A 127353-nucleotide genomic window follows, 5' to 3' on the forward strand; every position below is an offset into this window, starting at 1 on the left:
AGAAGTCAGAGCGTCTGCCGTCTCACAAGACTCGCCACGGCTCCACATGCCAAATAATTCAGTTTGGACCAATGGTCACAGGTTGCTCAGCCCCAGTGGGGGATATTGTTTGCCTGGAACAATGCTTTCCACCATCCACCTGCACCTGAATAAACAGGCTCCTTGCCCTCCCATTTCCAGCCTGTGCTCGCAGAACACAGCTAAGTTAACTCTCTGTGTGTCTACACTGCAGTGGAAGCCCGGGGTTACCAGGACTCCAGTTAGCAGCCCCTGGATTCGTTAACTGAGGGCTTGATCATTTGCACTCATTTGTAACCCCGGGTTAGGAATTGCTGAACCCTGGGTCCCAACATGGGGCTCCAGCGTCTACACTGAATGATGCGGGCCCGAGTCCAACTGCCCGTATCCCAGACTTCCTAGAGCCTCCCAAAATGTGGCCGCTGCAGCTCTTTCTTTGTGGAGCAGTGTGGGAAAACTTGACTGGCCACAGGATGTCAGCCTCTGGGAGTCTTTTGGTGCACGCCCAGAGCATGAGTCCAGTGGGGTTGTGTCTACACTGCAGAGCAACAGGGCTTTAACAGTGACTTACAGGTCAGCACAGGTTGTCCTCCCCCTATGAGGGCCTAGAACCATGGCCCAGGTTAGCACAATTTGTAGGTTGACGGCGGGGGGGAGAGGGTTAGGCTGAGGCTTGAGTCTGAATTTGAACCCTGGGCTTACACTGCAAAGTAGACATACCCCCTCAGTCTGTCTTCCCTGCAGAGTTGACTCAGGCAGTTTCTCAGGTGTTGCCTCTAACCCCTCTCCCATCTAAACCCAAAAAACCTCTGTCCCCCATCCAATGGTGCTGGCTTGCAAGCCATGGAGAAGCAACTATCTCATTTTTTATTAAGTTGGGATGGAACACGGGATGAGAACCTGGTCTACCAGAAAGGTTTCCAAACCTGCCCCATTTTTTACCAGCTCACCCACCTGGCTCCTTTTCAACCCTCCTGGTGGACTAATGGAGAGCCAACAGCCTGGAATCCCTGCCTACCAAGCTCCTAAAATACCAGGCTCTTGTATAGTGCCTCAGGTGAGCTGCAGACAGCTCGGGGACCTGGAACTTTTGGCGGGTTGGCTTCTAAGCTCAGCTAGGGGTTCCAGGCTTCTCTGTCTCCTTTAGCCCACCAGATAGGATGTCTGGGAACACCAGCTCAGAGGTCCTTAGTAGCCCCCTTTTCCAAGGATGGCAGGTCCCTTCCATTTGGGAGAAATCTTGTTGTTGTTGTTACAATGTGAGAATGAAAATGAATTTTACAATATAGAACTCCTACATGTAACAGACTGACTTGTTTTCTGCACAACTCTGCTTTGCATTGAGGATGCAGGCTGAATCACTCGAGTGATTCCTTCTTTCCTTCCCCCCCACATTCCCAGAAGGACAGACACAACTCACTGGGAAATCCCCCACAATTCATGGGGAAAGAATCACAGAATGGCTCAGCTTACTACCGGGCAAAGAACCATGGGCCATTCCCCCAGACATCCTAGCAATGCACAAGGGACCACCGCACCAGTGTGGACACAGTCACAATGTGGTTAAGCTAAAACCTGAGTGTCAACCACCTGGCCTACCTCTGCAGTGAAGACATACCCAATGTGAAATGATTCATAGATGGCCTGGAAAAAACTGCTCATTTGAATGGTCCTCTCGCTACAGATCATGGCCTTCCTGAATGCTAGGAGGTCAATCCCCTCCCAGGTGATGGGAATACACACCTGAGAAGAAGTGGGGTAGAGATACAATGGTGGCCAGCAGGATAGGCATTGTCCACCTTGAAGTACCATTGGAAAAAAAATTGAGAGTTAACTTTAATTGAGCACTGTGTGCCGGGGAACTCATCCTTGAAACAATCCATTCATGGAGACAGAGGGATGAATCAGGACGCAGATAACATGACCTCTCTGCAGAAGACCTTCGCTTCTTTCAGATCCCCTGAGGTCTCTTTTCTAATGTGGGATCTGAGGGTACAGAGCCATCTGTACAGCCATCTGGGGCTGGGGAATCCATCCTCTTCCCCTGACAGAATCATCCCAGGGAACTCAACGCATGGATCTTCCATGAATTTTCCGTTCTGATCCCACCAGTCCAACTCCACCCACTTGCTGGGGAACCATAGAGAGAGAATGTGAGAAGGACTAAAGACCATCAGGACTTGCAATTACGGTAACTTCTTGTTGTGGGACATGCCCTTCTGACCGTGTCCCAGTTCTCCAGAGGAAGCCAAAATAATTCAAAGGTCCTTTTTTCTCTACGGTATGGTGGGAAAGGTTGTCCTGACACCAAACACAGAGATCAATTCAACCCGGTGTTCCAAAGAAAGCAACACCAACTGCAACGAGTTCTGTCCTTTTGGAAACCAGAGATAAGATATATAAATAATTTTTAAAATATACCTCCTAATGATGTAAATGATACCAGAATTTCTGTGAGCAGAGAATCATTCATTCTCTTCATTGTCCTTCTAGGCCAGTACATAGGGATATTTAATCTCTGTTTTGTGTCTCCAAGATTGTTTGTTCTATGCACTAAATCTGTGTGTGTTCTCCTTCAAGATACAGGATCCCAAAGGGGACGATTAGCCTGCATTTTGAGAGAAGGAATAGCGATCCTTTGGGAGCTTTCAAGCTACTTAACAGATAGGAGAGTATAAGAATCTCAGCCTTTTGTTCTGCATATTTAGCTCCTGGCCAGCGTTTTCCCCCTTCTCTTTCTTTTGAGCTAACTACAAATAGCCACATGTAACCTTTTTATAAAAGAAAAATCTATGGATTGATGATCACATTTACTCTAGTTTCCTGTCGAGGCCCGGTTGATGTGTGAGGAATCAGAAAATAACCGCTGGAAATTTCTAAGGCATCCTTTTAACATACAACATCACTTTCTCCCATTTAAAGAACTCTTCTTTTTCCCATAAAACTTTGGAACGCATCATCTTGTTCTTCCTCAAATGATGTTAACACAAGCGCTGAGCTACTAATTGCCTTACTGTTCCCTGGATATTTTTAGCACAGTATATTGAGACAGAAGAGAAGCAGAAAACACATCAAAACAACTTCAAATATTATAAATTGACTCATCTTTTTTTAAGAAGAAATAGGCTTATTGCCATCTTGTTTTACTCTCATAGGATGATGGATGTGCCAATTTCTCCTCTCTTCATGTTTTCTTAAAGCTCATAGACAAGAGGAGACAGTTCCTGTTGAAGATCCAGGTGAGGCAGAGAGGGCTTTTCATTTCAGGCTGAGAATAGAACCAAAATTATAGTACCTAAACAACCACCACTTGTGGGGCTCAAACCCACAACACAGAGATTAAGAGTCTCATGCTCCAGGGACTGAATTAGCCTGGCTCTTTTTATTGCTTTTTGAACTGTACAGGCCCAGCAAAGAAGGAGCCCTGGGTGACTGTCTTTTGCATCTAAGGTTCCTTTTCCTTTCCTGGTTCTTTAGCTCCCCAGCTTGCAAACAGGAGGTCTTATAAAGCTCCGGGTGATGATTTCTTTCACCAATAGCAATAGGGTCAGCAGGCTGGATCAACCCCACCTCGCTGCTTTAAACACCCCTCCCCAAGTCTGACATTAAATGGGGGTGTTCATTAATAAAAGTCAATTTCACTTTATTTCACTATCTGGCATTTTCATTCACTAAACTGGCATGGCCTAAAGGGTACATCACTCTACCAACTCTATCCTCCTTTATTCAGCCCCATAAGAATAGTAAGAAGAATAAGAACAACTCAGTTCATTCATTAAACTAGTCAGTCTTCCTTTTGGGTATGTTAATACCAGAAGAGATCTTTCAATAGAATAATGTCTCCAAGCAAAATCTGCAACAGCTGTGGGGACTTTGGGGGGTAAAACACTTTGCCAAAAGTATTTCAGAAATAAAAACATCAGCAGCATTCTCAGCTGCTCCTTTCTGTCTCACTCACAATCAGGGAAATCATCCCTCTCCTGTCGAACAAAAACAATTAGGAAATCTCAGCCAGCATTGCTGGCGTTTTCCAAGCTAAATAAAAGGTCTAGGAGTTGGGTCTTAGTGAAAATCACCCTTCTTGCATGTTAACAAGTTATAAACACAATCTCATGAGCTTCAATCCCCCACATTAGGTAGCAGGTTTTGGTTTTTTTAGGGTAGGCTTATTTGTTTTCATAGCTAGCTCCTTGTTTTCCATGCAAGGACAGGGAAGGATATAATAACCAAGTATTCTGGCATTAAATAACAATTTTTTTCTCTTATAGATGACCCTTCCATGTCAATGAGAAAAAAAAAAAAAAAAAAAAAAAGAAAGGCAAATCTCAGAACCAAGAAAGCTGAAATGGACTCCAGTTTTCCACAGATATTTCCCTTCCAGTTCCTAGTGACCCATCCAACAATACAAGAAACCAAAATGCAGTAAAATAAAAGGAAAGTTTCTTACCAAAGGTTTCACAATCGCTGACCGGGAAGGGGGAAAAGTTTTACCATTTAGTACCCATAGGCCTGTGCAGCACATTTCATTAGGGTGTGCACCCAATGAATTTTCATTTTCATCTTTATCAGGGGTGTCAAACTGAATTCCACTGCCAGGCCACATTTGAATTACCCGCTGGAGGAATTCTCACCGCCTCCTAGTCTCCGCCGCAAAATCTCACGGCTCCTTCTTTTTCGGTGGCAGCTCACTGTCTCCGTCCGCCGAGAAATCACGCGCCCTCCGCTATTTCGGCGGCAGCTCTACCCTCCAGCAAGAAACACAGCGAGATGGCGCTGCGGGACACATCAAAAAGGTACGCGGGCCGGATAAAAAAGGGTTTGACACCCCTGCTTTAGGATGCTCCGGGGCACACCCAGCACGCCCTGTGTGCACACCTATGTTAGTACCAGAGCACTTCCCTGGCCTTAAATGGAAAACAAGCAGATTACTGTGAGAACACACAGTCCTAAGCAGAGCACCCAATTTAGGGCTCAAATCCAAAGCACACTGAGAATCCTACTGTCTAATATATTGTCAATGTTCATGCTACTGCTCTCTTTTTCCTCCACCTGTTTAACTAGCACACAAGCCTGCCAATCCTCCAGCAATGCCAAGTTTCTTCTAGAGAAAGAAATTGGAATTTACCAAACTAGATGCCCCGAAGGAACAGCTTCTGAAAGTATTTGAATTCCCTCCAACTTCTCTTGCAACTACTGGAATGGAAATGCTAAGCAATTGGTGTTGTAATGTTACAAGAGAGATTGGAATGAGCACATTTCTTCCAGTAGAAGAAAATGACTTTTAGGAGTAGGACATGAACCCACATTTCCATACAGGACCAGAACATGCCCCCAAGGGGGCAAAAGAACTTGGAGCATTAGACCACTCAGCCATCCTGACTGTAGAAACAGCACCAGCTATCAATCCTACTTTTCTTTAATCTGTGTAGGGCGGCACATCTCTTTCCACTAGTAGAGCCTTTAAGCATTTGCTAGAGAGGTGGTTCCCAGCCTGTGGCCCGGGGGGCCAAAAGTGGTCCACAGGGTCTTTCAAAGTGACCTGCCACTCCCCTCCCACTGGCTGCCTAAGGACCCAGACAGAGAAAGGCTATGTCTACACTGCAGCGCTAATTCAAATTAGCTTAATTCGACTTTCAGAAACCGATTTATAGAAATTGCAGCAAACTGTCCACACTACGCTGTTTGTGCTGGTCTCTTGCGTTCACACTGTCCAGCCTTAATTCGAATTGCAAAGCAGTGCAATGTGGGTAGCTATCCCACAGTGCAACTAGCCACGCTGGCTGTTGGGACAAGTGTCTTCGTCCCAGGATGCAACGCTGCTTCCCCTACCCTTTCCCCCCCGCAAAGAAACAGGGAAAGGATTTTCGCGCCCTTTTTTTTACTCCCCCCAATTGCCGTTGCTGCAGAGACATGCAGACAGCTGAACTCTGCACTGTGATTCTGATCGTGACAAATACAACGCGGCTTATCATGGAGTACTTTGGAAATAGAGCAAGAAGGCGAAGCAGGTACTACACCTATGCCACCTTGGATGCCCTGCTGCAGGCAATCAGGCAGAACAATTCCCGATTGCTGCAGGCTGTAATGTTTCATCTGCAGTCCGTGGACCACAGGTTCTGGTTGCCACGGGGCTACAAGACTAGTGCAGGCTCCTTGCTGCAGCTAAGGGGATGGGAGATCAGGCTCCTCTCCCCTGCCTGTAGCAGGGAGCACGGCAAAGCTCTCCATCTGGGTCCCTAGGTGCTGGGCTCCCTGCTGGAGCACTGATCTCCTGTCCCCCCGGCTGCAGAAGGGAACCACTTGCCTAGGGACCCAGGTGGAGCGCACAGGGCTATAGGACACGTGCGGTTTCCCTGCTGCAGTCAGGGGGACGGGAGATCAACAAGGAGATCAACTGCCTCCTTGCTGAACTCCTTCCATCTGGCTGCAGTGGAAGGTGATGGGGGGCTGCTGGCAGAACAGCCAGGACCCCCCACGCTTGAGGAGGGGCAGGGCTCTACAAATCAGTGCTGAGCAGGCCAACCCACCGTGACTAAACTGCCAGGCCATGTGCGTCAGTGTGTGGTGACAGTCACTCATCCACACTGGTGCTTTGTCTGCGAGTGTGTGACGCACTGTGAGTGATCTGTAGGTGTAAAATAGTGAATGTAAAAATGAGCGGAGTGGCATCATAATTTTTACTTTAAATATGTAAAATGAGAGTTTGTGGTACCTTAAAGACTAACAAATTTATTTGGTCATAAGCTTTTGTGGGCAGAAACCCACTTCAGCAGATGCAATTAAATAAATATGTAAATGTTTAAATCTGTAGTGATTTGTAGTCATTAATGGTCAATACACTTTTTCTGAGTTGATAGACTGGTGGCCCTTCAGGGTTGTAAAAATGATATTTGGGGCCCTCGAGACAAAAAGATTGGGAACCCCTGTGCTAGAACGTGATGAAAAAAACCTTCATTCTGTTCAACACAATAGAGATTTTCTCCTTTAGTTACGATCCCAATGTTTCATCTTGACCCCAGGTTTAGTTTTCAACACAGTTTATTTTATTTTTGCATGCAGTGCAAAACAAACCCTTCTGGAGGTATTTGAACAGAAGGCTAGAAGCAGATCTGGTGGTAAACCCCATTGTCTTGCATCACTCATGACCTGAACAAGCTGGTAACAAGTGGCCTACAGGTAAATGGCCCGTATCGTCTATTCTCAGAACCCTTCAGCAGCTAGACCTCAGGAATGGAAAAGGCTAAGGATCCTTCACTCAGGATGGTTAATTCCAAAGACTTGTATATAGAGCTGGGTGAAGGGTTTTGTGGAAGAATATTTTATTTGTTGAAATATTTTGGCTGACCCAAAATAGATTAGAAACTGAGAGAAGGGTTTTGATACCACCTGATCGGATGTTGATTCACTATGACAGGGATCTTGGTTTTAGCTGGCACAAAGCTTTGCTCCTACTTTTGTCAAGTCTGTGCCTGTGGACGAGTCCCTGGAACCGGGGAGCAGCGTCCAGGTCTGGCTCCCTCTCTGGGTCCTCCTCAGAGGGGGACCACCCCTCCCAGCTACCTCTCCCCGGGAGCAGTCTTGTACCCTTCTCAGGTCAAGCAGTTTATGGCCAGGCCCTCAGGCAGGGCTGGCCTGGCCAACAGTCTAAGGCTAGGCCCTCAGGCAGGGCTGGCACGGCAAGCAAGCCGCTCTCTGGAACAGCACGGCGGGGAAGGGTTTCCCACAGAGGACAGGGAAGGGGGTAGGGGGACGCAGGCCTGCCCGTCCCAACTGCATCCCAGCCCAGGGCCCTAGTAGTGGCAACGGCGTTTGCCACAGGGTCGGCGGGGCTCCGGCCGCAACACGCCGCCCGGGTTGCCCCTGACTCCGCCACTAATGTGCGGCTATCCCTGGGCTTCTTCCTCCCCGAAACCCCCGGTACCTGCCCCCTCTGGGTCGCTGAGGTTTGGTAGACCTGCTAGGCCCTCCTTGTCCACAGGCGGCAGCTCAGGCAGCTCCATGGGCTCATCTTCGGAGAGTAGCTCTTCCAGGTCCTGCGGACCCCAGGCCTCGGGCAGGGCTAGTAGATTCTCAGGGTCCCAGGTTCGGTATTGCTCCGGCAGGTCCACCTCCCAGGCCCCGGGTGTCTCCGGGGTGTTCTCTTCTGGCTCGTAGTCAGCAGGGAGCCCCGACAGGCCTTCTTCCAGCTCCCAAGCCGTGGGGGGTCTCTGGTGGGCCCTCCAACTCCCAGGCCGTAGGGTACCTGGGGGAGGCCTCAGTCAATTCCCAGGTTGGGTTTAAGGCCGGCCACTCTCTCTCAGCACAGCTCCCCAGCCCAGCCTTAGCTAGGCACTCCAGAGGAGACACATCCTTCCCCTTCAGCTATCTGCCACCCACTGAGCTCACCGGCCTGGCTCTTAAAGGCCTAGCTCCGCCCCCCTGCTTCCAGTCAGGTGGGGCCACTGAGGCCTTTAAAGGCCTAGACCGGCCCAATTGCTTCCAGTCAGGGTTTCCCTGGGGCAGGCCTCTGTCAGCCAGGGTGGGTCTGGCTCCCTCTCTGGGTTCTCCTAAGAGGGGGACCACCCCTCCCGGCTACAGTGCCCTCAAGAAGCAGCCAAAGTGCTGAACCCCCTTTCTCTCAAGCCTCTGGGATCATGTTTGCACAGCAGCTGCACCCCTTCTTTCCTCTCCTTGGCTGTCCCAGACACTTTCCCAAAACCATTTTCACCAGAAGCTGGAGTGATCTGAGAACCTGCAGGTTTCCCTCACTCACCTCTTCAGACAAACAGTAAGTTCCCTTCTCTAATGCTCTTTGGGACATGTTTCCTTTGAGGCGCTTCCCAGTTAGCAAGGACAGCAAAAAATTATTCCAAGGTAAAGTTCACGTATGGGTACTGTATGAGTCACATCCATTACTTAATATTCATAATGCTTAACAGTGAGTGGAAGAAAACTAATCAATATGGAATTGGCATCAGAAGTTGGGTCAATAAAAAAAGTAAAAAAAAATAAAAATAAAAACTACATTGTGATGACTAAATGAGAAATAAACAAACAAAAGGAAGCACTTCTTCACACAACCACAGTGAACCTGTGGAACTCATTGCCAGGGGATATTGTAAAGGCCAAAAAGATGACAGGGTTCAAAGAAGAATTAGATAAGTTCATGGAGGATAAGGTCCATCAGTGGTTATTAGGCAAGATGGTCAGGGATGCAACCCCATGCTCTGAGTGTCCTTGACCGCTGGCTGCCAGAAGCTAGGAGTGGAGGACAGGGGATGGATCACTCCACGATTGCTTGTTTTGTTCATTCCCTCTGAAATACCTGGCATTGGCCATTGTGAGTAGGCAGCACACTGAGCAAGATGGACCATTGGTCTGACCCAGTATGGCTGTTCTCATGTCCACACCTGCATGCTGAGAATTTCAGCTGCTTTGTGTAGATAGTGTGGTTTTCTGTCTTCCTAGACATCTCTGGGGCTCATTGGCATCAAAAGCCATGTAAATGGGATGATGGAGGGAAAGTTAAATTACTAGACACCACTTGAACAAATGAATAGTGCTTCTCAGTGGCACAAAAGATTAATTCTCTTACTCTTTCCTTAGCAGCATAGCTCACGTCTTTTAATGTCTACAGAGAAAAAAGGTGAAATGAAAATAATTCTGTTAGCTAACTTTCAATTGTTTCACATTATTAAACTTTTATTCCAGTGCAAATAGTCCAATTCCAAACGCAAACTATTTCCACTAAGACCCAGCTCCCAGAGGCTTTATCTGTCTCGGAAAGCATTAGGAGTGCTGGCTGAGATTGTTTTTGTTAGATGGGACAGGGAGGATTTCCCTGTTTGTGAGTGAGACAGAAAGGAGCAGCTGAGGATGTTGAGGAAGTTTTTATTTCCTAAATGGTTTTGATAGTGTTTTATCTACTACCTCCCAAAGAATCCTCATCTGTTGCAAATTTTGCCTGGAGATATTATTCTATTGAGATATCTCTGGTATTAACATACCCAAAAGGAAGACTGTATTAATTTAATGAATGAACCCAGTTGTTCTTATTCATCTTACTATTCTTATGGGTTGAAAAGGCAAATAGAGGGGGTAGAGTGATGTAACTTTTAGGCGGTGCCAGTTTAGTGAATTAAAGTACCAGATATTGAAATAAAGTGAAATTGGCTTCCATTAGACAATATCTCCATTTAATGCTGGACTTGGATTGTTTTATCTAAAGCAGAGAGGGGGGGTTGATCCAGCATGCTGTCACAATCAGTTGTTAAAAGAAACAAGCACACAAGAGTCTTTCAAGAGCTCCTGTTTGCTACTTTGGGATGGACAGAACAAAGAAAGAGGCTGATGTCCGAAAAGGACCCTTTGATGGCAAATTCACTCAGCAGGCCTTCTTCACTGTGAGTGTGCAGCTCAAAATTTAACATTGGCAGCCCGGCTAGCTCAGTCGGTAGAGCATGAGACTCTTAATCTCAGGGTCGTGTTAGGCGGTCATTTAGTTAGGTTTATGTGTCTTTAGATTGGTTCTATTCTCAGCCTGAAATGAAATGCACTCTCTGTCTTCCCCACAGTCTTCTGCAGGACTTGTTGCTTCCTGTCTGTGGGCTTTAAAAAGCACATGATGAGAGGAAAAATTGACATGTCCAAAAGTGAGATAGAGGATTTTCTCCTCTTCTATTCTGCTTCAGGGAAGAGAAGGAAAAAAAATAACACTTCAAGCAGCTGATTGTCCCTTTTCAGCAATCTGTAACTTCTCTACTTCTTTCTACATTGTTCCCAGCGCTGCATGGCCCATATAACTACTTCCTTCTCAAAGCCCACATCCCAGCCCTCTTTATTTTCATGGGGATCCTTTCAGGTTGAAGATTCTGATCACATTTTATTATTTCCTTGTACATTTCTGTAGCTCCTCCTTTCTGCATTACTGATGATTTATAGACACCGGTTTGAAAGTAAAACAAGAGGGCAATAAATCTATTTATTTATTTTTTAAATGCATCTCCTCAATTTATAATACTTTCAATTGTTTTTATTTGTTGTCTAGATCTCTTTTGTATCAATATACTGCGCTAAAAATATCAAGGGAGCAGCAGGGAGATTAGTAGCTCAGAGCTTGTGTTAACACCATTTGCAGAAGAACAAGATGCTGAGTGTGAAAAAGTGTTAAGAAATAATGTTATTTAAAAAGGGGTAAGTGGTGTTGTATGTTAAAATGACGCCTTAGAAATTTCCAGTTATGATTTTCTGGTTCCTCACACACCAAACATCCATAGATCTCAAAGCCCTTTACAAAGGAGGCTATTGTCATCCCCATTTTACAGATGAGGAGAGGAAGGTACAGAGATGTTCACACCATTCCCCAGCAGGCCAATGCCTATGCTGCAAACTGAACCTAGGTTCTCTTGGTCCAGTGCTCTATCTACTAGGTCACACTGCCTCCTTTATCAGTGGCTTATTGCAGTTTAGCTTAATCCATTTTTTTTCTTTTTAAACTCAACAGGGGAGACAAAAGGGCCTTTTGGGGCGTTACACTTTAAGACAATTATTTCATGGATCAGAAGAATGCAGATTCCATTTGCTTTAAAAAATGCACCTGTACATGATTCAAAGCTGGAGATTATTAATTGTCTCCAACCCTTTCAGGTTCCCTTCTCCAGTACCCACCTCATCCCTCGTTTCCCACCTACCCCAGATTTCCTTCTCCAGTGCCCCATTTCTGGCCGTGGCTAACTATGATCCTGCAAACTGCTATAGTCCTACAGAATCAGTGTGGAGACAAACAGATGGGTCAATGCCTTTACCTCCCCCTTCTCTTGTGTTTGACAAGCACAAATACACTTGGGGCTCTTGGACATACAGACTGGGCTGTCTGAGGCTAAAGGTGTCTATTTCAAAGGCGCTAGTGCAATATTTTACCCTGTGATGCAGGGACACAGTCTGAATTGGGAGTCTCTCCCCAGACACAGTAAAGGGAGGATTCTTTCTCCAGTGACAAAGGCCGATGGGAAAGTGAAGATCGGGGCCTCGTTATCAGCATCAAAAAATGCCACCCGCCCCGCTTCACAGTCCAGATAAATCCCGATTTTCCTGGGCCTTCCAGCGAGGGAGAGAGGGATCTTGGAGGAGGTGAGAGCCAGGTACTGGCTCCCACATTGCCCCACAGCCCAGATCCCTTCCTCAGGGTTAACATTGACCCTTCCCTTCCTCCTCACAGACTCTCTGGCCACCCCCACAGCCCAGGCTCCCCCGTCATCCACCTCCACCTCCCAGTAATGCTGCCCCGAGGAGAAACCCTCCCAGCCCAGCACACAACGAGAAGAATCAAATCTCCTGGGATTGTCAGGCACGTGCTGGCGCGTGTCTTCCCACCTCACGCTCTTCCGGTCCTCCGACAGGACGAGTCGGGGGTGAGCCGTGTCTGGATCCAGAGTCACGTCCACTAGGGAGAGCAGAGCAAGACAGAATCAGAGTGTTAGGGGCAGAGCTCAGCCCTGGGGGAGGCTGGGACCATTTCTCACACAACCCAGCAGCCCCATTCCGACTGGGACACGCCCTGAGTTCCTGCCTCTGTCCTGGGTCCCAGAAAGCTGCCTCTGCTGGGGCTGAACAGGGATTTCACCATGACTCCCTCCTCCCAGCCACTAGAGGTGCTCTCATAGTTGCAGTTTTGGCCCCAGATTCTGCCTCTCTATCTCCTCTCCTGCAACATCTCCCTGCTCCCCCTGCTGGGGCTGCCCCACTCCCTCCCAGCCCCAGAGCTGGGGAGAGGGGATGGGGCAGCATCATCAGCAGCCTGGGTTGGACCCTCAGCCAAGGGGGGAAAATCAGAGAAGAGGTAGAAGCAGAGAAGAAGACGGCTCAGACGGTGCAGGGTGAAAGGAAGGAATCAGGCTAGAACTACCCAAGGAAAAAAGAAACCTAGAAAATGTATCTTAATTATTTTGAAAGAAACATTTATTTGTGTGTGAGGGGAAGAAGATACCAACCACGTTCCAACCAGCTCCAATCATAAGCTTTAGTGCCAAGGAATATCTTCTAGTCCCTTACACAGTTCAGTAATGATAACATGATTCTTTGCCGTTATTCTCTGGAATTTACATTAGCAGCTAATTGTCATATGTCATATTTTGTCATATATTGCCACAGTCATATGTCCAGTTCCCCCCTCTCTCCCCCCACTCCCGATTTATTCTCCGTACCTTGGAATTTCCTGAGAGTCTCCTTTAAAGCAATCGTTTTATGAGAGACGTGGCTGGGGGTTTTCTTCAGCTCAGAGGAAATCTCTCCTGGTTGCGGGACCTTCACCTTCTCACATCTGGAAAGAAACAGACTCTGCCAATTAATCATTGATTTTATTCATTATTCTCCATTGTTTGTTTCACCATGAATTTCACGCTAAGGAAGGCTGCTGTCCTGATAGGACAAGGGTGAAACCTTGTCAAATTTCTTTTGACTTCAGTGGAGCCAGGATTTCACCCAGGACTTCCTTTGTATACCCCAGCCTAAGTGGAAGCTTCTACTTCAGAGTTTTATTACTGTGCTTTAAATATGGACTGGCCAGATCCCATCTGAATCCACATGCCCAATCTGATCCTTGGTTTTCCTGCTGCGATTACCAATTAGTGGGCAAAAAGCCGCGCCAGACGGCTCTGTGATGTGGCCATTTAAGCACTCGGAAGTGGCCTGAGAGAACGCCACTGCTCCAACTTGTCTCACACATGATCCAAAAGTCATCGGGCAGCAAAAAAGATGGCTCTCCGCCAATATGGATATAAATATAGCTAAGTGGAGATCATCATTTTTTTTTAATTATATTCTTGTTCTATTTTCAGATAAATCTTGTTTCACTACGAGATCGGCTGTATGTTTGGACAGTCACTCTGCCTTCCCTCTAGGAGGAGGGATGTATTCGGGTCTGCTCAGGCCCGCCGACAGGAATTCCGGACCCCAGGGCAAAACCGTCCCACCCCACCTCTTCCATCTGCGTCCCCGCCCACAGTCTGCCCCAGGCCCCGCCCCCACCTCCCAGGCCTCACCCCTCCCCCGCTTGGCCCGCTCACCGCCGCATCCCTCCCCTCCCCCATCACTTGGTCCCTCTCCTCTCTTCCATACTCCCCTTTCCCACAGGTGGCCAGCAACAACGGGGGGCGGGAGGGCTGAGCAGGGTGAGAGGAGGCATATGGTGAGCAATGGCGGGGGGGGGGCTGAGCGGGGAGGGGGGATGCAGTGGCAGGGAGGCCAAGTGGGGAAAGGGGGTTGTGGAAGAAAGGCAGGGGGCCAGGCGGGGAGGGATGCAGTGGTGACTGAGTCGGGGCCTGGGGCGAAGTGGGGTGGACTGTGGGTGGGGGCCATGGGCGGAAGAGGCGGGATGGGGAAGCTTTCACCAGGCCCATGGCCCGGGCCCCTATTAAAATTGCTGGACCCTTTTAAAATCACCAGGCCCCTGGGCAATTGCTCCCTTTGTCCCCTCCCACCCTGTCGGTGGACCTGGGCCTCCTCATTCAGAAGGACCTCCAAGGTAAAGAGATCTGCAGTGTAGGATACCTACACCTGTCCTATCGAAAGGGCAAGGAAGGAGGGATCTTTTCCCAGTGAGGTGTGTGGAAGAAGCTTCAGTGGTCAACACACACAGAGAAGTCAAGAGATCAAGGAAGAACAAGAGAAGGAGTTAGGTCCATAGGAAACAATGACCCAGCCCCCATACGCTTTTCTGTTTTCTGCGCAGATGTGCTTTCAACATGGTCTCTGACCATCCGACTTAGATTGCAAGTCCCTCGGGGCATGGAGTGTCTGTTATATTTTTGTACATTGCCTCTCATAATGACATCCTCTTGGTCTACGATTTGGGGCTCCCAAACACTACTACAATACACATTGATAATCATAATAGCATGGCAACTTGTGAGGGGGGGGAGGGGTGAGAACGAGTCACCTACCTGCTCAAGGTGCTTCGGATGTCCTAGAAGGGGAAAGGAGAGAAGGAACCTCAGTCCACATTGAAATCAGTGAGATATAGACCACAAAACCATCTTGGAGGCTGTTTGGCTGATTTTAAGGGTATAACCTCAGGGCTATTCTTCTATCTAACTGCTTGGTCATTTGTATCCCTTTCTTTGAGTGGAGAAGTAAATTGAAATCCACTCTTTAGGCCAGTGATTAGGGTGCTTATCTTTGAGGTGGGAAAACCCTATCAAATCTCTTCGCCTCATCAGGTATGTGTGTTGGGGGGAATGGAATCAGGATTTCCTACATCTCACGTGAGCACCCTTGTCACAGCACTAAAGACTACCAGGGAAATTCTCCCCTGCCACCAGTGTTGTTTTGTGTGGTACTAGATGCGTGCCAGACTCATGCCCGCAAGAACGATTTAGGCACCTGATTCCAGGGAAGGGGGTTCCCGTTTGTAGATCGCCAACACGCCTTCCTGCAGCCTGGACGTGGGGACAGCATCGCCCAGGGCTGGCTTAGGCAGCTCTCCGCCTTGCACACTGGTTAGCATGGGGATCCCATTCTTCGGTGCCTAGCTCTGTGTAGGAAGCCTGGGTGCCTAACATTGTGGATCCCTTTGTTGTTCTAGGGACCTGAAAGCTGGGTATTTCAATAGCTAAGTCCCATTGGGATCCAGGCCTCTCTTCCTCAGTCCCCCCCATCTGTAAAACGCAGGTACTAATCCTTCCCTACCTCCTAAGAAGAAGATCAATGCGTTAATTTCTGTGAGACACTCAGATTCTATGGTAATGGGGGACATTTGAGCACCTAGATGTTTGATTTAAAATATACCAAAGGGCATCTATCCAAGGCTGTCAGAACAAGGCAAATAACCGTGCTAATGGGTAGAAACAGGGGGAAAATGTTATATCTCAGCTGTATAAGCAGCGAGTTCTGTTGTGAAGTTGACACCTGGACTCCAAGGTTCCTGGGTATCCAGGATCCAGCATCTCACCTGCAGGAATTCGCTCGGTGGCTGCTGGCACTTCCCCTCTAGCTCACTGATCAGGTCACTTAGGCAGGAAATTTCCTCTGAGAGTTTGGTAATGTTTTCGTCCCTTCCCTTCATGATCTCCTTGTCCAGCTCTTCCAGTCGGGCCAGCTGGAGTTGCTCTTGTTCCTCCAGGAGCTGACGGAGCTGCTCGAATTCTGACACAATCTTCTGCCTCTCGGTTTCTATCTGCTCCTGTGACAAACAGACACGAACAGGGAAAGGGCAGGGACAAAAACTGAGACCTCGGGGGCCAGATCTTCAGCTAGTTTAATGCCACGAACGTCAAGGTAGCTCTGCCAATTCACGCCCGCTGAAGATGAGACCCTCTGTGCTCAGTGGGGAGGATTTTGTTGCAACCTTAAATAGTCAGCACTTGAGAGACACTTTCCCCATATTATTAGGGAGAAGATTTTTCCTCCAGCTTCCCACTGACTGCAGTCTGATTGGTGTGTCTCTGGGCCTGACATGAGAGAGTCCGTGACCTTTCGGGCAGGTCCTTGAAGGAGCAAATAAAGTCTGTCTACGCAGCAACTAGACACCTGTGGCTGGCCCTTGGCAATTGACTTGGGTTCTCAGGCTGCAGGGCTGTTTGATTGCTGTGTAGACATCTGGGCTGGGGCTAGAGCCTGAGCGACGGGACCCTCCCACCTCTCAGGGTCCTAGAGTCCCAAAGCACAAGCCCTGCGAACCTGAGTCGGCTGGCACGGGCCAGCCACGGGTGTCAAGTTGCTGTGTTGATGTACCCAACCAACACTGGGAGTGAGAGAGTGTGAATTCATGAAATAGTTGCCTGGCTCGCAGAGATGCCGAGCCAACCAGGGTGCAAACAGGAACACAGAGGAATTCCTGACTGAGTCTGGACTCAGCAGGGATCGCGGGGGGGGGGGAACAGGTTATCCTGTATCTGTGTATCTTGGGAAAGGATGAGCTGTCTTGTGATCCTTGAGCAGATGTGATGCTCCTGGCGGGAAAGGAAAAGGAGGAGGCCAGGCCAGGACCTCATGCCTTGTGCTAGCCAGCCAGGACCACATACTGCATTTCCCCCTTCATGTATCCATGCCCTGCTCAGAGCTCCCGGGCATTTTCATCAGCCCCAGTGCAGGACCCAGAGTCTCTGCCACAATCCAGCCTGCACAGGTGGAATATCCCTAAAGGGGAACATAGACACCGGATTTCACTCAGTGACACATGGTCACAATATGATACACAGACTCTCCCATTCCCCACACTCCCAGTGTGATCCCCACCACGGGAGAGATACTCACCTACATGTCATTGCTGGGTAATGACAAGTGGTACCTACCAGATTCTCCCAGATTCTCTTCTCTTTCGTCACTTTCAATCCCATCAGCTTTTCTCTCTCTTCCTTCAGAGTCTGTAATTGGATCTGGATTTTTTCCTGAGCAAAGAAATAACGTTGGATGTTCAACTCTTTTCCTTCTTTTGATGGTGGTGCAGGGTGGAGAATCTGGCCCCCACAAACTATAACTCGGCTGCATGGATCTGACTGTGTTTGTTTAAACTCTTTGTAGCTGATTTAACTCAGAGGGAGAAAATGAATCCATAGCCATGCAAAATTGGTGTCCTGGTTTGTCTCTTCCAATTCACTGGATTATTTTACCGGTTACGGATGTTACAGTCTTGGTCTGGCTCTGACCACTGAGAAATCCAGTTGTTTGGGAACCAAGAAGTGGGTAATTTCCATGCCAGGAATAAAATGAGTGAGATACAGGAAAAGAATGGCCCTTGTCCAGCAAAACACTGAAAAATATGCTTAAATTAGATCAAGTAAATAGCTTTCAGTTGGACAACTCATGCACTTAAAGTTAAAATCCTGTCTAAGTGTTTTGCTTCGTTGGGCCCTGTATTAGCTCAGTCAGTTTTATTCACCAGATTAACAGTCCTGAGCAATGTCATTTTGAACAGAATTATTAGGCAGTGAAAGTTCAGCATCATTTTGAGCTAACTCCCAGACATTATTCCGCAAGAGGTTGAGCGCAGAGATCTTTAACTTAAGGGTGTGTGTGTGTGTGTGTGTATATATATACACACACGTACCATTAAGAAGACAGGAAATGAGCCGTTTAGGTTAAATTGGAGGGAAACTTAAACGTGCAAGTCTATAAATTGGCAATGTAGATCCCATTCTATGAGATGCTTTACCTATTTAAACTCCTGTCCTCCGTCTCTTACAATAGATTGGTCTTCCTTACCTTGTACTCCAGGGCAGCCTCCTCTATGGGAACCACCGTGTGGGATCTGTGAGCCTGGGACTCTCTGCAGATCAGACAAATGGGGGCTTGATCATCCTCGCAGAACAGTTTCAGGGCCTCCTGGTGTTTCTCACACACTCGCTCGCCCCCTGAGCCTTTGACTGCCTGTAAACTCAGCCGCTTGGCTATTTCGATAATTTTTGCCAGCTCCCTGTTCGGTCTGAAGTTTCTCTGCTGGGCAGTTTCTTTGCACTGGGGGCAGGAGAAGTTTGTATCCGATTCCCCCCAGTATTTGGTGATGCAGGCTCGGCAGAAATTGTGCCCACAGTGTATCGACACCGGGTCTTTGAAATACTCCAGACAGATGGAACAAGAAGCTTCATCTTGGAGACTCTGTACCGGGCTCCCTGCAGCCATGGCTCCTGGCGGGGAAAGTGACAGCTTTAATTTCACTTTCTTGCCTTCAGACTGCAACCGCAGTTGGGTGCTTGTTCTCCTAGACCTTTCTCATTGGCTGAGCTGGGGAGTTTTCAGTGCCTGGAGGCTGTGCTGAGAAATGCAATGCTTTCTGTGAGGGGACTGACATGCAACTCCCTGGCAAAGAACAGGGCTGAACCGGGGTGAAGGTGATAAATCTAGCTCCGTTTCCTTAGGCTGAGGAAAAAGCCTGAGAGAACATTGTAGCTTTCTCAAAATTAAATACAGAAAAGAATCATTTAAACCTGCTGACATCCAGGCCCGTTAGAGCCTCCTTTTTATGGTTTAATATAAACGACAAACAGAAGTTAGGCCCCGATCCTGTTTGTATACCCAGGTAAATATGAAATACCCAGTTAAATCCATGCAACCTTAGCTCTACCCCTTCTGCTTTGTCTCCTACCAACCTCCCACCGTCCTTTGCGTGGAAGGTGAGGACGTGGTCTTCATGAAGGAAGCTTTGATCGGTCCTTTAAAGCAAAATCTTAAACCTGCTCAATCAATCAGCTGCATTTGAAAAGTTGGTCCTGAGAGGTAAGGACTTGAGCATCTCTAGACGGGCTATTAGTCAGTGCGATCTGCGCCCATGAAGTAGCAGTGAAACTTTCAAGGATAATACAGCAGAGTTTTGAAGAAAGCCAATGATCCCGTGTCAGATCTCCCCCACATCTCCTGCCCTAAAGAATTACTGCCAGGGTCAGACAGCAGGGGCTCAACATCAAACCGCATGAATCCAAGGGGCTCCCAGAAAAGCGGGGCTATCCATGTAATGTCCTTGGGCCCCCGCACCAGATTAGCCCCCCCCAGGCTGGAACCACTAGGGATCTCCCTTGGTATGGCTGCCCCCAGACACCCAGACGGCACACTCCGTGGGAAGGGTACCGTGACCACATGGACAGGGCTGGATTTCCAATCAGGAACAGCAGGCGTGTGTCATGGGGCGCTGGCATTCTAGGGGCGCCTAAACAGTGGCGGATTACCGCAGGGGCCAACGGGGCCCGGTGCCCAGGGGCCCCAGCCAATTTGGGGGCCCCGCATGAGTGCTGGAACTCTGGCCCCACCCCCAGATAGGCAGCTGGGGCCAGGAGTGATGGGGGTGGGGGTCCCTGGCAATTTGTGTGTCTGTCTGAATAACTAATCAGTTGCCCCTTATAATTTACCACTCCACACATTTTTGTGCCACCTGCAAGACCCCATCCATAGCCCCGAACCCCCACTGCCTCCATACTCACCATCCAGGGCTTAATTTGTCCCCCAGCTTGCCAGGGCTGAGTAAATATGCTGTGAAAAGTGACATCTGTATGTTTTTTTAATATCACTTTTCACTCGCCAGCTAGGAAATCTGCTGCTGTGAAAAAATGATATTAACAAACATACAAACAGCACGGTTCACAGCAACAGACTTACAATCTAGCAAGTCTAAAAAAAAAAAAAAAAAAGGAACAGGAACCAAAAAAGCAAAAGAAACAACAAAAGACAAGAATATGCAAAACACTTTATTTTTGTTTCTATTCTGTTTAGTTCCAGTAAGGAACAGAGACAAGTGTACATTATTTTTACTATTGAGTTTACAAAAAAAAAAAAGCCAAACCCCCACATCCATAAATTACAACGATTTGGATGTGTCGATGTGCATATTTATTTGTTTTTCCCAAAGTTAATTAAGTGTTTTAGGAAAAATTGTCAGCACGGCCACTGGCAAGAGTTGGTGGCCGCAGACGGAGGCCACCAAAAATTTTGTTGTGAGAACACACTGGGCTACGAGCTGCCCTGGCTTCAGATGAGTGCACCTGCTGTTGAACGCACAGGCCTTAGCATCTATTTATTGACTTGGCGTGAAATGATGCCCAGAAACTTATGGCAGAATTTGGGAGACAAGATGCAGGGCCTGATTCCCCTCCCCATAAAGCAAGAGGATCTCCCACTGGAGTCCTTAGGAGGTGATTCCCTCCCTGACATTCTCTCCAGTATAAATCAGACATAACTCCTTGGGCAGGGCCGTAACTAGGGCAGGGCGAGAGGGGCAGCTGCTCCCAGGCGTAGAGCCAGCGGGCGTGCACAAATGGGGTGGCGTAGGATCGGGCCAAGTCCTCACTCCAGCAGCGTCAGCCGGAGCCCTGGGTGCTCAGCACCCCCATCGTCCCGCAGGATCACAGGTCCAACGATCCCGCCCGGAGCAGGCGCTCCCTGGCATTAAGACCGCAGTGGCAGGCAGGCAGGGCTCGGAGCGTCAGCTGGTGGGAAGGGCAGAAGGAGGAAGGGCTGCACCGCTGGTTCTGGGTGAGCTCTGTGCAACAGCTGGAGGTAAGCGGCCAGCTGTCCTGAGCACCAGGAGGCAGGGGGAGGCAATGCAAGGGTTAAGGGAGAAGGGGCACATGAGCATCTGCACAGACGCTGGGAGGATATGGGGTGCACAAGGGGGGGTCCATGTGATGACGCATACATGAAACGTGCAAGGTGCTGTACGGATCTGGGCCATAAGGGACGGTGGGCAGTTAGCTCAGGAAGGAGCTATTGCCTCCCCCAGACCCGCTGTCTGACCATGCGCCTCTGGCTCTGTTCACACACCCTAACCTGTGTGTAGCACAGCAGTGTCGCCAGCCTGGGGCCTGGCCCTTCCCAGGGCTGAGGGAGAAAGGACACCTGGGGTCAAGAATCTCACTGCCAGCTGTACCCGCTAGAGGAACAGACTCATCCCCGGCCAGGGTTTCTGTGTGGACCAGCCAGAGTGCTGAGTGGCGCAGCCGTGGATCCTGGGGGGCCTGGCTGAACTTCACACTGGCACACTGGACCCTGCTTGAGCCACTCGCAGGATCGGTGCCGTCCCAGGGCCATCCAGTGCCGACCTCTGCCCCTCGGCTACGGACAAACCTTTGACCCTGACGCCAGGGTGGGGCGAGTGGGGCAGCTGTCCAGGGCGCAAAAGCCGCAGGGGTGGAAAAATGATGGGGAAAAACATGGTAGGGGCACCAAAAAACTTGCTGGCCCCAGATGCTAAAATGCCTCAGCATGGCTCTGCCCTGGGGAGTCACTGGAGCCGATTGCCCTCTCATTCACACCAGCGCGAAGCAGGAGCAACTTACTCCCTTGGGAGTCACTGGGGCCGATTCCCCTCTCGCCCACCCTGGTGCACATCAGGAATGAAGTCACTGGAGTAAAATTGCTCTCTGGTCCCCACCTGTTTCCCTACCCTGTAGCTTCCACTCCCGCCATCTGACCCACAGGCTGCTAGAATCAGAGCGAGAAGGACCAAACTGGATGACGGGTTTGGCCTCCCTGCCCTAATCACGTCCAGCACCCTGAGCTTCTGCCGGTTCAGAGCCTTACTGCACCCGGCCAACATCCCAGAGACCAGGAGTCGAGGTGCTGGGGGAGCCTCTGCCTGGTGCAATGGTGAATTTCAACCCGGGCCTCAGGGGCACAGCCTGAGCTGGGATCCCATCTCCACCCAGAGCCAGGGGTGGACTCGTTCCCCGGCAAATGAGGCTGGGGGGAAAGTGAAAATCGGGGCTTCGTTATCGGCGTCCAAAAAAGCCACCCGCCCCCGTGGATAGTCCAGAGAGACCCGGATCCTCCTGGGCACCCAGCTCAGGGCCAGGGGGGTCACAGGAGAGGTGATAACCAAGAACCGGCCCTTCCACAGTCCCACGGCCCAGACCCCCTCCTCAGGTTGAAAGATATACTCTCCTTTCCTTCTCACGGACTCTCTGGCCACCCCCACGGCCCATCCTGCTCCGCCCCCCACCTCCACCTCCCAGCAACGTCTCCCCGAGGTGAATCCCGGCCGGCCCAGCACGCAGAGCTCAGCGTCGAATCTCTCCGGATTGTCGGGCAGATCCCGCCGCGCCTCTCCCCGCCTCACCCCTTTCCCATCCGCAGACAGGACGAGCTGGGGGTGAGCCGTGTCTGGGTCCAGAGTCACGGCCGCTGAGGGGAGGAGAGAATCAGAGCGTTAGGGGCAGAGCTCAGCCCTGGGGGAGGCTGGGACCATTTCTCACACTCCCCAGCAGCCCCGTTCCAGCTGGGATACTCCCTGATTTCCTGCCTCTGTCCTGCATCCCAGGGTGCTGCCCCATTTGTGGGGCCTGAGCAGCGATTTCACCCCGGCTCACTCCTCCCAGGCAGCAGAGGTGCTGTCACAGCTGCTGTTTTTGGCTGCAGATTCTGCCTTCTCCCCTGCTGCATCTTCCCACTCCCCCTGCCGGGGTTGCCCCACTCCCAGAAGCAGGGAGACAGCAAGGGTGGGAGGGCTGCTAGGGAGACACCTCCCCAGCCCCACCAGCCAGGAGGGAGGAAGCAGGAGATGGCAGGTGAGGGAAAGTGTGCAAACCCCACTCCAGGGGGAAAGGGCCTGGGAGTGGCACAGGCTGCGGGGTAAAGGGAGGGGTCAGCAACATATAGAAGGCGGAGGAGGGATGAGACCCCCTGCCCCGGCAAATGCTGGCACCCAGCCCACAAAGAGAGGAAGGGAAGGAGGCACCAGATGGGAGAGGGTCTCCTCCTCCCCCAGGTGGACAAGATGAGCTGCACCCAGGGGAGAATCCCCAAGAACAGGGAGGTGCCTGATTGGAGACCCCGCAATCCAGCAAGAGGGAGAGCAATGGAAGGGGGTGATGCCCCCTGGAGACACCAAGGGAATCGGTCCAACAACCCAGCCCCTGCATGCGCCAGAGGCGTCACAGCTCTGATTGCAAGCCCGTCTGGATGTGGTACAGCCACTCCCTTAACACCAGTTAATATGCTGGGGTGCTTAAAGCCTTCCCCCTCTTACTGGAATGTCCATTCTCCAGTCAGAGCCGCTTCGGTTTTGTTTGATCTCAGAAGTTTCTTCTGCAAGTGAATCCAGGATCACAAACTGTTCTGATCTTCTCGTTAGGGAAATTCCCCCCAATCACCTTTTTTCCCCAGAGACTTACCCCATTCTCTCTGCAGTTCGGCTGGCAGAGTATCTAGAGAGAGGAGAAAGATGTGATGTCATGCTATGGCAGGATTTCTGCCATCCATAACCAGAGCTGTGATGGATTTGGGGACACAACAAAAAGCATTGAAATGTTACATGGGGGCAAAAGAAAAATGTAAAAGTGGGGGGGGGGAAATACCCCTATTATTGTATTCAGTCCCAAAATAGAAAAAGACGGGGCAGAAGGGGGACCTGGAAAATCAAAATTTAGGGAATTTTGGGGGGGGGGGGGGGGGAAATTAAAAACAAACAAAATTAGGGGTTTTTTTTGGGTTTGTTTGTTTGTCTTTGTCTTGTTTATGGATTTGGAAATGTTGTTTTTTTTTGAGGGTGGGGAGGAATTTTCCACACAAATTTTTTGAATGAAATGTTTTGAGGGCTGGGACAAATGCAGAAGGAAAGGGACAGAGATACCCAGACATTAAGAGTGAATGTGAAATTTCCTCCCTCCCCCAGGCAGAAGGACCAGCATGGCCATGCACCAAGGAACTGTCTATGCATGACTTAAGTCCGCTTAATATGGTTTAAGAATGACTTAGTGCATCGGACTTGTGTTGTCCTCTCTGATTGGTCACGAATTTTATCCTCAGTGAATTTCTACAGAGGCCAGATTGAAATTCATCACAGACAGGAATATGATCTGAGCATTCTGTATGACTAGAGATTGCTTCATCTAAAGAGATTGCATATCTCTAGAATTCAGGCAAACATGGTAACAACAATTCACATTCACATTATGGTTGTTTCTGAATCATAATTTCATCTGCCCTAGAAAATTCTCCAGCCCTCTCCCCTCATTCAAGAATTTCGACATGTCTCTTTTCTCTTATTTAGCTGGGTTTTAAATTAGCAATTGATTGGTTACAGCTCAGCAAATCCCACAATTCCAGAGACAATTTTTTTTTTCATTTCCCTTCCTAGATCCCTTCTTGCTACCTTTGAATTTCTTCAGAGTCTCCTCTAGGACAATGATTTTCGGAGAGAAGTCGCTGAATCTCTTCTTCAGCACAGGAAAAATCTCCACTGGCTGCTGGAATTTCCCCTTCTCACACCTAGGGAGACAGCCTGTTCTAATGAATCATTTTATTTCTTAATTGGTCTTATTCATTATTTTTGTGTTCATCATTTAAAAGCTAGACCGTGAAGGCTGCTAAGCTCAGTACATTTCTCTGCATAAGCCAGTCACAGAATAGGTACAGCCCAAGCAGTGGCTGAGCAAGTATCTCCAACCTACAGTGACTCCTGTGACACCGGCAGGCCGGATGCCAGCTCTTGCCCAGGCTGCAGGCATTAGCTAAGAACTGGCAAACTCATTGCTGGAAACCAGACCAGTTCACATATATGTTAGTTTTGCTCAAAAGAGCTATTAGTCTTATAAGAATGTATTTAGTATTTAGATTCTGTGAAATGCTGGTAAATTGCTGCATGCATTAATCTCAGTTGTAAGAAAGTTAAGATAAGGAAGTTTTATAAGAAACGTAAGTTTTGCTTCTTGTCTTTAAGAAGGTTTGCTCTGAACTTGTGAATCCAGGCAGAGGAATCCTCTCCCCAGCCCACCCAGAAGGACTATCAAAATCAGATGGGCTATCAAGGAACATCACAATATAAAGGATTGATTAATGGCCCTCTACATGCATACAAAAAAGCTACTCCTGTGGACTTAGAAGCTGAATGAAGGAAATAAAACAAAAGTCATGGAAAATTTTCCATTTCTTCACTGTCCTGAAAGACACGTTGGATCTACCCTGAAAGACACTTTGAATCGACAGATCACTACAACTCTGTCAGTTTTAGGATTCACTCCAGATCTGCACTGCAAATTTACATCGACATAACTACGTCAAGCAGAGGTGTGAAAAATCCACACCCTTAAGTGACGCAGTTTTACTCACCTAACCCCCGGTGTAGATAGCTTCTCCCTCAACATAGCAATTTCCTCTCACAGAGGAGACGGGAGAAGGTACGTAGTAGTGGTCTTCATTGAAGTGCTACGGCGGTACAACTGCGCCAACGCCGTGTTTTACCTGTAGATCTGTCCTTAGATAACTCATTTGTATGCGCCTAAGCTCTCGTGGACAGACACCCACTTCATCAGATCCACGAAAGCTTATGCCCAAATAAATGTGTTCGTCTTTAAGGTGCCACAGGATTCTCGTTGTTTTGCTGAAAACAGACTAACCCGGCTACCCCTCTGGAACTCATTTGTATGTCTCTGTTTCCTTGCTTTAACCTGTAAAACTCTCCTTTCTTTTCCTAGTTAATGAACCTTTAGATAGTTTATTACAGTACTGGCGTTGTCTTTGGTGTAAGATCTAGGGTACTAGCTGATCTGGGGTAAGTGACTGGTCTCTTGGGAGAGGAAGCAACCTGGATAATATGTGATTTTGGATGTAAGTGACCATTTATCATTAAATCTAGTTTGCCTGGCTGACAAGATACACTGAAGAGTCTAAGGGGACAATCTTTGTCTCCATCGTAATTTACAGCTGTTATAATGATCCAGGAGTTCATGTTCACTAGCTTGGTGAAATCTAATTACAGACCACACTACCAGTTTCGGGGATCTGCCCAGTTTTTGGCAGCTTGCCCGGAGGTTGGCACTCCCGGGTGTGAGCTGCTCCAGATAGCGCGATAACTCCTTTATTACTCATTTTGAATGTGAATTCCATGCTTGGTCCTATATTCAGGTTAACCCTCCTTCCCTTCAGATAGATATTTAAAGAGCATCAACCCCAATTTTCATTTCACCAGGGGGAGGTTAATACCTGAATACTCTGCCCTGTATGCTTTGCAACTGTCTGTTAAGGTGATGAAGACCGGACACTGCCCAGCACAGTGAAGCATGAGAAAGGTGTGAGAAGGATCTACATACCTGCTCAAGGCACTTCGGACATCCTAAAGAGAAGAAAGGAAGCTCAGTCCCACGGGGATAACAGCAAGAATAAATAATGCATAATCTTTGCACCTGTTTCTATGTGACATGGGTGGAGGGGGGGCACACACCATGCTCCCAGGGAGGTGCGTTGGCGGTGTGGTGTCACGGTTAACACCACTGCATTGCAAAGAGAGAGGCTGGGCTCCTTTTCCAGCCAGCAGTCTTGTGGTTAAATCACTGCATTTGGACTCAGGAGATCTGGGCTCTGTTTTGCCATAGACATCCTTAGTGACTTCATGTCACCTCTCTGTGCCTCAGTTCTTCCAGCTTTATAATGGGCGCAATAGTATTATTAATGTAATATTTCCCATCCTTCCAAGAGGAGGATAAATGTATTCACTATTAAGGTGTTCAGATATCTCAATGACGTGGGCCATAAACTTTCCTAGATACATGTAAAAGAATAAATAAAATCTCTATAGAGTAAGCAGCCCCTTTTCCCTGATCTTTGTCTCCTGACACACTATGAGTAATAAAATTCAGAACAATAAAATGAAGGCCAAAGGGAAGTGATAAAGAGGATTTCCATTTAAGCAATACGTAGAGTGAGTTCTCGGAGGAGGTTTGAATCCTGGAATTCCCACCTCACCGGTCTCACTTTTATGTTGCTTCCCCAAATTCCATGCCAGGAGCCAAGATCTCACCTGCAGAAATTGACATGCCGGTTGCTGGCACTTCCCCTCCATCTCATGGATCAGCGCACTGAGACGGGAAATTTCCTGGGAGAGTCTGACGGCATTTTCATCCCGCATCTTTGTCATCTCCTTCTCCAGGTCGGCCAGCTGGGCCAGCAGGAATCGCTCTTGTTCCTCCAGAAACAGGCGCAGTTGCTGAAATTCAGATACAATCTTCTGCCTCTCGGCATCTGTCTTCTCCTGTAATGAACAGACACAAAGAGGGAAAGGGCAGGGCAGGAACATGGAGAGGGTCAGGGAATATTTCACTGGGCCCGGAACATGCAGTGGGGCAGATTTTATTACAGACCCAAATTTCAGCACTTGACATTTGGAGAGGAACTTTCTCCAAGTTGCCAGAGAGAAGATTTTACCCAGAACTTCCGCCTTGGTCCTACTTTCCCTGACTGGCTCCTCTAAATGTCTGGGAAGGGAAAAGACAGGGCCATGGCCCCTCAGCTTGCACTGACCAGAGAGGCCGGCTGCATCCCTATCATGCTGTGTTCCCTCAGGGCTGTTCTGAACATCTGGGGATCCGGTCTAGCCCCAGTGAACGGCAGGGATCATAGCCACAATCCAGCCCACAGAGAGGCAGGGATATCCCCAGAAAGCCACATGCACAGACGCGGAAAGCCTAATTCTCAGGCCCACAGAGGCCTTTTAAAACTACGCTGAGAATAATCCTGTGCTGTGGGTTGCCCCTACCAGGGGAGAATAGCATTAATGTTCTACAATAGTCCCGCTCCCAGACTCTGGAATAAGATGTACAACAGCAGTGTGGGGACAGCACACTGCATCATAGCTAGCTTCTGCTACTCGTGCAGCCCTGAGACTGCTCTAACTTGCACGGAGGGGCCAGAATACAGGGAGAGCAAAGATCAGTTTAAGTCACATGAGACCATCCCCGTGCAGGAGCCAACTGGAGTATCAGTTCCACACAAACCCACCAGACATGGTCAGAGACACGCCACCCTTCCCTCCCCACACTCATCCAGGGAGATAAACTCCCACCCCCTGTCTCTGCTGGGTAATAACACTGGACACATACCAGATACGCCCGGCTTCTCCTTTCTTCTGACACCTTCAATCCCTGGAGCTTTTCTCTCTCTTCCTTCAGAGTCTGCAGTCGGGTCTGCATTCGTTTCTGAGAAAAGAAAAATAGCATGGCTAGAATTTACTTTTGGGGTTTGTTTGTGGGTAATTTCCTCAGCAGGGATTGGGGAGTCTGTCCTGCCTGCAGAACCCTGTACACAAGACAGGATCTGCCTTTGGTGCTTTGTCCTTTGATCTGGTATAGAAATTAACTATTGTAAAACCAAAACAGAGCTGTTTCAAACTCCGACACAAGCCACCCATTCCTTACCTGGAGTTCCAGAGGGGTGGCCGTGTTAGTCTGTTTTTAGCAAAACAGCGAGAGTCCTGTAGCACCTTAAAGACCAACAAATGTATTTGGGCATAAGCTTTTGTGGGCAGAATCTCACTTTGTCGGATTCCTTACCTTGTACTCCCGGGCCGCCTCCTCTACCGGGAACACAGTGTGAGTTCTGTGAACTTGCGACTCTCGGCAGATCAAACAAATTAGTTGCTGCTCCTGATCACAGAACAGTTTCAGAGCCTCCTGGTGTTCCTCACACCCTCGCTCCCCTCCTGCTGTGACTGTGACCTGGAAACTCAGCCGTCTGGCTATTTCCACAACGTTCCCCAGCTCCCTGTTAGGCCTGAAAAGTCTCTGCTGGGCCGTCTCTCTGCACTGGGGGCAGGAGAAGTTTGCATCCGATTCCTCCCAGCACTGGCTGATGCAGGCTCGGCAGAAATTATGCCCGCAGGGAATAGAGACGGGGTCTTTGAAATACTCCAGGCAGATGGAGCAAGAAAGTTCATCCTGGAGACTTAACACAGGGCTGTCTGCGGCCATGACCGCTGGCAGGGAACACCACAGCGCTAGTTAGTTTCATTTCCCTCTGTTCAGCCAGTAGCATCCACAGGGCGTTCCCCTTCCTAGATCTGTCTGATTTGCTGCCTTCCCCAGAGCTGTGTCTGCCTTAGACTTTCACCCCCTGGGGGGGGGGGGGGGGCGCTAATCGGGGGAGAAATGTGACTCTGTGCACAGGGTGGCCCATCAAATCCTCAGGGGGTGATGCTCGGGGAGGAGAATGAATCCCTGCCTGGTGTTTTATTGGGGGGGGGGGGGGGGCGTTTGCTAATCAGGAACTGATCAGGGTCAGAGCATGGCTCAAGCGGGGCCTGAGCCCCATGCAGGGGCCTCGGGAACTCAGGCGCACAAACAAACATCCCTGTGGGCCTGCAACAACCCCCAAACAGCTGGGCGGGGAGGGGTTGTAGCCTGCCTCCCCCGCCCTGTGCCAGGCCCGGGCAGTCGCTGGTGGGGGGCCAAAGGCTGAGTGCGGCCGCTGGGAGCCGGTGCTGGAAGGGAAGCTGCTCGGATTGCCCTGCCAGCGCCCAGCTCCAAGGGGAAGCGTTGGGGAGACAGTGGCAGAGCTGGTCACTGCCAGGTCCTTGCCCCCTGCCCCCCTGCTCTGAGTGGGGTTGCCACTTCTCCAGGCTTTCCTGGGATCCTCCCTCTTTTGCGGGAGCTGGCCTGGGAACTCGGGAAGGCTGCGCAGTGTACGCCGCCAATTGTCCGGGTTCAGGGTCATCCTAGCTACCCCGGAAGGGCGGGGTTTTGTGTCTCAGCTGGTGCATGACCTGCCCCACATGGGGAGCAGGCCTGGGAGGGGGTGATTGGGGGACAGCCCCTCTGAGAGATACAGTTCCTGCCCTACTCCCCTCTGGTATTGTGGGGGGTAGGGAGGGGTGGCGGGAAAGGAGCGAAGTTACTGCTGCCTTGGATTGGATACATGGAGGCCGTGAGTTAGGTGCCTAAATCCCTTTGAGGCTCTGGGCATTACTGCCCCTTTCCAGGTGCTCTCTAAGGCCCCGATCCTGCAGTCGCTTTACTGCTGTGGGGAACTCTAGTCAATGGGATATCTGCCGAGAGCAGAGCTCAGCAGGTGTGCGAGGGCTGGCAGGATCGGGGGTTCACTGCAGATGGTGCTGCAGCCGTTTAACTGCATTGTGGCTGGATGAACTGTACCGTGACCTGGCCGCTTTGTTCCAGAAGGGCTCCCCCCTGCCTCTGCTCTTCCCCTGAAGCTGGATGCTATTAGAGAAAGGCACCTTCTCCCCAACCCCCCAGGACACACAGCAAATTTCAAGACAATCCAAGTAAGCTGGCAGACTTTACAGCACTCAGGGTACATATACACTGCAATCAGACACCCGTGGCTGGCCCGGGCCCGCCAATTCAGGCGGAGGGGATGTTTCACTGCAGTGTAGATTTCCAAGCTTGGGCTGGAGCCCAGACATCAGGACCCCGTGAGGTGGGAGGGTCCCTGGAAATCTACAGTGCAGTTAAACAACCCCTTAGCCGGAGTCCGAGTCAGCTGGCATGGACCAGCCACGGGGAATTGCAGTGTAGACATATACCCTTAACGCACGTCTACACTGACGGCGGCAATCAACCTATCTGGGTCGATTGAGCAGTCAGTGAAGACCTGCTCAATCGATCCAGGTTGACACAGTAAAACCATCACCTCTATCAGCAGGGGTGTTCCCAGGTGGAGGCGTTCGAAGAAGGAGGTGCTGAGTGTACAGAACTTCCTGTGTTGGATTTGTGCCATAGACCAACAAGGATGGTGGTCCCCAGGGTCTGACAGCCTCTCACTAACACAAGGATTCTCAAACTCTTTTTTGCTGGGACCCTCTTTGAAAATATTTCAGGCTGTGACGACCCCCCCCCCCATGTCATGCCATCCTTACCAGCATGCATGGGGGCTGACAGCTCGTGATCCCCACATAATAACCTTGCAACCCCCTGAGGGGTCACGACCCCCTGCTTGAGAACCCCTGCACTAGCAGGAGATTGACTCAGACAAATCAAAGAAATAGAATAAAATGGGCCCAGCCTGTGGGGGTGGAGTCAGCTGATGGGAAAGACCGGATCTAAGAATTCCCCTTATGAACATAGACCCTGATCATGGGAGTTAGGCACCTTTGAGGATTTGGATCATACAGGACTCCATCCCGCTCTCGGATCGTCCGTCTTTACCAGCATTTCCTGGTACTGCCACCCAATCCTAGGAAATCTTGGGAGATTTTCCTCAAAAATAAAAAAGTCTTCCTTTCTAGCACATTTCCTGTTCAGGGATGCTTTGCTGAGTTATTTAGCTAACTAGCAGGCTGAACAGAGCACAACAGGACAGGATGCTTTCTAGATTGACAAAGGGAGACATTCATCTGGCTGCAGCTACCATACCCGTCTGGGGGACAATGAACAGTTCAGAAGAAAAAAAGGCAAACAAACAAGAAGCAACTTTTTTTCTGACCGCTCTCGAGTTTATTTCTATATCTTATGCCGCACAGACAAGACAAGTCAGCCCTTTAGCCCTTTCCCTGGGCCTAGAGATCCTGTTCTAAAAATGCTTTGGTTAATTATTATGTAAACCATAAAAAGGAGAATTAATTGGCTAAAATAGCCCTGCACAGATGTCCTCCACACACTCTTTGCAGCTGGGGAGTCTTAATTTCTAATTGGCAGGAAATCCTGGAAACACACAACGGTGTGAAACGAAACAGAAATGCTTCCAATGGCAAGTCGTGCACGAGTGTTATTTGGTCAGGGTTAGAACATGCAGGGCTCTGGGGCCCCCAGGGGGCTGTATTTCAAGACGTTCCCTGCCCCGAAGAGCTCACAGTCTTTGTATAGGAGGCGAGAAAGCAGGTAGATCCAAACTAAGAAAGGAGGGAGGACTCAAGGAGGAGCATAATCAGCAGCCACTGCACAGCCGCGACCCGGCCCCTTGCCCCTAAAACAAACAGATTGATCTGTACAGTACAGAAACCCCAGCCCCGTTCACATAGAGACTGAGACCCGGTCTACACTGAGACTGGGGAGCAGAGAAGTCCACAGGGGCTGCCCTGGTTCCCAGCTGGGACTTGGGAGTGTGTGGGCAGCCCACAGGGAGCCCAGCAGCCTGTGGGTTCCCGGCAGAGATTTGAGAGATGGGGCGCTCAGCTCTCCACACTGCCCCTTAGGTCGGTGGAAGTGCTTTTGGTGAGGACACACTCTACCGACCCAAGGAGAGCAGTGTGGACGTCAGCCACCGCTGTAATTATAACAGTCCATGTAACATTTGTCAACAAATGTTTCTAGTGTAGACAAGCCTGAGACTCCAAATGACAAACCCTTCCTCTCCGAGGGGCTGTGTCCTCTCTGCTCCCCTCCAGTCAAACAACTTCCCAGCCCACCCAGTGCTACTTACTACCCCCTGTAATCCAAGGAGTGACTCCAGGGCAGCAGGGGAGACGCTAGTTCTTTAGCTGGAAGGCAGGGACAGAATTGCAGCTCCTCCCTGACTAGCTACCCCCAGCCACCAGGTCCCACACCGGCCTTGATCCCTCCACAGCTTCCAGCTTCTCTCCAGGGAGAGAAAAGGTGGCTCTTTCTGGGCTCTCTCATTGGGAGACAGTTTCTTGCAGAGAAGGGGGACGGAGAAGTGGGGGACTCTAGATCTTTAGCTGGGGGTTCAGGAAAAAGGAAGGGCAGGGGAGGAGCAGGGCAGGGCAGCTGGAAACTACCTCTTCATCTGCAGGAAGTCGCGCAAGGAAACCATTTCTTTGGGCTGGGAGTCGGCTGCCTGGGCCACACGGATCCCTGGGCCCCTCGCAGGGCAGGTGGCAACGGCTGGATGGCGGTGGAGCTTCCTGATGGTGTGAAGGAGGTTTGGCACCGCATTCCATTCTTGGAAGTTACTGGGCTGACAGCTCTCTGAGACAGGAGTTGCGCGCTCCGCTGAGGCAACGGCTAGTTTAAATTTGGTGCTGCTTTTTCTTACTGGAAAGTTGAGAGCCCGTGGCTTGGAATGGCCACGAGGGTGACCTTTATGGAGAAACTGAAAGGGGGGGTTTTGGATTTGAACCCTTGCCTCTGAAGGAGGCAGTCTGAGCTGGGACACTTTCCCCGCCACCCAGAAGAAAGGGAAGACTCTCTCCCCCGTGAAAGAGGCCAGGAGGAAAGTGAAGATGGGGGACTTGCGATCAGCATCAAAAAACACCACTTCGCCCCTTTGGTAGTCCAGAGAAACCCGGATCCTTTGGGGGATGCAGCCCAGAGACAGGGGGATTTCCTCAGGCGAGGTGAGGGCCCAGTACTGACCTCTGCGCAGACCCACAGCCCAGATCCCGCCCTCAGAGCTGTATTTGACCTGTCCCTTCCTCTTCACCGACTCTCTAGCGACCCCCACAGCCCAGCCGCCCCCTTCACCCACCTCCACCTCCCAGTAATGACTCCCTGCGGTGAAGCCCGCACAGCCCAGCACACTGAGAGAAGAATCAAATCTCTTGGGATTGTCGGGCAGATCCTGCTGTGTGTCTCCCCATCTCACATGTTTCCCATCTCCAGACACGATGAGTTTGGGATGAGCCGTGTCTGGATCCAGAGTCACATCCGCTGGGGAGAGAGAGAGAGAGAGAATCAAAGAGTTAAGAGGCCACGCTCAGCCCTGGTGGTGGCTGGAACCATTTCCTCACATGCCCCCAGCAGCCCCATCCCAGCTAGGACCCTCCTTGATTTCCTGCCTGTCTCAGGTCCCAGGGAACAGCCTCTGCTGGAGCTGAGCGGCGATTTCACTGCAGCTTCCTCCTGCCGGGCACGAGGAGGGGCTGTAAGAGCTGACGTTGCTTCTGCTCCTGCCAGAACTACTGCACTCCCACAGCTAGAACCTGAGTGGGGGGCAAAGCCCAGCGAAAGAGGAAGCGTTGCCAGCTGTCCATTGAGGAAGCCCCCAGGGAAGGGGAGTGGAGGGGGCGGAATGGAGAAATGGAAGGGGCACTGAGCGGTGGAAGGAGACCTCCCCACTGTCCATGTGAAAGGAAGAGAGCGGGAACCCTGTGGAAGAGCTGCCAGGCCATGGAACGGAATGGAAGGAGCAGGGGGGTGGGAACACAGCCTCCGAGTCCAGGAGGAAAAGACGAGGAAGAAATCGGGACTGGAGCAGAGGGAATGACAGGAATCGTGCCCCCAGGAGACACTGGGGTATGGTCAGGGGCCAGCCTCCCCCGAGAAGAGGGTGGAGACACCACACAACTGACTCTCATGCTTACAGCAGTAATGGCCTCTCAACCCACCCTCTGTCCCACAAGTCCTACAATTGGTGGGAACTGCTGTGAGGAGCTTTGGTTCTTGACCACAGGCCCATGGGCCTCCAAGTCACCCTGGGGCCCAGCCACCACCACCACCACCAGCTTGTTAGTAGGGGGTGGGCTGAGTGGCCTATGGAACCCAGGCCCTGTTCTCTGACTCCTGGCCGGACTCATCTTGTGGTTCTGGCCCTTGAAATTCAGTCTCCAACTCCAGTTCTGACCTTTGGCTCCCGTTCCTGGCTCTGACTCTGACTTGACCTTTGGCTCTGGCATTTGGGTTCTGACTCTCAGCTCTGTTTTCAGGCCCCTGCTCTGACCGGCTTTGCGTTGGTCCCTGACACAGGCTGTTTGAGCCCAGAATTGTCTGCTGCAACTGAATCCGGATCCACAAACACCTACCCTCTTTGGTTCGTCTCATCATTACAAAATCCCTGGGAAAACTCACCCTTTTCACCTATGTTTTCCATTGTCTTGGTCACAAATCGACTCCCTTCCATATGCAGCTCAGATACCAGCCTGTCTAGAGAGAAGCCAGGGTGGGGGGGAGATGCATTTTCATATTTTTGACAAGATTTCATACTACTAACATGCTTTATTTCCAGACATAAACAGAGGGGAAGGGAGCTCAGATACCCAGATAGAGAAACAAAGGGAGACAGTGACAGAACTAAGAGCAATGGTCTCAAGTTGCAGTGGGGGACGTCTACATTGGATATTAGAAAAAACTTTTTCACTAGGAGGGTGATGAAGCAGGGGAACGGGTTCTCTAGTGAGGTGGTGGAATCTCCATCCTTAGAGGTTTTTAAGGCCCCGCTTGACAAAGCCCTGGCTGGGATGGTTTTTAGTTGGGGTTGATCCTGCTTTGAGCAGGGGGTTGGACTAGGTGACCTCCTGAGGTCTCTTCCAACCCTCATCTTTTATGATTCTCTGTTATATTTTCCCTTCTCTTGGCCTTTCCCAGGAATATATTATTTATTTCTTTACTATTATTGAGTTAACCCTGTTTAGCCAGACCTACTTCCTCCCACAGTCACATTTTGATTTGTCCTTGATACCTTTGAATTCCTCCAGGATATCCTCCAAAACGACACTTTGCTGGGAGAAATCACTGATTCTCTTTTCCAGCTCCAAAGGAATCCCCACCTCCTGCGGGGCCTTCCCTTTCTCACACCTAGAAAGAAACAAGGTTGGCTAAGTAATTACATAGCGAACTGCAATTATTTCTCTTAGGCACGACTCTTTAGTGTTCGTTATGGTCTGAGCATCTTTTAATATTAATTGCATGCCAATGAAAGCTGTGGAATCGAGCAGCCTGCTGGATAACTTGCTCTACTCGGCACAGGTAGGCAGTCACAAAGATGGCAACTGAACCCTAGATTTTGGTGCCCACAGCCCAATTTTAGGCACCACTGCCATCCATAATCCTTCCCCCCCAAACCCTATAGGCACTTACATTAGTTCAACACTTACAGTTTTGCAATATAAGGACCCTACGTTCTTGCTTCTCACCAGGCGTCTGGATACCCAAGCTCCAGAGTGATCCACAAACCGGGCAAAAATAGATGGTTCTCTGCCTAACCCACCCGTGGGGCCCAATCCAGTAAGCGTGCTCAGAGATCACCTCTGCCGGATCGGGTCCCTATTGGAGAACTTACACAAAACAGCCGGGGGAGAAGAGGCTCCTTCGTAACTTCTAGCTCAGTGATTACGGTCCTCACCTGGGATGTTGGAAACCATCAATTCAAATACTCCCTCCAACTGAGGGGGGGAAGGGTTAGGCCCAGATTGTCAAACATATTTAGGTGCCTAACTTCCATTGAGGAGTCTAAGTTCTGTGCTATTTTGGCCCCTAAGTCAGTTGGGCACTTTTGAAAATTGTATCCTCACGTTTTTGTTTTCAACATTTTTTTTTAAATGGAAAATGGGGGGAAAAAACCATTTTCTTGAAACCTAAGGAAAACTGGTGAATTAACGAACACGAAATGCTGCTTCCTGAAGGTTGAGGAACGAAAACGACTGCCATTTCTTTCCCCGTGTTTTTTTGTTTTAAATCCACTCTACCCAGCATGTTTTTAAACAGGGAAGGATAGTGTCCGGTGTGTAACCCTGCTCCACACTATGCCATGTTCTGGGAAGATGTAGGTTTTAAAAAAAGCTGTGCAAGCCCCATCCCAGCAGCGTGAAGGATCAGAGGGAGTGAGAAGGAGCCACGTACTTGCTCAAGGTGCTTCTGATGTCCTAGAGGGGAGAGAGAGAAAAGGATCTCAGTGTCACAGTGACATGAATCACAGCTAACAAAATTACCGTGGTGCCCATTTTTTTTTATTTGTCTCATACACAAACCAGGGAAATATAGCCTAGACTAGAAGGTTCATGCACAACTGGCTGGAAAACCATACTCAGAGCTTAATTATCCGAGGTTCATAATCGAGCTGGAAGGGCATATCAAGTGGGGGCCCCCAGAGATCTGTCCTGAGTCCATTTCTATTTAATATCTTCACAAATTATTTGAATAATGGCATAGGGAGAACGCTTATACAGTTTGTGGATGACGCCAAGCTGGGAGGGGTTGCAAGCACTTAGAAAGGCAGGATTAGAATTCAAAATGATCTTGACAAACTGAATTAAATAGGATAAAATTAAAAAATATTAATGCAAAGTTCTCCACTGAGGAAGGAATAATCAGTTCCCAAATACAAAATGGAAAATGACTGCCTAGAAAGAAGTACTGCAGAAAAGGATCGGGGGGTCATCATGGATCACAGGTTAAATATAAGCCAACAGTGTAACACTGCCACCAAAAAATCAAGCATCATTCTGGGATGTATTAGCAGGAGTGTTGTAAGTAATTCTTCCGCTCTACTCCGTACCAATAAGGCCTCAAATGGAGAGCTCTGTCCAGTTCTGGGCCACACACTTCAGGAAAGATGTGGGCAAACTGGAAAAAGTCCAGAGGAGAGTGACAAAAATCAGTAAAGAGCTAGAAAACATGACCTATGAGGAAAGAGTGAAAAAACTGGGTTTGTTTAGTCTGGAGGAGAGAAGACAGAGGGGGGACATGAAGACTGTTATCATGTATATAAAAAGTTGCTATAAAGAGGAGGGTGATAAATTGTTCTTCTTAACCACTGAGAACGGGACAAGAAGCAATGGGCTTACGTTGCAGCAAGGGAGATTTAGATTAGGTATTAGGAAAAACTTCCTGGCAGGGTAGTTAAGCACTGGAACAAATTACCTAGGGAGGGTGTGGCATCTCAGTCACTGGAGATTTTTAAGAGCAGGCTAGACAAACACCTGCCAGGAATGGTCTAGGTGATACTTAGTCCTGCCTCCATGCAGGGGACTGGACTAGATGACCTCTCGAAGCCTCGTCCAGTCCTACATTTTTATGATTCTATTTAACAGTGTAACCTGAGGGATATCCTCTGCACCGAACTGCTTAGTTAACTGTACTTCCCTGTCAAAATCACTTTACTGTAATAGTACAAATAGGCGGAATAGCAATTAATCATTATTAATATCATGGCCAGATCTGTGTTTGAATGAAGTAGCCGCACGGGACTGGGGATTTGGCTACACACCATCCCACTGCTGCTGAGCTGGTGTTCTAGTGGTTAGTCTATCTGCCTCCCAAGCTCTTCTCCTGGGTTCTTTCCCCAGACAACAGAGGGCAATAATGGCTGTAGGAGAAGACGTTTGGCTTTGTGGAAAAGCACTTGACAGAGACGCGGGAAATCTCCATGCGGCTCTTGGCCACAGATGCAGTGGCGATCAGTTGAGGTATGGCTGAGCTGCGATCCGAGGCGTGACTGCAGCAGATGGAGACACACTTGCGCTCGCTTCGATCAAGCTAGCTCCATAAAACAGTGTTTTACATCCCAGCCGGGACCCTGGGTATGTACCTGAGCAGCAAGCTCCTGCCAGAGGTGGATTAAGGTTTATGGGGCCCTGGGCACAAAGGACATTTGGACCCCCTCCCCCCGACATCCCTCGCAACGGGGCCCCACCCCCTGCTCCACTTTTTCCCTTGAGGCCCTGCCCCCTGCTCAGGCTGGAAGCTGGTCAGCCAGAGTCAGGCCATAGTGAGAGTCGCCCAGGAAGCCCAAGCCGTTGTGGGGAGCCCTGGACCCTCCATCTGCCCTGGGCAGCACACCCTGGGGGGCAGGTACATAGGCCAGGGGCAGCTCTTGGGCATCTTGGCCTCCCACCCAGGGCAGGTGGAATCGTTCTGGCCAGGTGGGATCCGAATTAGACACCTTGCTGCAAATTAGCTTCCTCTGTCCCTGCTTTTCCCTGGCAGCTGGATAGTATTAGGAGAGAGGATTTGCTGTCTATCTCTCTGTCCTCCCATTGACATGATGGCTTCTCTGCATACACTGGGAGAGGCATGCCCTGTGTGCAACCTGACCCCCTTCCCCACACATATGGCACCCGGGTCAATTGACTAGAGGCTTGCTGGGCGTGGGCTGTGGGGCTGGAAATAGCGGTGTAGACCCAGGGCTCCGAGAAGCCAGGCGGCTGCAGTGCAACTGGCTTATCGCTACACCCAGAAGGAGCAGGGCGGGGAAGCAATCACTCAGGCCTGGCAGCAGGAAATGAATTACCATTCTCCAGCTGGTCTTCAGCTGCAGAAGGTGGGGAACTAGGCTTCAGCCGGGGCCTGGACTCAGGGCTTCCACCCCACAGCTTCTGCAGGGGCGCGGGGGGCATCTGGGTTCAGGGATTCTGCCCTGCAGCTTCTTCAGGGGTGCCCATTTTTCCAGGGGCCCCCAAATTGACTAGGGCCCCTGGGCACGGTCCCCATGGGCCAAGCATTAATCTGCCACTGATTTGCACTGCCGGGGCTTCACGGTGATTGTTATTGGAGTTAGCTAGATCAAAGCTGGCTTGTTATGTCTACAAGTACTGCACTCAGACACCTGCTTTCAATATTGACATAGACCCACTGAGATTAAGGGTCAGTTCCCTACTCACAAGAAGAGGAATATTCATTATAGCAACATAGAGAATTTGTTTCAATACATACAATGAGTTCTTATGCTGAGGTTTGAATCTTGCATTCCATGACTCGTAAGTCTCATTCTCTACCCCTTCCCCCAAATGCCTGGCAAAAATCAGAGATCCCACCTGCAGGAATTCATTCGCAGGCTGCTGGCACTTCCCCTCCATCTCACTGATCAGCTCATCAAGACGGGAAATCTCTTCAGACAGTTTGGTGACATTTTCGTTCTGCCTCTTCACAATCTCCTTGTCCAGCCCACCCAACTGGACCAACAGGAGTCGCTCTTGTTCCTCTAGAAACTGGCGCCATTGCAGAATTTCAGACATAATTTTCCGTCTCTCAGCACCTGTCCTCTCCTGTAACGGACAGACACAAATAGGAAAAGGCAGGGCAGGGGACATGTCATAGGATACCTTACACCAGATGTAAATTGGCTTATTTCCATTGACCTGTGTGTGCACATTCAGGAGAATTCATTGCCACATGTGAAATGTCAACACCTCCTTTTGACGGAAACTCCCCCCATGCCACTAAATCAGTGTCTTCCCCCAAAGCTTCCCACTTTGGTCGGACTGTCTCTTAATGTTGCGTGGGCCCAGGATATTACAGAGGCACGGTAGGTGAGGTCATATCTTTTATGGGACCAGCTTCTCAAAAGTGTGTACATTCCACAAACAGAAGCTGGGCCCATAAAAGATATGACCTCACCCCACCTTGTCTCTCTCTCTCTAGAGAGAAGTATGGACTTTTTCATTGTGTTGCTGGAATGGACTTTAGTGTGGGACTCTGGGTTGTTGTATCAGAATCATAGAAGATTAGGGTGGGAAGGGACCTCAGGAGGTCATCTAGTCCCACCCCCTACTCAAAGCAGGACCAACCCCAACTCAATCATCCAGCCCAGGGCTTTGTCAAGCCGGGCCTTAAATACCTCTAAGGATGGAGATTCTACCCATTCCCATGCTTTATCACCCTCTGAGTGAAAAAGCTTTTCCTAATACCCAACCTAGATCTCCCTCACTGCAACTTGAGACCATTGCTCCTTGTTCTGTCATCTGCTGCCACGGAGAACAGCCTAGCCCTATCCTCCCTGGAACCCTCTTTCAGGTAATTAAAGGCTGCTATTAGCCTTTGTAAACTTGTTCTGGCATGAAATTAAACCTGGCAGGGGTATTAGTAACCAGTGAAAGCTTCTATGAGTTCTTAAAGGACTCTGACGAGAGGGAAAAAGGGGGGGGAAGCCTTCAGAGACATCCCTAGTCAGGAGGGAGCAGAAGTCCTGTTATGCACCCAATCTCCACCACCTACCTATAGCTTAACAACAGGCACCTACCTGGTATTCCTGGCTTCTCCCCTCCTCAGACTGTCTGAATCTGAAGAGGTTTTCTCTCTCTTCCTTCAGAATCTGCAGTTGCGTCTGGATTTGTTCCTGAGGAAAGAAACATGACATGTGATCTATTTCCTCGGAAGGGAGCTCTGGGCGTCTTCACAAAAAACAATTTGAACAAACAAATAAAACCTGGACTCTGATCCACAGACTTTGTGTAAATTCTTTCCAGTGTATTCAGCCCTACAGGAGTTGCTGGCGCTGTTTGTAAGAAAACCCACTGCCCAGACCCATTGAACGTAACCAGGTTTGCATCTCACAATTCACTGGATTATTGTATTGGTTAGCAACATTATAACCCTGGTCTGGAAAATCCATGAAACACAGAGGCTCTGAATAGTCTGCTGTGCCGGTTTATGATGGGCCAGGATGTCTTGGAAGGAAAAACTGGGTTATTACTCTTTGGAGACTGAAATGACTGGCACAGACAAAGGAAGAATACATTCCTCTCGTCCCCTTGATTCACAGTATGTTCTGCTCCTACAGAACCTGGTTACAAAGACAGCAATGTAAGGGCTGTAACACTTCGGTCTAATTCACAGATTCCTCTCCCCCAAAAAGAAATCCTTTCAAGTAAAGGATACAGGTAAAATGTGACCTTGGAATCACTGATCTAATTCCTGCCCTCTGGGGTTTTCAAATAAAATTTAAATAAATGCTCAGATATCAACTTTCGGGTAGTTGATGGTGTGTTCCTACCTTGTACTCGTGGGCAGCCTCCTCGATGGGAATCACAGCGTGATTTCGGTGAGCCTTGGATCTGTCACACACCACGCAGATGGGGCTTTGATCATCCTCGCAGAAGAGTTTCAGGGGCTCCCTGTGTTTTTCACACATCTTCTCCCCACCTGGCTCTTTCACTGCTTGTAACTTCAATTGTTTCACCAGCTCCACCATGTTCGCCAGCTCCCTGTTAGGCCTGAAGTTTCTCTGCTGGACGGTCTCCCTGCACTGGGGGCAAGAGAAGTTTGTAACCGAGTCCCCCCAGCACTGACTGATGCAGGCTCGGCAGAAATTGTGCCCGCAGTGTATGGACACCGGGGCTTTGAAATACTCCAGGCAGATGGAACAAGAGGCTTCATCGTGGAGTTTTTCCACAGCGGCCATGGCTTCCTGGGACCAGGTTAGTTTCACTTCTCTGGTTTGCCTGGCTGTAGTGTGGACAAATTGGTTGCATTTCCTGGAGCTGTCTCATTGGCTGAGCTACAGCTGAGAGCCCAGCCCCTGGGAGCTTTGCTCTGGTGAGAAATGTGACCCTTGCTGTGCTGGGAGCTATATGAATTGTTTGTGCTGGTGGATAACTGAGTTAAATCCCAGTTATCAGAACACCTCTCTCTGGTACTTTAGAACAGTGGTTCTCAACCTGGGGTACACAGAGGCCTTCTAAGAGGTACATCAACTCATCTAGATATTTGCCTTGTTTTACAACAGGCCACATTCAAAGCACTAACGAAGTCAGTGCAAACTAAAAAGTCATACAGACAATGAATTGTTTGTATCGCTCTATAGACTACACACTGACATGTGAGTACAATATTTATCATCCAATTGATTCATTTGATAATTATATGGTTAAAAATGGGACTGGAAGCCATTTTTCAGTAATCGTGTCCTGTGACGTTTTTGTCTTTTTAGGTCTGATTTTGTAAGCAGGTGTTTTTTAAGTGAGGTGAAACTTGGGTGCATGCAATCAGATTCCTGAAAGGGGTCCAGTAGTCTGGAAAGATTGAGAATGATCCTTTAGCAAAGCCTACTCAACGGGTTTGGGATAGACTCAGGAATAAGATAAGGGTTTTCCTTTGCCAGTAACATCTTCTGGAAATAATCCAGATCTTAACCCAAATCGTGAACCAGAGAACTTCAAAGATTGGCCAGATATTCCGTAACTTTTCTCTTATTTAGAGATCAAAGCTAAGTTTCAAGGGCCCTCTCTCCCCTTTTACCAGTGCTGTCAAGCCAGGCATTATGTTTCTCAACTTTCTATAAAAACACGTTTTACACAGAAAGCTAAATTTAATAGAAGCAACAGCATCTGGTCAATTAGGAAACAAACAAAACTATAACTAATTTATATCAATCTTTACAGCCAGCTTTCCTAACAAAAAAGTGTCCATTTATGACACACTGGGAAAAGGATGTGGATAGACAAATTACACCAAAGGAATGGGGTTTGAGCTGGAAAGAAGGACCAGCAACCTCAAATCGGTAGCACAATAAAAGAAAATTTCTTGAAGATGCTGTTTCAATGGTCTCTCACATCAGTCAGGTTGAAACAGAAATTAAATGTGGATAAATTTTGGAGAAAATTGGCCTGAAAGAAGAGTTTTATCCATATATGATGGACATGTCCAATCATTAGAGCGTATTGGCATGCAATCCATAAACCAACTATTACCAAATCATCCTTTCGTAATCCTCCTAGTGGAAATGGGCACACAAAAGGAAATGAAGAATTAATCTCTCATCTGCTACCAGCTGGCTCAGCTACTGGTCACCTCTCATTGGTGAAAGAAAAATAGCCCCATCATAGAGGAATGGTTCAAAAAAAAAAAAAAAGTGGGAGGTTGTGGTTATAGAAAAAACAATACATCAATTACTTACCCAGCAAAATAGACAGAGGTCAGATATTTGGTTACCTTTTATTCAATAGTCAACCAAAGTACATTCACCTGCAAAAAAAAACCCCAAAACCACTACACTTGTCCAATTTTTTTGAATATTAACTTTTACTAGACATGCCTGGCCCGTTACATATGTGCATGTAGCGATTTTACTCATTGATGTCTTCTGATTTATCTAGGGTAAAGGTTATAACCATATGTGTCTTATCCTTTAACTCAGCATTACTTATCTGGGCCAAAGATCCCAAATATATGTATGCTAACTGCCTTAGCTTTCATATAGGTTGTGGCCTGTAAGGTACCTTGCATTACAGATATAATACATGAATATGAATCTATGACTCTAGTATAATAAAACAATACTTAACTCTATAAGGAAAGGTATATATGTGCAAGCAAGCAAGCTAGTCCTATAGGCTTCATGATGAGAAACTCTGCTGGGAAGAAGAGAGCTCATCTAAAAAAAAAGCAGAGTTAGAGAATTTAGGGAGGATGTCACTGTTTGCACCCACAAAAAAGGTGAAGAACTGACTTAAATTCTATTGGTTGATTCCCAAATGAACACAACCCCAGGTGGGGCAGGGCTTTTGTTCATTGCAGCAAGTCTGATTTCTCAGCACTGTGAGGCTCTCTCCCCCAGCTGTTCTAGGTAGTGATCTGCCCTCCTGCTGAAGGCCAGGGCAAGTTTGGGGCAGCCCCAGGATGGAAGATGGGCTGCAGCAATGCCTTGTGCAGACTAGAGCAGACACTTGATTCCCTTACGGGGTTACTGCCAGGGTATATTTTAAATGCAGAAGCTGGGTGATCGGCTTCAGTCTGCATGAGGCGCAGGATTCTGACTTGAAGCCTTAATGCTAAGGGCTGTGTCTTGCAAATGTCCAATCCAGTGCAGAGCTCCTTATCCCAGACAGCGTCCCACGCTGCACCGGGTCTCTATTGCGCAGCAGTGGGGAGCTATTCGGGAGATACTCGGAGGTACCAGCGGATTTTGTTTCTTTTCCACCAGGGAGGCATTGAGACTCTGATCTCTGAGGCTGGGAAATCAGCGCAGCATGCAGGGAGAGCCTAGGAGATTCGGTGCCAGACTAGCAAGCGTGTGTGGTGTTTAAACAGCAGCCAGGAATGGGAAGTCAGCTGCAGGGGGAAGGCAGCGCTGGCTGGAGAAACTGCTTCAGATGCAGCCAGTTCCACCAGCTGCTCTACCCCTGAATGGAGAGGTACATCCACTGAACCAATCAGTGTCTCCACCCCTTGCTGTCTTGGGAAGCCTGGTGCAGTTTGTGATGGGCGCTGTTTATAAGGACAATGGGCTGACCCTTCCGTGCCTAGGTAGCCACTTGATAATGCCAAGGGCAGGGCAGGCTGCAAAAGGAGAGCAGATTCTCCCAACGCTGGTGCATGACACTGAAGTCAGACTTCCCAACCAGCCACAAGCAGTCCTTCTGATTCCCCACACTGGTTATCAAGAAGCCCAAAATACAAATATACACAGCTCCCTTTACTGCATTTCAGTCTCTGGCTCCCAATCAGCCACTAGGTCCAGTAAAGAGACCAGTTATTTAAACTCTATGCTCTTTACTAAAAAGGTTTCTCCTGACCCCAAAGGGTCAGCCACAGCACCAGATCAGTGCAAGTTTGGATCTTACCCAAAATACCACACTGCCAGCCAATGCTTTAGTAACTAAAACTAAAGGTTTATTATATAAAGAAAAAAACCAAACAAATTAAGAGAAATGTTAAATGATTAAAGCAATCAGCTACATACAATTGATTTGAAAGTCCATATGTATCAGGTTTTTAGAAGAATTGTGGCGTTTGCAGGCTTGTATGGTCCCTCTGGTGTGCATCCAGTACCTGGATGGGTCTCAGTCCCTTGTTTCACAGCTTTCTCCCAGACCCAGCTGCCCTCTTTTAAGCTCCATTAATTGGCCACATGGCAGTGATTTCATAAGGCACAGGTGCATGGGCTCAGCTCTCTATTAAAGGGCCAGAGTCACCCTATGATACTGGGTCACCAGCGGCTGAAGAAGCCACCTTATTTGGGCAGCTGGGAATTGTTTTAAAAACAAAACAAAACCCTGTAAAATCAGTATAATTCTTCAACCATGGAGGTGATTAATACTCTCCATCTTTTCCCAGGTTCTGCTGTCCAGGACCCATCTCCTTCCCCAGTTCTCTGATTTTTGGTTAGCAACAGTCCTCCAGACTCATAGTGTATTTTTTACACACATGCTGGTAAATGGCCAGCTTGTCTCTAGCCTGACTGGTTACTTCTCTCTGTTGTTGGCAGGTCAGAGCCACACTTTTTCCACCAGAGACACAGGGACGTCAGAGCCCAGAGAATCCTTTATCTGAGCCTTGGAGAGAGATTTCCCCCACCACCACCCCCTGTGTCTCAGGGTCACATCTGAGCTGGGATCTTGCACCCCAGACCCAGAAGAAAAGGAGGATTTATAGAATCCATCTCCTTAAAAAAAAAAAAAAAAAAAAACAGACAACCCCCTCCCCATAAATAGCAAGAATTATATGATTAAAAACAATGTAACTGCCACTGGATAAAAAATACCTTGGAAATTTCTATACAGCCCTCCTACACTGTGGAGATTATTAATTCCCCCGCAACACAAAAGGGAATCTCTCCTGTCCTCACCTTCTCCTCCCCTCCACCTGGTCTCCCCAGCTCAGTTTCCGCCCCAGCTGGATGATAGAGTCCTCCAGGGACACAGAGAACAGTGATGAACAGGTTGGTCAATATTTTCTGGTCTAGCCTCGTCACACTCTTCTTCCTAGCCTGATGAGTCAGAAGCCCACGGTAGCCTCTGGTGTCATCAAAGCTGGGACGGCAGGTCGTACAGAATTCATTTGTTGATGAGATCTCAGGGACACAGTCGGAGCTGGGATTTCCAGACCCAGAGCCAAGGGCAGATTCTGTCTCCGGCAAAAGAGACCGGTGAGAAAGTGAAGATCGAGGCCCCGTTATCTGCATAGGAAAATACCACCTGCCCCCCCTCATAGTCCAGAGAAACCCGGATCTTCTTGGGGCTCCGGATCAAGGAGAGAGAGGTCTCAGGGGAGCTGAGAGCCCGGTACTGATCCACACACCGCTCCACGGCCCAGATCCCCCCCTCAGGGTTAAAGTCGATCACTCCCTTCCTCCTCACAGACTCTCTGGCCATCCCCACGGCCCAGCGTTCCCCGTCTCCCACCTCCACTTCCCAGCAATGTCTCCCTGAGGTGAACCCTTCATAGCCTAGCACACAGGGAATGGGATCAAATCTCTCAGGATTGTCAGGCAGGTCCTGCCGGGCGTCTCCACATTGCACGCTTTTCCGATCCTCAGACAGGACGAGTCGGGGATAAGCCGTGTCTGGATCCAGAGTCACGTTCACTGGGGACAGGGAAGGAGAATCAGTGCGTCAGAGGCAGAGCTGAGCCCCAGGAGTAGCTGGGACCATTCTCATGCTTCCCAGCAGCCCTGTTTTCTGGCTGGGACGTTCCCAGATTTTCTGCCTCTCTGTCCTGGCCTGATAGTTCAAGCTGACGGGATGTGGGTGTTTGTGGGCTCAAACAACTAAGTCTTTTTGTCTTCCAGTGTTACACAACGGTCTGCCTGGTGTCCAAGGCCTTCCTTTTGTCATGCAGATGATGACACCTCTTTTGGTCAACCAGAATTTCACACTCGGTATTGCTTCTTTTCTGACTGGGCGGGGGGGTCACCATTTCAGAGCAAACACGTAGATATTCCCTGAGAACATGGGTGTGAAGGGGCACGGCCTCACACTGGCAGACAGGAGACTCAGGGCAAGTCTACACAGCAGAATTAAGTTGACCTGAGTCACCTCGCCGGGCAGTAATTGCAGTAATTACACGGCTTTTGCATGTCCATCCTACGCTCCCAGGGGCAGCGGTGCGTGGCCTCACCAGGACCTGCCAGTGGGGGGCGGTGTTGTGGGTCGGTTTTTGAAAAGCAGCAGTCAATGTAAGCAACGCAGTGTCCACACTGATGCCGCGTCACCCTCACTACATCGACCAAAGTGCTACACCTCTCCTGGAGGTCGGGTTATTAAGTCGGTGTAGTGGGCGAGTCACATCGGCGGGAGTGACATTTTAGTGTAGACGCGTACAGAGGTAGGTCGATGTAAGCTGCCTTGCATCGATCTGACTCTGTACTGTAGATCAGGGCTAACGAGCTCCTCTGATCCTGTTCAGTATTGACCGTAAAGGGGGGAAACTTATTACAGAAGATTCTACCTCCTTGTGGAATCTGACTATAACTCACTTGTGGGTGTGTGTCCCAGCAAGAGTCAGTCTGTCCAGCTGTCCCCTCCTCCATCAGTCAGTCTGTCTGGGATACAGCTGCCCCCTGCTCAGTCACAGACTGTGTGTGCCCAGCACCGGATCCCCCTGCCCCCTTGCAGGGAGAGGCAGTCACTCAGTTTGTCACAGCAGTCCCTTTTCACTTGCATGTGGTGCCTAGATTTGGTCTCTGCAGTTCTGATCCCAGAAAGGTCTTCTGCATATTAATCGAGAGTCCAATTTTCTCTTCATTTGAGGGTGTGTGGTGGGGAGAGGGGAAATTGTTAGGAAAACTCACCCTTTCTGTAGGATTTTTTCACACTCATTGCCAGAGACGTTCCCCGCTCTCTCTTCAGTTCAGATGACAGCGTGTCTAGAGAGAGGAAAGAGAAGAGATTTTTTGTGCTGCCGTGTCTGTGGCAAAATTCCTGTTGTTGTTTAGAGTTTCTGTGCTTTGCTTTTGAAATGCAAACCAAGGCCAACTGATAGAGAGACGGAACCAGCCAGAGAAATGAAGAGACTCTGGGAGAATGTCTAGCAAGAGCAAAGTATAATAAAAGGGAATCATAGAAATTCTCAGCACACTACCCATGAGGGCACTGATTCTCATTTGCACCTCTCTGGCAGGATAGAGAGGGTTTATACCAGCTTTAAAGCCCCTTTACACTGCCAGGGAGGTAAAGGTGTAAAGACGCCCTTAACATAAATAAGAACCAAGACCTACATCACTTGTTTCATCCAAGGATTTCACATGAGCCCTCTGCGTGTACAGGATCTGATTTTCCAAAGCTCTGAGCTCCCACAGCTCTAACTGTGTGGAGGTAGCTTCCACCGATTTCAGTGGAAATGAGAAGGCTAAGTACATTTGAGAATCAGGTCCATCAGAGCTTGTTGCATCGTTGGATCTGGGATTGTTTTAATACAGCCACAGGTTAAGCATCAAACCTCCTGTGAGGTCTGCAGTTATGATTCCTCCCATTTTGATGGTGGGGGAAACTGAGGCAGGGTTAATTGATTTGGGGTGAAGGTCACACAGTGATAGAACAGGAACAGACCTCAGCTCTCCTGACTCCCAGCCCCTTGCTTTATTGGCTGGATTTGTTTAGTTTCTCTCTGTTATTAAACAGTTGTTTATTGGGCTCCAGTCTCCATTTATAAGCAGGATTAAGCCACGACTGAATCTGTAGGACAGGAGGATGTGACCCTGCTCCCTTCACCTGAATCCCATATTTCTCATGGCTTAGGAGAAACCCGTTAGCAGAAAAATGAATCACCTTCACATGGATTAGTGACTTGGAATAATAATTTATTTTGCCTTGGAAAATCCCCCAGGCCCTTCCCCTGCTTTGGGAATTGTAATGTAATGCTTCCCTTTCATTTATTTCTGTTTTACATCAGCATCTAACCGTGAAATAATCGGCCAGAGCCCCTCATAGCTCAGAGTCACAGACACGCTTCGGTTTCCCCTTCTAGATCTGTTCTCAGTACCTTTGAATGTCCTCATAGTCGCCTTTAGAACAAGAGTTTGTTGAGAGTAAATGCTGAGTCTCTTTCCCAGCACAGGAGAGATCCTCGCCGGCTGCTGGAACTTCCCTTTCTTGCATCTAGACCGCAACAGATTTTTTTAATGAATTATCACTGGATTATCATATTTTGCTCTCAACGTCAGACAAGTGAAAGTTGCTGAACTAAGGAGACTGGAGCATGAATTTCTTTGTACGTCCCAGCCTCAGATCAGGTACAGCCCAGGCAAAGGCAGCACAAGCTCCCCCCACCAGTATCCCATTAAAGTGTTTCTACTCTGATCCAGTGAGACCAGTTCTAGGGATAGGAAGCTCATAGCCTGTTCACTCGTTGGCCTTCGTGCTCTGATGGTCAATAAGTTCCAATATTCCGGGTGAACGTGGAGTTCTGGATCACAAAGGCTGGACTGAGATCACCTCTTGTCCCCCTAGTTCGTTCCTCACAAGCATGGGTAGTCAATTATTTTTTGTCAAGGTCCAAATTCCTTGGTTAAGGTTTAGACAAGGTCCAGACTCCAGAGAAAATAATAATAATAAAAAATAACAATAACGATAAGAAGAAGTAAATAAAAAGATTTTGCGGTCCGTTCAAAAGCGTCTAGATTTGGCCCACGAGCCGCCTACTGACTACCCCCTGCTCACAAGTCTCCAAATAATCAACAGGTCATAAAGACTTTTCTTTACTCCTGACCTAGGCATTACGGAACCAGGGTCCTAGAGGTGAAAGGCCCACACTCCACCCACAGAGCCCTGGGGCATTTCCCCACCCTTGGAATTCAAATTATTTTTTAAAAATCTATATTTAGTTTTGTAGGAAATACAGGAACGCTACGTTTGTATTAAACAGAGGGAGACATGGGCGCCAGTTTCCTATAATTTTTGGGGGTGCCCATAATGGGTCCTGGCCAGGGCACTGGGCCCACATCATGTGGGAGAGGGGCAGGGGGAAGGGGCGGGGCTAGGAGGGGGAGTGGCCACTACGTGGCTCTTCTTGGGGCCGGGAGTGCCTATGTCACGTGGGAAAGGGGCTGCGGGAAGGGGCGGGGCCAGGAGGGGGGAGTGGCCACCGCGGCGCCACACTGCTTGGGGCCGGGACCGGTGCCCGAGTGGCTCCTGGCCAGGTGCTGAGTGTGTCAGGGAGGGAGGCAGAACAGCTGGGCCGCCCTGGACACTGGGATCCACTATACTCTGCACCTCCACGGCTGAGCCCCATCGGCAGCTCCATCGCCAGCCTCCCAGCACCACAGAAATATTGGTGGAGCCCGGCCCACCATCCTCAACACTGGTGGAGCGCGGTCACCACAGGTCCATATAACTCGCCGCCTGTGGAGGGAGCTTCCTACCCCAAGTGTCATCCTGCCCCGCTTTAGTGTTGTGTCCTGGGCTGATTTTGTATTTATTTTTTTAACGTACTGTCCATGTCCCTTCGCAGCACAGAGAAGTGGGAATGGAAAGTGAGAAGGAGCCACGTACCTGTTCACGATGCTTCTGATGTCCTAGAGAGGAGAGAGAAAGAGAAGGAAGCTCAGTCCCACATACCACACCTTGGGGGCCCTCCTGGTCTGGCCAGATTTTCGTAACCGATCACTATGTATCGGCCTGCAATTATTTGGTCACATTCTGTTGTACGGCATTAGGACGTGTGTGTGTGTGTGTGTGTGTGTAAATAGCACATGGAAAACGAGCTACGACCTAGATCCACAAACAGGCTTAGGTATTGCAGTGTCTCAGCCAGCCAATGGGAGAAGCTAACAAGAGGGGCGTGCCCTAAGCCCCGCCTCTTTCACAGAGTTTGTCACCGAAGTCCAGGCTACAGGGAGGCACCTATCTCTGTGGAAGACAGGAGGAAACAGTGGTGACTCCCATATAACGTTTAGCCCAGTTGTTACAGCCAGGGCCCCACTTCACTGGCGCAAATGTGTGTGACGTCACTCTCACGTCGATTTCAGCTAAGCCGGTATTCATTGAGCCTCCGCTGATTCTTTGCCAAATTAAGTGAAACCGATATGCGCCGGGTGTAAATTAAAACAGTGTTTGCACTCTGCTCTGGTCCAGGTTTAACTGCCCAAATGTAAAGGTAAACCGGAGCAGCCAGGAATACAGACAAGGCCTTACGCTGTGTCTAGACATTGCACCCTGGGTCCCTGCTCTACAACCTACTGTATTGCAAATTAAAACAATGATAATAATATAAAGTTCGTGTTGAATCTGCTAAGCAGGAAGTTACCCATCAACCTGCTGAGGATCTCCCTCCTCTGGCCAATGCGGGGCAGAGACAGAAACCTTCTCCCCCCACCCAGGGAGTAACTTCACTCTGAGGAAGGCAGCAGTAGCTGCACGGTGAGCTGAAGGCTAAGCACAGAGGGGCCCTGGAGGCACCTCCCTGGACGCAGAACTAGCTACTGGCTCACACTCCCCAAGGGACAGGGAGCCCGGAGATGACTTCTGCAGGTGACACACTCTGCGTGCCAGGGCGCAGTCGGGGGGCTGGCCCCCGGAGAAGGGGGCCCGCGTAGGCCAGCTGCCATGGCAGTGGGAGCAGCCCACACTCAGGAGCTGTGCAGGAAGCACTGCCGCGGCGTCAGGGGGACAATGCAGAAGGCCCCAGTGACCCACACAATGGACTGATTCCTGGCCAGGAAACCTGGGAGTCCAACCTTTCGTAGAGGACTGGACAGGAGAGGACTCCCTGAGCATGCACCTTAAGAGATCTAACTTTAAGCTAGGGGGCAAGCTAGGAACTGCTATGTTGCACCTGGCAATATAACTGCTTAAGCGGCTGCGCCCAGGATATTTGCAACTTTCTCTTCCCTCCCAGCTCCAGTCCCCATAGGGCCTCACAGCTGAAATGCCGTGAGAGCCTGCCTCTGAGTCGTGTTCCCTCTGGCTGAGCTACTGTGAATCGGTTAACCCAGCCCTGAGCAGTCAGTGCTTACAAGATTTAGGGACTAATCGGTACTTTGCCATTCCCTGGGGAATTAGCTGGGGGCAGAGATGAGCCGTGCTCTGAGGCATTCTGTCTGTGCAATGCAGACATGGTCAGTGTCTCGCAGACGCCTGGGCGGTGAGCTGTACCTTGGTGACACTCCATCACCTCCTCGGGGCAGGGAATGGGTCTCACTCTGGACCTCTGTAGTGACTGGCCAGGAGCCATCCCTTCCCTGGGCAGGGATCAGGGATGTCTCGGGCCAGGAGCCATCTCTTCCCTGGGCAGATGCCTCTGTCTCAGTCTCACCTGCAGGAATTCCCTCGCTGGCTGCTGGCACTTCCCCTCCATCTCCCTGATCAGCTCGCTGAGACGGGAAATCTCCTTGGAGAGTTTGGTGACGATCTCGTTCTGCCACCTCACGATCTCCTTGTCCAGTTCTCCCAGACGGGCCACCAGGAGTTGCTCCTGTTCCTCCAGAAACTGGCGCAGCCGCTCAAGTTCAGACACCATCTTCTGTCTCTCAGCTTCTTTCTTTTCCTTTAGTCAAGAGACAAAAACAGAGACGGGGAAGGTCAGGGACAAGGAGAGAAGCGTGTGACGTTTCATAGAGCCTAGGAGGGTACTTCAGCATGACTTCTACCATTCAGCATATGACATTTCGTGAGAGACATTCCTTGTGAATGTGTAAGAATTTTTTTCTGAAATTCCTTCAGGAGGCCTAATTTCTGTTAACAGCGTGCAATGTCTGGCGTGATTGGAATAACCTGAGATCACCGACTCGACAACCCAAATCGAAGAGCTGGAGGCAGGACTCAAACCACATGGGAATGGATAGCTGGGGAGAGAGAACTGGGGGACAGCGGAACACACACAAACCAGCACAACAGCAAAATGTAATTGAGGAAATCGTAACAGTTACTGAATCACACACACAATGTTAAACAGAGACAGAGCCACGCCCACTGGGAGAGACAGACACACACACATTTTCAGACCTAGTAGTACAAGGTGAGATGGAAATGGAGCTGTTCTGTAAAAATGCACCCACCTTATAGTAGGTCCATCTAGGTTGTATTTCCCTAGTTTGTTTAAGAGACGATCATGCGAGACAGTATCAAAAACCTTACTAAAGTCAAGATATATCACATCTACCACCTTCCCCCTATCCACAAGGCTTGTTACCCTGTCAAAGAAAGCTATCAGGTTGGTTTGACATGATTTGTTCTTGACAAATCCATGCTGCCTGTTACTTATTACCTTATTATCTTCTAGATGTTTGCAAATTGATTGCTTAATTATTTGCTACAGAAGTTAAGCTGTCTGGTCTGTAATTTCCCGGGTTGTCCTTATTTCCCTGTTTGTAGATGAGCACTGTATTTGCCCTTTTCCAGTCTTCAGGAATCTCTCCTATCTTCCAAGACTTTTCAAAGATAATCGCTAATGCTCAGATATCTCCTCAGTCAGCTCCTTGAGTATTCTAGGAAGCATTTTATCAGGCCTTGGTGACTTTAAGACATCTGACTTGTCTAAGTAATTTTTAACTTGTTCTTTCCCTATTTTCACTTCTGATCCTGCCTCATTTTTACTCGCATTCACTATGTTAGACGTCCAATTGCCAGCAACCTAGGGGAAACTGAGGCACACATAGACTTCATACCAAAATAATATTACCAAACAATCCTGCTTGGTCATAGCAGGCACCTGCTGGGTGTCTGAAGAAGATAGATCTGCCTAGGTTAACATGAGGGGATAGTAAGCCTTTAGGTAATACAGACACCCAAGTAGACTGTTTGCTGTTTTAAAAGCCCTTCTCTCATATGCATTGTTCCTACAGCAAAATAAACAATCCTTTTGTCTTACGAAGGCTGTTGGGTCACCAGATACCACTACAGGTGCCAGAACACAGTCGGGCTTACAATAGGAGAATGGTGGATACACAGGGTAACTAGCCCAGGGCCCGGTCTAAGAATGGGAAAAATGCAGAATTCCACACTGGGAGAGCTAAAGGTGCAAGGCCTGACACCTCGGGGTGCACTCAGAGACACTAGAAAGGGGACAGAGGTGTCACTAGTTCTGCAACCATGACACAGGTGGGACAGAGAAATGCTCCCCCCCCCCATACCCACAGCAGAACAGAGAAATAAACCCACAGAGAAAGAATCACACCCCCCCATCACTGCTGAGTTTTGACTATGGGCACTTACCAGGTACTCCTCCATTTTCCTCTCTTCAGTCACTTTAAATCCCCGAAGCTCATCTCTTTCTTTCTTCAGAGTCTTCAGTTGGGTCTGAAATTGGTTCTGGGTAGAGAAAAATGCTGGGTGTCATTTTGGTGCATCATATGTTGGGGTGGGATCTGCTCCTACCAAGAAAAAAAAAAATCCAGCGTGGATAGAATTTTTAGTCTCTGATTAAACTCTTTCTAACGGGTTGCTCTCGGTGGCAGGATGCGATGCCAATTCTCTGAAAACCCACTGGCCGGAGGTGCTTGATCTTCACGCGGCACTGCTGAGCGTCCCTGTTGTGTCCCTTCTCCAGCATGCCCTGGGATATCTTCCCGTAAATGTCCAAATTCCTTTTGCTGGCTCTAAGCTGAGCCAGAACGGACTCCTCGCCCCACAGATCAATGAGATCTAAGACCTCTGGTCGACTCCATGCTGGAGCGCGTTTGCAGTAGCCATGCGGAGTACAGCTACAAAGCTCTCTCCATGCTGGCTGCACAGGAAATGAAAATTGAAATTTTCCCGGGGCATGAGAGGATGGGCCATTTCTGGCTTGCGTGACCATGTAACAGCAGAGCGCGAATGTCCAGAATGGTCACAATGGGGCATTGTGGGATACCTCCCGGAGGCCATTAAGGTCGAATTACGTTACACTCTGTCTACAGTGACGCAAAATCGACCCAATAAATTCAAATTAGGCGCTACGCCACTTGCGGAGGTGGTTTTATTACGTCGACTTTTGCCGCAGTTTAAGTCGACGGAACTGCTGTGCCAGTGTAGACGCAGGCTTTCGGAGATTGACGTTACGTCGACCTCTGTCGCCAGTGTAGACCAGGCCTTACATGATCATTACAGCTGCCTAAACGAGCTCTATGGCTTACCAACAAAAATTGCGCTCTCTCTTCAAAAACTAGGAAATTCACTGCTAAAAAACTTCCTGAACACAGAGCTTGCCCAGGGGTATATCGTGTCCTTCCAGAACACCAAGTCCAGCAAAATTCAAAACTTCTGAAATCCAGGAATAGCTACTTCCAGAACGTGCCTATGCATTCTTAGCTTTGTCCTCTTTGAACGATGCCCCATGTGCCACTATCACATTGTGATGGGTTCCCCCGGAGTGCGACCTGGGAATGGGGTACCGCTGTGACCCCCTTGACTCTCCAACCTGGGCTGTCTCTCGCAATGCTTTGCTAGTAATAAATTGCAACACCCTCCAGGTGCTGTTATCTCTCGGCCCAACAGCATGTTAGACTAGATTGCATGAGTAGAGTCACTCACTCCTACAGAGAAAAGCACCAGCCAGTTCACGCCAGCTCCGTACTTTGCACCCTGAAGTTACCCTGTCCTGCCCTGACTCAGAAGCCTGACCAGGATACGTTTATTACCTAGTTCACCCCTTCCTCAGTGTGGAGAAGACATACACAAGCCTTTGTTAACTGAGCTGAGGTTTATCAAACACTTCGACCAGGACACACTGTTTTAAGGTAACATATAAAACAGAAAGATGGATTCTAAGTGAGTATAAGGGGGAGGCATTAACAGATCAGAGTCCTACCTTATATTTCCGGGCAGCCCCTTCAAGGAGAAGCACCGAGTGAGATCTGTGCTCTGGGGATCTCTCGCAAACCACACACACGGCTTCCCCGTCCTTCTCACAGAACAGGTTGAGTTTCTCCTGGTGTCTGACACACAGATTCTCTTCTCCCTCTTTGTCTGCTTTTAAACCCACTTGTTTGATTTTTTCTGTTATATGGGCCAGGTCCCAGCTGGGCCGGAGATTCCCTGTCCGGATCCGAGCTCTGCAGACGGGGCAGAGCGAAGGTCCGTAGCCTCCCTCTGTGCATTCTTCACAGTACCGAGTGATGCAGCCCCGGCAGAAGTTGTGCCCGCAGTCGGCACTCACCGGCTTTGTGAAATACTCCAGGCAGATGGGACATTTGGGTTCCTCTGGCGTTTCCTGTTCAGGAGTCGCTGAGGCCATGGTTGCTCTGATCTCTGGTCCCTGTGAGCTTTGCCTTCTGCTCTCTGCCCTGGGAGGAGTGGCAAGGTAAAAGATAAGAAATGGAGGAAGTGGGAACAACATGGGATGAGGAGGAGGAAAGGGAGAGGAGGAAGGTGGAACGAAAACAGGGAATGAAAAGGTAAATGAATACTGAAGTGGGGGGGAAACAACCTCAAGTTAAATCAAACCAGGTCTCTTAATCTGCAATGAGAGCACCACAGTCATACAGATGCGGACCCTGGAACGCCTGGCAGGGTGACTAAAAAAACCCCAGCGTCGTGTCCTGATTGAGAGGGTGTGTGTTGACCAGCTCCAGCTTTGCTGTGCCTCGCCCCGCAGCCAGCCCTCCGCTGGGCCTGCCGGCATTAGTCACGTCCAGTGGTGCGACCTTATGGCGGGGTGTATTGTGTTTGCACTTTGTTGATTCTAATTAGGGCTGATAAATTGTTTCTCCAGTCGGCACCTGGAACGTGCAATTCAGTAAGTAATTGCATCGGGAACAACCTTTAAACTGAAGGACAATTGTAAGTTTTAACGTGTCCTGACTCTACAATGTCTGTTGACAGCCCAGCCCATTCAAGACTGCAGGTAAGATTCAGAAAGAGGCTTTTAGCTTTAATATTTTTTACAGAATTCAGCACAGAGGAGAGAAAAAATAACAGCGTGACTTTTTTCCCACCATTTCTTCCCCCTTGGACTAACACGGAGTGTTGTGTATTTTGTGTCCTGCCTAGCTTGTTGCTGTAGCAACAGTGCTAGAATATTATGGGATAGCTCCCCCAGTTCTGGCTGGTCTTAGATCAGTTGGATTAACTTTGTCTATGTGCGTTTACATCTCTCTGTGCTCCTGTCTGCTGGTTTCTCTCTGCATGCAAGTAACTTCCAAGTATCCAAATATAACACTGGGTTTGGAAATTACTGCATGGCCTTGAACTGCTGGAGGGGAAATGTGAGCCATGGACCCTAGGCTGGAGGTCCAGCATGGAGAGAAGGGAGAACAAGAATTGTTCATCACTGCGAGATGAAGTCCAACATCTGCAGGAGTTCTCTTAGGGTACGTCTACACTGGAGGTGCGGGTGTAGTTTCCAGCTCTAATAGATGTTCCTGGACTCGCTGTGATCACCGCTAGCACATGGCCATAAAGCCACAGGTCATCACAAGATCCAGCGGCTGGAAGATGAAACGAGACAAATTCAGAGCAGAAATAAGGTACTCATCTGTAACGTGATGGAAAGTAATTGTTGGAACAGCTTTCCTAGGAACGTGGCAGAGTCTCCATTCTTTGAAGCTTTTAAATCAGGATGGACTACCTTTCTAAAATGTATGCTCATAAGAACGGCCATACTAGATCAAACCAATGATCCATCTAGCCCAGTATTCGGTCTTCCGACAGCGGTTGGGGCCAGATGCTTCAGAGGGAATGAGCAGAACAGGGCAATTATTAAGTGATCCATCCCCTGTTATCCAGTCCCACCATCTGATAGTCAGAGGCTTAGGGAAACCCAGAGCATGGGTTTGCGTCCCTGATCATCTTGGCTAATCACTATTGATGGATCTATTCTTTAGCTTAACCACAAATTATGGGCTTGATGCAGAAATCACGGGGTGTAATGCTCTGGTCTGTGTTATGCGGCTCAGATTAGATGATCACAATCATCTCTTCTGGGCCTAAAACCTATTAACAATAGCCAGAAATTACCATTCCTCCTCAAAAGAAAAACTTCAAATGTGGCCTGTGCATTAGATGTCAGTGAAATATGGGCTGTTTGGTGAGACGGCAGTTTTCCGTAAGCTCATTAATGACAAATGAAATGGTCTGACACAGGTGAACACATTCTCACAGGCTCCACTTTTAATGTATAAACTAAGTAACAGATTTGTTTGTAAACGCTCAGAATATGCATTCGCTATTCAAAGAATAAGTGCTGCCGTCTTGGCGAGGATCTGCTAAGCTCTCCGGTTTCTTATATGCCCTCATCACGGTAGCATCTGAGGCACTCAGGCTTGCAAATTTGGATGGAGCAAATAACCAAGAATGAGCAGGGGGCTTTTGTAGTTCCCGTTCACTTGTAACTCATCTCAGTGGCAATGAACACGGTGGCAAAAAAAAAGCATTCAAAATTTATAAAAGGGATTTGATAACGCCCGTGGTTATTTCTATATTTTACACACACGCACACAAAAGAAGCCATTTACAGCTCCAAAGACACCTCAATACAATCATTTCGTGGAGATCAGAAAAATGTAAAATCCCTTTTCTTATTTATTTATGTAACCTGAAATAAAATGACCCAAAGAGGAGCTCTATGTAAGCTGAAAAGTGTGTCTCTCTCCCCAACGGAAGTTGATCCAGTAAAAGAAATCACCTTATCCACTTTGCCTTTCTAAATAAAACCCTGTGAAATACTTTCCAAATATGGAGATTAATCATTTTCTCCACCATCTTCAAGTTGTCACTCCAGTGTCACCATCTCCCCTCCCTCATCCATGGTATGCCCCAAACACAACCCTGAAGGTCAGAGAAATATGACCTGCACCACCAATGTCCATGTGTATTCTGAAATCTAATGATGGCATTGTTAATTCTTTCACCCAACAGAAAAACAAATAAATAAACCCAAAAAACCAAAAGAGCTTTTTAGAGCTGCATCTGGTCCCTGTCTTCTCCTCTCCCCTCTGATTTCCCCCACCTCCAAGTACTCTGAGAAATGTGGACTCCCTCGTGGAGATCAATGGGTTTTGAACTGAAACATAAAGATGGGCATTGAACATTCTTTCTTCACTGCTGATCATTTTCACCGGAACCCCCAGCCACGCTCCTGTCCCTCAGTATCAAACAACCTCTCATCCCACTCCAGGTGCCAACGGCCCAGATCCTCAAAAGGTATTTAGGCATCTAACTCCCATGGAAATAAATAGGCACCTTTTTACCTATGAGGATCTGGGCGAAAATATCCCCCAACCATGAGATAAAATCTCCAGTTCCCCTTAAGAAAATCTCACCTGTAACTGTACATTCTCGGTACAAAGATATTGAGGTGCTGGAAACTGATGACATGGGAATCGTGTAAAATAACCTAAATCTAATACCCGAGGGGCAGCTGCGCTAATTGCACAATGCAAGTAAATCTATTTTAAAATGCCATTTAACATGGCATCTTATGCTGCTGCAAAATCTCCCCTGGAGTCTGTAGTATCACAAGGTGTCCAAGGGCAGAATTTCTTATTCCCTGACCTCGTAAAATCCCTGATCCTCCAGAATCATAAAAAACTGTGACAGCCATGCTGGGAAAATGCCATTTGCCTCTCCTTCGCGTCGATCTTGCTGCTGTCTCGACTGGTGAGAAATACGCTCTAGCCGCAGTGTTGTAGAGATCATGGAGTCAGAAGCTGGAGAAACCTATTTTATGGGGTCACATGGGATCATTCCCCCTCACCCCTATCTCAGGGACACAGCCTGAGTGGGGATCCTGCCAAAAAGAAAGGGAAAATTCTCTCCCCAGTGAAAGTGGCTGGTGGGAAAATGAAGATCGGGATTTTGTTGTCAATATCAAAAAATGCCACCTGCCCCCCTTCATAGTCCAGGGCGACCCGGATTCTCCTGGGGATCCTAGTCAGCGGCAGAACGGTCTCACAGGCGGTATAAGCCCGGTACTGACCTCGCCAGTGACCCACGGCCCAGATTTCCTGCTCAGGGTAATTGCTCATCCGTCCTTTCCTCTTCACAGACTCTCTGGCGACCCCCACTGACCAGACTCCCCCAACTCCCACCTCCACCTCCCAGTAGCGTCTGCCCCAGGCGAAGCCCTCACAGCCCAGCACGGAGAGAACAGAATCAAATCTCTCCGGATTGTTGGGCAGACGCTGCGGCACATGTCCCCATCTCACACTTTTCCCATCCGGAGACAGGACGAGCTGGGGATGAGCCGTGTCTGGATCCAGAGTTACATTTGCTGTGGGGGGAGAGAGAATCAGAGCGTTAGGGGCAGAGCTCGGCTCTGGGGGGAGGCTGGGACCATTTCCAACACTCCCCAGCAACCCCATTCTGGCTGGGACATTCTCTGATTTTCTGCCTCTCTGTACCAGCTCTGTCCGTCCCCAGCCAGAAAGAATGAAGGAGAAGGCAGCCCAGATCAGAGCCCAAACTCTTGTGCAGTGGGACAGGAATGGGGGCTGCAAATTTAGAGAAAAGCACCCATCCCTCTAGGGAATAGAAAAGAAATAGGGGACGCCAACCAGTGGAGAACTGCCTCCCAGCCAGTGGAGATGTCCTAAGAACCGGTGAAGGGAGGGTCATAGATGGGAGACCACTTCAACCCAGTGGGGGGAAAAAAAGGGAGATCCAGGTGATGGAGGGAGTGAAGGAGGTGTCCCGGGGGGACGCTGGGAGAGGATCAGGCTGATCCTTCTCTGGATGTGTCAGAGGAGTCACAGCACTGAGCCACCTCAGCCCCGTCTCACTCCCAAGCTGTGCTTGTCATGGGAACAGCAATTAAGTGATTAATATTGTCTGATGTTTAAGGCCCCTTCCCTTGTCCTTTCACACTCTCTCTCTCTGTTGGTGGGAGCCTGTTTTGTTTGATCTCAGAGGTTCTCCTGCCATTCCATGCCTAGCTACAAATGCAAACGGGGAAATAGCCCTGTAAAAACTCACCCTTTCTTCCTACCGTTTCCACATCCCACGTGAGAGATTTACCCCCATCTGTCTCCAGTTCCCGTGCGAGAGCGCCTAGAGAGGGGAGATTTCATGCAGTCAGGTTCATGCCCACATTTCCACTCTTAATGGAACAAGTCTGCTCAATGATGGAACAGAAACACAGAGAAAGGGGCAGAGATATGGAGAGAAAACCTTTTCTGAGTCAAGCCAGACGTACGTGAAACAGAATCAAGAATATCCTGGGAGCCTTTGATGGGACTGTGTCATCTGTTTCATCAAAGGATCTCAAAACATCTGTGCATTCCTAGATGGAACATCAGAGAGCCCAGAGTGGGCTGCAATTCTCATTGTCATACCCAGGTCTGCTGGCCGATGGTGAGCCCTTAGTGGGGAAACTGAGGCACGGAGGTGACGCTCTCTAGTGAGGGGCTGGGATGCGCTAAGCAGGGAGACTTGGTGTAAATAGTCACTTGCTAGGTGAACTAACAGGAGGATTTTGGAGGGAGCTGACAGAGGGTGCATGAGATGTATTCCTCAGCGCTCTGCGCAATTTCAAGATGGCCACTACTGGGAAAAACAGCAGTGACCTATCACGAATGTGCTATGTTTTCTTTCCTGCTGGAAGCCAGAAGGGACTTCCTGTGAATGAATTGCCAGGTAGTGGCTGGCCTGGAGGAACAGAACGTAGCCATTTTGGAGATGGGGAAACTGAGGCACAGAGAACTTCATTGATTTTTCCAGTGTCGCTCACCGAATTGGTGGAGGAGTTAGAACAAAACCCAGGTCTCCTGACTCCCTGCGCCCCCTGCTATGTCTACTGGATCGGTTCCTTTATCTCCATTATTAAGCCACTGTTTACTGGATCTCTTTCTCTGTTCATTCCCAAGCAGGATTCAGACCCCTTTGGATCTGACACTGCTCCCTTCGCCTGGACCCCACATTTCTCATAACGAAGGCAAAACAAGTGAATACAACAAATGAATCACATTCATGTGATTTCATTTCTGAATTCTCGTTCAAAACTGCTTTTGCCCTGGAAAGTTCCCACTGCCTCGGCCAAGGATCCTAAACTGTTATTTTGCTGGGTTTTACATAGGCTGATAAGTGGCCAGAGCCCATCTCCCCTCACAGTCACAGACACATTTCGATTGTCCTCCTACATCCCTGTCACGCTGGTTAGATTGCGGGGGGAGGGAGGACATTTAACATATGGTTTAACATCAATATGTCAAAATCATAATAATTCCTGTGGGATATGCCATGTCAAGTACTGTTAGAAAGGTTGTAATGTGCTGAGTCAGAGGATAATACTTGTGTTCATGTGTAATATGTGAAATGGAAAGTATAGATGTATTTGAGACATCTGTATTTCAAATTGTGCTGCCTGGGCAACACCCCAGACAGGATGGCTATAACAATAGCCTGCTTAATGGCCCATTAAGACATTCCCAGGTGCAAGGGGCCGAGGGGGAAAAGTCAGAGATGTACCTGATGAGTCACCAGGACTGGCCCATGTGACTCTGGACTCCATTTTGGGTCCTGTGAAATTCCATGAGCAGCATGCCTGGCGAGGCACCAGGACTGGCCCATGGGGCTCTGGATTCCATTTTAGTTCCTGTGAAACTCTACAAACAGCATGGCCAGGGCCAGAAAGTGTATAAGGCAGAGGCCTTGGGACTCCGTTTGGTCTTTCAGTCAGGATTTAGCTTCCGCTACCAACCTACCTCTGGATCAATCCATCTGCAACCGAACTGAAGCTGTGAAACAAAGGACTGAGACCCACCCAAGGACTGGGTGCACACCAGAGGAACTGTACAAGCCTGCAACTCCACAATTCTCCTAGAAACCTGATGTATATGGACTTTTAATCATTTGTATGTATCTGATTTGCTCTAATTCTTTAACATTTCTCTTATGGTTTATTTCTTTCTTTTTACAATAAACCTTTAGTTTTAGTTACTAAAGGATTGGCTGGCAGTGCGGTATTTTGGGTAAGATCCAAACTTATATTGATCTGGTGCTGTGGCTGACCACTTGGGGTCAGAGGGAACCTTTTTAGTAAAGAGCATAGAGTTCAAATAACTGGTCTCTTTACTGGACCCAGTGGCTAATTGGGAGCCAGAAGCTGAAATGCAGTGAAGGGGGCTGTGTGTATTTGTATAGTGGCTTCTGTGGGGATTCAGAAGCGCAGTTTGTGGTTGGTTGGGAAGCCTGACTTCAGTGTCACCCACCAGCGCTGGAAGAATCTGCTCTCTTTTTACAGCCTGCCCTGACCTTGGCATGTTCAGGGGGCTACCTTGGGCATGGGACGGGTCACAATCCCCTCTTGGTACCTTTGAATTGCCTCAGAGTCTCCTTTAAAGCAACAGTTTGTCGAGAGAAATCACTGAATCTCTTTTCCAGCTCAGGAAAAATCCCTGCGGGCTGCTGGAACTTCTCGCACCTGGAGAGAGAAAACTCCCTGAAGTGAATAGTATAATTACATGAATTACTTCTTATGATGCATTGTTTTATCACCTTTTAATGGGAATCTTGTGCCAGTGAATGCTAATGCACTGGGGGCCGTGGAGAATGGATTTGTGTGTGTCTTACCCTCACAGAAAGTGCCACCCCCACACACTTCCTCCACAGTGGTCCATTCATTTAATCATGTTTAGGCCATAGAGACTGTTAGGTGCCTAAATCCCTTTGTGGATGTAGGCCTAAATCCTACTACAATCCACACACACCCCTTATAGACTCCCAGACTTTAAGGTCAGAAGGAACCCTTATGATCATCTAGTCTGACCTCCCGTACAATGCAGGCCACAGAACCTCACCCACCCACTCCTGTAATAGATCCCTGACCTAGGACAGAGTTACTGAAGTCCTCAAATATGGTTTAAAGACTTCAAGGTGCAGAGAATCCACCAGCAAGTGACCCGCGCCCCATGATGAAGAGCAAGACCACTCAGCCTGTACAGCGTAAGCTCACTCAACACCTCCATTTTTGCCACAAAAATGCCCTAGGTACCTACGTTTCTGCCTCCGAGCACCCGCGCTACCATCTCCCTTATAGGCAACTGGAGATGTAACTCCTGCCTCAATGCGATCCTCAAAGCAGGGGAACGTAGACGTTTCCCCCCTCAATGCAGTAGAGCGTGCCTAACTCCACACAAAATGTTAACCACTGGGGTAGGGGATGTTCTGCTTGGAGGTCTTTCAATCTCTCTTGGTGAGGTTGTTCAATTTTTTAGACGTAATTAAACATGACTTGGGCCTGGGAGAGACTGAGAGGCTGACTTGACAAGTCAGTGCGTGGGGCACTCACCCGAGAGGTGGAAAACCTCCAGTCACATCCCTTCTCATCATTGCACGGCTTTAGAGGATCTGGGCCTACGGGTGTGGGCATGAAGGAAGTTGCGTCGTGGATACTTTGGTCCCTGTCCTCCATGCTCCGATGGCCAGTCTGTTCCCGTGTTGCTAGTGGTCTTTGTATTGTAGACCGCGACCCCAACAGCAACTGAAGTCAGACCAGTCCCGCACCAAACACAGCCAAAGGGTACATCCGCACGCTTCTTTCGGTGGTGTATAGCGCACATACATGTTAGGGCCCCCTAGCCCGGGTGTCAATAGCAGTGCAGACCATGAGGCATGGCTTAGATGAGTAGTGTAAAGACACTCCGGAAAGGTGAGGGTATATATATGAGTGTATACCCTACAAGCGCGCCGCTTGCCCAAGCCATGCCTCCCCATCCACTCACTGCTGTTTTTAGCATAGTGTCCCACTGACTCCCTCTAGCTGGAGTCTTCCCCTGGTCCCCACAGTAAGGAAAAACTCTGGCCGTGGGAAAAGGCTTTGGCTAGGGGAAGGCCATTGGGAAAGGTAGCCTTTCCCCACTGCTTCCCCCCTGCCAGAGCCATTCACTGCGTGTAGCTACACAGCACAGTGTGGACGGAGCCTGTTCTTCATTGCGTCGTGTAGCTACACCCACCCTGCATGCCACCACCAGGGTGCGTGGTGTAGACGTAACCAAAGAGTCAGCAAGACTGGATTGTAACCAACCAGTGCCCTACAGGTGAAAGGCCTCATATTCCATCCCCAGCATCCTGAGTCAGCCAGACCCTCAGGAATGGAAGATCTTTAAAACCACTTAATTAAGTTTAACCCAGGGAGGGCGGTGACTGTTCTGTTGTGCCCCGGGGCTCTAATATGACAAGAGAATGAAAGGCGAGGGGGCGTGAGAAGGATCCATGTACCTGCTGAAGGTGATTCTGATGTCCTGGAAGAGAGAGAAAGAGAGAAAGGACGTTTATTGCACATGTGAAATGCTGGAGATCCTGCCTGCTCAGCGGGAAATGAGCTTTCACCCATCAAGTTCCATACGCCGTTAAAGTTACGAGCCACCTCTACATACGTATTAAAACATTTAGATCACGGAGCTGGATTTTTTTATATGGCCACTGAATCTTCCGCTGGAGCTAGACGGCACATTCTATTTGCCACAGAGAAACAATCTGGGGTGTTTCCCACCCCAATCTCCATCTCCATCTCCACAGCAGATTGCTGCGTTTGGCACATGCAAAATAGTTGCCTTCGCGAAATGTGTAGCCCCCTATTTTGGAGGCTGGATTATGGGGTTGTCCTGGACTCTGGGTTCATTTCCTGGCTCTGCTGCAGTCTCTATCTCTGGGCCTGGCACACTGGGGCGTCTTGTGGCTATTGCAATACAAACAGTACAAATATTTGGGGACTCATTCGGATTTTAACTTTCCTAGGCACTAGCTGAGGGCCGAACTCTAGCAAGCAAAGTTGCTGTGGGGCTCTGAAACATTCTGCATGCCCAGGCAGACCTAGTACAGAAGCCAGCGGCCAGTAACACCTCACATCAGAGAGAACGGGGCAAGCCATGTATCGTGCTCCCTAAACCCTGTGATGATAGTTCAGGACGCTGTGCAGAGGCAACTGGGGTGTCTCTAACATAGTCTCACCTGCAGGAATTCACTCGCTGGCTGCTGGCACTTTCCCTCTACCTCACTGATCAGGCTGTCAAGATGGGAAATCTCCGCGGGAAATCTGGTCACCATTTCCTTTTGTCTCTTCATAATCCTGTCCAACTCTTCCAGCTGGGCCAGCAGGAGCTGCTCTTGCTCCTCCAGAAACTGGCGGAGCTGCTGAAATTCAAACACAATTCTCTGCCTTTCCTTCTTGATCTTTTCCTGTAATGGTCAGATGCAAATGAGAAAAAGGCAAGTGAAGACCCTGGGGAGAGATCAGGGGAATTTCATACAGCCCAATGTTTGCAGAAGGGAAATTTCTCATTACCCCAAAAATTCATTTCAAGACTTTTTTTTTTGAGATAAACTCCCTCTGGATGAGGGAGAAAAGACCTTCCTAAAGCTTCCTAGCCAGTCCTAATTTATGTTAATAGTGTGTGCACTTTATCATAAATTAAGAGATTCCAAAGCCAGAAGGGACCCCTGTGATCATCTAGTCTGACCTGTGTAACACAGACCACAGAACATCCCCCAGAATAATTCCTTTTTATTTGGTGATATCTTTTTTCTTTTTAAATCCAATCTTGATTTAAAAATTTCCATGGATGGAGATCCCACCACCACCCTTGGTAATGATCCACTGGTTAATTACCCGCCCTGTTAAAAACGTATGCCATATTTCCAGTCTGAATTTGTCTAGCTTCAACGCCCAGTCACTGGATTGTGTTACACTTTTGTCGGCTAAGTTGAAAGAGCTCATTATGAAACATTTGTTCCCGTGTGGGTCCTTATAAACTGTGATCAAGTCACCTCTGAAGCCGCCTCTTTGTTAAATTACATAGATTGAACTCCTTGCATCAGTCACTAGAAGGCATGTTTGCTATTCCATTATTCATTCTTGTAGCTCTGAACCCTCTCCATTTTATCAGCATCCTTTCTGAATTGCTGGACACCAGAACTGGGCACAGTATTCCAGCAGCGGTTTCACCATGACTAAATACAGAAGCAAAACAGCCTCTCTAATCCCACTCGAGAGTCCCATGTTCATGCATCCAAGGATCACGTTAGCCCTTGTGGCTCACAGTATTGCATGATTGGGATGTTTTCCTATCACTGGCCTAGTGAAATCCAGAGTCATCTAGTAGCAGAAAGGGCTGCAGGGAGGCAGGAGCAATGTTAACATTCTCTCTCTCTGGCTGTGTTTACACTTAAACCGCTTCAGCGGCACCGTTGCAGTGCGGCAGCTGTGCCACGGTAGTGCTTCCCGTGTAGACACACACTGCAGCAAAAGAATTCTTTCTTCCGTCAACCTAGCGCTGTCTACACCAGGGATTAGGTCAGTTTAACGACGTCTTTCAGGGGCGTGGATTTGTCACATCCCTGAACGACATAGCTGGGTCAGTCTAACATGGTAGTCTAGACCCGGGGCCCGTCTATGTAACACACACACACAAACACACAGTGCACTGGCAGAGACGCCTGGGCAAAAGGGAGGTGTTGGAAATTAAAAACCTAACAGTGACCAAAAATTGAGTGAGAAAAATCATGAAATCAGCACATCAGTCATTTAAAAAAAAAAAAAACCACTACAAACCACAGATACAAATGCTCATGGACACACAGAAGAAAGACACCCAGAAATGTCCTATGTGCTCCCCTATGGAAATGCAATCACACAGACGTCACATCACACTCAGGAGCACATGGTCACACAAATACTTCTCCAACAGCCAAGCCATACAGCAAGAGACACCCTCACACACACTTATTTATTGTCTCAGAAGGACACGAGAAGTCACATCCCAGGCTCCTAAGCTTGGTCTCCACTTAAAAGTTATATCAGCACAGCTACGTCGGTCAGGGGTGTGGATTTTCACACCCCTGAGCAGTGCAGTTAGCCCAACCTAAGTACCCATGTAGACAGAAGAATTCTAGATGCCCTCTCTCGCGGAGGTGGATTACCTATGCCGAGGGGAGAATCCCTCCCATCAGTAAGTATTGTCTACGCTGAAGTGCTGCAGTGGTGTAGCTGTGCCACGGTGGCGTTTTAAGTCTAGACAAACCCTAAGATTTAACAGCACACATTTAAATCCTCGTCCAGACAAGGCCAGCGATATCTACTCTCAGGCAGAGATACCCATCCGTGTGTCTCTTCTTTGGGCACCTACCACATACTCCCAGCACCTTTTCTCTCCAGTCAGTTTAAATCCCAGGAGTTTTTGTCTCTCTTCCTTCAGGGCCTGCAAACGAGCCGTGATTTGCTCCTGAGATGAGAAAAAGGGTTTGATAGGATATATTTGGGGGGAGGGGGAGTGGATCCAATTAAGACTTCATTTAAATAAACTCTTTACCAGCTACTCTAATTCACCAGGAGAACTTTCTTAATGTCTCCCGTCGACATAGAGGGACTTCCCCAGACACACTGCAGCAGCACAGCTGTATACAGCACTGTACGTATAGACACACCCTAATTCACAGCCTATATACAGTTTTCTTTAATGTTAGGCCCACAGATCAGTAACTTAACAGCAAAAGCCCTTACAGGAACACTTGTTAGCAAAACGAATGAATGAGAAGTTAGGCGTGCAGGTTAAACTGGAAATAAACCCAGTTATCAGGAGCACAGATAAAAAATGTGGTGGTTATGGCTCAGCTCCTCCAAGATATTTAGGCTCCCGGTCTCCATTGATTTCAATGGAATCCAGGAGCTTAAATCTCTCTGAGGATCTGAATTCCATACAAGGACTCTAGTGAACAAAAAGAGACCATCAATAAATGAGGAGTTCCAAGTTAAACTGGAAAGAAACCCAAACATCTAGTCCAGGAATTTCCCAGCAAAGGTCCCAAATGCCCCATTACGTTTTACTGAACTCCTGCCATTTTGACTTGGAACGAACAAACAAAACCATCCATGAGGCATAAATAGCGACTCTGGAGAGAGGTTTCCTACCTTGTACTTCTGGACAGCCTCCTCTATGGGAACTGCAGCATGCGCTCCATGAATCCAGGACTCTCTGCAGATCGTACATATTAATTCTTGATCCTCCACACAGAACAGTTTCAGAGGCTCCCTATGTTTCTCACACACTTTCTCCCCCTCTGGCTCTCTTGTTGGCTGTAGCTTCAACTGTTTCACTAACTCCACCATGTTGCCCAATTCCCTGTTTAGCCTGAAGTTTCTCTGCTCGGCAGTCTCTCTACACTGAGGGCAGGAGAAGTTGGCAGCCAGTTCCCCCCAGCATCGAGTGATACAGGCCCTGCAGAAATTGTGCCCACAGTGTATAGACACCGGGTCTTGGAAATACTCCAAACAGATGGAACAAGAAGCTTCATCTTGGAGTTTTTCCACCGTTGACATGGCTCTGTCTGAGGACTAGTGTGACAGGGCTAGTTGGTTCCACATCTCTTCCCTGAAAAGAAGCAGCATAGCATTTCTCGTCTAGGAGTTAGCTCAATTGCTGATCTGGAATGAGCCCCATCTAGTTCCATCCCCTGAGGGCCCTGGAAAGAAATGTGACGCTCCCAAAGCAAGGAACAATACTACTCAATTCCCACGTTAAAAACCTGTTTTAAACGGCAATTAAGAGACGTCATCTCTCTATCCTTTAAAGGCTGAATGGTGAAATCCTGCCCTCAGACGTCAATGCTTGAATTGAATATAATCATTTATTTAAATCCAGACACAGTACAAATCAATTATTGGAGATGCGGAGTCAGATTTCACCGAACAGATAAAGCTGACCAAATATGGACGTGTTCCCAGGGAAGCGTCTCTCTGTCCCTGTCTGTCTGTCTTTATCCCCTGCTGATCTCTCCCACCTTGTGCCACCCAAGTTGCGTTTATATTATTTAGTGCTGTTCCTGTAGCTCCTAGACCTGCCCCAGTCAGGAGCAGAGTCCGTTGTGCTGCATGCCAGACAAAATTGGAATAAAAGCCCAGATCTTCAAAGGTATTTAGTTTCCACTGGTAGTTAGGAGACTAAATTCCTTTTCAGGATCTGGGTCAAAGCCAAAGCCCTTCCTCCCTATTCATTAACATTCTCAAGATTTTTTGTAGGGGGGAAAGGCATTGATACTGCAGACAGGGCTATTTCTGGCATGAATTACGGCAGAACATTAAAGGCAGGGCAAATTCCACCACCAGAGCAGCACGTAATCAAAAAAACCATCAGAAACTGAGCCCTGGCCTACACTAGGGAATAAGCAATCCATAGAACTAGGTTGTTCGGGAGGGAGGGGGTGAAAAATCCACACCCCCCCCCCAAGCGATGCAGTTGCAGCCATCTAACCCCTGCTGTAGACCGCATTATGTCAATGGTGATTTTACCTTGTAATTTCTATGGCAAAGTTTCTGCTGTTAGACTGTGGAACTCACTGCCACAGGAAGTTGTCAAGGCCAAGAAATTAACACGCTCCAAAAAGGGCTTGGACATTTATGGACATCAAGAGTATCCAAAGTCGTTATAATCAATTACAATAAAAAGTTTGGAAGGGAGACTAAACTTTGTGCTTCAAGGCCTACTCCAATCTCTAGTAGAGCTCAGCATGAGACCTATGTGGGGGCAGATTACCCCATATCTGCTATAGAGAGATTTTGCATCGTCCTTTGAAGCATCTTGTGCTGGCCACATTCAGAGACAAGGTACTGGATTAAATGGGCTGCTGCTCTGATCCAGTATGGCAATTCCTATGTCCCTAATCCACATAGATCTGCTTTAATGATGGGACTCGGTCAGAGGAAAGGGGCAAAGACACCAGGGACCGTCAGAGTGTGAGTAAACTTCACCCATGTGCAGAAGGGACATGTCTTAGTTCCACACAATATGATTTAAGCAGCCCTTAATCACACACGAACTGTTGAATTGAGCCCTCTCCTTTGGAATACCACTGTGAGAAAACGCCTACTCAGAGCAACAGAGTAAGGAAGATAACGTGAGTGCTTTTGTGTGACCCCAGGGTTCGTGTCAGCCAAGGACTTTTCATTCACTGGTAATTAGGGCAAAGAAGCTAAGCCGTGCGTGGGAGGGTAAATGCCGTATAATCATAGAAGATGAGGGTTGGGAGGGACCTCAGGAGGTATCTAGTCCAACCCCCTGCTCAAAGCAGGGCCAACCCCAACTAAATCACCCCAGCCAGGGCTTTGTCAAACCTGGCCTTAAAAACCTCTAAGGATGGAGATTCCACCTCCTCCCTAGGTAACCCATTCCAGTGCTTCACCACCCTCCTAGGGAAAAAGCTTTTCCTAATATCCAACCTAGACCCCCTCTGCAACTTGAGACCATTGCTCCTAGTTCTGCCATCCACTACCACTCAGAACAGCCTAGCTCCATCCTCCCTGGAACCCCCTTTCAGGTAGTTAAAGGCTGCTATCAAATCCCCCCTCATTCTTCTTTTCTGCATGTTAAACAAGCTTAATTCCCTTAGCCTCTCCTCTGTACTAACAAAGTGGGAAACGGGTTCTTATTTCTCTCCCTGCGTTTGAATTGAGAGCCCCTGCCTGTCTTGGGAATATCAGGATCTTCCTACTTCAGACTTGGGAATTTTAGTTTGTTTTTTCTTTATCCCCCTTCAGTTTCTCTTATTAAGTCTCTGCCAACCAACCTCTGAGTCCTGCCCTTTCTGCTCCTGGGAGGACTGGGATTCTCAGAGCCTGTTGATCACAGCACAGACAAAGCGTATCAAATGGGAAGGGAATTTAGGGCCAAGTGGAACTCTCTCGGAAAATCCTTCTCTCATCCCTGGGGAAAGCTGCTGCATAATTTCAGTGGTTGAATTTTAGGGGTTGCAAAGAAATTCCCTCTGCTGCTCACACGGGGCTCTGTGAAACGTCCCCCATCTCTCTGTGTGTCCTCGACCTGGCCCTTTCCCTGTTTGTGCCTTTCCTTTTCAGGATAAGACCCAGGCTAGGAGACAGAAGATTGTGTTGGAATTTCAGCAACTGCGCCAGTTTCTGGAGGAACAAGAGCGACTCCTGCTGGCCCGGCTGGGAGAGCCAGGGAAGGAGATCGTGAAGACGAAGAATGAAAAGGAGGCCAAACTCTCTGAGCAGACTTCCTGCCTCAGTGAGCTGAAGGGAAATGCCAGCAGCCCACGATGGGAATTCCGGCAGCTGAGACCCCAGAGTCTTGCAAGGGTCTAGCATGGCTTATTCCTGTCAATTTAGGGGAATAAACGATATGGATATAAGCACCTTTATCCTGATATAACTAAGTGTTGTATCCAGTTTGCTACAAGAGAATGGCAAAGGAAATAGAGAGACAAGTTGGACAAGGTAATACCTTCTATTCAACCAATTTCTGTTGGTGAGAGACAAGCCGATCTGTTGGTGAGAGACAAGCCGAACTTACAAAGCTCAGATCCAAAGACAAGCTCCGTGTGTCTCCAAAGCTTGTCTCTCTCTCATCAGCAGAAGTTGGTTCCATCAAAGCTACCCATCTTTTCACATGGACGATGCATTAAGAATTTTTCATGTCAGTCTACATTCTACTGCCTCATATCCAGAAATCGCAAGGACAAGGGGGTAAATTTACATTTGTCTGTGTGTGCCATCTCATAATGAAATGTTTACCTCATTGCCAATTGTTACATATTTTATTTAATAACATTCTCAATTCATGAACTTACTGATTGTTAAAGTGGCTGAAGAAGGAAAGAATTGCATTTAAGATTGAGCACTTGAGACAATATTGGTAGGGTATTGTATTAGCTAAGACAGTTTAGCATATATAAATAGTATTACCTCACCCGCCTTGGTTCTCTAATATCCTGGGAGGAAGACAGGATACAAGAACACAACATGAAAAAAGCACAGGATACAAGTACACAGCATGAAAAAAAAACACAGAGAAAAACAAAGTCAGCTGGTAAAAGAAACAAAAAAGAACATGGAAAGACAAAGATAGTGGATTGGATGCATTTGTAGTCTATATTTTAAATACAAAGAGACCAGCCCAGAACACTTCAGGCCCTTCATCTTCAGAGACTTCCTTAGCTTGCAGTGCGCCTAGTGTGAAGAACTGCTATCACTGGCAACGGGCTAGATAAGTGGACTCAGGGACTACGCACATCACAGCCAAATAGCTCTCATGTCTTGTCTACAACAAATGTATTTCCCATATGCCCTGCTACACTTCCCATAACACTCTGCAAGGCATATTGCTTTTCCCATAATGCTCCACCACAAAGACTACATTTCTAATCAGGCCCAGGCACAGAGACTACACCTCCCACAATGCTTTGCAATTTAAAATCTGTGGTCCAACCATATAGGGCAAGGGAGACTACACTTCCCAGAGTTCTCTGCAACAAAGACTTCACTTCCCAGAATGCTATGCAATAATGAGTACACGTCTTATTATGCCTTGCAGTGGAGACTACATTTCCCACAGTGCATCGGTGATGGAAACACAAAAGGCAACTGGGATGCAGGTTCTGCTACTCCAGTCTCTGGTGCATCAGAGAAGCATCTCTGGTTGGCTGGGCTGCTCCCCTACTCCCGTTTGGTGCCTGGGCACAGGGCCCTTTCGCTATGAATCCAGGTAAGTACTGCGAAAGAATGACGGCTGACGGTAGGTGGAATAAGCAGACAGCTTAGGGAAGGCAGCAAGGATGTAGGTCAATTCAGCAGCTGAGCATTTTGCAGCCTGACCCCTAAGTATCCGCTTAGAGAGCAAGATGACCTGTTTAGTGTTAGACTGCAGGACCAGTCTGTGTTGCCAGCTGAAACCATTCAAAAATCAGGCTTCCAGAATCATGAGACTGATTTCAAAATCATGGGGTTGTAAATAATAAACACAGGATTTTTCTGCTTATTATTATTTTATTTTGTTTCGTTCTTTGCCTCCTAGGTTTTGAGACTCTAGGAACCCAGTTTTCAAGCTTTTTCTCTGCAACTGTGAGGGCGAGAAATGTACTTTTAAAAAAAAATGAAAGCTGAGATTCTTACATAACCACATGACCTTAGGTGCTGGGGCTTTGAGAAAAATACTAAACATCGTGAGACTGGAGATAAAATCAGAAGTTGGCATCACTGGACAGTTGGCCAGATCTTTAGCAGAACTGAGATTTTGCCAAGTGACTAATGATTTCAGTGCCCACCTGGGAACATTTTCAAGGTGCCTGTTTTTTCAAAAAGTGCTGAGAACTTATCCTCAGAAAATCAGGCTTCTTTATGATGTATCGGGTTAATCACCCTAAATTCAGTAGCTGCTTTGGAAAATCTTGGCCCTGTCGTAAAAATTGACTTTAGCAGAGCAATGCCAATGTGCACCAGCTGATTATCTGGTCCCACAGACTGGCAGTACAAATCCAAAGCTGGAAAGGAAGGAGCAGAGGATCCTAGAAAGTAGATTTCCCCCACAGCTCATACTCCTCAGCTGGTGTTGTGAGAGCTCCTCTCCTGTTTCAACTTTATCTACCGGTTTTCTATAGCCACCCATCACCATAGTATCTGATCATCTTCTACGTAAAATTCCAGGCAGTAGCTAATTCCCTAGTGGATTCCATCAAATCTCTGGCACCTTTTCAGGATCAGAACTCTGATTGAGGATAGGAGTGAAACTCCTTTTAAACCAGCTTATAGCTTCCCGAGGACCACACCACTAGAGCTGACTAGAAAACAGAATTTCAGTTCTGTGATTTTGTGTTTACGGGAAACATGTTGTCCAAAACTGGGACAAAAAGCCAAATACGTGAAAATGTTCATGAAACTGACGTCCTGCAATACTTTGATTCAGAAACATTGAAATGCTCCCGCAGTGGGACTGGTGTTTTCTAACTGAAACGTGCTCCCCTACTCCAGGGCAGGTTGCCTCCAAACAAGAACCGGAGAACCTTGATTGATTTTGGTTGAAAGTTTTAATAGAATCAGCACGTTCCCGCAGAGCATTTCAATTCTGACAAAATATTTCCCAGTGAGAAAACTGTTCCATTGGAAAATTTTCTGCCAGCTTCTCTGGCAACTTTTAAATCAAGTTTGGATGTTTTTTCTAAAAGATACGCTCTAGTGCAAGCAGGAATTATTTTGGGAAAGTTGTCTGGCCTGTGTTAAGCAGGAGTTCAGACTAGATAATCATAGTGGTCCCTTCTGGTTTCAGAATCTATACATTATTTGTATTTACTTAGGATCTAGAGGCTACACCTGAGATCTGGGCACCCTGCAAACACACAGTGAGAATCAGTCCCTGCCCCAGAGATCTTACAGTCCAAATAGACGTGATAGGAGGAAAAGAAGGACTATTATACCCATTTCAGGGGGGAATTGAGGCACAGAGATTGAGGCAGGCATTTTTCAAAGGCACCTAAGGGAGTTATTAAAACTAATCAAAAAGTTATTCCTGAAATTCAATGAAAGTTGAATTCCTTATTCACATAGGCGCCTTTGAACAGGGAGTGTGTAGCAGAGCTGGGGAACGAACCCAGACATCCTGAGACCCTGCCCCTTTCCTTAACCTCAAGCCATCAGTCTTCCTTGCACAGTGACCTGGTGTTGTCATTTACACCCCTGTAAAGTGGGTGTGAAATTTTAAGGCTGGGGGTGAGTGAGTGGAGAATTCTAAGCGGGCTGTGTGTGGTCTCCTTCAAAGGTGTGTAATAACCACACCTGGAGTAAGAACCTGATTCTCCGCTGCCTGGGTGTAGGACCCTCAGATCAGCGCTGATGTGAAGGATGGAGAAGAATTTAACAGAGATTAACAATCCTGCAGGATGCTTTGGAAGTGCCCAGTAGAATTTAATCGGGAACTGTCTCCCTGATACAGAATTCTACTGGCTGTTTAGAAAGAAAATCCCTATAGAAAGGGTCCCATTCCCTGTTAAAATCCTATGGGCTGGATCCGCTTCTGGTGTGAACTGTGACTGAGCTGTTGACTTCTTCGGAGCTGTGCTAGTTCACACCAGTTCTGCTCCCTTAGGTTTTTAGAGTCATTTCTGTACAGCCCTTCTAAATGCCAATAGGATGCCTTTGGATGTCACCCCCTTTTTTTCCCCCCCTGATGATATTATTTAACGTGAGAAATTGCAGATCCTGTCTAGGCTGAAAGACGCTAAGGCGACTGGAGGGTTAGTGTAATGGTAACCTCAGAAGAGTTAGTACAGAGGGAGTTGAGCCAGGAAGCTGAGAGGGGGTATTTTAGTCCGAGTGTTAAAAACTCTTTGGGCTAGATCCTCTGATGGTTTCAGTGAAGTCAGTGGAACTATGCCTGTTGAAACCAGATGAGAATCTGTCCCTGAATTGTTTTTTGTGGAAACCTGTTTGGATCCAGCATCCCTGATCTTTCATTTAAGGTGTTCAAACCTCACAGGAGAAACACGGAAGTCTCCTAACGGCAGGACATTTTAGCACCCAGTCAGCCAGGCTTTATTCCACCTTTATCCCATCGCTATTAGTGGCTGCTCCTCCACAGAGCTGGGACCATGGGTGCATGGCTGACATGGTTCACTGAATCTCCTGGCCCCTGCAGCCAGAGGGAGATCCTGGTGTGACTCTACCCAGAATGCACTAGATTGCAGGCCCTTTTCCGGCTGAGGTTTCCTTTCCTCCTGGCACAGAGACTTGACTCATGTTCAGATTCTCTCTTTTCATTGCAGCAGCTGAAGGACTCAAGAGTGAAAATGAAGAGAAGAATCCGCGGCAGGGCGGCCCGGAGCGTGTGGAACCGCAGGGAGCGTTATCGGGAAGATCCAAGGGGATTGTTTCTCAAAGGGGAAAAGCCAGGGCGAGTCGGCGCAGGTCAGAGAGGCAGCCCCCGGCAAAGCAAGAGGACAAAGCCACCTGCCATCAGAAAGATCTCAAGGGACCCCGGGACAATAACGAGGTCACAGCGGAGAAACCCTATAAATGCAGCGTGTGCGGCAGGAGCTTCTCTCAGAGCTCCAACCTCCTGACGCATCAGCGGCTGCACACGGGCGAGAGGCCCTATAAATGTACCAGCTGCGGGAAAAGCTTCAACACCAGCTCGGCCCTCATCGTGCACCGCCGGACCCACACCGGGGAGAAATCCTACAAGTGCCCCGACTGTGGGCGGAGCTTCAGCGAGGGCTCGGTGCTGATCAAACACTGGCGGACCCACACGGGCGAGAAACCCTACAAGTGCTCCCAGTGCGGGAAAGGTTTCAGCCAGAGCTCCAACCTCCACGCCCACCAGAGGGTCCACACCGGCGAGCGCCCCTACAACTGCGCCGACTGCGGGAAGCGCTTCAGCACCAGCTCCAACCTCAGCGCCCACCAGAGGGTCCACACTGGGGAGCGGCCCTACAAATGTCCCGAGTGCGGGAGGAGCTTCAGCCAGCAATCCAACCTGATCTCCCACCAGAGGACCCACCTGGAGGAGAAATCCCACCTGTGCCCCGACTGCGGCGAGGGCTTTGGCACCAGCGCGCAGCTCCTTACCCACCGGCGGAGCCACGCGGGGGACAGGCCTTACAAATGTCCTGACTGCGAGAAAAGCTTCCCCAGTCGCTCGGCCCTTATCACCCATCAGAGGACCCACACGGGAGAGAAACCCTACGAATGTCCCGATTGCCAGCGGGGCTTCACCCGGCGCTCGGACCTCAATAAGCATCTCAGAGTCCACACAGGGGAGAGACCTTTTCAGTGTGCCAGCTGTGGGAAAAGCTTCAGCCAGAGCTCACACCTCATTACCCATAAGAGACTCCACGAGGAGGGAAAGCCCTATAAGGGCAGCCTGAGCTCAACACCTACAGTCCGCCGGGAAATTCAAGCGGAGGAAGAGCCCTGTGAAGAGACCCAGAGCAGAGAAAGCATCGGCCAGAGCTCAGCAGGGATCGGCGGTGGGGAAACCCACCTGGTGGGGAAGCCTCATAAATGTCCCAGCTGCGGGGAAAACTTCCACGCCCGCTCGGAGCTGGATGTGCATCAGAGGACGCACCTAGAGGAGAAATCTCGTCCACGTGCTGATGCTGGGCAAAAGTTGAGTGCAATCCTGGCCCCGATGGGCTCCCGTTGCAATGTACGAGAGGCAGCCGAGCCACAGGAGGAAGCTGATGTGGGGAAAAGACTGAAGGCGAGCCCAGCACTCCCCAAAGCCCCCCTGGAGGAGAAATTGGCTGAGCAAAGCCCGCGACCCACCAGCTCCAACCTCAGCACACATCAGAGAGCCCTCTCAGAGGGGGAATCCTTTCCCGGCGCTGATACGGGGCAAAGCCCAGCGCCGGCTGCCCACCACGCAGCACAAAGGGGCCGCAAGAGATGCTCCGATCCAAGCCTGGCCCGTCCGCGCCGTCAAGGAAGCCGGGCGGCGGCGAAGCCCTTCAGGTGCTCAGAATGCGGGAAGAGCTTCAGCCAGAGCTCGAACCTGATCAAGCATCAGCGGACCCACACTGGAGAGCGTCCCTACACCTGTGCCATCTGCAAGCGGAACTTCAACACCAGCTCGACGCTCATCGTGCACCGCCGGACCCACACCGGGGAGAAATCCTACAGATGCCCAGACTGTGGGAGGAGTTTCCGGGACAGCTCGGTGCTGATCAAACACCAGAGGATCCACACAGGAGAGAAACCCTACAAATGCTCCCACTGCGGGAAGGGCTTTGCCCAGAGCTCCAACCTCCACGCCCACCACAGGACCCACACCGGGGAGCGGCCCTACAACTGCGCCGACTGCGGACGGGGCTTCAGCCAGCGCTCCAACCTGATCACCCACCAGAGGACCCACACGGAGGAGAAATCCTACGCCTGCCCCGACTGTGGGGTTGGCTTTGGTACCCGCACGGCCCTGGCCACCCATCAGAGGGCCCACGCGGAGGGCAGGCCCCACCAATGCGCCGACTGCCAGAGGAGTTTCGCCCGGCGATCGGACCTCGTTAAGCACTGGCGGACCCACACGGGAGAGAGACCCTATCTGTGCTCCCAGTGCGGGAGAAGCTTCAGCCAGAGCTCCCATCTGGTGGTCCATCAGCGATCACACATGCAGGAGAAGCCTTACAAATGCACCGACTGCGGGAAAAGCTTCAGCACCAGCTCCCACCTCATTGCCCACCAAGGGACCCACACGGCATAGCCCCCTGGCACCAGTGTGATCCTAGAAATGGAGGGCGGGACGGGACCTCGAGAGGTCATCTAGTCCAGCCCCACAGGCTGCGGCAGGACCAAATACACCTAGAACATGCCTGACGGGATTGTCCAGCCTGGTCTTAAAAAACCTCCAGTGGGGAGGATTCTGCAACCTCCCTAGGTAACGTGTCCCAGAGCTGAGCTGCCCTTAGCGTTAGAAAGCTTTTCCCGAACATCTAGCCTAAATTTCCCTTGCTCCAGATCAAGCCGATTACTTCCACTGTGACTAATAATCATGGCACCTCATTCCTATAAACCACCTTTCCCCTGTAGAGCTCAAAGCACCAATTTTTCATTTATTTATCCTCACAACACCCCTGTGAGGTAGGGAACCGTATCCCCATTTTTCAGATGGGGGACTGAGACACAGAGACTCTAAGTGGCTAACCCAAGGTCAGAGAGGAAACCCATGGCCCAGCAGGGAAGTGAGACTGATTCTCCCATGTCCTAAGCCAGTGCCTTAATGGCTGGACCATCCTTGCCCTCAGGAAGGTCAAATAGAGGAGGAATGGGTTAGGGCACTGTGGGAGACCTGATTTCTGGATACTCCCTCTGTGACCTTGAGCAAGGCACTTAGGTTACATCTCCACTGCCGCTGGAGGTGTAATTTCCAGCTTGCGTAGATATACACACGTCGTGTCCTCAAAATAACAGCGTCTCTGCAGCAACACGGGCTACCCGGCGGAGTACAATCCCATCCAAGGCTGTAGCCTGTCCTGCCACCCGCACTAGGGCAGCTACACCGCTATTTCAGCATGCTAGCTTGATGAAAGGGAACATGTGGACATCTACCCCTGGTGGAAATTGCAGGTCCACCTTTATTGTAGACACGCCCTTCGGGCCAGTTTTTTCCAAGTGCCTAAAGATTGAAATCAGTGGGAGTTGGGCACCCAGCCTGCACAGGGACTTTTGAAAATCCCACTGAAAGTCTCTCTGCGTCTTTAGGCACCGAAACACCATTGAAAATCGAGCCTTCTGTGCCTCAGTTCCCAATCTATACAATGGGTATAAGTGCTCCCACCGTACACGGTGCATTAAAGATTATGAGCTTTTTGGATACTAGGCGACTAGGGTCCCGCATAGAATACATCATTGTGCCATGAACCTTTGTCATGCTTGGAAATTGTGTTGACAGCTAGACACTGGTGGAGTGTTCTGTGCGGAAAATTTGGGTTAACTGAAAATCTCGTTTCAGCTAAACCAGAAAACTAGCGTTCCTCTGGGAAATCCCAAAGTGGGAGAAAGCTAGTGGGAACCTACTTTCTAACTTGATTTACAGATGGGAAATAGTCAGAAAATGTGAGCAAATGGGATTCTCTTACTTTTTCTAATAGTTCCATGGGAAAATTGGAATTTCCCAATGGGAAAACTTTCCAAAGGTCATAAGCCCATGAATATTCCTCTGGGAAACTCAATACAGGGGTAGCTATGTGAAATTCTATGGCCAGTATAAAGCAGGAGATCAGACTAGATGATCAAATGGTCCCTTTTAGCCTTAAAATCTACTAAACAAATTCCCTTTTTTCAGCCAGATCTAATAACTTCACCCCTAGCTAGGCCTGGTTAATGGATATGGCCTGTTAGCCCAAGCAGGCGGCACTTATGCTTTTGGATAGAGGTCAGGGGTTCAGTCCTCACAGATGCTCAGATTCCCTACGAAGCTTTAAAAATACAATCTCTGTGTCGACATTTACCATTCCTGCCCAGAAAACCTATGGGATCTGAACCTGGGACTTCGGGAGCGAAAAGCAGGATTTGCTACTGCCTGATGTAAAGGAGTAAAGGTGTCCCATTTGATTATTAAAGTTTTATTTATAAAAGTTTTAATAAATGACTAGTAGCTGTTATGAGCATGTTACAAATGTGATTAGGACGTGGTATAAGTGGCTATACGTGCATCGGTTGAGGGTTATAAGTGTGTCCATAGGAGTCAATCTCAGTGGTTATAAGCAACCTGTTGACCTGTCTAAATAGGGGGTCGCATACTTCTTTGCTACTGTAGACTGAGCTTATTGCGCCTACCAGAGACTCCCTTGCATCTCTCTAGCCCACCCTCACTTCCCTCTCTGCTGCAGTGACTCCCTGTAACTTTCCTCCCTTCCCCAGGTTTGTTCTGTCCGGGAGACAAGTCATTCATGGCGTCAACCTGGGAGGAGGAGCAGGGATGTTGTTCTGCTGGAAGGTGTTAATGAGTGTCATCAACCTGATCTATTTGCTGAGATGCTTGACCTTCAAGCTGTTGATGGGCTAATCAGATGGAAGGGGCTCCAAGTGCCCCTGTTTTTCCTCTTCTTGTTTTCTCATTCCCCCCCCCCCCCAAATTAAATAGGATTGTGATCATTGTTGTCTAGAACATTCCCATATGGTTTGGAAGTGAGCAGATGCAGTGTTCAAAAATTACCACGTCACAAAAGAGAAACAGAGAAATGCTGCCGCGTTGAAGACTTTCGAAAGCTAAGCCAACGATTGACTGACCATTTATTAAAATGCTCTGTTCATCCTTTATTAACCGGTAATAAATGTCACCTTAATAAAAAGTGTGAGTAGGCCTTCTCCATTTCCTCCCACGCTATAGCAGACTCAAGACGTCTATATCCTGTGTAGCCATTAGAAGGGAACAGAGAGTCATTCTTTGCTAGCGAGGGGTACGATTGCATGGGAACCAGTCTCCATCTCTAAGACCATTTTTGTTACCAATAATTATTCACAAATGGCTGGATTTTCAAAAGAACTCAGCATCCAACTTCTGGCACCTAATATGAAGTGCAAAGTTTTTCAAAAGTTTTCAGCCTCCAACAGAGAAGGGAGTTATTTTTGTTGGTGTTGAGCCTTCTGTATTGTTTGGTGGAAGGGACCTGACAAATTTCTGTTTAAAGTTTCCTTTATCGTGTGTAAGATATTCTGTTCATTTGGGTTCTTATACTGACCCATCACCATGATCTCCTGGCCTGAGAATCTCCTCATTTCTCAAACTATGGGCAGCAAAGTGTCCTGTGTTCATAAAATCATCTGTGTAGAATCACACACCGATCACCCTGGTATCAAAATTAGAAGCCAGAAAATTGATTTTTTTTTTATCAGTAATTTTGAAAAGTAAAAAAATAAAATTGTTTTGGATCCGACTGAAAATTTTTTGGAGGGGGGAATTGACAAAATAATCAGCCTGTCCAACTAAGTTCAGCCCGGTGGTAAGGATTTTACTTCTTTAGGGAGTGGTGGAACTGGTAGGTATTTGCAGTGACCCAAGACGAGCCGGCATTCATTAGTCAACAGGGATACGGTATTTAAGGGTTCTTAGGTTAGTATGGAAAAGCAAAACTTACATCAAAGTTCACATAGGCAAAACCACCTGGCCCACTGCTCCAAAGCCTTCTGGATTTCATAGACTTATAGACATGGAAGGCTGGAAGGGATCTCAAGAGGTCATCTCATCCATTCTGCCTCCCCTCCATCACCACTGCAGGATAATGTATACTTAGCCCATCCCTAACAGGTGTTTGTCTAACCAGTTCTTAAAAACCTCCCATGACAGGATTCCCCACCGCCCTTTGTAACCTCTTCCAAAGCTTAACCAGCCTTCAAGTTAGAAAGTTTTTCCTAGTACCCAGCCTAAATCTCCCCTGCAAACTAAGCCCATTACTTTTTGTCCTACCCTCAGTGGCCACGGAGAAAAATGAATCCTGGTTCTCTTTATAACAACCTTTTACATACTTGAGATCTGTTATCATGTTCTCCTCAGGCTTTTCTTCTCTTGATTAAACATGCCCGATTCTCTCCATCTTTCCTCCTAGATCATGTTTTCTCAACTCTTATTTGCACTGCTCTCCTCTGGTCTTTCTCCAGTTTGCCCAAAAGTGTGATGCCCCTAACTGGACACTGTTCCAGCTAAGGCCTCACGAGTGTAGAGTAGAGCACAACAATTACCTCCCATCACGTATCTCTCTCTCTGTCTTGAGAAGCTGAGTTCTTATCACCTGAGCTTCCTTGGTCTGGTCTACACTAGAGTTACGTTGATGCAAGGCAGCTTATGTCGATCTAACTCTGGAAGTGTCTACACTTAAAATTCGCTCCTGCTGACGTAACTGCCTGGGTACGCTGACTTAATAACTCCACCCCTCTGAGCAGCACAGAGTCGAGGTTGATCTAGTTCGGGCAACGCAGTGTCAGTGTAGACATCTGGGTTGCTTATGTCAACTGTTACTGGCTTTAAGGAGTCATGCCACTGTGCCCCATGCTGATAGTACAATTGATACAACCCTCCTGATGAGGACGCCCACCGCCTACACAAGGAGCAGTGTAGACACGCACAAGTGATGTAATTATAGTGGCGGCTGTATGCCAATGTAAATGAGGCCCATTTAATTTTGTAGTGTAGCCTTAGTTCCAAGATGCCAACAGGCTGGTCCCCACCCGTTCTGTTGCCTTGATGGCCAGCCATTGAAAGTTAATGTCTAGTTGTTGGGTCTTCCACAGTCTTCCGGGCACTCCCTTCACGCATCCTCAGTTCTTAATAGTTTGTTCACTCCGATCCACTCATGCCTACTGCCTCCAACAGCCATCTCTCACTCCCCCATTCCCAGAGGAAAAATTAACTCCGCACCCAGTGAGTCACAATCCACACGATGACTCCGTTTATCCATACACTTTGGATTTGTCACACAAAAGTATAGCATGATTGTCCACATTCTCCCCACATGTGCCTAGTGAAGGGCTCAAATCAAGAACAGCAATTCCACAAACATCCAAGCAAAGAACAACCCACTGGGCCGTGATTCAGCAAGGAGCTTAAGCAGGTGCCTGATGTTAAGTGGATGATTATATATCTTGCTGAATTAAGGACAGATCGCCCTGACTCCAGGTGTGGACATTCTTATTCCGGCAAAAGGCTTGTCTTGTGTAGTTTAACCCACTTTCGTGCAGCAACAAAGAAATTCTGGCCTAAGGGTAGGGGAGTTATTCAGGACTACGAGTCACTCTGTGTGTTTGCATCGTGTTAGTCCCAGGTGTTTTCAACCTGATCTTGACCAAATCCTCCCATATGCACAAATTTGGGCAGTGAATAATCAGGCGCTCAGATGCACACGCGTGTGCACTTTTCAGGGCATGATGGCACCGCTGAACAAACCCCTCGTCTACACTTGGTTGGGAATCACCTGAACGCCGGGGCTGTCCCACTTACTGGGTTTGGCTGGATCCGGCCTTCGCCTTGGCTTTTCTTCCTGGATTTAATCTGGTTGTTTTGTAAAGTGTCAGCAGTGCCCTCCTCCTCCATGCCAGCGGGAATGCAAGGTTCATGCCTTCCTCAGCCGACTGCAAAGATGGGGGCAGCTAGAGGAAGAATCTGGGGTTAAACCTGGAGAGTGTCTTGTGCCCAGACGTTTTTCCCAGTCAGCTGGGAGCAAACAAATTCCAATGTGCATGAGAGCAATGTTAGAAACTACATAGCTCCTGGTAAGCAATTTCCAGGAGCAGTTTTTACAGCAGCCCGGCTAGCTCAGTCGGTAGAGCATGAGACTCTTAATCTCAGGGTCGTGGGTTCGAGCCCCACGTTGGGCGAGTCACCATTTTTTTTCTCATCCCTACGGAATAACATTTATTCCAGCCCTTTGCACACCCCGCCCTGCCTTTTCTTTAGGACCGGGATTTCCTCTGGCCAAAATAACCTTCGAGGCCTTTCCTCACCGGACAAAAACGGGGCCTGCGGATCTCACCTCCCACACTCATGGGAACAGACCGAGCCTGTCTCTACCCTGAGGACTGAGCAGCTGCTTTTCTCCGGCACGTCACTCCCCCTCCCCGCACCCCCCCGATCCTTGACCCAGCTCCAGCCCCCTTCCAGAGATCACTGCCCTCTCTGGTGTCTGATCCCGCCTCCAGGAGCAACAGCCCAATAATCCGGTGTAACTGCATCCAATCTGATACGACACCGTTTCTGCAGAGGCAGTCTCACTCCTGTCAAAACGGAACGTTTCACGGCTCCCTGATCTGCTCCTTCTCGCTGTGGAGTCGATGCAAAAACTCCCATGGTCTCCAATGGTGCAAGCGGCAGCTGTCAGTGGGGGCAGATTCCTTCTGTGCGAGCAGTCGATGAATAGCTTCCAGTGTCACCTGTCAGGGCTCTGCTTCACAGCTGAGCTGGGGCAGGCAGCGCGTGGGAGCTCCAGTCCCTCTCCGCTCACACGGGGCTGGGCGCTAAACCAGAGCCAGTGTGAACCTGACACTGACCAAAACTCCCTGAAAGTGACGAGAGAGGGACACTCTCAGTCTGTCCCCACAGGAAGATACCAGAGGGGGGCAGTGATCTCGGGAAGGGGGGCGGGGAGGGGGAGTGAAGTGCCAGAGAAAAGCAGCGTGGGAGCCAGGCTCAGTCTGTTCCCACGCCAGGCTTGAGACATGAGTGTGGGAGGTGAGATCCGCAGGCCCCGTTTTTGTCAGGTAAGGAATGGGCACGAGGGTTATTTTGGCCAGAGGAAAGCCCGGTCCTAATGGAAAAGGCAGGGCGGAATGTGCAGGGGGCTGGAATAAATGTTATTCCGTAGGGATGACAAAAAAAAAAGTTTTGACGCCCAACGTGGGGCTCGAACCCACGACCCTGAGATTAAGAGTCTCATGCTCTACCGACTGAGCTAGCCGGGCTGTTGGCAGCGGGCTCTTAGACTCACTGGAAACTACTCAGGCAGCGCTGTGTAATTTTTATCTATTTAATGTGGACTCTGTTTGCTCCTGGCTGACTGGGAAAAACGTCTGGGCACAAGACAGTCTCCAGAGTTAAACCCAGATTCTTCCTCTAGCTGCCCCCATCTTTGCAGTCGGCTGAGGAAGGCATGAACCTTGCATTCCCGCTGGCATGGAGGAGGAGGGCACAGCTGACACTTTACAAAACAACCAGCCTAAATCCAGGCAGAAAAGCCAAGGCCAAGGCCGGATCCAGCAAACCCAGTAAGTGGGAAAGACCGGGCATTCAAGTGATTCCCAACCAAGTGTAGATGAGGGGTTTGTTCTGAACTGCCATCATGCCCTGAAAAGTGCACACGCGTGTGCATCGGAGCGCCTGAGAATTCACTGCCCAAGCGCCTGTATAGGGGAGGATTTGGTCAAGATTAGGGTGAAAACACACAGGACTAACACGATGCAGACACACGGAGTGACTCACAGTCCTGAATAACTCCTTTGGTCCAGAATTACCTTGCTCCTACACGAAAGTGTGTTAAACTACACAAGACAAACCTTACTCCGGAATAACAATGTCCACACCTGGAGTTAGGCCGGGGTAGCTGCTGCTGCTCCTGAACCAGGTGTAGACACACTCTAACTGGTGAGGAGAGAACACACAGTTCAAGGTGCAGGAAAAATAATTGTTGAAATCACCTTGGCCCCATTGGAGAAAAAGCGATTGTGAAAACATGTGGATCTCAGTCCAGGGAGAGGAATAGTGAGGAAAAAAAATCAGTGTCTAGACAGACTCAGGCAACCACTGTGACACTAACTGGATCAAGAAAAGGCAAGTGGAAAACAGGTTGACTTCAGAACTTAGCCATAATAAATGCAATCCAGCAAACCACAGGAGGAAGGGTGAAAACCCCACTCACAGCCACAACACACACAAAGGGTGATTTCACAGAAGACGGTCTGTTTTGTGACAGCCATGAGACCATTTTCTCCTGATCCGAATGAACTTGTCAATCACAAGAAAACACCTTCCTCTGACTTGTCTGCTTTCCTTTTATTCCCTTCCAGTTTAACACATCAGATAAAGGCAAAGAAAACACTTGCCCATGTGTGAGATCTGTTTATTTCTCTGCTATTATTAGTATTACCCAGACCATGTCACGCCTTTCCTCTCTGCACAATGATAACACAAAAGAATTAATAACGAATGGGACCTAAATGCCATTGAAAGTCACTTAAGCAAGCCTGGGGAAAATAAAATGTCCATAATATTAGATCAAGGTGCCTAACATTATTCCTTGTTGTTAGTCTACTGTGCTTTAGGGATATTCTGCTTAAAGATCTGACATGAACTTTCAGAGAACAGCCTTATGCAAGTAAAAAACGAAAGTGGAGAAATGGGGCAAATCCGTAGCAAAGAAGGTGCTGAAAAGAAGAATAAAAAGACACATTCTTTTGGGGGGAAAAAAATGACAACTGTTTCTGCCCGGTTTCGAACCGGGGACCTTTCGCGTGTGAGGCGAACGTGATAACCACTACACTACAGAAACCAGCTGGCAACTGACTTCTTCACAGTGCCTACAGCCGCTGGAATCAGAGTTTTACAAGGGCTGACTCCTTCCAGCTAGGTAACATACATGCAGCAGTTTAAACGGTGCCTCCCACGAAGGCTGCTTTATTTCTCTCCCCCCGGCCCCCTGTCGACATTCCCTTTCATTCTCACACATGCAAGTAGCATGAGTGGTAGACAAAGATCAGAGTCCAGCCAGATCTGGGCCCAGTTGTGACAACACCTGGAAGAATGCAGGGGGCAGAAAGCTTTATAACACCTCTTGGTGGCAAAGTTGAAGGCTAATGAGCGTGAAACACCTGGGACACAGAGGATTCAGGGCACAAGTGTGACACAGTTGGCAGAATTCAGTCATCAAAGTAACAGGATTTCAACCAAACCCGGATGGGGTCATTGTGAAAACATCTTGTTTCTTCACACTCCAGATTTGAAATGCAACACAACAGGTGTGCAAGATGCTAGAATCCCTCTCAGGATCCAGGAAATTCAGTTAAACAAGGTCCTGGCTTCAGCAGACTTGAAACAAAGCCTTGGAGGAGTGGGGGAACCCTGCATTTCTGAAAAGCCTCCTCAATATGCAGGAGTAATACATGCAAACACATGGGGAAAGAAAAGTGCACACAGGATGAGTCTGAAAACTCCAGCATCCAGATACACTCAGTGTAAAGCAACCCCGTAGGTGTCTAATTTAAGGATCAACTCTGCAGAGCTGTCTTTAAATGGTAAAAGAGATGTATCCTATCCCACCGAGGGCTGCTGGGTTTAAAACTGAATATACAGGACTTTAAAAGCTGGAAGATTCAGAATGGAATTAGCTATGATTTCAGCTTCATGAAAATACAAAGTGGATCATATTAGAGAATAAAAGGGATATATATTCAATTTTAATCCTCTCGTTTTTAAACTATGCCGTGTGTGTGTGTGTGTGTATGAGATCAATGGGAAAAACACTGCTGTACAGAATAAAACTCATTTCCTACATAGGTTAATCTTCAACTAGACTGAAGACTACAAACCAATGGCTTTGGAAAAATAATATAGTAGTATAGGGATTGACAGATACAGTTTTCTAGTCCATATTTAATTTCTGCTAAGCTAAAAGGGGTTTCAGTACTTAACCAAATATATCACCTTCCCTTTATTTTCATGTTGTTTTGGTGAATCAGAAGACACTCCAGTAAATCAATAACACAAATGTTTTGTTATAGAAGATAAAATATGTTAAATATGCCTGTATTATTCAATCTCACTTTTCTCTAGTTTTTCAGTGTGTTCATTTGTTGAGGTTTGACAACAGTTTGTGTCTAATCAGTTTCATTTGTCCTCTGTAATAATCAGTTAGTTTAGTCAGATTTTCTTATCCTGAAAGGACACTTATAAAACATACATCAGAAGGGGAGCACAATAACTCTTCATAAAAAACATAGTTTAAGTTATGCCATTTATTGGCTGTTCCCTCAAAAACTGTATTAAACATTTTAGTCTGTTTCAAAGAAAATTAACTTAAGCCTCCCTTTAAGATCTTCAGCAAACACAAATATACTCTAAAATAGTTATAACAGAGTCTAAAAGACATTGCCAATGCACATCAATATAAATCAAAGAGGTGTTTTTGGTTGTCTGAAATCTTTAACCAGAGTTAGGCCAAAGTCAGCCCTGGGGCAAATCTACTGAAGTTGTGTCAGCAATTTGTTTCAAGCACTTAAAAAAAATAAAGCAACACTCTTAACATATTCTTATTTTAGGTTCTGCTGTTTGAAATATAATTGATTGCATATATAATAAATGCACAGAAAAAAAAGAATAATCAACACACTTCACCTTTTTTCATTTTACTGGGTAGAAAAATCCTATTTACTAACCTGGTTGCTGAACTTTTCAGTGTGATTCAAATGATCTCTCAGCTGTTTGTAATCTCTCCAGAGCAATCCCCCTTAATAATCAATCCAGTCCCCAGGAGACAAAAAATGACGGGGAATTGCCGCTGCTCTGTTTTTCTGTCCTAGCTGAGGCAGAAAAAGAAAAATGAGACCTGAATATTGTTTTCTGGTTGTGGGAGGGAGGTTACCACTCCTGGAGCTGGAACTGGCATCTGGTGTGTTTGCTTCCTTTAAGAAAAGTAGGAAGATCATTTGAAACAGCCATTTTGAAAGACAAACATTTATTTCCAGGGAGGAAATGGTTAAAACACCTGCTACTAATTTTTTCCCCTAAAATAATTGTTATCGCCCAACGTGGGGCTCGAACCCACGACCCTGAGATTAAGAGTCTCATGCTCTACCGACTGAGCTAGCCGGGCTATCTAGGCAAGATTTTTATGCAACCATATAGAATAGTTCCACAGCGCTGTTTTCTCCAGTTATTTCTGCTTTGTTAATTTTCCAGTCTTCTTTAGATGTTGAGCTGCCTCAGGTAACCTTCCTAAGATTCAACAGGCTCCTTCTCCAGAGTGACCCAGCTTCTGGAAACCCCCAGAATGCCAAGCGACTGGATGCAAAGCTATAGACACAAAGAGCTGGGGGAATTAAGAGCAAAACATAAATAGGGCTACACTGGGTCAGACCAAGGGCCCAGCTAACCCAGGAGCCTGTCTCTGCCAGTGCATAGGTAGTACTTCTACCGTAGACTAGCCCTTGAGGAGGTGGCTCAACTCCAGGGATGAGCGAAGCTCTCCCTTGTATAAGGGTGTAATATCTAAGCTCCAAATGAAGGCCCAAAAATAGAAAGGAAAAAAAAAAAATCCAAGAACATTGGTAATCCCAGTACCCAATAATTTACAACCTCTGCATTTCACAAGGTATTCCAATCGCCGCTCTATTTGCGAACCTAGGCTTCACCGGAAAAATAAATACAGGAGGAGAAAAATCAAGGGGGCACAATGATCAAAAGATACCCTGAAGTGAAACAAATGAGGGCTGTGACCTGGAACAAGTAAGAAAGCGGAAAACCAGTGTCCTCTGCACCACAAAAAGGACACAGCATCGACTCCAGAGTCAGATTTTGCACAAACAGATTTGTAGACATCGCCCCAAGAATTTGCCACTGGAGATCCCCACCACTCCTCTTTGCAATTGGAGGCTTCTACACATTCCTCCAGGCTCGGTGAATGGAGTCAGCCCCCAGCAGATGTCTCCTGCATACTGAACTGGGATAATCAACAAGCTTTTGAAAATGAGAGATCTTTACCACAAGTATATACGACGTACAGTCTAAGATATGGAAAGGGAATTTATAAGACCCATTGAAGGCAAGCAAAAAAATAGGCCTTATCAACGTCCCAAACCAGAGTGGGAGCAACAAAACAAGGAAACAGAAACATTGGTATCATCGGGGATGGCTCACTGAAGGAGCAACTGTCCAGACAGGCAATGCTACCCTGGGGAAGGCTGATTTCACCTCCAATAAAAACAGAGAAACCCAATGAATGGAATGAAAATCAAACTTGGCAGTGATGATATCCACCAAGCCTCGTGTAAAATCACTGACATGAAAGAGTTTTGTTACATCTGCTGCATGAAGGGACGAGACAAGACTCCTAGAAGTAAGACGAGGAATTGTCCCAGCAGGGTTATAAATCAGGAGTTCTACAAATAGCCCTGAGAACATCAGCCACCTGTCCTGCAACCAACGCAACCAAGAAACAGGCTAAATCATTGTCAAAAAAGTCTTTGACTTTGGCAGTACAAAACAGTCGACTTGACAGGATGAAGAACAGCCCAGAAAGGGATCATAACAAAATAGGTAGCCTATATAACAGGCTATGAAATTAAAATATGCAATTAGAAGTATAAACAAGCCAGTGGAAAAATCAACCTCTGGGCATGCAGCAAATGAAGTATCAAAGAGTCAAGTGTGCACGTCAGTGTTTGCAGAATGCAGTGATTAGCATTTGCAGAAATAAGGGATTTTTAATATTTTTGGAATTACAAAGGAAGGGGGGGCGGAAGGTCAAACTTAGTGGACATCCAAAATTGTTACTGGAAGACCAAAACGGTACTGAAAGATATAGGACTGCACAACATTTTTAGGTATAGGGATTCTTTGGGCGAGGTAACAGCAAAAGTTTGAGGCTAATGCACCCTGAAGGCTCAGAAACAGAAAGGCAAATTAAAAGGACGCAACGTGTACATATATATTCATTTTAATGGCATGACTTTCAGGTGCATAACTTATGATTTGTGGATTCTTATGGTTGCCAGTGTATCTTGGGGCTGTATATCTAGCTTTAATAAAAATTGCAGTAGAAATTTGCCTTTGAAATTTGCTATACAAATTAGGGCCAGATTATTTAAGAGATTTAAGTGCCAAGTGGGATTTCAAAATCATCTGGGTGCTTTCAACCTCTAAAAATCCAGCCTTCAGGGGATATTTGGGAACCCAGCGTAACATGTGAAAATGCACTAGAGCACTGGATAGAGGCAAAATCACAGTTGACAAAGGCAATCTCTATTGGTGGATCAAAGGAAACTGAAGGAGTTTCGACACCAACTCAGGAAATCAATCAGCCTGGCTGTCATATGATCTCAAAGAATAAACCTGTGTAAAAAAAAAAAAAAAGAGAGAGAGAATTAAGAGCTAATATCACAACACAAACAGGAAGTGCTACACTAGAAAACGGAGGTGTGACTGCGGATGCGATTATTAATGTTTTCAGTGATTATTTGCTATGAAAATAGCAAGTCATGAATAGCAGAATGACATCCTTCTGCACGACGAGAAAGGACGAGGTGCCAAGAGTCATAAAATTACATTTAAAATAGTAAATAAAGTAAAGGCATGAAACTCCATCGACAGAAAAGGCTGCCCAATTCCAGCCATCAAAACAGCAGGTCAGACAAATTTGTGAAGTGCTGCGCGGGTTTCTGCAGATGTACAAACAGAAAAGGGATTCTTTGCAACACCGAACTCATGCCTGACAATTATAATTTTTGGAGGGGGAGGGGCTGCATGTGAAATATTTCATTGAATCAAGTTTCCTTTAGCAGCTCAGATAGGGAAGGACTGCTGTGCCTACGCACGTGGAGGGACTGGGCCTTTAAGGACACAGCCCTAGCATCTGAGTGCTGAGATGAACTGCCCTGGCAGGGGGAATAAAAAGCCCCTTTACCCCACACCCTATTTTTGCAAGCACAGCAGCTGGCTCTTGTAGTAAGAAGTGAGAACTTAAGGCCGGCAACCTAGCAGAACAGGCTGCGGCATAAGGCCTACGTGGAAAAAGCCAAGTTAACAGCAGCCAGCCTGCGAACTTACGACCTAACTGAAACTGCATCTGAGGAAGAGGGGTGCAACCCACGAAAGCGTATGCCTACTGAAATTAAATTTGTTAGTCTTTAAAGTGCTACAGGACTCTCCTTGTTCTAACTGAAACTGGCAGGGAGAAAACGCTGGTACTGCAAACATTTCCCAAACATTACTCATATCAAAACGTTACTAAACATACACAGCAGGTGCAGAAGGCACCAAGACATCCTGACACCACAGAGATCACTGACTCCCTCACATGACACTGTGATGAATAGAAATGTCGAATAAGGTGATAAATGGCGTCGTTTTGCCCAAATCATCCCGTCTACGGTAAAGGGTGGCATCAGACTACGTCACGAGGGTGGCAACTGCCTACGTCGAAGGGGCAGAATGAAATTGTCTGTAACAGTGTATAAAAGGGGGTATCAGAGAGATCGACTTTGTCCGGCCTAGGGGATCTCGCCGTTGGGCCGCGTCCATTGTAACGCCGCACTCATATAGGAAGCAGACCCGTAGCTACTCTGTAGGTCGCGTCTCATTGTGCCGCCCGCAGTAAAACCTGGCCCGGTGCCTTCGTTGCTCAGCGAATCCAGGGTCATGTCGATTCATTCGATCGGGAGCGCTGGCTCGGCTTTCTGCAGAGCTAAGACAGCACCTACACGGGGGACACACACACGCAGCCTACACGGACAAGCGCCAACACCGAGGACAGCTCGCTCCGTCGGGGGTAAGTTTTATCCCTCTTCCTGTCCCTGTCCCGGGGTTTCACGCTCTGGCGTGGCTCCACCCAATTCTTAGCCCAGGCTTCTACACCTGTCCCTTATTCTGCCCCTTCCTCCAGCTGTTTGACCCTCCAATGCATTCATTTGGCCCCTTGATAGACTGCGACATCGCCCTGGCTCCCCCATGTGGGCGCCAGCCGGCCTGGTTCAGGTACCAGGACTCTCCCCTCTTGCTTTGACTCCAGCATCCCACCTCCATCATGGCGGGGTGGGGGAATTGTCTGAGCAGGGGCGTGAACTGAGACATGAGGGCTCTGGTGCCATTCACTCAATTTCAGCCTGGTGTCCCCCCCCCATCACTGGGGGAGAGGCACCTGGACCACACTGGCGTGAACAGTGGAACAACCAGCACTGCCCTCCTTGCCTTGGCGAGGGCTCCTGTCCCTCTCCCCCCATGAACTGGGCCCTTAAGTTGCCTGGGCCTTAATCCGCTCCTGACTGTGCTTGATTCCCGCAAGGTGGGGTGGCTGGAGCATGTAGCTGTTGTGTCCAGAGGGGTCTGGTTCCTGCTCCGAGAGAGGAAGCTGGATCTGTCGCTGTTTTTCGTCCTGAGTCAGGAGCTGTTGCCTCCTCCACTGGGATCTGGGAGCCTGAACTGTGCAGCTGCTGCTCCCAGCGGGGTCTGCGATGGGGGGAGACCTTCATTAAAGCCCCCCCTGGGTCCAGTCCAGGTGGGGGGTGTCACGCTGGCTGGATAAGGGGGGGCCCTGGAGGTGTATTCAGGAGCTCTGATTATTCCCTTCTACACCAGTCTCACATTGGGGATGTCATGCTGGTTAGATTGGGGACGGCATTCGTCATATTGGTTAACATCAGTGTCACAATCGTAATAATTCATGTAAGACATGCCATGTCAGGTACTGTTAGAAAGGCTGTAATGTGCTAAGTAAAATGACAATACTTCTGTTCATGTGTAATCTCTGTAATGGAAGTTATGGACATATTTCATGTACCTGTGTTACAAACTGTGCTATATAAGATACACCCCAGACAGGATGGCAGCAGAACAACAGCCGCTTACTGGCCCATCCAAACTTTCACAGACGCAAGAGGCCTGGGGAAGGAATTAGTGACATACCTGAGGAGTCACCATGACTTGCTCATGTGACTCTGAACTCCATTTTGGTGCCTGTAAAATTCCACAAGACAGCATGGCCAGGGCCAGGGGTATATAAGGCGGTGGCCTGGGAAACCATTTTGTCTTTTGTTCCTGTTCAGCTACAGACACATATCTATCTCTGGATCAATTCACTTGCAAATGAACCGAAGGACAAAGACCCATCCAGACCCTGGATGTATGCCAGAGGAACTGTACAAGCCTGCAACTCCATGATTCTCCCGGAAACTGGATGTACATGGACTTTTAATCATTTGTATGTATCTGATTACTTTAAGCCTTTAACATTTCTCTTATGGTTTCTTTCTTTTTACAATAAACCTTTAGTTTTAGTTACTAAAGGATTGGCTGGCAGCGTGGTATTTTGGGTAAGATCCAAACTTGTATTGATCTGGTGTTGTGGCTGACCCTTTGGGGTCAGAGGGAACCTTTCTAGTAAAGAGCAGAGAGTTTAAATAACTCATCTCTTTACTGGACCTAGTGGCTGATTGGGAGCCGGAGACTGGAATGCAGTAAAGGGGGCTGTGTGTATTTGTATTTTGGGCTTCTTGATAACCAGTGTGGGAAATCAAAAGCACTGTTTGTGGCTGGTTTGGAAGCCTGACTTCAGTGCCACCCACCAGCGCTGGGAGAATCTGCTCACTTTTTACAGCCTGTCCTGATCTTGGCATTTCCAGGTGGCTACCCTAGGCATGAAAGGGTCACAGGGACATTCACTGGGCCCGAAAGAAATCAAGAGAAAGACTCTGCAAGCCGGTGCTTGGGGCACCCGCCTGGAAGGGCCCAGTCCCCTTTTCCACGGACTCGGTAATGACTTAGCCAAAGTGTCACAGGTTCAACAGGAGAGACTGAGGGAGCCCCTCCCCCCATCAGATCATGTGGCCCAGTGGTTAGAGCACGGTCCTGCGAGCTGGGGGATACCGTCTCCCACGTCAGGGTGATGGTGCTAACTAGTGGGCTGAGAGTTTAAGGGAGGAATCATCCCATGCTCCCCTCCTCTGGCTGCTTTGTGGGGGTCCAGGCACCTGCCTCATTCATTGTCACACGAGCTTAGACAACAGACTCCAAGAGATGGATTCCCAGGCCCAGCAGTGGCTTAGAAATCAGAGAGAGGCACCTAAATCCAGGCTGTGGGGAGGGCCTCAGCTCCGTGATAGGGGTAGGATTTAGACATACCTCGGTCCCCAGCATCTCTCATTGGCTATAAGTGGTTCCCTGCCCATAGGGTGACCAGACGCCCTGATTTTATAGGGACAGTCCCGATATTTGGGGCTTTGTCTTATATACAGGTGCTATTACCCCCAGCCCCTATCCCGATTTTTCACACTTGCTTCTGGTCACTCTACCTGTCTAGCATGCTGGCTTCTGTAGGTCCCATTCCTAGGTGCCTGTCTCTCCCCAGGCATTGTACAGGGAGCTTGTCTGGCTAATTCAGGCTGTCTGGATCCCAGGGTCGTTTCAGTGATTTTCTAGACACCTAAAAGTTAGGTAGTGCAGCGCCACAATCCCTTCAGCCGTCCAAGCCTCAGCGGCTGCCATATACCAGATCTTTGCCAGCTGCAGACCTGCTTGAAGAAGATGGGCCTAGTGACCAGCTGCCTGGAGAGCTCCACGCATCCATTTCCCCGATGTTCACCGAAAGCACCAGCCGTCTGCCTGTAACAGCCCTTGGATGTTTTGAACGGATCAGATGCAGCAATCCAAAGTTACTGCATCGCCTCCACATGGACAAATGCCATCGAACTGAGCGGAGGGCCCCACTTGGCGTGGTCAGAAATAAATCAAAATAATACCCAGCTCTGAAACAACACTTTTCCTAGGTAGGTCTTTCTGGTGCATTAAAGAACAGGTTATTATTACTCCTCTCCACAGCTGCTCCACCCAGGTTCAAAGAAATGCCTCCCCAGGCTCATTGATTCTTTTTCCACAGGAGGCAGGTGAATGGGAAATGACAGCCAGAGAGGATTTCCCCTGCGGATGATGGATTTTCCCCCACAGACCCATAGAAGAGTCTGAAACCGCACAGAGCTGGCAGCTCTGACACCTGCTGTCTGTGGTGCTCAGGGAAATAACACCTCAAAGAGGCTTCCCGGAGACCCTCCGAGTCCTTTAAGGACCCCTTTTTATTCATTATTCATGACAAGGAACACAGAGTTTGAGAGACTAAGTTCTGCTTTATCATTTCAAAGTAGGAAATACAAGCTAAACCTACCTCCCCAGCCAATACCCAGAGCCCAGCCCAGCACGGTGCGTTTCTGCCCCGAGGCCAACGCAGTGCTGTTCCCAGCTCCCACGGGCACCGGGGAAAGAGAAACAAGTTAAAGCTGGTGGAAAAGTTCAGCCGATCTGCGAGAAATGCCGGGATCCAGTCACAAAATGAAATGTTCTGAGAGAAGGAAACCCAGTGATCGCAGATTCAAGGGATGCAGTGTGGGGCAAGTGGGTTTCTGACATCTGCACCCAGGCCACGGCGATGGATGGGGAGAGGATAATGAGCTGAAATGTCAGGGTCCTCCTCTTCCTTTGGCCTCACTGATAGGGGTCAGCTTGGCTCCAACGGTGTTCAGGCCTCTTGACTTCTCCAACATCCTTCTTGTCTTTCCCCATCTCATTCCTCTTGGGGTGTCATTTGTAGCCGTTTGGATTTCCAGGACATTTTCACATGACACTGATAGGACAATTCTTCTCTCCAGCACTGCTGCAGTGAGTTCAGAGTTCTCAGCCCCAGCCGTCTGGCTCTCGAGCAAAATCTGCCGTTTCCCAGCTCTATCCCCTCCTGACTGTATCTCACATCGCTGCAGGGATCAGGCAGTAACTTCCTTCTCCATTTCAGTCTCTGCCCCTCAGTGTATAAATCTAGCGCTCCCGCTCAGTGTTTGCACCGACAGACATTGATAATTTTCGTTGTTCGGAAACATGAAAATCTCATGACAAGGGGTAACAGTGAAACTAAATCAGGATAGGCCTATTTTGGCAAATGATCCTTTGTCTCATGATGTTCCCAATACATCTGAGCGACATCCTGTTCAACTAATAGCAAGGTATGTGACCAAACGGACTTCGGAAAAGAAAGAAAAACCCATGATACAGGGTGGGCTACAAAACACTTCCACGTTCATCAATGTGCAATCCCAGAGAATCTTCAGATTCACAATCAGGAGAACAAATTATTCATTTTCTTCTGACCTGGCTAAACCTGCTGGTTGTGTTAGCTACAAAATGTTAGCATCCTCTTAACGCAACAGAAAAAAATAAATAAAACCCAAAACAAAAGCTTCCCATCTAAACAGATGAGCTGGAGCTGGCTGGAAAAAAGCCCAGAAGGCACTTTATCAATAGGTGGAAACAGGGACTGATGCTCAGACTGTACTTTGGGGTTCATTTGAATCCCTCCCACCCCGGCCGGTGACTTTCACCTCCAGCCCTCAGGAGTCTGATTGAGGATAAAAGAAAGCGAAGTGTCATTGCTAAGCATGGACAGCCAAGGACACCGTGGCGAGTGACACTTTGAGAGGTGGCAGGGTGGAGTGGGGAGAGGATAAAACTCTCCAAGGCTTGGACAGAGGCGGCTGTGTCAAAGGTGGAGCACGCTGGAGGACGGAGGTAATAACAACAACACAGAAGCTAAAACAGCATGTTTGCTATCCCTCCCCCAACTTTTTTAGAATCCATTTAATTCCAATTTATTAGAGAGAAAATGTACTCCTCCCCCACCCAAAAAAAAAAATGTTGGTCAGCATGGCCTGAATCGAGCTGAGACTATCTGGGAGTGAGAGAATCTAACTCCGTGACTAACGATCACTCTGCTAACGGGCGGGCAGAATAAATGAAATGCTCAGGGTCAGCCTAGATTAGGCAGAGCGGGGGAGGGGCAGAGGAGCTAATCCTGACCATACTTCCCACCATAGACAGACCCTTGGAGGTCGATGTGGCGGAGGCAGAGGTGGGGATCTCTAGGCCTCCCACAAAAGGTCCTGTGGGAATCAGCCCCTCGCAGTGGTGCTCTCTGAATGCAGAGGGGGCAGGGAGAAGGGGCAGAGGGGGTGAGTGATCAGAGGCAGCACCTCTCTACCCCTGTGCTCTGCCTCTCCGCTTATCCCATGATCCCCACACCCCCGATAGCCCCAGCACCCAGCTCCCTCTGCTTCCCAGCTCTACCAGCCCCAACCAGTCAATCCCAGCATCCTCCCCAAACCCAGCCTTCTGGTCCTTTCTCATCTGATCCCCCAGAACCCAGCGCCCTGGGGGAATCGGAAGGGGAGGAGTCACCAGCCCCAGGGACGCTCGCCCTGCAGGGAACTGCTCCAGGTAAGTGGGGGAGCCCAGCCCAGGGGCTGGTGGAAGATGGGGGGTGGGGACGGGCGTCTAGAGTGAAGGTGGTTGTGATCCTTGGGAGCCAAATGCCCCTGCTGTGTGTGGGAATCAGGGAATGGATTTGTTACTATGACCAGCCCTCGTCAGGGCCCTGAGAGAATTTCCCTCCTGTGTAGAGGAGTCTCTGATGGCCAGCATGGTGATTTGCCTTGCTAAAGACATCTCGAAGGTTTCTTTCCTGCATGGATTTGCTGCTGCCGGGTACTGCAGGAGCCCTGACTGAAGCTGGCCCCATATTCAGGGTCTTTCTCTCTCTTGTGGGATCTCCAGTATTAAATAAGCTTTGAGCTGTTATTGAAGCTTTTCCCACAGGCCAAGCATTTATGAGGTTTTTCTATTTTGTGGATTGTCTGATGTGTAAGAAGGGCTGGACTCTGAATGAAACCTTCCCCACAATCAAGACACTTCTAGGGTCTTTCCCCAATGCGGGTCTCCTGCTGAGTTCTAAGGGTTGACCTCCTAGGCAAACATTTCCCATTTATACGTTCTCTCTCCCATGTGGATTCCCTGATGCTTAGTAAGGTTTGAGCTGTGACTAAAGCTTTTCCCACAGTTCAAGCATTTAAAGGGTTTCTCTCCGGTGTGAATTCTCTGATGTGTAATAACGGCTGAACTGACATTGAAACTTTTCCCACAGTCCAAGCACTTATAGGGTTTATCCCCCGTGTGGGTTCGCTGATGTGTAATAAGGTTTGAGCTCTGACTGAAGCTTTTCCCGCAGTCCAGGCATTTATGGGGTTTCTCTCCCGTGTGAGTTCTCTGATGTGCAATAAGAGCCGACCTCAGATTGAAACATTTGGCACAGTCGAGGCATTTATAGGGTCTCTCTCCCGTGTGGGTTCTCCCATGTTTAATAAGGGATGAGCTGTCGCTAAAACTTTTCCCACACACAAGGCAGTTATAGGGTCGCTCTCCCGTGTGGGTTCTCCGATGTTTAATGAGGCTTGAGCTCTGACTGAAGCTTTTCTCGCAGTCCAAGCATTTATAAGGTTTCTCGCCTGTGTGGATTCTCTGATGTCTAATAACGGCCGACCTCACATTGAAATTTTTCCCACAGTCCAGGCACTTGTAGGGTTTCTCTCCCGTGTGCGTCCTCTGATGTGCAATAAGGGCTGATCTCACATTGAAACTTTTCCCGCACTCAAGGCAGTTATAGGGCCTTTCTCCCGTGTGCAGTCTCTGATGTGTAATAAGATGTGAGCTCTGACGGAAACTTTTCCCGCAGTTCAAGCATTTATAAGGTTTCTCTCCTGTGTGGCTTTTCCAATGCGTAATAAGGTTTGTTCTCACACTGAATCTTTTCCCACAGTTGAGGCACTGGTAGGGTTTCTCTTCCTTGTAATTTAGCGACTGGGCTGTGGTTTTCTTGGGATCTTTGCACCCACCCCCACATTGAATGGATTCATCTACTTTCTTCCTTGGCTTGTTTCCCAGCTGCCTCTCTGCCCTGCCCCGATTTCCACAAGCTTTTCCCTGTCCCAAGCACTTGGAAAAATTCCCTTCAGCTCCTCTCAAAAAAGCCCTCTCTGGTTCCACCTGCTCAGGACCTTCCAGTTGTGGATTCACCCCCTTGTTCTCACTCAGGGTCTCATCACCTGTTGGGAGAGAGCAAAAATCAAGACAGGAGTCACTGCCTATGCCAGGGAGAAAGGACAGAAAGGGGAGAACAGCAAAGAGGGGAGAAATCAATACGATAAATGTTGGGGAGACCGAGAAATTGGATTTTACCTCCACATTCCAACCAAAGACTCCCAGGGAAGTAAAGTTAGGGAGAAAATTGCACACAGCAAACAGGACGGGTGGGAAGCCGAGAGAGATATCTGTCATGATGACACATAACCTGTTTATTACAGCCCTGACCTGGGTGAGAGGATGCAGACGTGGGGGAGCTCGCTCACTCACAACACCTCTTTGGGAGTCTCAATCTTTTCCTTTACTCACCGCACAGTTTCTGTGGCAGTTTCACTGACTCCTCACCTGTGTGGGTGACTCTCGGGAGCTCCCTTTTCTCAGAGGCCTGGAGATCTGGGACCCACGGCTCTTCCCCTTGTTCCAGCCGGGCGATCAGGTCAGGCTTGGGAATGGGAAATCCTGCTCAGGGGGTGAAATCAGACAAGATCAGGCTGCGTGGAGTATTGGGAGAGTATTTGTCACAAAGAACATTCCCTGATTTTTAACCTGGCCCTGCACTGTGCTGGGATGTGGAATCTGAACACATGGGAGCGTGGTCTCTGAGCCCCCTTAGGAGAGACAGAGATCGGGGGGTGGGAGACCATCCCTTCACGAGAAGTTGGATTGGAGCATTCTGGGGGATTGGCTGCTGCAGACACAGCTCGGGTGTTAAACACCTGCCTATTTCTAAACCTCCTGAGTCCAGAGCCCTCCCCATGAATGGAGCAAGTCTTGGGAAAGGAGAAGAACAGGAACTCTGCATGTGAGTTCGAGTTATTGAGATAGGACAATACATGGCTTCTGCCCCCTTGAAAGCTGGAGGGATGGTGATGAATTAGCATGTCCATTAGGTTTATGACTCCCTTTGGAGAGGTATGGAGATGAAAATCTCCCTCACACTCAATCTGTGGACTATGCGACCCATTCCCCTCCAATCTAACTGACCAGGGAAGAATCTGACCGGATTTGGAAATGCAGACCCCACGGCTTCTAATAGCCGAGGGCACAGGAATCCCTTACCCAGCGAGGTCACCGTCTCGTAATTCTCCTGCATGACGTCCCTGTAGAGGGCTCTCTGAGCAGGGTCCAGCAGAACCCCCTGCCCCTTGGTGAAATACACAGCCACCTCCTCGAAGGTCACCAGCATCTGAAACAACAAAAGTCCCCCACTCAGCACCTGCTGCCCCAGCCACAATCCAGTCATGCAGGAGGAGAGCCAAAAAAAAAAAACCTCAAGGAAGGTCAGAATAGCAAATGGGGAGAAAGTGAGAGCTCCTTGTCCCACCCAGCAGTTGGAAGTGGGCAGGGTCTCCTCATTTACCACACACCTTCTAGCCACCAGCTGATGCAGGAAGCAGAGCTCCAAGCAGGGAACAGGGACAGGAATCCCAACAGTTTCCTCTCCGTATTTGGCGAAAAAACCGATGATAGTTTCATCATATACGCTCTTTCCATTCCACTCGTATCTCACAAGGATGTTTAACAGAAGCTACTGAAGCTAGATATTTTTAAATTAGCAGTCCTGATAATTTGCATCCAAGATTTTTAAAAGAGCTGGCTGAGGAGCTTGCTGGACCATTAATGTTGATTTTTAATATGTCTTTGAGCACTGATAAAGCTCCAGAAGATTGGAAGAAAGCTAATGTTTGTGCCAATTTTTAAAAAGGGTAAACAGAAGGATTAATTATAATTATGGGCCTGTCAGCCTGACATTGAGCCTGGGCAAGATAATGGAGGTACTGATATAGGATTCGATTAATAAAGAATTAAAAGAGGATAATGTAATTAATGCAATTCAACATGGGTTTATGGAAAACAGATCCTGACAAACTAACTTGATGTCTTTTTTTGATGAGATCAGAAACTTGATTGATAAAGGTAACAGGGTTGACATAATATACTTAGACTTCTGTAAGGTGTTTGACTTGGTAGCACATGACACTTTGATTCAGAAACTCAAAGCGTATAAAGTTAACATGGCACACATTAAATGGATTAAAAACTGGCTAACTGATAGGTCTCAAAGTATCATTTAAATGGGGAATCAACATCAAGAGGGTGTTTCCAGTGGGGTCTCACAGGGACTGGTTCTTCGCCCTGTGCTATTTAACATTTTAAAGAAATGACCTGGAAGAAAATAATCACTGCTAAAGTTTGCAGATGAGACAAAAATTGGGGGATTGTTGAATAATGAAGACGACAGGTCACTGATTCAGAGCAAGCTGGATCACTTGGCAAACGATGCGCAAGCAAAAAATATGCATTTGAATATGGCTAAATATAAATGTATACATCTAGAAACGGAGAGTGTAGGCCACACTTCCATGATGTGGGATGCTGTCCTGGGAAGGAGTGACTTCACAAAAGATTTGGGGGTCATGGTGGATAATCTGCTGAACATCAGCTCCCAATGTGACTCAGTGGTCAAAAGAGCTAATACAACCATGGAATGTATAAAGAGAGGAATCTTGAGTAGAGGAGTAAAGAGGTTATTTTACCTCTGGATTTGTCACTGGTGCAAGCGCTGCTGGAATACTGTGTCCAGTTCAGGTACCGACAATTCAAAAAGGATGTTGATAAATTGCAGAGGGTTCAGAGAAGAGCCAGGAAAATGATCAAAGGATTAGAAAACCTGCTTTATAATGATAGACTCAAGGAGTTCAATCTATTTAGTTTAACCAAGAAAAGGTTAAGGGGTGAGTTGATTACAGCCTACAAGTCCCTACACAGGGAACAAATGTTTAATAATGGGTTCATCAATCTAGCAGAGAAAGATATAACACAATCCAATGGCCGGAAGCTGAACCTAGACAAATTCAGACTGGAAACAAAGCGTACATTTATAATGGGCAGAGTAATTAACCATTGGAACAATTTCCCAAGTCTCCATCAACTGACAATTTTTCAATCAAGATTGGACGTTATTCTAAAAGATTTGCTCTAGGAATTATTTGGAAAAGTTATCTGGCCCGGGTTATACCACGGGTCAGTCTAGATGATCAAAATGGTCCCTTAGAATCATAGAAGATATGGGTTGGAAGGAACCACAGGAGGTCATCTAGTCCAACCCCAACTAAGTCATCCCTTCAGGCCCTGGAATCTATGGACCTATCAATATTTCACAGTGGATTCAGGCTCCAGCACTGAGAGACTTATCCTTTTTCCCGGCCCTGTCCATTTCCTCCTTCAAAAATGGGAGAATTTTCACCCCCTGCCACTGAGTCTGTTCAGAAAATCAGGCCCATGTTAAATATATCCCAGCAGGTTTATTACACCCTGTCCCCCTCACTGCCTCACCCCATGTGTTTCCTGCCCCTCCCCCTTTAAAAAAATTCCCCATCCCCCCACATCTCCCTGAAAATCCCCTATCTGAGCTGGCTCCACCAAGGCCATTTCCCTGCCCCGTCCTCCAGGAAAATGGGATGATCTGGAGCGAAAAGTGGATGTGATTCTTCAGCCTGACAGGGCGAGCAGGGCGAATGGGGAGGTTTCAGAAGAGGCTTTTGTCCATTTCACACCCTGATTCCCCCCTCACCCCCCAGCTCTTTCCCTGCAGACAGACTGTGCCAAGCTGGGAAAAACCCTAAGTCACTTTATTACAACACAGACCCAGCCTCTTCCAGCTGGACTGAACAGCCTGAGACACTTTTAAAGCCTCCCACTAACAGATCATCTGAGCCACACACCAGAAAAGAGCAGAATCCAAGGAACCACTTTGGATTCCCCCTAATATTGTCCCCGAGGGCAGTACGTCCCTCCAGCGCAGTGACGCACCAGAGGAAGGAACTGGCTTTTCCTTTGTCAGCTCCTCACCTTGTTCCCAGGAAAGTCAATCTGCCTAGGGGACTGATTCTGGGCAGGTTTGGGAGCGGTGAACCTCTCCTACTGCTGTCCCTTTTCATCTCTCCACTCTCTCTTTCTGTCTCCTTCCCTTTCTGCCTGGGAGAACTGGTTTCTGTCCTGTTCCCCTGGGCGTTTGCTCTCCAGCAGAGAGATCAGTTGCTATTTCCTCTGCTAGCCAGAGTGTGAGCCTGGGTGTGTCACTGAGGGCAGCAGCTCTGGGACCTGCAGACACATGCTCCCCGTCTACTACAAACTCACCAGCAGGTCCCTGAAAGGGGCCCTTTGTGGACAGTCACTTTCCTGCCCTTTCCCAGCCCTTTCCCCCAATTCTCTCCATCACCTGGATGCTCTGGAGCTGATGTCGGCAGAGCCAGGGACTAGTTCCAGCCACTGGAGAAAGTCCTTACCTGGGCTGGGCACAGAGGGGCCTTTAATTGAAGGTCTCCTCCCAGCACAGACCCTGCTGTGTTCAGTCTGGGCTCCCAGATCACAAGAAAGGAAGCGGCAGCATCTGCCCCAAGAAGCTCAACTCCAGGGCTCTGATATCAGGAGCAGAGACACACGCCAGCCTCCTCCTCTCCCTTAGCAATACCCAGACCTCTCTCGTGGCAGCAGGTGATGACTGAGCCTCCTAGGCCCCCCTGCAGCCCCCAGGGACAGTCAGGAAGATGCTGATCTCATTCGCCCACCTAGACTCCGGTCTGACACCGGTGTGGCTGAGCTCTGAATCCTGCACAGAGATCAGGCCAGGACCCCGCTCAGCCCCAAACATTCAGGAATCAGATCCCCGAGATCATGAGTTTGTCCTTACAATAATACATCGGGAGCAGGGTGGGTGTGTGGAAAGGTGGGGGGAGATTGTGTCTGGATATTTGCCTCACAGTTCTGAGGGGTCAGGCCCCTGCCCGCCCGCCCACTCACCCACCCCCAAAGCTTGTCTGACCAGTCCCGGGGGGAAAATAATCCCCGCTGGCTGCTGGGTGGGGCAGCCCCCCCATAGCTACCCCATGGGGCGGGGAGCGGCCCTTGTATCTCTCACCCCCCCCCCCGCCTTATCCCTGCCCTAGGTCTCCCCCTTCCCCAGCCAGACTCCCCCCCACATCCCCCTCTACTCCAGCCTCCTTCCCCCCCCCCCCAGCCCCATAACCCCCTGACCCCTGATTCCCCTGCATCGCCCCCAGACACCCACCGCCCCTACCCCTCCCGTCCTGCCCCTTCACCCCCCTCCTGCCCCTCACATCCCTGTTCCCCCTCGATCCCCTCTGCCCCCCCTTCAGCCCCTCCCCGGCTCCCACCCACTCGGTAACCCCTAGGGGCCGCGGTCCCAGCCGCAGCCCGGCGCAGCTGCTCCCCGCCCCGCAAACAAAGGCAGCCGGCGGCAGCTTCCCCGGGCGGGGCTGGGAGCGGGAGGCGCCGCTCCCTGGGGCGGTGGGGGAAGGTCTCTCTTACCTTCCCTGCGAGCGGGGCCGGGAGCGGGGCGGGAAGGGCCTGGCCAGGCTGGGGTCTCTGCCCCGGGAGAGGCTCCTGGAGGGGGCGCAGCGGGGATGTCACCGCCCCATAGTCACCGCCCTGGCTGCAGCCCGGCTCCGGGGCTCGGGGATCTCGCAGGGAGCCTGGGACCCGGAGTCACCCTCTGCTGCCGCCAGTCTGTGATTCAGTCACTTCCTGCTGCCGGGACCGAGTGACCCCCGCGATCGCTCCCAGAGCCGCATCCCAGCAGCTCCTGGGTCCTAGCGATCTAGGGATGCCCGGCAGCCGCCCTGCCCCAGACCTGCCTCAGTCCTGCGGGCCTCCCCTCCCTTAGACACGCTTCTCTCAGCATTAAAGGGGCCCAGTGCATAGAACAGCCACAGGATCCATGGAGGATGGAAAGAGACATCCAGACCCAGGGGAGGGGAGAAAGGGGGGTTTCCATGGAGACTGGATTGTTCCAGAGAGTCCCCAATATCAACAAGGACACCTGAGCGACAGGTCCTGGTCCTAGAGAGGCTGCCCGGGACCCGTTTCTTGGTGACACCAACTCTGTGCCATTCCCTCTGGTAAGAAATCGGGACAGGGTGCAGTTGGCAAGAGCTGGTCTCTTGTCTGCACAGCAGGCTGGCTGGCTAGCAGCGCTGGGCTGGAGCTGCAAACTCTCCTCTCCAGCCTCGGCTCATGGAGTTTTCAGGGCTAGGCCGCCAGCTTCCTGGAGTTATTTGGAGGGCCGGATTAACCCATCCCTGGGCCTGAACCCCTTCATGTCCACCTATCCCACCTCCGGAGCACCAAAGGAACTTTTACACTGAAAACGTAGGCATGGAGTGAGTTTACCTGCCTAGATGGTTTGACAAGAGTTTTGGGAATAGTTGTGGAGCCACTTGAGACGTAGGCCCCTAACCACAAATGTAGGTGTCTAAATACCTTTGTGAATCTTGCCTAAAGTCTCTATAAAGTCAAAGCGTAGTGCATGCCCCTGGCTTCTTCAGAAGAACATCAGCATCCTCCTTCCTTCTTCTCAAAACACTTCTCAGGGCTGTCAGCAAAACCCTTGCTCACAGTAGATACACACGGGCATGGTCTAGATATTACTTAGTCGTGCTGTGAGTGCAGGGGACTGGACTAGATGACCTCTTGAGGTCCCTTCCAGCCCTATGATTCTATGCTCTTGCACTGATCAGTCACTGATGTCACAGGACGGTCTTAAGCAGATACATTTATAACATTTCCCCCCTTGCGCTCTGATCGGCTCCTCTATCAGGTGAGTAAAGAGGGACCGATCTGCCAGGTGGTTTGCCTACAATGAAAACATCTCATACAGCTTCAGGGGGGAAAAAAAACCAAGCAGAGCAAGTCTAGAACATGCAGCCACACCCTATTATTGGATGTTTCTGGGCCAGGAGATCAGCCCGGCACTGCACATGGGCTGAGACCCAGCATGACAATGTGTTAAGTGAGCTGAACATTTTTTTATTGCAGCAGTGCAGCCTCTCAGACTGTCCCCTCACATCTATGTGAATATCACAATCATGGACTCATTAATATTACCGTCAAAGATGTCAGAAACAATGAAGTATTTGTGAGTTACATTCCCCAGGGAATGTAGTTAGTTAGTTAGTAAAAGATAAGGTTTATATGAGGTGTGGTTGGCGAGCAGGTAGAGGCTGAGATCAAAGAGGAATCTTACAGTTAATGCACCAGATATGTGGATCAGTTGGTAAATTCTATAGGGGCAAGAATGCTAACACTTTCTAATACATCGTTTATAGAGGGGATCCCTGTCCAACCAGCCCAACACCCTCTGCGTGCACAGCGAGATCTACCATGACACTACCAGGCCTTCATTCTCCTGCTCATGCCAGATGTCCTGACCAGCACAGAGCAGAGAGAAGGGGCGAGATCACATTAAATTTCAACCTTAAACCGTTTATTGAAATTTTGTCAGACCAAAATGGAGACCTGTGAAATATTGCAAAGGCTTTTCTACACGGGGCAACATCAAGGAAGTTAAGATGAGGGCTCCACTGCTTAGCGCTTTCTCTTTGGACTTGAAAAATTAAATGTGGGATACACCTAGACAATACAAAACTTCTGAAGTGTTCCGGACACATCAAAGGCCTGATGAATAATAGTGGTTTTAGGAAGGACTCTTGCAATCGTTTATGGTTACCATGACTGCTATGGTCATAGCTAAGATAACTTTACTTCTGAACAAAAGCATCCACGCAGGGGTTTTTGGCGCTGGAACTTATATGCATTAACTTCCCACTTTTAATTTTAACTTCCGGCCACAGGCGCCCCCCCAGAGACCTTCACCAGCCAGCATGCCCCCAACAGCTCCTTTGTTCTCACAGCCCCAGGACGCCCTCATCAACCGGCCTCAGTGCTCACCACCGGACCCCAGGGCAGGCGGCTCCGCAAGGCTGTGACCCCAGGAGCTGCCTACCCTCCCCCCAGCCTTACCTCTGACCCCAGGAGCTGCTTCCTGCCTCCCCTCCCCCCACCTCTAACCCCCCAACCTCAGGGCTACTGCTGGGGCTGTTTCTCTAACCTTCCCCCCCCCCCCTTCACTGGGGGGGGACACCTCCAGCCCCCCCCCCCATTGTTCATGGGCTCACTAGCTCCTCCCACTCAAGTGAGGGCGAGGCCTAAGCCCGCCCCACCCAGGGATCCGTCAGCCATCGAGACCATAGAGACTAGAGGCTGGCAGGAGCCAGAGCGTCGTCACCCTCCCGCCATAGAGAACAGGGCTCTCTGGGAGCCTAGCGCGTCCCACCCCTCACTTCCGGTTCTTTTAAAAAACTCCATAGCGGGGCAGGGGGTGTCTGGGACGGAGCGTCCAGCAGGCCCCGCCTATGGGGGGGAGGGACTCGCACCATAGAGAGAGCGGCGCGTGCATGAGCCTAGATCGTCTCGTAGGGCTTGTCGCGCAAATAACCAGAGAGGGCCGGGGGGGTCTCGTCGGCACTGCCAGTCAAATAAGCCTGTTGTGCCATAGAGAATGAGAAGGGGATGGAGCGTCTCGCCAGCACTTCCGGTCAAATGACTTTATATCATAGAGAACGTGGGGGGTGGGGGAAAGGACCGTCTCGCGGGCACTTCCCCTCAAAAGACCGTCCGTTCCCCACCCCCATAGACTGGCGAGAGAGCGGCTCACCGGGGACTTCCGGTCACATGACCACATATCAAAGCCTGGAAGCCGCGGGCGGGTGATAGATTGTCTCGCAATCACTTCCGGTGGGAAGTCACACACCATAGAGAGGAGCGGTGGGCGGATAAGCTAGAGCGTCCTTCGCAACACTTCGCTGGTTGGGGGCAGCTGAGCTGGGGCCTGTGGGAGCAGGAGGCTCCGGGGGCTCCGAGCCCTGAGAGGGGCGGGGCCCTAGTAGGGGGAGGGGAAAGCTCAGGGCCACCTCGGTTAGAGGGAGGCCTAGGCCTGTGGGGGAGGGGCTCAGGACCCATTGAAGGGGGCTTAGAGCAGGGGATTCAGGACCCTGGGTGGGGGCAGCTCAAGACCCCAGGGGGAAACTGAGGGCAGGGTCTACAGGCCCAGGGGGTCCATGGCGGCTGGGGAAGGCGGCTCCGTGGGGGGCCCGGGCGGGCGGCCGAACGCGGTGGAGACGCTGCAGGAGGAGGCCGTCTGCGCCATCTGCCTCGACTACTTCACCGACCCCGTCTCCATCGGCTGCGGTCACAACTTCTGCCGCGTCTGCATCACCCAGCTCTGGGGAGGCGAGGAGGAGGGCGAGTGCCAGGCGGGGTACGAGGCCACGGGGGGCGATGTGGGGATGGGCGGCGACGAGGACGACATGGACGAGCTGGACAATGACAACACCGTAGATTATGACGATGAAGAGGAGGAGGGGGATGGGGAAGATGGGGCCGAAGAGGAAGATGATATCTGGAGTGAGGAGGAAGAGGACGGCGACTTCTGGGACGACCCAATAGAGGATGACATGTGGGAAGAGGAGGTGGGAGATGAGTTCTATTTCGAGGAAGATGATTATGATGAAGAGGTGATGGAGGATGAGGACCTGGAGGAGGAGGAAGAGCCGCCATTGACACCATCTCCGCGAGCATCAGTGGCCACACGACCTCGACACCCCCCGACATTCACCTGCCCCCAGTGTCGCAAGACTTTCCCCCAGAGGAACTTCCGGCCCAACCTCCAGCTGGCCAATATGGTGCACATCATCAGACAGATGCACCCACACCCCCAGCGGCTCGCATCGCCGGCCGCTGGGACCTCGGCATCTGGGAAGTCTGGGGGTGGAGCAGCAGTGGCAGGGGGGCTGGAGAAACGAGCCCTGTGTGACAAACATCAGGAACCCCTCAAGCTCTTCTGCGAGGTGGATGAGCAGGCCATCTGCGTGGTGTGCAGGGAATCCCGGAGCCACAAGCACCACAGCGTCGTCCCGCTGGAGGAGATGGTGCAAGATTACAAGGTACAAGGCAACTTTGTGTTGTAAGACTAGCAAAAGACTGGTGGGTTGGGTTGGGTTGGGCTGAATTGGTTGCTGGCTAACGGTTGGTTGGCTGGGAGGTGTTGGTTTGATCAGGTGGGGAGACTGGCTCAGCTTGGTTTGCAGAGGGAGTGGGTTAGCAGCAATGGGTTTGGTAAAGCTAATTAGTGGCTGGAGTTATTGTGTTGACTAGGTGGGGGAGTTGAGTTCAGTTGGTGGCTGATGATGGTAGTGGGGGCATTAAATGGTTGGCTGGGAGTTGTTGGTTTGATCAGGTGTACATGCAGCTGCATGCGGTGGGGAATAGGTTTGATTTGCAGTGGGATGGGCTTGGTGCCATATTGGGTTGTTTGGTAAAGCTGGTTAGAGGCTGCTGGTGCTGGATTGAATTGGTGTCTGTTGGGATGGGATAGATGGGAGCAATTTGGTTGTTTTCCAGCTCCCACAGGTGTGATTTTGGGCCCTTCTTGGGTCAGACACAGCTTACATTTTAAGGCCTCACTCGTGGGAGGTGCCATTCTCTGGAGTCAGTGCTGCTGTGTGTAGGTACCCCCCCCACCGAGTGGCGCTGAGTGCAGGCTTTGATATTAGGCCTGACAACATGATGTGGGACAACAAGCAGCAAGACTGGGATGGGCTGGAAGATCAGAGCAATAGGACCATCAGTTAGGCCAAGCCTCAAAGGAATGAACATAGGTGCCTGACTTCCACTGACTTCAGTGTGATTTACCCATTGAAACACCCATGACACTAATGCTAGACAGAGGACCCTACTTTGCAGAGCGTGCCACCCCACCCCTGCTGGCTTGAATGCAGTGGGGGCAGGCCCACGCTGCCCCTGTGACTTCTCCCAGCCAGAATGTAGCCAGACAGACGTTGGTGCAGAGCAGTTGAGGCCTGGACTGCATATTCCCTATGTGTCTGCGGGTTATGATGGACTTGGGCTTTCCTTTTGGATTTTTGAGGCTTTGAGGGGGGGAATGGCAACCGTGCTGGGCAAGCCACCACAGGTGGAGGGGGTGCACAGGACCTGTGGGGCTGCATGCAGCTAAAAATCATTCAGGGCTGGCTGGAATAGTCCTACAAGCTGAAGTTGTCTCTTGAAGACTGTAAGCTGTTTGGGGCAGGGGCTGCCTTGTTCCGTTTGTACAGCGCCTAGCACAGTGACGTCCTGATCCATGGCTGGAGCTCCTGGGTGCTACCACAGATCAAATAAATGCTTATAAAAGTTACAGTTAATGCCCTGATCCTGCAAAGAGCAACTAGTCCCTGCTGAGTTCAGCGTGGTTGCATAGCTGAGTAAAATTACCCTCATAAGCGTTTGCGGGATCAAGGCCGAATATTCGTGTAACTAGAAGAGATCGGGGGTAGAGGGAGGTATTTTATTTCTCTTTTCCATTTTTCCTGTGTGCAATGGACAGCGCTGTGTGGATAGTCAGTTCCATGGCTGGCCCTCTGTACAATTAGTCAGTTTCCCCTGTTTGTTGGAGGACTTTTTCACAGCAACAGGGAAGGGAAAAACAAAACAAAAACGGGAAATGTTATAAAAACATGAGTTGGAGCAGGGAATGGAGGAAAGGATGTGTGTAAAAAAGGACTTCATTCCTGGCTTTTTTTTAAACTAACTGGGCTTAAAGTGTGTTTGCAGTGTTATTGTAGCTGTGTTTTTCCCAGGATATTAGAGAGACGAAGAGAGTGAGGTAATAGCTTTTATTGGATCAGCTTCTGTTGGTGAGAGAGTACCTTTCCCAGACCTGAAGAAGAGCTCTGTGTAGCTTGAAAGCTGCTCTCTTTCACCAACAGAAGCTCCCCCAAGGTTTCTCCCACCTTGTTTCTCTAGACTTAAAGTAGACAGTGCTCCTTTTTTTTAAAAAAAAAAAAAAAACACACACAGAAAATTATCTTTCTTCCTGTATTACTAGCAAACCCAGAGGTGACTCAATCTGAGAGAATTAAAATAAACAAACTTGGACCCAGATCATGCAGTCAGTTAAGCACAACACATGAGTGATGTCAGTGGGACTGAAGTTTCTGAGGTGTAGAAAGTTGCTGCTATGCTTGGAAGCTGATCAGGTTAGGGCTCTGATCCTTTCCAGGGTGAGGGATTTGCTCTTGCAGAGATCATTGCAGGATCAAGGCCTAAAAGGCCTTGTCTACACTAGAAATAATACTGAGCTCTTATGTAGCGCTTTTTCTCACTAGATCTCGACTCAAAGCTCTTTACAGAGGAGTTCAGTATAGTCCCATTTTACAGATAGGGAAAGTGGTATTGTTCAAGAGGTACAACCTCCCTGCCCCCAGTGTAGACGCAATGGTACTAGTATAAAAGGGCTGCATTCCAATATAGCTATTGATGTAGAAGTAGGGGAATATACCAGTATAAGGCACCTTTTATACTGGTATACTTGCTTCCGCATTAGGGATTTAGTGGTAGGAGTAGATCAGTAAAATCACACCCCTAGCCAAAATCATTAGGGAGACAAGGTGGGTGAGGTAATATTTTTTATTGGACCAACTTGTGTTACATCGTAGTTAATACCAGTCTGATTTTCAGTGTAGACCTGGCCTACACTAAAAAGTTAATTGACTCACCTATGTCACTCAGTGGTGTGAAAAAAATCACACGCCCCGAGCGACATAGTTAAGCCGACCCACTCCTAGTGTAGGCAGCGCTCGGTTGATAGAATTCTTCCGTCGACCTAGCTATCACCTCTTGAAGTGGATGACTTACCCCAATGGGAGAACCCCTCACACTGTAGCATTTCAAGTGTAGACTAGCCCTAGGTGTGTGCAATTGCAGCTCAGGTTTCAACCTGTTGCAATGTTACTGTCCTGCCCCCGCCCTCTCTAGTGTTCAAGCAAAACCAGAAAAGTCCATGCTTGAGTGTCTCCAGCTTTAGTTTGTCTGGGTATTACAGCAGTGCCTGGAAGCTCCAGTTGATTGCGGCCCTGTTGCGTTAGGCTCTGTATGTGCACATATGGGAGGTCCAGAGAGTTTACAGTGTAAATGCAGGACACCAGGGAAGGAGACCCAGAGAAATCACGTGGCTTGCTTTAGATCACACAGGGAGTCTGTGACAGAGCCAGGAATTGAATCCTGATCTGCTGCTCCTAGACCACGCTGATTCCTGGTCCACTGAGGTCAGACTATATGGCTGCTCTTGGCCATAAAACCTAGAAGCCCACTAGCTTTAAGGGAAAACACATACCAAAAAGACAGATTTGGTGCTAAAGCTGTTGGAGGCGGGGAGAATGTTGATTATCTTTTCTCTGTTAGATGAAACTCCAGGGCCACCTGGATCCGCTGAAGAAGAAGCTGGATGCAGTTCTGAAGCAGAAATCAAGTGAAGAGGAGAAAATTACTGAGCTGAAGGCAGGTGCCAAACTCCCCCTTCCACCTCCCCACTGCCTTCGCTCTCCATCCTGACCAGCGATTGCATGATTATGGGGGGGGCTCTTAATTTGAGGGTCAGGGGGCAAGAGGTCACATCCACCCCACCCTTTCCATGTTGCTGCATATCTCCTTGGTGTCACTTCTTCTTTCCTTTCTGCAGCCACTCCTAGTCCTTATCTCTTTGGGGGCTCCTGTCTCTTTCCCTATTCCAGCCACTCAGACGATCAGTACTGAGATAATTCAGGCAGGTGCTGAAGCATCATCACTGACCTGTCAGAGCTGATGTCTCAATGAGATGAACAGGGGGCAGAGGAATTCACTCTCCTCTGAGCTATAGTGTCAGGCTCTCTGCAGACTCAGGCAGACATCACTCACGCTCGGCTCACATTCAGAAGATTTTCCTGGCAATCATAAGAGCTAGAGACTTTTTTTTTTTAATGGAAGCTGAGATTCTGGCCAATCTGAACACCTCGTGCAGGCTGTGCCACAGCAACAACGTATCAAGTTAAGGTCGTGACTCGCTTGTCCTTTACCAGATGACTCTCCTAAGTGCCCTAAAAGCCATGTGCTGACTCGGAGTGTCTTGAAATTTGCTGTGCTTTGTGGGGGTGTGGGGTGGGGTTAGTGATCCAGATTTGGGGTCATGTGAGCAAGGAATTCCTGATGTACAGCCTCGATAAGAGTCATGTGATATCAAAATCCTCTGGTTCTCCTAAGGCAGAGATTCCCAAACTTTCTACTAAGGCGACCCACCAACTGTATTTTATCTTTTTGTATCCCTTCTCCCCTCCCCTTCTCTGCCCCCTTGCTCCCCACTCTCCTGGCACTTTGCTCTGGTCGCCCAGTCCTATCCCTTTCTGCAGCCCTGGCTAGCCCCTCTCTCCCCTTGGCCAGGCTGCTGACTGTCCACTTGCTGCTTCTAGCCTTTTCTTCCATGCTGCTGCTGCTTAGATCCTAGTCCTGGCCCAGCAAGAGTGAGAGCGTGGGGGAGGAGCACTTCTGGGCCATGCCTAGGACAGGGAGTCATGGGGGTGTGTGTGATAGGACAACCCACCTAGACCCTTCCCATAAACCACAGTTGAGAAACGCTAATCAAAGGGTTTTTTTTCATGCTTAAATAAACCATGTGAGCCAGGTCCTCCATGTTTGTCATCACTCCTGTAGACTGCTGTGCTTTATCCATAGCACATTGCCAAAGGCAACAGTGTTCTGTGTCCACATAAATACCTTCCATGGGCTTTGTCGCTGTGTCTGCACTAGGGAACTTTACAGGGACTATTTTTTTTTTAATCCCACTCCTGTCCTGCCCGCCAATACCCACTCTTGCATTTTTATCCCACTCCCACCTGCGAAAACCTTAGATCCTGCAGATCCCGCAAGAGAGACAGATGTCCTCATGCTACTTAAAAGTCAGTTAATATATATAAATGGAATTCAGACACAATTTTTACCACTCAAAGAATAAAACAAATCTTGCTTAAACCAAGTAAAAAAGCCTCCTAACTCCTGTTATAATAGACATCAAATCTCTTTCTATCCCTCGCTTAAATTTAAGTATTAAAACCTTTATTTAAAAAAAAGAGAGAAAAACTTGCTTTACAATGCTGAAATTCTATTTACGATGAACTGATGCGCGAGTTAGTGTTTTCCCCGCCAATTCCGGCAGTCTGGGCTTTTTTGCCTGTTCAGTCCCGCCCGTAACAAAGTACATTTTACCCACTCTCACTATTATGGATGCAGGATCCCAGTTCCACTGCAGGGTTCTACCTTACAGGACAGTTCCCACCGGTCCTGCACCAGCTGAGCTAGCTGGAGCCCGGTGTGGATTAGGCTTTTGTCAGCCTGACCAGGTTTTACCACTGTTAGCGGGTTTAACAGGACGAGAGCTGCCAAAGCCTGTTGCTAAAAGTAGCTCCGCTGATCTGGTGTTAGACATCACCCAAGGGATTTATCCCACTGCTCTCCGGTAAGGACAGACTGTAGCGTTGGCTTCGCTCTGCTGGCGCTGTCTGAACATTCCCCTCCAGCTGGCGTGATGCCTCGGGATGGGTCATCTGGCAGGGGTTGAACCTGGGACTTTGGGATCTAAAAGTGAGAGCATCAGCTGCCTGGGCTGGATAAGAAGTGGGTGGCTCAGAGAAGCAGGAGAGTCTAACCCTTATCCTCCCTGCTCCAGAACAAGATGAAGCTGGAGATCAAAGAGTTTGAATCAGACTTTGAGTTGCTGCACCAGTTCCTGATCGGGGAGCAGGTGCTGCTGCTGCACCAGCTAGAGGAGCGCTATGAGGCACTGCTTGCCCGTCAGAGCAGCAACATCAGCCAGCTGGAGGAGCAGGGCGCCACCCTCGCGCGCCTCATCGCCGAGGCTGAAGACAAGAGCAAGCAGGACGGGCTGCAGCTGCTCAAGGTGAGCTCTCCAGCCCCTTCCCCCAGGACACAATCTGACGTCTGCTCCCCCACATTCCGGTCTGTTATCCCCAGTCCCTTTCCAGATCGTCTGAGACCCCCTTCCACGCCTGAACCACAGACCCATCCTTCTCCAGACAGGGGTGTCCTCGTGGACCATTCGAGCCACAGTTCAGCAAGGGAATGCGGGCAGAGGTGCCTGGAGGGCAATCAGTCCTTTTCATAGCAACTTCCAGGGTTTTGAAGTGGCATTTTGTTCCCTGCTGGAAGGAAAATGAAACTTTTTGACCGTTTCCACAGCCTAGAAAAGTGGTTACATGCAGGGGAGCTCTGGCCTGGGGGAGACCAAGCATCAAGTCCCTGATTTGGGTTATGATCTGGGCCAAAAAAGTGTTCTGAGTCAGCAGAGCAGGGGACTTGATCCTGCTCTGCTCCCACGTCCCAGGCCAGCACAATTTTCTCTCCTCTTCCTGAGGAACCCTTACTTGAAACCGTTATGTCCCCAGCTTTGAAATAGCATGATCTGGTGAAATGAAATTGCTCTGAAAATGTTGCCCTCCGCTGTACTAAGGGGGAGACTTCCAAAGGCACAGACGGGGAGCCAGGTGCACAGCAATGCCATTGAAAATCACCTCGTTTAACTCCCCTCTGTGCCTTAGGCACATGCTTCAGGGATGGTTTTCTAACTGCAAGCATGTGACTAGTCCCACTGACTCCCAAGTGCAAAGCGAGTGCCGTGCTCAAGGACCTTGCTGAATCGTGGCCGATCAGAGTGTTGTGTGAGATGCAGCAGTGTTTGTCACTCACATGTTTGTAACCTTTTTCTCTTTTCTTCCCCCTCTTCTCAGGACATCAAAGACACCTTCATCAGGTCAGTTCCCTGCTAATTCTGTGGATACACCTGTTCCTACAAGAAAGAAACTGATTGCTTTTAAGGATTGTGTTATAGAAATACGGACATACTCAATGATATCTCCTCTTGAAATTGGCTAGCGATGGTTAGCACAAATGTCAAGATCGCTGGCTCATCTGTAGTGCTTTTCATCAATAGATCGCAAACAAGGACATTCTCATTATCCCCATTTTACAGATGGGGAAACTGAGGCACAGCGGGTGTAGAGGAGTGACTTACCTACCAGGGGAGCAGCAGAGCCAGAAATGGAGCCCAGGTCTCCTGTGTCTTGTTAGGAGACTCACTGGGCCACACTTCTTCCTCTGCTCCTCTACACACTACTGCTCTTAACCCAGTGTCCCGGTTGGCTTAAAAAACATGCTTGGTGTCCCCACCATGTCATTACAATCATGGCAGCTGGATTTCTGTGTTGCCTAGACTTGAACACAGTTGTCTTCCTATATAATATTTATTTGTATTATCATGGCACTTGGGAGCCCCTGTCATGGAGCCAGGACCCCACTGTGCTGGGAGCTGTACAGACGCAGAACAAAAAGACAGTCTCTGCCCCAAAGATCTTACTCCTTGCAGCCCAGATCTACCACCAGCCACGTCTGTGTAACCAGCGGAGTGCTCCCTCCCAGCTCTGTGTTGCAGGGCAGTGGTTCTCAACCTTCTTTTACCCAGGGATTCCTAAACTTAAATAGACAAACTTATGGAATCCCAACCAGAGGTGAGGTGTGTTTGGGGGTGGGGGGTGGGGATCTCTGCCTTCCATTTGGCCCTGCTCCCTGAAGAGCTGATGAAGCAGGGCAGAGCAGGGTGCGTCTCCTTGCCTAGCTGCTGCCTGCTTGTGGAGTCAGTGGCTGTGAGGCAGCCTCTGCTGATGGCGGGAGGAGATCTCTCTTCTCAGTGATGCTACAATTCTTGGTCCGTCCTGTCCCGTCCCGTCCGTCCCCCCACACGCTGAGTGGCCCACTGAGGTGAGTCAGGGTGGAGGTGGCACTCCCTCCCCAAGCCCCGCCACTCAGGGCTGAAACCCGGTCCTAGGTGGACCCCCTGCGACCTGCTTGTGGTCTCTCCCAGGGGGCCAGCGACCACCAGTTGAGAATCTGCACCATAGGCCATTCCAGAGTGCCTTGCCTTCCAGGCGCTCCATCCCCCTTCTGAGGCAGTATGGGATGATAGCTGCCTTCATTTTCCCAGCATGCACGTAGGTGAGCACTTATCACAGTGTGATGGCGTGGATGCATGAACATGGGTGCTGTAGCAGGAAAGCAAAAAGCCCAAAGCCATCTTTTTCCCCCTTTTGCAAGCTATCCTCGTCCTATGCTAATACCACCTTGTCTCACATTGGGTGGTGATGTTTTGGTGTTGTCTTGCTCAGTGTGGGCTCCTAGACGCTGCAGAAGCACAGAACAAAAAGACCCAAAGAGGGTAGAAAGTCACCCAAGAGAGCTGTTGATTTGAGGCAGCGGTGCCAGATGCCTTCCCCAGGAGCTAAATGTATTTAGATGGATTATTTACTCAGCCCCCACGATGGCTCCTGAATCAAGCTTTCCTTTTCAGCCAGATCCCAGCTGTTGTGGCTGCAAAGAGAAATTCTCAAACATGAAACAAAGTAGTATTGTCTTATGCCCAGTCTACACTAGAAAAGGATTTGCCAACAGAGCTATGTCAAGTGGAGATGCAATTTCTCCAGCCAAAAGAGTATAGCTTATTGTGGTTCCCCAAACGAAATACCAGCACGAGGATTCTTATGCCGAGACTTGGTCTGCAGCAGGGCTTTTTGGCAGTAGAGAAATGTCATTAAAAAACCCACACTCTTAAGTGAACTTACCATACCAGCCAAAATGTCTCTTGTAGATCTGGCCTCAGCCTGCCTAAAACAGGTCAAGGGCTATCTCTCCTCATTTACATATATCTGTATTAACTCTGGAATCTAAGTATGATGCTTTAAAAAGCAGTCTTTCAAACAGATTTGGTCACAGGTCGCAGCTGGTCCTAACGTTGTAGTCCTGGTCCACAGACTGTAGTTAAAGATGCTGCTTGTGTCTCTATGGAGACTTCTCTGATCCTAGGTACCGTTATGTCATTTGTGTTAGGGTTGCCAGCCCTCCAGGATTGGCCTGAAGTCTCCAGGAATTAAAGATGAATCTTTCATTAAAGATTGTCATGTGATGAAACCTCCAGGAGTCCGTCCCACCAAAATTGGCAACCCTAGTCCTGGAGGCGTCAGTTGAGATCAGGGCCCCGGCTGTGCTCTGTTTGGTAAACGTGTATCAGGAGTAAAACTGGTCGGAAAATGTTTGTTTTTTTTCATGTGGGAGGGTTTTCTTATGGCAAATTTGAATACCAGAAAACTCAATTTGGAAGTGCTGCCCCAGTGGCTCATGGGAGTGTAGTTCACGAGCCTCGTGCTCCCATTCTCCCCTATAGGCCGGACTCACTGGTCACACTTCATCTCCCATGGTGCACCGTACCTCCCCTCTCCAGGAAGAGAGGCTGGTACACCATGTCCAGGGACTCTCCTGATGCATCATGGGAGGCATAGTCTGCTTGGGAGCCCGGCCAGTAGAGGAGAAGGGAGACGTGAGGCATTTGAACTACAACTCCCTGGAGGCCCTGCCATGTTATAAATCAAATATTTCGATTTTGGGGATGTTCTGCTTGGGGATGAAAAAATCAAAATCTTCCGCAGAAAGGAGACAAGAAAATTGCTTAGTGGACAACCTACTTTTCTGTTGCGATGGAGCTTTGACAGGAAATTGTCAGCCAGCCCCCACAGTGAGAGAAGTCCTGCCCTAGGAGTTTGCAGTCTAAAGAGGCAGAGGAGGGAACTGACTTGCCCTGGGTCGCCAACAAGAGCAGGGGATAGACCTCAGGTCCTCCAAGACCTAGTCAGCGCTCTGCCTACTAGCCCGCGCTGCCCACTACACCCAGCCCTTGACTTACTGCTGTATTCCCTCTGCCAGGTGTGAAAGCGTCAAATTCCAGGAGCCAGAGACGGTGCCAGTGGATGTGGGGAAGAAATACCGCAATTACTTCCTGCAGGACGTGGTGATGAGGAAGATGGAGAAGGTCTTCAGTAAAGTCCCTCAAGGTAAAGGAGACCAGTTCCTCCTTCCCTGCTGGGCTGGGCATGGGGCTTGGTTCGTGGCCTGTGGAGAGCCAGCACTCGGTTGATGCCGACGTCCTGTGCGTGGTCAAGCTCTACGGCCCAGGCAGCTGCCGTGCAAGCTTCTCCCGCAGCCGGCTTCCGCTGATGTGTGTCCGCACTCCCTAGCGACTCTCAGTCCTGACCCACAGCCCCCTGCTAGCCCAGTCCTGGGCCCCCCATGCCCAAGATCTTCTGGTGCCTCTCAATCCCAGCCCTATCTGCCACCCCCCAGCTCTGCTGATGCCCCCACTCACAGCCCCCTCTGTTGTGCCGGCACTTGGCTCTCCACGCAGCTCTGCTAATGCCAGCTGTAGGCTCCTGCCTGGCTCTGCTGGTGCACCTCAATCCTAACCCACAGCCCACTGCTGTTCTGTCAGCTCACCATGCTCCTGGCACTGGGGAGCAGCAGGGCTGTTCTCCTAAGTCTGCAGTAGCTCTTTTGCTGTTCAGGAGGAGGCTGCCCCCTACTGGACCGCCAGTGGGGCTGCCAGCCCCCAGCAGCAGGGAGAGGTCCTGAGTTGTGTGGGGAGGTCTCTCAAATACCACCCTTAATGTTTGTATTATCTCTGTGCCTGGAGATCTGAGCTGAGATCAAGGGCCCCTTGTGCCAGGCACTGCCCAGACACACAGCGAGTGACAGGCCCTGCCCCAGCTGAGATCCCTGCTCCGAAGAACTTAATCTGAATAGATGAGACACAGAGTGGGAGGGAGAACCTTGCCCACTGTCAGTTGGGAATAGAATCCAGGTGTCCTGACACTCAGGAGAGAGTTGAACTCACTGGATCACACGGCCCTCCCCTAAACCTCTCTCCCCTGATGTGTGTGGGTCTCTTTCCTTAGCCGACGTGACCCTTGATCCCGACACAGCCCACCCTCACCTGAGCCTGTCCCTGGACCGCCGGAGCGTGAAGCTGGGTGAGCGCCGCCAGGACCTGCCCGACAACCCCAAGCGCTTTGACTCCGACTACTGCGTGCTGGGCTCGCAGGGATTCACTGCGGGGCGCCACTACTGGGAGGTGGAAGTGGGGGGCCGGCGGGGCTGGGCGGTGGGGGCGGCCCGGGAGACAGCCCGGCGCAAGGAGAAGACGGGCGGCCCCTACCAGAAGCGGGAGATCTGGTGCGTGGGCGCCAACGGTAAGAAATACCAGGCGCTGACGGCCACGGAGCAGACGGCGCTGCCTCCTGGGGGGAAGCTCCGGCGCTTTGGGGTCTACCTGGACTACGAGCGGGGCCAGCTGTGCTTCTACAACGCCGAGAACATGGCCCACATCCACACCTTCAACGCCACCTTCCGAGAGCGTATCTTCCCCTTCTTCCGCATCCTGGCCAAGGGCACCCGCATCAAGATCTGCACCTGACGCACTCCCCCCCTGCCTTGGGCCTCCTCCCTCGCTGGGTCCCTCCCTCTCCCAGATCCACCGCTGCATGGATCCTTCCCTCCCCTGTCCCATCCCGGGATCCAGCACCACACAGAGGCCTGGGGGAGGCCATGTCAGCTGGCCTGACATTCCAAAGCCTGCGTTACCATCTCTGTTTCGAAGGGATTTGCTATGGGGATGGCAGGTGGGTTTTCATGCCGCTGGCAGGGGATCCCATCTGCTGTCTGATGCACGAGGGATTGACCTTGATGCACCACTGTAAGCACCCCCATCTGCCCCTCCGCCCCCTTCTGCTGTCCCGATGTAGGTCCCCACTGCTCCTGCAGAACACTCACTCGTGACTCTGGGCCAAGCGGGCAGATGTGAGCCAAACTGCTGAGGACCGAGGGCCAAAACCTGGAGACGGAGCTCTGAGCATCCACAGAAGCGCTGGCCCCCTTTGACTGTCCCCAGGGACGTGGCCACCCAGATCTCCTTGAATTTCAGTGGAACCATCAGCCCCACTGGAAGGATTCCAGCCTTGGTGCCATCCAACGTCCCCCCCGGAACCTGCTGGCATTCGGACCTAGCTCCAGACCATCTTTTCTCTTCTTTCACGGGCACAAGACCCCATTGCTCATTCCACAACTGCCCAGTTCCATGATGCCATGTTCTCTTCCCTGCCGCTGTTACGACCAAGGACCTATAGCACCATCACTTCTCACCCCACCACCCTTCTGTCCAGCCTCCAGAGCGCAGTGCTTTCCAGAACCGGCCCAGTCTCCATCTCGCCTCTAGTTCTTCAGTCCTCTTGCTCTCCCATTCTGGGTCTTGGTCAACAGGTCTTCTCCAGAACCACCAAGCACGTCCTGAGTCTCTCCTCCCCATTGTCACCACCCCTGGTGGCCCTTGATGTTGCATTTGTGGACATCCAAAATCGCTTGTGGTGCCGAGGCAAAGGGGCAACTTCCTCAGTAAGCTGAGATGCTACAAGAGAATCACTGGCTAAAATGTCTGGCGATGCCAAGAATCATGTGGGATGCTTCCATTGCGAGCCCTGTTACTCTGGGAATCCATCTCTCGCCTAGGCCTCCTCCAGCGCTCTCTTGAGGGTTGGGTATTTATTTTATTTTTCCTCTGAGCTGCTGCCTCCCCTCGCTGTTGGGTTTCCAACAACCCATCCCTCTCCCCACTAGAAAGACACTGCCCGTACCTGCTGTGTGTTGAGGGTTGTTTTGGGGTTTTTTCTGTTGACGTTACAAAGCTAGTTTGAACTATTTTTGGCTAAAACAAGAGTTAAATGGAGATTTAGTTTTTTGAAATGTTATAATAATAATAATTAATAATAAAGAGAAGATTGTACAGTTTAGTCTCTGCCTCTTCAGTCCTGCCTTGGCTGGAGCTGGGGGAGCGGTTGAATCCAAAAGGGGTTTTGGGAAGGATGTTGAATTGGTTTCAAAGGGTACAAAATGGAACCAGACTGGATCAGACAAAGCTTTGTCCTGTCTCTGACCGTGGCTAGCAACAGATGCCTCAGGAAGAGGCAAGAATCCCATGAGGGAGATTTACAGGGCTTGGGTTATGGCCAGGCCTCAAACTGAGTCTGTGGGGAGCCTTTTGGTGCGTCCAATCCCCAGGGGTCAAACAGCATCCCCCAGGGCAGGCCATGAGGGCCTCCACAGCTCTTGGGTTGAGTCTTTAGGCTCCAGCAATCTCTGTTTCTCCCTCTCAGGAACAAGTCGAGCTGAGATCAGAGCCTTGAGGAATCAAAGTCAACAATGAGGATCTGCTGTGAGGCAAGGGGGCTTTTATGAGTCACCTGGAATCCAGCATCCATAGAGCCCAGTTCTCTCTTGTCCCTCGATTCTGTTCCCAGAAGCCACCTCAAGACACAGTCACGTGTCTCCTGCCTTTGTTCCCCAGCTAGGATATTTTTGCTCAGGGTGTGCTTTAGGAGTTGATGTTCAGTCACTGAGTTTCCCCCCTTCTCTTGTCTTGTCTTCCATCCAGTCTAGGCAAGGCCTTACTCAGGAAGTAGCAGAGGGAGGAACTGAACTCAGCACTTTGGAGCACCAGCTTCGTGCTTTAGCCACTGGAGCATCTTCTCTGCCGGGGGGGCTGGTTCAGGAAAGTACTTAAGCAAAATTTAAGCTAACCAGCTGCTTCAATCTCTCTGACGTCAGGATGTGAGCAAATGTTTACATGCTACCTGCATCAAGGACTGCCATGGGGCGAGAGCCGGGGTAGCTGGGCAAAGAGACGAGTTTGATCATTGAGGAAGGGACATGGAAAGCAAAGGGCTAAAACTAAAGCTGGGTTGGTATTTTTCAAATGAAGACTTTGTCATACAATGGCCTCCCTCTGCCCCCCCCCCCCAGTGACTTTTTTGGTAAAAATTTTAATGATTTTTATAGAAAAAAACTTGGGATTTTCCCCCATTCTTTTGTTACAAATATTTGTCCCCCAAACATGATTGAAAAAGGGGTTTTTCACTAAATGAAAAAAATTGCTGACCCCTGCCCTCTTGTTTTAGTTAAATGTTAAGTATCTTCAAAAGTATTGGGGGGCTGTCTCCTCACCCTGCCTTAGTGTAACAAACCCCCGACTATACCAAACAAATTGGATCCCCAGGTGTTTACTGCGTTCTAGGAAAAATCACCTAATTAATGTGACTTATTCCAGAACATAGTCAAGGAACATTGGAGGCTGTATTGACTCAACCAAACCCCAGTGTAAGCAGAAACACGCATCACCTCATTAAACAAATTGCCAGCTGAGCTTCAGTTTATTAATCAACATGCCGCTTGAGATTTACATGTTATTAACCCACAATGGGAAAGGGATCCCCACAGGCTGCCCATGTGCTGTTTAACGTTGCTGTTCTTCTCACGCAAGGTCCATCAGCCAGGTGCAAAGCTGGTCCAGACCGCTGCTAACGCACAGGGAGGGATTTGATGCTGAAGTGACGTCATCCTCAGCTGAGTCAGACCACAGGGTCCTAGCACAGCGCTAAGGCACATGTTACTTAGCACAGCTCTTAGGGATCAACAGCTCACACGGTGATTAGTGCAGTGGGGTTGATGGCACCAGGCCAATGTTGTTCTCAGTAGCCTGCCTTGTCCCTGCCACTCCAAGCACCACCTACCGCTGGACGATTTCATCAACACTAAGTAATGCAACCAAGTGCCAGCTCAGCAGCATTAAGTGCTTCATGATTCAGCCTCAGCCCTCAGGGTTGCCAACCGTGCATTTTCGTTTTTACTGACGTGAAGCTCTGAAGTTGATTTTTTTTTACCGAGATGGTAAACTTTTTACTGACAGCTCTAAACAGACTATAACCAAAACAATAATGTCACGGAAGTGTGTACTTCCTCACACTATTCTGTACACAGGAATTCAGAATGACAGAATTGTTTTCGCTGCAGTTAATTGATTAATCGGGTTCTTAGGGCATGTGCAATAATAGAAAACAGGAAAGTGATAAAGTCCTGGCCAGTGTAATTGTGATACAAGTGGTTCTGAACAATGACATCAATGTTTTATTTCTACCCAATTTTACAGACACTTTAATTTATTTACAGGTTTACTGACAATGTTAAATTTGTACATTTTTTTACTGACAGTGGATTTACAGATGGCTGTCAACTCTGCTCAGTTTGTGGGGTTACCATCCCATTGCTGCCCAGATGGCTGCTCCACCAGGCAAGCCTCACAGAGCATTTGTTCTCTGTATTAACCCCAAAACTAGCAGTAGGCTTGGAAGCTGCCTCTTATATTGCCACCAGGAGGACCTGGTTGGAAACTGACTGTTCTGCTAGGTGAGGAAAATTCCATTGTTCCTGATTGGTCAGAATTCCCAACTTTGATTGGCTCTAAGTGAGCCTTGATGATTGGTCAGTTTTTTCCACCAATCCAGGATATGCCTCTTCAATCCTAGGTTCCTGGCCTAACATACTGTAACTTAATCATTTCCCTGCAGTTGTAGGGCCCATGTGCAACTCCTTCCTGCCTAGTCTCTGCCTCTGGCATACCAGCCACCCTGCCTGTTGGGAGTTCTGACCAGCAGTAAAGAATGGGGGGTTTGTGTCCCCCCATTAGGAACAAAGCAGCGCATAAGAGGAAAATCAAGATTTTTAAACCTGTGTGTGGCTATGTTACTGAGAGGTTGACCCTCCCTTGGCAGAGATCCCAGCCAGGACCCTTACTCCAGCCAGCTGGGATCAGCGGCTGGGACTGGGCAACCCACTGCTCATCTGCAGCACCCACCATGCCCCTCATTTCTCAAGAGTGATTCTTTTTATCCCTCCTCCAAGACTTGTGTCTCAAGTTTTCTGTGTTTTTGAGTCTCCTGGGTTTACAGACTGGGTTACCCTCTGGACAGACTGGTCCCAGGCACTTGGTCAGATGACCTCAAGGGGAATAGTTCTAGCCTTGTTCCTTAAGTATCCATAGAAGAGGGGCTACCATCTGCAGCCCTGGTTTGTTTTTCTGCCCACATGTAGACAGACTCTTAGTAACCATCCTGATATTTAACCCCTGGTGTTCACAGAGCAACCTCCCCTTACAGCAAACAGACACACAGCCCTTATAATTATTCATGCTGTGAGGGGGGTGGCTGCTGGAAGCAATGCCCTAAGCAGTCCAATGCTGCTACAAGTTTGCCAGGTCTCAGCACGGTTGATCTGCCCATAGGCCGGGCCTGTTTGTTCAGTGGTGAGGTTTTAAGTGAAAGTCAGCACCAGTGACAGAGGCAGTGTTTTTTTGTCTGGGCTGTTCTTTCCTCTCCCCATTCTGGTCGTTTGTCTTGTTTTGGCTTCTGTGGAACCAGGTTTGGACTTCAACCACAGCAGTTCCAGCCATCTCACCTCCCTTCTCTTGTCCCTAGGGCTGTTATTACCCTCTTTGATCCCATCTAAAAGGCTGTCCGACAAGAGGGTTGTTAAAATGCAAACCTTGTTCGACCTTTTACATTAACTGGTTTTCCTTCATTTTCTGTACCTTTAGTAAAAGGTTAAAAGGATTTTTAAGTGGTGGGTTTGACATAACGCTAAGCAGGTTAGTCTCTGTAGACAAAGGCCCAGACATTGTTTAACTATCCAATAGTTGCACTGTTGTTACAGCCACGCTGGTCTCAGGGATTAGAGCAGGGCGGTCTCAAACTTTTTTCTCCAGGACCCCCTTTGAAAATATTTCAGACTGTGATGACCCCCCCGCCACTGCCATGCCACCCTTACTTCTGCGCTGCTGCTGGGTGGGGGCTGCTTTCAGAGCACTCAGCCAGCAGCCGCTGCTCTCTGGCTGCCCAGCTCTGAAGGCCTCTGGCTGTCAGCCATGCCAGGGGCTGAGTCACAACCATGGCATACGCAGGGGCTAAATACTTGTATGAACTTACATTATATACTTATACCCCAACAGCTGTCAGCCATGACATTCTTCCCAACCACCTGGGACCAGTTGCTGGCATCTCAGAGAACTGGCCTTGGTTTTGCTCCCATCTATCATCTTTAAGTCCATCCCCTTTGCATGAGGCAGGATTACATCAGAGCCAACACCCAGTGTAGACACACTGCACATGAATGTGGAGTGGGGCTCACTAGCCAGACAGGGCCTACCAAGCTATACAGCCCCCATTACGTAAACAGCTGAGCACCTCATCTTGTAACGGGTTTATCCTCCCTGATCTAGTCTCCCCAATTCACAGAGGAATCGAGACCAACGCCCAGATTGCTCCACTCAGCATCACAATGCCCAAGGCAGCGTAGATGGCTAAATTCCATTGTCAAGAGTAATTTTAGCTTTATGGGGCC

General features: G+C 49.2%; 6 protein-coding genes and 4 non-coding genes across 10 annotated transcripts; 3 read left to right on the plus strand and 7 right to left on the minus strand.

Moving 5' to 3' along the window:
- Nucleotides 1-11912: 11912 nt before the first annotated feature.
- On the minus strand, nucleotides 11913-41952 carry LOC137160106 (uncharacterized). The gene is given in 23 exon segments (XM_067558549.1): nucleotides 11913-12442; nucleotides 12445-12591; nucleotides 13200-13315; nucleotides 14937-14959; nucleotides 15944-16174; nucleotides 17286-17381; nucleotides 18196-18617; nucleotides 21347-21580; nucleotides 22093-22599; nucleotides 23589-23621; nucleotides 24569-24684; nucleotides 26505-26527; nucleotides 27212-27442; nucleotides 28290-28385; nucleotides 28740-29161; nucleotides 29908-29969; nucleotides 32879-33749; nucleotides 34887-34961; nucleotides 35497-35612; nucleotides 36657-36679; nucleotides 39569-39799; nucleotides 40774-40869; nucleotides 41527-41952. Coding segments are annotated over 23 exon segments (5109 nt in total). The 5' UTR covers nucleotides 41935-41952.
- A 4372-nt stretch (nucleotides 41953-46324) lies between these two features.
- LOC137160108 (tripartite motif-containing protein 10-like) lies at nucleotides 46325-56399 on the minus strand. The gene is made up of 7 exons (XM_067558551.1): nucleotides 55974-56399; nucleotides 54401-54496; nucleotides 52503-52733; nucleotides 50741-50763; nucleotides 49233-49348; nucleotides 48043-48117; nucleotides 46325-46836 (listed from the first exon to the last, which is right to left on the minus strand). The coding sequence occupies exons 1-7, from the start codon at nucleotides 56397-56399 to the stop codon at nucleotides 46325-46327; spliced, it is 1479 nt and encodes a 492-aa protein (XP_067414652.1).
- A 2014-nt stretch (nucleotides 56400-58413) lies between these two features.
- Nucleotides 58414-69413, minus strand: LOC137160115 (zinc finger protein RFP-like). Its single transcript, XM_067558560.1, has 7 exons — nucleotides 69006-69413; nucleotides 68224-68319; nucleotides 66050-66277; nucleotides 65318-65340; nucleotides 63412-63521; nucleotides 61076-61150; nucleotides 58414-60374 (listed from the first exon to the last, which is right to left on the minus strand). The coding sequence occupies exons 1-7, from the start codon at nucleotides 69411-69413 to the stop codon at nucleotides 59866-59868; spliced, it is 1449 nt and encodes a 482-aa protein (XP_067414661.1). The 3' UTR covers nucleotides 58414-59865.
- Nucleotides 69414-73583: 4170 nt separating this feature from the next.
- LOC137160109 (zinc finger protein 271-like) lies at nucleotides 73584-79074 on the plus strand. The gene is made up of 2 exons (XM_067558552.1): nucleotides 73584-73593; nucleotides 76643-79074. The coding sequence occupies exons 1-2, from the start codon at nucleotides 73584-73586 to the stop codon at nucleotides 79072-79074; spliced, it is 2442 nt and encodes an 813-aa protein (XP_067414653.1).
- A 5536-nt stretch (nucleotides 79075-84610) lies between these two features.
- TRNAK-CUU (transfer RNA lysine (anticodon CUU)) lies at nucleotides 84611-84683 on the plus strand. The gene has a single exon. It is a non-coding gene; the product is annotated as a tRNA-Lys (tRNA).
- A 1007-nt stretch (nucleotides 84684-85690) lies between these two features.
- Nucleotides 85691-85763, minus strand: TRNAK-CUU (transfer RNA lysine (anticodon CUU)). The gene has a single exon. It is a non-coding gene; the product is annotated as a tRNA-Lys (tRNA).
- Nucleotides 85764-87273: 1510 nt separating this feature from the next.
- TRNAV-CAC (transfer RNA valine (anticodon CAC)) lies at nucleotides 87274-87346 on the minus strand. Its single transcript has one exon. It is a non-coding gene; the product is annotated as a tRNA-Val (tRNA).
- A 2246-nt stretch (nucleotides 87347-89592) lies between these two features.
- Nucleotides 89593-89665, minus strand: TRNAK-CUU (transfer RNA lysine (anticodon CUU)). The gene has a single exon. It is a non-coding gene; the product is annotated as a tRNA-Lys (tRNA).
- Nucleotides 89666-96301: 6636 nt separating this feature from the next.
- LOC137160118 (zinc finger protein 34-like) lies at nucleotides 96302-103166 on the minus strand. The gene is made up of 4 exons (XM_067558563.1): nucleotides 103053-103166; nucleotides 101575-101701; nucleotides 100861-100974; nucleotides 96302-100478 (listed from the first exon to the last, which is right to left on the minus strand). The coding sequence occupies exons 2-4, from the start codon at nucleotides 101699-101701 to the stop codon at nucleotides 99343-99345; spliced, it is 1377 nt and encodes a 458-aa protein (XP_067414664.1). The 5' UTR covers nucleotides 103053-103166; the 3' UTR covers nucleotides 96302-99342.
- A 5703-nt stretch (nucleotides 103167-108869) lies between these two features.
- On the plus strand, nucleotides 108870-122495 carry TRIM41 (tripartite motif containing 41). Its single transcript, XM_067558553.1, has 6 exons — nucleotides 108870-110318; nucleotides 113614-113709; nucleotides 115907-116137; nucleotides 116985-117007; nucleotides 120004-120131; nucleotides 121029-122495. The coding sequence occupies exons 1-6, from the start codon at nucleotides 109434-109436 to the stop codon at nucleotides 121544-121546; spliced, it is 1881 nt and encodes a 626-aa protein (XP_067414654.1). The 5' UTR covers nucleotides 108870-109433; the 3' UTR covers nucleotides 121547-122495.
- Nucleotides 122496-127353: the final 4858 nt, after the last annotated feature.

The sequence above is a fragment of the Emydura macquarii genome, unplaced genomic scaffold, assembly GCF_026122565.2.
Source record: "Emydura macquarii macquarii isolate MOO-44397 ecotype Brisbane River unplaced genomic scaffold, CSIRO-AGI_Emac_v2 contig_2140, whole genome shotgun sequence".
Lineage (NCBI taxonomy): Eukaryota > Metazoa > Chordata > Testudines > Chelidae > Emydura > Emydura macquarii.

Bases quoted from the DNA above. Each gene is read 5' to 3' on its own strand.
- LOC137160108 (XM_067558551.1), bottom strand. From the start codon at position 56,399: ATGGCCTCAGCGACTCCTGAACAGGAAACGCCAGAGGAACCCAAATGT. The intron at 50,764-52,502 runs GTGAGACTGAGA...TCTCCTCTCTAG, and splicing joins CAGCGAGGGAATTCCTGCAG to GACATCAGAAGCATCGTGAA. The intron at 46,837-48,042 runs GTGAGTTTTCCT...CCCTGTCCCCAG, and splicing joins GAAAAAATCCTACAGAAAGG to TGAACGTGACTCTGGATCCA.
- LOC137160115 (XM_067558560.1), bottom strand. From the start codon at position 69,413: ATGTCAACGGTGGAAAAACTCCAAGATGAAGCTTCTTGTTCCATCTGT. The intron at 66,278-68,223 runs GTAGGTGCCCAA...TGACCATTACAG, and splicing joins AAAGGTGCTGGGAGTATGTG to GAAAAGATCAAGAAGGAAAG. The intron at 63,522-65,317 runs GTACATGGATCC...TTCTCTCTCCAG, and splicing joins ATCAGAATCACCTTCAGCAG to GTGCGAGAAGTTCCAGCAGC.
- LOC137160118 (XM_067558563.1), bottom strand. From the start codon at position 101,701: ATGCTGGTGACCTTCGAGGAGGTGGCTGTGTATTTCACCAAGGGGCAG. The intron at 100,975-101,574 runs GTAAGGGATTCC...CCCCCTGAGCAG, and splicing joins CGAGACGGTGACCTCGCTGG to GATTTCCCATTCCCAAGCCT. The intron at 100,479-100,860 runs GTGAGGAGTCAG...CTCTCCCAACAG, and splicing joins CCCGAGAGTCACCCACACAG to GTGATGAGACCCTGAGTGAG.
- TRIM41 (XM_067558553.1), top strand. From the start codon at position 109,434: ATGGCGGCTGGGGAAGGCGGCTCCGTGGGGGGCCCGGGCGGGCGGCCG. The intron at 117,008-120,003 runs GTCAGTTCCCTG...TCCCTCTGCCAG, and splicing joins ATCAAAGACACCTTCATCAG to GTGTGAAAGCGTCAAATTCC. The intron at 120,132-121,028 runs GTAAAGGAGACC...CTCTTTCCTTAG, and splicing joins CTTCAGTAAAGTCCCTCAAG to CCGACGTGACCCTTGATCCC.